This window comes from Trematomus bernacchii, unplaced genomic scaffold (assembly GCF_902827165.1).
Source record: "Trematomus bernacchii unplaced genomic scaffold, fTreBer1.1, whole genome shotgun sequence".
In the NCBI taxonomy this organism is placed as follows: domain Eukaryota; kingdom Metazoa; phylum Chordata; class Actinopteri; order Perciformes; family Nototheniidae; genus Trematomus; species Trematomus bernacchii.
This window is the reverse complement of record NW_022987648.1, coordinates 13,796,585-13,940,763: the sequence shown is the minus strand read 5'-3', so window position 1 is coordinate 13,940,763 and position 144,179 is coordinate 13,796,585. Positions and strand designations below refer to the sequence as shown.

General features: G+C 39.1%; 5 protein-coding genes across 6 annotated transcripts; 1 reads left to right on the top strand and 4 right to left on the bottom strand.

Annotated features, from left to right (window-relative positions):
* Positions 1 to 78,228: 78,228 nt before the first annotated feature.
* On the bottom strand, positions 78,229 to 87,863 carry gmppaa (GDP-mannose pyrophosphorylase Aa). Of its 2 annotated transcripts, XM_034134535.1 has the most exons (13): positions 87,751 to 87,863; positions 86,972 to 87,069; positions 86,639 to 86,742; positions 85,004 to 85,196; positions 84,794 to 84,853; positions 84,575 to 84,705; positions 84,413 to 84,427; positions 81,361 to 81,495; positions 80,967 to 81,064; positions 80,685 to 80,731; positions 80,438 to 80,530; positions 79,454 to 79,622; positions 78,229 to 78,856 (listed from the first exon to the last, which is right to left on the bottom strand). In XM_034134535.1, the coding sequence occupies exons 1-13, from the start codon at positions 87,788 to 87,790 to the stop codon at positions 78,756 to 78,758; spliced, it is 1,284 nt and encodes a 427-aa protein (XP_033990426.1). In that variant the 5' UTR covers positions 87,791 to 87,863; the 3' UTR covers positions 78,229 to 78,755. The 2 variants fall into 2 exon arrangements, with proteins under 2 accessions (XP_033990426.1, XP_033990427.1); XM_034134536.1 differs by lacking the exon at positions 84,413 to 84,427.
* Positions 87,864 to 91,519: 3,656 nt separating this feature from the next.
* pnkd (PNKD metallo-beta-lactamase domain containing) lies at positions 91,520 to 98,244 on the bottom strand. Its single transcript, XM_034134176.1, has 9 exons — positions 98,086 to 98,244; positions 96,230 to 96,345; positions 95,825 to 95,937; positions 95,321 to 95,379; positions 95,136 to 95,228; positions 94,591 to 94,754; positions 93,095 to 93,181; positions 92,807 to 92,922; positions 91,520 to 91,957 (listed from the first exon to the last, which is right to left on the bottom strand). The coding sequence occupies exons 1-9, from the start codon at positions 98,241 to 98,243 to the stop codon at positions 91,784 to 91,786; spliced, it is 1,080 nt and encodes a 359-aa protein (XP_033990067.1). The 5' UTR covers position 98,244; the 3' UTR covers positions 91,520 to 91,783.
* A 1,857-nt stretch (positions 98,245 to 100,101) lies between these two features.
* Positions 100,102 to 103,639, top strand: LOC117485700 (protein lifeguard 3-like). Its single transcript, XM_034134361.1, has 11 exons — positions 100,102 to 100,363; positions 100,472 to 100,539; positions 100,674 to 100,738; positions 100,850 to 100,903; positions 101,046 to 101,096; positions 101,191 to 101,230; positions 101,379 to 101,416; positions 101,524 to 101,611; positions 101,959 to 102,054; positions 102,180 to 102,233; positions 103,289 to 103,639. Exons 1-11 carry the CDS (start codon positions 100,102 to 100,104, stop codon positions 103,436 to 103,438), a joined length of 966 nt encoding a protein of 321 aa, XP_033990252.1. The 3' UTR covers positions 103,439 to 103,639.
* A 123-nt stretch (positions 103,640 to 103,762) lies between these two features.
* On the bottom strand, positions 103,763 to 136,337 carry dars1 (aspartyl-tRNA synthetase 1). Its single transcript, XM_034134359.1, has 18 exons — positions 136,151 to 136,337; positions 133,055 to 133,154; positions 130,171 to 130,200; positions 129,742 to 129,799; positions 127,839 to 127,931; positions 125,930 to 126,032; positions 120,966 to 121,068; positions 119,870 to 119,950; positions 116,554 to 116,613; positions 113,611 to 113,722; positions 111,484 to 111,618; positions 109,054 to 109,201; positions 107,693 to 107,839; positions 107,294 to 107,336; positions 105,754 to 105,834; positions 105,086 to 105,197; positions 104,856 to 104,927; positions 103,763 to 104,316 (listed from the first exon to the last, which is right to left on the bottom strand). Exons 1-18 carry the CDS (start codon positions 136,171 to 136,173, stop codon positions 104,225 to 104,227), a joined length of 1,593 nt encoding a protein of 530 aa, XP_033990250.1. The 5' UTR covers positions 136,174 to 136,337; the 3' UTR covers positions 103,763 to 104,224.
* A 3,644-nt stretch (positions 136,338 to 139,981) lies between these two features.
* LOC117485871 (C-X-C chemokine receptor type 4-like) lies at positions 139,982 to 142,253 on the bottom strand. Its single transcript, XM_034134572.1, has 2 exons — positions 142,175 to 142,253; positions 139,982 to 141,626 (listed from the first exon to the last, which is right to left on the bottom strand). Exons 1-2 carry the CDS (start codon positions 142,184 to 142,186, stop codon positions 140,496 to 140,498), a joined length of 1,143 nt encoding a protein of 380 aa, XP_033990463.1. The 5' UTR covers positions 142,187 to 142,253; the 3' UTR covers positions 139,982 to 140,495.
* Positions 142,254 to 144,179: the final 1,926 nt, after the last annotated feature.

The following is a 144,179-nucleotide window of genomic DNA, read 5'->3' as shown; positions in this document are numbered from 1 at the left end:
AATACCTGATAATCTGAAAGCTATGGCATATTTTTAGGTTTTAAAACAATTTGATGTCCATAAACATCATTGTGTGATTGGGTTGTCGTTTTAAATGAAGCTCTTCCTTGTGGATCTGTTTTTGGCCACATACACTGTTGGACCGTTTGACATTGAGACATATGACGGAGACGATGTGGGATGATGCGCTTCAAACTCGACATGCAGTATTATGTTACATAGGGCAGCATGCACCTTCGGCAGCCCTCTCTCCTATTATTTTTACATTGTAAATAATGGGAAGCTCTTGAAAATAACCACTGTTTCCTTTTTACTTTAAACTGATAATAATTTCTTAACCCATGTTGTATTAAATATTCAAATAAATGTACATTGCATTATTTCGAGAGATATTAATATTTGACGTTGTTAGCTCACATGTATTCCTGAATACTGGGCAATCTTTTTGTGTTACTCGGAAAAACATTAACACATTTAATGATGATATCCTTTTTTGTTTGTTTGCATTAGATGAGTGATGAATGGGGCAGTATCCTTGGAGATCCACAAATACATACCACATTGGCAGTCTTGCATGTGGCCACCTTTCACTCTATTAGTGCACTCTACTGAGTGGAATAAAGACTTGACTGTTTTTTGGACAAAAAAGTCCAATATCTCCGATCGGAGTTACGCACCAAATATGGCAGGAACAATTATTTTTTCATTTTATGGTTCAGACAGTATGTGACTGCAAAATGACTGTGTGGATCTTAAGAACCATTTTGAGAATAAATGGGAACACTTTCAATGGAGCTCACAACACATCATTTAGAATGAGTGTAATGAGAAATGTGAGGAGCAGCAATTAACATTTAAAAGCGGAGCCTTTCTCATTGGTAATGGCCATGGTGGCATGGCTCTGTGTGACTTGGCACAGTGCAAACATTTAACTAGGTCCTCACTGAAATGGATGAATGTAAAGAAGGTGATAGAATGTCATGTCAGAGAGGAAAGGCTGTCTGTGCATGAAAATTGTATCATAGAATATAGGAAGCAAATACAAATAAAATAAAGAGATGCTAAAATTATTATAAATATACAGTTTAGTTGTTTTGTGACCAACTTTTTATTGTTAATGATTTTATTTGTTTGCCCTCACAGAGGGACTTATATACACAGATACAAATTATATAGACAATAATACAAAAAGAAAAAGAAAAGACAAAGTATATAGGGAATCCCTTTCCCATGCCACCCCGTCCCTCCCCCTTCCCACCCATCTTGCCATTTCACAGAAAATCCTACCTGATGTTTGTTAGCAATCGTCTGAGTTCATCTATCTATTATATTATATATATTATTTATATTATAGCATAACAATGTATCCACATCAAATACATTCATACCTTTTTTTCCACATAACATTTCATCTGTTTAAACTGAATTGAGATTTACTCCTAATAATCTACAAATGCACCAAGGTGTGCATATATGTACAATCATCATTTACATGAATGATATTACCAGATCAGCAGCTCTTTGAATAGCCTCTAATGTTTCCCCCTTTGCCTTATTAGCAGAAGCGATTGACAGCTCTGAGATTAGTAGGTCATGGAAGGATGATATCCATTGCTTAATAAATAAAGTATGTGGGGGTTTTCATCGTATTACAATTATTTTTTGGGCTGCTGTTAGACCAGCGAAAAGCACCCTTTTCTGATGGTTCTGTAGGTCAAGAGAAGAATCGTCATCCAACAATACAATATTTGGGAGATAGGGTATGTGAACTCCAATAATCTCAGATACAATGTAAATAACTTGTTTCCAGAACGTTCTTACTGCAGTACATTCATAAACCATGTGTACATATGTGCCAATGGTCTTTTGGTTACAGAGAAGGCATATGGGGCTTGGAATCATCCTTAATTGACAGCATTTTCTGGTTGACAGGTAATATCTGTGTATCATTTTATACTGTATAAATTGGTGATTGTGGTTACACGATGTTAAGGAGATATTATTCCATATTCTCTTCCAATCAATAGTCTGCGTGTAATTTTTTAGATCTGCGTTCCATACTGCAGAGATGCCAATATATCCGGTTAATTTATCTTGCAGCTTTTATATATATATGAAGTAGTGCCGCTCACACTGTTTGAACTTAATATGACCTTAACTAATTCATGTGTTGGCAGAGGTTGATTCCAAGGAACTCCATATGTGCGCATGGCAGTACGTAGTTGCAAATAGAAAACGAGCCAGGCACATTATACGTGTCTTTCAATTCTTGGAAGGACATCAATTTCTCTACATGTTTCCACACTTTCACAGCTTGGCCAATAATTGGTCACAATGTATGCATATGGCGACATGGCAGAAAATAAGACATCACCAAGTTTAAGGGGATAGACTATACTTCTTTCAATTTGAATGCAAGGTACATTGGTGCTTTCATCAATCCAGTTTTTCAAGGCTCGAAGCGTAAAGGAATAATAATAAAGCTTGAGATTGGGAACATTAAGGCCTCCACTGTTTTTGTCATATTGTAGAACTTTGTATCTGATTCTTGGGTATTGGTTTTTCCAAATATATTTTTAAATCCTATTCTGAAGTTTGTCCCAAAAACCGTCTGGTGGAGATAAAGGTAACATGCCAGCTAAGAAATTGACTCTCGGTAGAACATTCATCTTTATGATTGAAATTCGTCCTGCTAAAGAAATTGTTATATTAATCCACTTTCTTTAATTGTTGTATACATTCTTTTGTAGTTCTTTGCTACTATTGTGTCTAATGAGGCATATACTGTATATCGATTCCCAAACACTTAAAGTGTTGGACGATCTGCAATTCTGTATTTAGGTTTAGTTCAACCATGGCACTATTGAGGGGTAAAAGACATGATTTATTCAAATTGATCTTGTAACCAGATATTGAACTAAATTGGGTAAAGATATTTAACGGCTATAAATATACAGTTTATAGTTTGTCCCAAAAACCGTCTGGTGGAGATAAAGGTAACATGCCAGCTAAGAAATTGACTCTCGGTAGAACATTCATCTTTATGATTGAAATTCGTCCTGCTAAAGAAATTGTTATATTAATCCACTTTCTTTAATTGTTGTATACATTCTTTTGTAGTTCTTTGCTACTATTGTGTCTAATGAGGCATATACTGTATATCGATTCCCAAACACTTAAAGTGTTGGACGATCTGCAATTCTGTATTTAGGTTTAGTTCAACCATGGCACTATTGAGGGGTAAAAGACATGATTTATTCAAATTGATCTTGTAACCAGATATTGAACTAAATTGGGTAAAGATATTTAACGGCTATAAATATACAGTTTATAGGATAGTATATGTAAAATTGTTTCAGAAAAGCAAAGAAAAAATAAATAATAATGGTTGTGAAACATTGGGAGCTCGTTACAAACAACCACTATTACTATAGTTGTCATAAAAAAGGGCAGTTTTGGAATCTACACAGCAGTGCATTTTGTGAAATTAGGGGGAGCTAAATAAAAAGTAGATCAGATACATGTACTGACATAATCTTGCCGAACCATCCCTCAGTGCAAGAAGCATCTAATATTTGCTCTGAAGCTACGTTTTGATTTGCAGATAAAACTCTGATGCAACAGCCATGCATTTTGGCAGATTTAGATGAGTATTCAAAAGTGCAGTCAAAGCAGGAGGCACTACTTTATGAATCTGGACCACTCGCATCCATCTCATTTGACAGAACCATTTCCAGTAGAGCTCATTCCCACGTCTGCTGCGGTTCTTTGATGCCATCAGTGAGGATTAGTTTAGCAAAACGCAAAGTTCTTGGAGGAGAGGGAGAGCATCCCGGGCCTGCTGTCCTTCCCTGCCCATTGTGAAGGACATTTCCCTCTTCCTGACTGCCCAATCAATCAGCCTCCTGCGGGGAGAGGGAGCTTCCTTGTCCCTGTCACAACAAGTGATTGCCTTGGCTGCAGCAACAGCACAACGTCAAGCTCTCAGCAGCTCATAATCGTCCTTACCTGACAAAACTGTCCCAGCAGAAGCAGGTATGGGGTTGAATGAGAAATGTAGTACCCGATATTTTACTATATTGTATGAATTCATATGCAAGGTTGTTCATGTATTAGCATAGTAGCATATGTATAAAAATGGTTTGCAAATCAGGAGAAAAACTTGAAACTTGAGTTAGATGAATCTATCACAGTGAGCTTCATGTTTTTTATTGTCACTTTAACTCCGATTAAACTGGCACGCAGTTTTGCAACTTACGTAATCGTCACTGTCATTCTTCATTACACCCGTCTTTTCAAGCTTTGATGTTTTACTCTCAGAGAGTATACTTGTCTCTCTAAAGGCAGTGAGTGCAAATAATTTCTCTGCCAGTTTCCAAATCATTAAAAAGCTTGCAGTTTGATCGTTAAATACAGACTTTACCTATCATTATGTAAAAATCATTTCACAGTACATCTTGCTGACGTCAGATATGATTGTATGTTATGAGGGTTCAAAGAGAAAAATTGTGCTGAAGTACTAAGAGAACATTCATGTATTTCTTTAAAAGAATAACAGTATAAAAAATCCTCTTTTAAAAGATATATAGTGGATTTGTTCTATACCAAAAAAGAGCTATCGTCTAGCTAGTTGGTGAATTGAATTATTTACATGAAATGCTCATTAATTAAATAAAAAGCTATTTATTTTACTGGCAAGGAATATGTAAGAATATAAATCAAAAAAGACTATACCTTTTGCACCAAATGCTGTCTATTAAAAAGGTTCTACAATAGACAGCACAAGGTTTTTATTACCTACCTTTCATTTTCATGGTTTAAAATGTGACCTCTTTTATCTAAAGGTGCTGACTTTGACTGTAGCCTTTCTTATTGGAAAATGTCATGCATTTCCATTCACATTATTCAGAACTTTTAAGTCTATAAAATTGCAGATTTATGAATCCCTTTTATCATAAAAATACAATATGAAAACCTATTCATAAATGTAAAGTGTTGAAGACATAGAGCCAGCCTCTTGTGACTGTGGTCCTGCTGGCTGGATGAGTTAAAGTGTGTTAGCTGACAAACCTGCTCCATGTCATAGATCCTTTAGAAAATGTGCGGTACATTTGGCTCACAAGCCGCAAATCATCTGATCCACCCTTTGGTTTTTATACTGTAAAATGTGTTTCATTGTTAGAAAAAGGAGAAGTCAAGTCATATATTTTCAGCCCAAAATAACATGCTTTTACTTTGCCAAACTGAACTTAAATGATGTACATGTAGATGTATTGAACTGTGAACCTGCAAGATTAGAATTTTTGCAAATTGTGTCTGAGTGCCTCTTAGTTGAAATGACCGCTGGCTGTAAAGTGATGGTGAATAGCCCTTTGGGAAAGGAGACACAGGGTGTGCAGGCTGCCATGAAGGTAGCCTAACGCGAGAGACATGGAAACAAAGGAACAGTTACAAAGTGAGAGTGGGTGCTTTTAGTTCTATTTCTGTCCTTTTTGAATCCAGGTGAGTGAAGTGAAGCTGTTGCTTGTCTGCTCTACTCAGCCTCAGGCACCATTTTCTACTTTTTTTTTTTTTTAACACTGAATTGTCAAATGAGGCCTATTGTCAGAGGCAATGCTTTGGCTTGAAATTCACCAAATGATTTCAAAAAATAATTGCTTAAGTGCAAAAGCAAATCAAAGTCTTAAAATATATAAGACTAGATTATAGGGAAACATCATCCTATCTAATTTGCATTTATCCTGATAGACTCTCGCTCTAGTAATATGTGTAACGGTATTTTGTTGTGAAAAGGCAGTAATCTAAAGGTTTGTGCAGGCTTCCAATTATTGCCATTTCCGTTTTCAGCTAATGTTGTACTGGCTGCATATGGGGGGGGGGGCTAAAAGGCTACCCTAAAGGTTTTCTTGGAATCACCAAGAGATTCTGTTTTCATTTCAGACCAAAAGGCATCATAGTGTTGTGCGCTCTGAAAGAGAATTATGTTCACATAAGTGCAGTATGTTCTCGGTGGTAATAATGAAAAGCAAAAGCTGAAATGAGTTTTGGGGAAGAAATGTTTTCCTGTTTTTGCTTGGCAGTGCATGTTATACAGAAACATGACTGCGAACCAGATAACCTTTACTGCATATCAGACGGGAAATCCTCTTTCATCAGGGGAGAGGCGATGGAAGGCGCATGTCCCCACGGATGCCTCCATATCCCTGTGATGATGGCTGGACAGAAAGATCAGGGATAAAACAAGCCAGCCAGAGAAGTAATATTTCCTCCGAGGCTGTAATATAATGGCTCGGATCTTAGCTCTGATAGATTTTGCTGCGACACTGTGTAAAGAAAATGTCCACACTATCAAGGTTCCATCTGTAAACGCAAACAATGCCGAGATGGGTCGGCGGCTAGTTTATTTGTTTCACGTTTGTTCTCCGCTCCCTGCGGATAATAGTTTGCACAGAAGTGTCATTGAATAAAACAGACAAACATTTAAGCGGAGCGCTGCCCTGACTGTAAAACAGTCTCTGAAACCATCTGTATCGATTACTTGTCCCGGGCACACAAACACAGCAGTGGGGTAAAGTACCACCTTTATCTCGACTTTCCATCGCAGCTGTGACTGATAGGAGAGGCCCTTTGCTAACAGGCCTGTCCTATGCATACATGGACAGGTCGGACCAGCTGTACATTGTCCTCCACACAAACCCTGCCAGCCCCGCCAGCCAACAGTTACAGTATTTGAGAAATGGACTGATGCTATCTCGCTCAACAATACATTGACTTCAACAAAAAGCAATTCACGGGGACATTTCGGTATTTATAAATGTCAACTTAAGTAAAAGCTCAGGTCTCCCGCTGCAAAGGTTTTGTAATTAAAGGTCAGCATTTGTGATAAAGCTGTTGTTTTTTTCAAACTATTCTATTTTTCCATTTTATTTTCTCACACTGAGGGAAAGCACTGAAAACAATCTAAGATTAGAGGTAAAGGTCTGCATTCCGTCAAGACTCGGGGAAAGTATAAGTGGGGGTGCGACAGATACTAATTTTAAGATTAGCTGTATATTCTCAAGGTTTGACACATAACACAGTCCACAGAGCAGAGGATATGAATACTAATGCAATATATAGCTAGGAATAAGAATGCACCAATCTTACTTCATATTTTTTTTATCATTTTAAGTCCCAAGCCACATGCAAGGTCATTTTTACTTTCCAACTTTCATATCCACAGTGAAAACCTGCATGCGAACTATTTTATCGATTTGTGATGGTGACCTTCTAAGTAGATTAATGCCGGCTACTATATGTGTGTCCGTCTGTCCACACATCAAGCTTTTCCCCCGACATTCTATGAGCTGTCAGCAGAGAGCACCGGTGGGAGGAACAACTCCATTTGAGTGGACCAAGTGCAGAAGTGAAGCAAATAAATAAATAAATAAATGTAGAATGTCAGTGAAGGCCTAGAGAACATCAAATGAGACACTTGTTTCCACTCCAGTAACATGGTGACAGATAAAGAGGGGGATAGCCTCCCTCTGCAGAGCAGGACCCTCTCTACTGTCCACATCATGCCAGACAAGGCGATATGATTCTTCAAGAATAACCAGGATCAAACCCACACGTATATCTATCATTACTAGGGCTGCCACCAATGAATCGTCTAAAAGTTAGTTGGTGAAAAAAGTATTTTTTCATTTAGCTAATTTTGTCGGGCAGGAAGTGTGGGATCCTTCTGAGCAAGTAGAGCAGCTTCCCGAACACCGGCTTCATAACAAAACACGGAGCTTAATTATCCCCAACAACGTGTGTTCCTTTCTCAAAATCGAAGGGAAACCGCAACAGTGAGTCAGGCAGTAGCCTAGCCTTGTATCGACATAGAGTATATAGACATATAATATATAATCATTCTGACCTCAGAAAACTATAAATCCAAGCTTTCATTTCATGATGAGGGCGTAATGTGCGGAGTTATTTGTGCCGATGCACATATTTATTAGTGTTTTCTGTTTCCTGACGACTATTGGTGGACTAGAAAAATCTTTATTGGAGGGCAACCCTAATCATTACAATATTAGAAGTAACACAAATCAATCTTGTTATAGAACAAACCCTCTGTCTTTTCTTCTATTTTAAAGCTCTAATTACTGTTTAGATGATCTTCATATTTGACTGATTCTCAATGCATCAAATGTAGAATTTGTTTGTCATGGGTGGGCTACTATATATGTTTACATTTCAAAATGTATTTTCTAAACATGGGCTACAGGAAAATACATATAGCTGATAATATTGCTATAGCAAACACTGCTGGATATATGTAAAACTTTTTAAGACTTCTTCTCTGTTTTTGTCAGTGACAACCAGGGGTTAAATTGGGCAGGGGCTGTCCGGGGCTCAGCCCCGGCACATAGGACGATGCTCTGACGTCATCACCCTTGTCATATGTTTACAAAAAACGATATATATGTTAAAACCTTTCTCGTTCTTAATATAGACTATATTTAGGGTCGATATGTGTTGACTTTAAAATAGCAGATCTCTGTGACCGGATATCGTTTTTTCGGCTTAGTGAACGTGTGTCTCTTCCTTGGAGGAGCAGCATCGCCCGGACTCTGCTGCTCCTCCGCGGCTCCTCCGTGCAGAGAGTCGGCAGCGGTGTGTGTCAGCGACGTGCAGTCAGGGGAGGCACGGACGGATTGGCCATCGGGAGAGTCGTGACTCCGTCGTGAACTCCCCCCCCCCCCCCCCGTTGACAATTCATGAGCGTCGAGCTCCCCCCCCCTCACACCTTAAAACAGAACCCCCCACACATCAAATCCCAATGTAACCCCTGGTGACAACCAATAAAGACAGCAAACCCTTTTCTGGAATAAGAGATTGTTTGCTTATGCGTCAAATTTGATTCCCCAAATGTTGCTTTATTTTGGCATTTGGAAAGCTGTGCTGATTGAGATATTAGAGTGAGGATAACGGTAAAAGGGTTTTAAATGTTTCATGGCAAGACAGTATTTCAATCACAACTAATCAATTTTTGACTAAGCCTAGGGAAATAATGCATCTCGACGGTATTTGGGTCCTATTATTCCTAGATAAAAGGCAATGCTACAGTAAGTGTTTTTTCTTCTTCTTCGGAGTAAAAAAAGTGTCATTAGGGAGTGTTGGGTGGGCGTGTGGTTAGGGCAACAAAAACAGTTCCTCAAAAGATAGCCTTGAATTTTCACTCCTTGCAGATCGTTGCTGGGTTTGTTAATAGTTTGAGCAAAAGGACTCTGATTAATCATAATATTCATGAGGCTCCAGCAACAGAGTGGGAGTGACCTTGACTTTTCCCTCAATGTGCTTATGCAAGCCCTGAAGTCAAGGAATATCAAAGGGGACACAGTCCTGGAGATCTGGGGCAGAGACATCTCCAACATCCGTCACACACCTCTGGGCTAAACCAACTCTTGGAGAGGCTGAACCACACTCTGAGTTAAATATCAGACTTGAAGTGGTCTTCCTAAGTTAAGGTACTGGCCAGATTCAGAGAAGCTGGAGCAGTGCAAATGTGCCAGAGAAATGATACAATACAGCTGAAAAATAAAATAATGTGAATACTACATTGTTATTATGTTTCCTTGATTAAGAAGTTTGAACTAATCAAACAATTCTTATTATTTAGTTCTTTGTGTGAAGTTTTAATAATTTAGCCAATCAAGCTGAAGACAATCAGGGCGCAGTTTACTTGTACTCTGTCACAGTTGCATATAAATATAATGAGGCCATCGACTGGCTAGGAACGTGGGAGAGAATAAAAACAATAAAAGATCAGTAAAGTACTTAGTAAAATAAGAGCACAGCAAACCCTACAAAAAGGAAATGTTTGATTAAAAAAAAAGCCATTTAGATGTGAAGTGGATAAACATTGGTTACTATAAAACATAGGAGGCCTGGACAAATACATTATTTACGCCTCAGCCCATTCCAGAGAAAGGCAACAGAAATGACTGATCTCTTTTATGTGCCATACCAATGCACTCGGCCAGATGTACGTTTGTGCTGTGCCCTATCATTCAACTTGTGCTCAACGTCTTCATGAAATTAGGGCCTGATAAAAAATACGGCAGCAGGTAATGATGTAATCAGTGACTAAGTCTGTCTACTTTTTGCATTCTGTGAGCCAAAGAGAAATCAAAATGTCAATACACTGGAGTTTATCGCTTAAATATAAATTCTCAAAAACATTAAAGTTTATATTAATATTTTATATCAGGTATCCTGTCCCAAACATGTTTTCATTGGTTGCAGCGTTTCCGCCAGGGGGAAGTCTTGCCGTCATTTGACGCCCTTATTCAGCTCGGAACGCCCTGAACCCGAGCCAAATGATCCGGCTCACTAAAAAGAGCCGGAATTCCCATCACTAATACGTAAAGAGATAGTATCTATAAGGGATGGCTCAATTCAAAATTCAAGTCACGTGACACGACGTGACGTCACACAACCCCCCCGCCCTCGGGGTGGACGCCCTCTCAGCCCTGGTCTGGCGGAAACACTGATTGGTTGTACCAGTGCACTTGACATCTAGCCAGTCTGTCTCTATGGGTCTATGTGTGTAGCGTTAAGACAAAAGGTTAGTGTGTATGTGTGGAAATCCTCAAGCAACATCATAACCCTAAAAAACAACAGATAGTTCAAAAACTAAAGAACTAAGTTTTCCCTCATCAATAAATCTGGCATGGACTGACAGAGCCAAGACCAGACATCAGTGGAGGAGGTAACTGCTGCTCCACCTTGACCGTCCCCTGTATGATATTAACAGTTTACAGCCACAACAGTAAAAAACGGAGTAAACACTGGAGTAGGACACGGTGGAGCAATACGACTTATTGGATGTTATTCTAGTGTTTTTGTAGGTAGAGGAAAATGGATCCAAAATATATTTTTTTAAATGTTGCATCATTATGGCGGACAGTTTAATCTTGAACGTTTGATCGTCCAACCCCATGACCAATGTATTTCGTAAGATTGTACAGTTTAATTTGTATTGACCGATTATGGGTAATGGCATCAAACAAACCCCTATATTTTAGTTTTTTAACAACATCTGTTTCATCAGTGATTTTTAAAGTATAAGCGCTAACTCAACTGATATCTGGTTTATCAATACACCTTAAGAGAATATAAATTGGCTTAGATTTGCTTCAGGCGGTACAATTTAATTTGTTTACTTGTTTACTTGTTTGTTAGTGTCATATGTTTGTGTTTGTGCTTACTATGTATGTCCCAATTAGGAGTCTCATAGAGTAATGTTAAGAATCCTATTAATAGGGAGTGTTAGTCATTTCAGCTATCTCATCTATTCAGCACTGTCTCCCTTTTCTGTCAATTTATAGCACTCCAAGGGAGGCACCTGATGACCAGCTCAGCCTTTCTTGATGTTCACATTCTGCAACGCCAGCATTGGCTGTCAGGGACATTTAACACAGAATTTGCATTATTTATGAGGCTACCTTTGAAATGCTTTCCTTAATTATGTCCCAAATTTACATACAGAACTCATACAGTGTAGTGAAAACATCCTGAGAACACATGCCTAACGGAGCAATCGGAGTAACAGAGCCTGGTGTCTAACACATTGAGTCGTGACACGGTTGCTGATTGATCATGTTTACCTCACCCATCTCGCAACTCGCATTACGGATAAACGAGTTTTAACCAATTTACAACACTTAAAGCAGTATGGTTTCCTTGGTTACTTTTTTGCCCAATCACAACGCTCGACTCACCCCCCACCACTCAGTGTATAAATGGCAGATTAGGTTAGGAGACTTGGATAGATCCATTCTAAATAGCCTTGGGTTACACTAAAACAAGCAAAATAAGGCAGGAACTAAATTACCTTTGTTTGTGCCCGTGAATGATATCACTCAAAGTCACTTTCATATGGTGTATCCAGGGGAAAATCCTCCTGATTGTTTGTGGGAGTGCTTAGTGAGGCAAAATCCAGTTTGTTTTCATATATTTCACAGTATCATCTGTTCATTTGGGTTTTGGATCAACCAACAAAACTCAACATTAACATTTGATATTTCATTTTTTTTTTTTAAAGAGGAGATTTATAGATCTCAGGCTCCTATCTAAATCAACATTAGGCTTTGAATCAACATCAATTAAACCTGCAATGTGTAACATAGGATCTGCCATGGTCCTTTATTTCCCAGCACAACACTCTATATGGACCTAATTTGAAATCTTAACCCAAAGATTTGAACAAAACAAAGATTTAGTGAGTCTCATCAAAAAACCAACTTCTGAAGAACAATAATCCATTATTGTCGCTTTGTTTTGGCTGCCAGCGTATCCAGTTAAAAGTGGCATTTAGCCTTAAATTGACTGTGAAAATGCTGTGTCCCTGCCAAGTGAGTGATACAAGCCGAGGCTGCAGCTCACTGTTGTACTGGCAAATTCATTTACATACAAAAATGGCAACTTACATTTCAACGTATCACAATAGAAAACTGTTTTTTCTACTGTAGAGAAACCTGAAAATTGCTAATTCAGATGTTGAAAGATAAATGTTTTCATGAATGAGAATTATTTGCTGTAATTCTTGGATGCATGACTAAATAATATCTCCTTTACCAAGTAACAGAGAAGAGGTGATCAGGTGCTCCTTCAGCATGTGGCAGAATTATGAATTTCCTCATCGGATCATTCTCTGAGGTGTTAATGTATTTAACAAATTGCATTCTATTCAGGAAGTGATACATTGTGAGGAGGGGGTGGAAGTTGCAGTTGTTGTTTTCCTTTACGCTACTTATATGCAACCTTGTCAAAAGAAAGAAAAATATGCAATGTAAAAGTTTGTCCCGACATTTAAAACATTCATAGCATAATTCCCATATTAATGCTCCTACGATATGCGCAGGTTTAAAAAACATCTCCTGTCTCCTACAGCCTGTATTGAATTAGAAACAGTGAGAGAAAGCAATCTTTGCTGACCCCGAAATGTATTCCAAGAGTAACTGTGAAAAACTATTATCATAATCACATAAAGATACATAGGCGGAAGTTGGGGGTGGCTTTCTGTGATCTTGCATTGGCTTTCACAATGATGTTGTATACGTTTTAGGATCTTTATCTACAGTACAGTGTAGGGACTCAAATTAAGACTGGCCTCAGCTGCATTGATTTTCACATTTAATCCTAGTTTGGGTCTTGTTATTCCTCTAACACTGCATCCACATCGCATCAAACAATATCCAACCCTTGTGGGAAGTTATATCCCTAAACACTAAAGAGGAAGTAAAAAGTAGCTTTCTTAGTTTTTACCTGTGTGATGTTTGAATACTATGAGTGGATCAAAAGTCCTGTAATAAATACATGGTTGTTATTTGGAACAGGACCTTGAAACATGCATACAGACAATGTAAGATGTGTATCTGTGAGCTGTAACTGCGATTACTCATCAATATTTGACAAACTGTGTGACAGTGTACGGACAAGTGAATAACATCTTAATAGATACAATGATGCATCCCATCTGCTCTCCTTGTCCATTAAACTAAACAACATTTCTAAAGCACCATCACAGGGACGGACTGCAACCCATCTTCCATGATGCCTTTGCACATTGCACACATGACAGGATCTTAGCAGTACAGCTTACAAAAAGGGAGGAGAGACAAGACAATCAAATCAAATCAAATCAGATTTTATTTATATAGCACATTTTAAAACGATTTTTGGTCGAGCCAAAATCCACTCAGAGTGGGTGGTGTGACTCGGCTTTGAGGGGACGGAGCCAGGAATATAGTGAGAATGTGGGAAAGATACGGGTTGGAAGATAAACCTCCCCGAAAATGAACATAGAGAGAAAGAGAGAGAGATTTGAGTCTAAAATAATAGTGACATTGTCTCCAGACAGCACTCATTATTTCTCTTTTCAGCGAGCTCATTGCTGAGGGGACATGGCTAAAATACAACTTCAGAATACATTTGACAGCGGGAGCAGAGATGAGGCGGTGGATTTACAGTGCCATACAGTATCAGCGTAATATTCGACTCCTGTCATCACAAATCACAGCGCTGGATACATCCTGAAACGTGTTTGCAGAGGAGAGATATTTTCTGTTTGTTTAAAAGGGGAGAGGCTGGAAAGATAAAGGCCATTTGATTTAAAAGCCCAGATGAAATATTGAGCAACAAACACTGAACCAGAGTATGGGATCAAGTGGCAAATGATTTGTGGGCCATCAGAGCGAAGAGGCCTCTCTGAGTTTGAGTTTTCTTCAACAAGCTATTTGACCTAAGATTTATCCACATGAACTGCAGTGCGTTTATGCTACAGACAAACAAAATAGCGGCTAAAAAAACTAGCATCACTTTTAACAGGCTCTTTTTTTTTGCCTCGTTCTATTTACAGTAAAGGCAGGTCACTGCAAATCTTCTGATTGGAGAAGCTGCTATAAGAGAATGGTTGGAGATTTTAACAAAAACATGACTAAGGTATTACTCCGTTATCAAAACTGTCTGTCTGGAGTTTTTTCCCTATACTGCTTTATTCTGAATAAGATGGATCTTTCCTATTCCAAATGTCATTCAGCAAAATGCATATAATGTGTTCAGCAATCATTGGACTGAAAAGCATGGGAGCTTTAGTTCACTGAGAGCCACTGTCTTGCTTTTTGTCAGTTTGTTGTGTATGTCTTATATAAGGAAGCTTGATTGCATTATTATGACACTGCTTTGTGACTAAATGTATATTTGTCTGGACAACTGTGTACAGTAACAATATCCTTATTCATTGCATGAAACAAAAGTTGCTGAGGAAATACCAAAACAGGGATAAAAATCAAGCAGAGTTGTATTCTTCCAAGACATGAATAAGTTAAATAAAAGCTGTCTGCTCGAAATGAGTGGCCCATATTAATCAACTAAATTACTGCCTATGAGTTGCCCTTTAAAATCCCAGCTGTCCCTGGGGAAGTGCTGGCTGTTAATATTTAATATGTACACGTGTAGTGTCACAAATCAATCTGTCCTACAAATTAGTTCAAATTAATTCAATCGGTGGTCAAAAAGCCATCTGATTAACATGGATTGCTGACATCAGTACTGTGGAGATTTATAGTGCGATTGACGTTGACACGGTGGCTTCTCTTGTGCAACATAAGAAAAGGCTTTTTTTCAAGTTGTTTTGCAAGCCAGAGAGTGAACGATAGTGGAAAGTCATCCAGCGGTTTGTTAAGGTTAATGTGGCACAGACTCTATTTGTGCTAAAGGGTCGTTTAGTTCCGGCTCTGCTTTGGTAAGCATGCGACTGGGCCTGGTGTTAAACAGATATTTCTAGCTGGAGTCAAGGTGGCAGCACATCATAAATATGTATGTACCTGAGGCGCTCATGGAAAGCAATAAGACATCATCATCACAGAGATCACCCTGCTGTCAGTCCCCTCTGCAGAGCCCATTAATAAACACTGACAATCGGAGCCCTTGACCTGCCCCTGCCACCCTGGAGGGGTGAGGGAGGGAAGCGTCCCAATTTCCCCCACGGCCCCGTACACTGCTTCCAGGGGCTTAGCTTACAGCGTCTTTACATTTTGATGAAAAGGCTGGGCAACATTTTATCTCATGTCCATATTCGATTTGTCCAAGGAATATATTTTGAAAATCATCATTATCTAAAAATCTTTACTGGCAGCCAAGGAGAACTAACCTGAAGGATTATCAACAAGCCCTTGTTAAGGTCCTTCTCCTGACAGACATTTAAACTTGACGTAAAAGGAAAAGCACGAGTGAAGCATAATGAATTTTAAAGGTCCCATGTCATGCTTTTCCGGTTATTACCCGTCCCTTTGTGTGTTATGAAGGTTTTTATGCATGTAAACGGTCGGCAGAGTCAAAAACCCTCAAAGTACACCCTGTAGCGAGTAAAACTCTAACACAGAACGCCTCGTTGGAGATTTCTCATTTTCCATTGTTTACTTCCTGGGTATCGCTACGTAGGGATACCCAGTAGCCACGCCCAGAGCTATGGTCGCACCCTCTGCCAGCCTTTCACAAAACAAAGCTTCCCAAAACCTTTCAGCGATTCATGCCGGATATGTACAGCGTAGGGCACTGAAGAACGATGCTGTTCCTACTTTGTTTGGACCAGCGGGAGATTCGGGTACACAATCTGTAAGTATTCATTGTTGTTTGTGTATTTATGATGTTTAAAGCAAACAAGGTATCTACCACGACTGTTTGAATGGGTAAACGTTTTTTGGGCTACTACGTTAGGATCGCGGAGAAATGCTCTCCGCAGACCCATTCTCACAGCGTTATAAATCTTTTTCTTACTCAATATCAAGCCACACTTACTGTTTTTACTTCGGCTGTGAGTGTTTGTGTGTGCTCAGGATGAGTTTCGCTTGTTCTCCTGTATCGCCGAGACGCCGACACGGAAAGCCTGTCTGCTCCTGCAGCAGCTCACACAGCAACGAGCCTCTCAGCTTCGCGACCAATCAGAGCACACTGGGCTCACAGGGAGGGGGGGCAGGAGCTCCAACAAGCCGTTTAGGACAGAGAGTGAATACCGGTGAATACACATATTTTACTGCAGGGGTGGGGAACCTTTTTCCTCTCAAGGGCCATTTCAATGTTTTCAACATCCTCCGAGGGCCGTACAAATGATTGACCTCTGCTTAAAAAAACTAAAATCACAGCCCATTAATTTCACCTTTCTTTCATGCTGTGCAAAGAAAAAGCAACCTCTTAATCCAGATATTTTACCATGACTCGCGCATGCATGCACGTGCACGGTTGTGGCATGACCACCAAAACAGAAATATATGGACTAGGGCTGTCAGTCGATTAAAATATTTAATCGCGATTAATCGCATGATTGTCCATAGTTAATCGCGATTAATCGCAAATTAATCGCACATTTTTTATCTGTTCTAAATGTACCTTAGAGGGATATTTTTCACGTTTTTAATACTCTTATCAACATATGAGTGGACAACTATGCTTTATATGTTTGTTTATTATCATTTGAACAATGACAAATATTCTCATGGATATTAAACACAACAACCTCTGAACATTACAAATATTCGCCTCAATTCAACCTGGAACCTCTCTCATACAATACTGTGTGTGTGTGTGTGTGTGTGTGTGTGTGTGTGTGTGTGTGTGTGTGTGTGTGTGTGTGTGTGTGTGTGTGTGTCAGGGTTCTTACACCTTTTCCAAAGTCAAATTCAAGCACTTTTCAAGCATTTTCAAGGTGCATTTTCAAGCTTTTCAAGCATCTTACAGCTGTTGTAAATTACATATTTATATACACATACTTATACTCAAATGATTATTTCCCTACCTCACATTAAATCAGATGTTCTTTATGCTATAAACAACCAAATGTGTGTTTCATAATAGCATTCTACATGAGGATGAACAATTTAAATTTTTAGAAAAGAAAACTAAGTTTAATATTTCAAAATGAGTGACCCATCTGTACGTAGACTGGGCATCCCATATAACCTGGCTGAGCCAATATAAAACAATCAGCCAAATAACTTTTCAATACATTATTGATTACTATTTTTGAGGTACTTTTAGCTTGGCAGTAAACATAAGTCAGAGGTAAATGGTTTACTTTTACTCCACTACATGTATTTAATACCTTTAGTTACTTTACAGATGTGGATGAATGATGTGAAATATAATCAAGTGTTAAAACAGACTTTAGTTCCACCTGGAGTAAATTCACAAGCTACTCTGTAGTATACAAAGTCATTCAAACTAGCTGCACCTTTACCAGCTTTGATAACACTTTCATGATCAATCATTATAAAACATATCATATACAATTATTAGGGATGCTCCGATCGCCAATTTTGGGGCCGATCGCCGGAATCAGCTTGTTCCAGAGGTAGATAAAATAGCTAAGTGTGTTAGGTCTAACTCTTAATGTGTGTTCTGCTCCGCTCACCGGTCCGTCACAGCGGGTGGAGCTGCAGGATTTCTGCTTCACACACACGTTGCATACCGCTATTTTATTGTCATTTTCGGACACTTAAAATACTGCCAGACTAGTGAAGCCATTTTGGCGAGCTTGTTTTGCCGCGCACAGAGAAAAGTGTCATGTATTTTACATGCAACGATAGCCTAATCTAAAATGCTCTCTCGCATCGTTATTGTTGCACACTTTGCAGGAGGCTACTCTTGGGCTTCGCTTGACCCTCGTCTTAGCCATGGCTTGTATTTGTCTTCTGCTAGCCAACGCTCGTTGAAACGGCAACCTCCTGGCATACTGTCATCTATCACTCTCATCAGAATGCCCAGGTCACACACGTAACAAAAACACTTGCCGGTCACGCGCATTGCGCGGGAAGGCCGGAGCGGAGCTGTTTTATGTAAAAGCGAAGCAATTAAGCGCGCTCCGACTTCTTTATTTTCTTTTAATCTAAAAAGCGAAGTAAAGCATTTACAATTTCAAGCACTTTATCCCAAATTCAAGCACCATTCCCAAAATTCAAGCACTTTTCAAACCTTGAAAACACCTCGTACAATTTCAAGCATTTTCAAGGATTTCCAGCACCCGTACGCACCCTGGTGTGTGTGTGTGTGTGTGTGTGTGTGTGTGTGTGTGTGTGTGTGTGTGTGTGTGTGTGTGTGTGTGTGTGTGTGTGTGTGTGTGTGCGTGTGAATGTTGAGACACTGTGATGGATCGTTGGAGCTATGTGCAGCTCAAGGCATATATGCTCCAACGGGAGCTGCCTGGACGCTGCAATCATGTTCCTATCCGTGCTGAGTGTGCTGACTTTTCGTACAATGTCCCACTGTCTGGCTACCTGCATAAAGTCAAGTGCTCGGCGCAGTTGTCGGCGAAATGTCATTGAAACAGCTCCTTATATCCGTTAGCGCAGCTAGCTAGCACCAGATGCTAACAACAACAACAACACGTAAGGTGTGCCTCGCTCGCGCGAGTCGCGCCACACATACACACACCCTCCCGGTCCTCCCGATGGCCAGTCCGGGCCTGCCGGTGGGCGTGGAAGTGTGGTCTGCCACAAGCGGGCGGCAGGACTACTCCTTGCTGTCAGCATCAGCTTGTAGATGGTATTTTAAACTCGATGCGCTCTGAAACTACGGGGCGGCCGAGGACAAAAAATACACATGCGTTAATCGCGTTAAAATAATTAGTGGCGTTACATTTTTTTTGCGTTAACGCGTTATTAACGCGTTAACTTGACAGCCCTAATATGGACACAAGATGTGTGCAAATGTATTTAGTTTCCTATCCATGTGAACATGATTTAAGTGAGGGGGGGACCTAACCTCCTCTAGGGGGGTCCGGGGGGCATGCGCCCCCGGGAAGTTAAAAGCATCAATCTGGTGCACTTTGAGAGCAACATTAGGAGATCTATGGATACATCTCTCAACATCCATATGAAACAGAACTCTAAGCAGATTTATTTTTCTTTATGGATATTTTACAAATCACTCCCCTTTCAAACTGTATTCTTGTTTATTAATAACAACTTTTTTTTTACTGTCATATACTGTTTACTATATTCTCTTATTTTTTTATAACTATGATGATCATATAAAGATGTGCCTTTACCTCACTGGTTGTAGAAGCTTCTTATATTCGTTAGCATAGCTAGCTAACCAGATGCTAATAACAACAAAGTTATTGACTGTATGATCAGTATGACAGATGAACAGATGCCACTGGGCTTTCAACTAAAGACACAGCCACGCAAAAACTGCGGCATGTGTACGGCTCCTTATGGGTACTGCAATTTTTGGAAGTGGCGGAGCGGCGTTCTGGTGCTCTCCGTCAGAACTGCACCCCTGTCAGACGAGACATATACCACGTGATGACACGTTAGGCTCGTGTTGTGTTCAAGGACCCTGACCTTGGCCAGGAAAAACAGGCACTCGCTTGTTTAATTTTTTTGCGGTCTAGATTTCTTAAATTTCTTTCTTTTTTGCATGTGTTTATAAATTACCTCGAGGGTCGATTACCAAATGGTCTCGCGGGCCGTACACAGCCCGGGGGCCAGAGGTTCCCCACCCCTGCTTTACAGAGATGCTGTATGAGAAACCAATGTGAGTTTGGAAAATTGCACAGTATAAATCTATTTTAGTATACCTCAACAATGGAATTATGATCAGTAGAAATGGCCATGACATGGGATATTTAAGATAGCCACAGTGGAAGCTCTATTAGGAGACTGTTAGACCGGGATAGATTGTAGAGCACAGTAGGTGTTCAGCTGAGTGAAAGTCATCAAGACGCTTAATAGGCTGGCCACAGTTTTGTGGGTTTAGTGCAATAAATAAGTAAGCAATTAACCACTAAGTGCGTTATTTCCACTTTCAAAAATCCTATCTTTGTCCCCTTCTTATATGCTAAATAACCATTAACGTATGTCCTCTTACTACCAAAACCCAGATGGTAGACACTCTAAGTTGATCACAACGTTAGAATACTCATCTGACTTCAGTTATGACGTGCACTCACAGTATTTCAGCTTTTTTCATCAGTAGTTTTGTGATTTTGCCCCGGATTAGGCTTCTCAGGCAAAGCACAAGCTGTCCTTCCTTCTGGAGGAGGTTGCTGGGGTTGTATACAGATTGAGAGGAAGGCTGCAGACACAACTCAGAGCCAAACACAAAAAGTCCAGGGGCTCTTTCGCCTTTTTGGGTACAAAAAGGATTTAGCTCCTATTTGAATTACAGATTATTATTGAAAAACATGCAAGATTTGATCATAGCAAAGTAAAAAAAAACTGTTGACATGTTTAATCATACATTTTCTTGGTAACATAATAGAATGTTATATAACAGACTATCAGGTCTCTATCAAGGAAAGTATAGGATATTACAAGTGCGAGTATGAGTGCTTTAATGCAGCAATTTGTGTGTTTGTTATCTTCTGGTGTTAAAATTAATGGATAGGCAAATTGAATAGTTTACTAGTTTCTACATATAACTGAAATAAATAAAGATAACATTTATTTTCAAACTGTACTGTTATTGTGGTTGTTGTCAAAGAAGGTCTAACTTATTGACCAACACTTCATTTTTGTACTGCAATGTTAAATCTGCTTTATATATCCTGAGGGATTTCGTGACAAGTGTTCGAGGCAGGGAAAGTGTCAGGGATGAACAAAATGTCTGAATTCTGGAGCAAAATTGTACACTGCATTTTCATTCACTCAAGGACAGCGAGTGTCCCTCCGTGTTTAAGCAAAAAGCCTTTATGGCGAGACAGGGAGGATTTTGCCTCCAGGTAGCAGAGGCACTGGTGAATGAACAGGAGAGCTGTCACACCGGAGTTCTTCTCCTCTGCCTGTCTAAGAGGATTAACCTTTGTTTATCCCTACCTGCACTCACAGGGCCGGTGCCTCAGAGCACTCAGAGCTCACCTCACATCCTCTGCATGAGATGCTTTATGCTGCGTTCACACCGGACGCGATGCGATGTTTGGGGGCGGCGCGATTACATGTAAAGTCAATGCAGAGACGCGGACAGATGCGAATTCGCTCCGACGGCGCGCATGAAGCGGTGGACGCGGCGCGAATCACGCGATTGAGGCGATTGAACGGTGCCGCGTTAAACGCGAGAGTTCAATTTTTTCAACTCGAGCGTCAAATTCACGTGACGCGTTCTCGCGGAAGCCAATCAGCGGTGAGGATCTCAGCCTGCCGTCACTGACGTTCAACCACACAACATCAGCCGTTAGCTGTTAGCAGTTAGCACACAGAGCTCACAGCTCCTCATATCTGTTCAGAAACTGGACAAAAGTTAAACAAGTACAAACCACAGACTGTCTGTGCCATGGCGAATACAGTCGCTGGTTTATTAATGTCTGTAGGCCGTTGTTATGAGTGTGGAATGAGCATAGACAACGTTAGCTTAGCCTGGTCGACCCGATCTTCATTCAGAAAACAAGCATTTTAAAAGATTTTTCGCCTGCCGTCTTGTCTGCAGACTTGTCAAAGCATTAATTCATGGTTTTTATTAACCGGTATCAGTATGTTGTTACTTCGGCATCATTTAGAAACGTGTATTACAATTTAATCACGGCAAAATATGTTCATTTGTTGTAGTTGTAGCTCCCAAGCCAGCGCATCTTGTTTGAATGATGCGAGTAAACACAGCTGGCAGCCGCGGTGAAACTCCAGCGTTTAGAGCGATGCGATAGGAGCGATTAGAGCGAAGCGAATATTCGCATCGCGTCCGGTGTGAACGCAGCATTAGAGTTTTGATTTGCAATTACTATACAACTATAAGTTATTATTTAAAAAAGTAGATGTGGACTAAACTGTTGCTGTAATGAAATGTGATATGCTGTTATCTTGTAGAGTGTGCAATGAAATAATTTCAGTGCACCAGATTGATGCATTTAAAATAGAAATATATACAACTTTGTTTTAGGGAGACATGCCCCTGGACCTTTCACCACAGTCTCGAAAATATTCTGTCGTAAACACTAATTACAACAAACTCTACAAATACAACATTTCCACAAACAACAGTAAAGTAAAGAGTAAAGAGACTATGCACAAAAATACAATGTTCAGTCTTTCTTTGTTTCATTTTAGATTTCTAAGGCATCACAGTTTTTTAGATAATGTTACAGACAATGATATTCAAAAAACTACAATAAAAACTACAGGAAAGCACATACAGCAGAGTCACTTTACTGAGGCTATTAAAAATTCACGTTAAAACACGGCATATTTGATCATTTAATGTCAAAATGTGATGCAGATCTTTACTAAAATTATAAAATATTGAAATAAATACGTGAATAATAACGTTGTAGTTTTGAAGTGAGAGTATTTAGTAAGTTATATAAAAAAGGAGAGGATTTCATGCATTACAAATCCGCAATTCCCTACTTTGCACTCATAATTTCATTATTCATCAAAAAGGTTAACAAAGTTGACGCGCTTTTTTAATATGTACATTGGTTTAGAGTCTAAAAGCTGTTTAAAAAGACTTGTCAAATGAAAATGCACTTTGTACTTATATGTCTGCGGAATTCCTTTTTAATTAATTAACTGGAAATATACATGAGGAGACAATTCTACTGAGGAAGCACATGTCTTTTAGCTTCACTCCGCTCGCTCTCTTATTAAGCTCTGATTTATGGCTTCATAACCATAATTGCTGAAGGGCAGCTGCTCTGTTGCATGATTCAACCGAGTTTCCAGGGTGTCAACTGCATCACCTGCTGTTCTGCTTGGAACGAGACATCACAGGTAGCAGACTTCTGATAAATAACACCATGAGCAGCCTGCTCATAAGTCATGAAAACCACAGCAAGAAATGACTGAAGGCAAAAATCCTCGTACATATAATGTTATTCATCAAATATGAAAGCTGGACCTCCTGCGTAAACCTTGTGATTTAGAGAAGTAATTAATGAGATTACTGGATGCGTCCTAATAGGAGGAGGCGGATAAGGGAGATGGCTGCCTGTTGTGTGCTGTCATTTTAATACAGATGTACATTAAAGAATGTTTAATGAGACCTGTGTGATGAAGTCTGCATTACCTTGCAAACTGCTGGCTTCTCGACATCCCTCCTGCCTTAAAATGCTTTCCTTGTTTTGCATTTCAAATGCAATCATGGATAATTCTGCCGCAATTTATTTGAGTGACAGCAAGACGGTGGAGTAATGAGCAGTTCATCATGTCTTCACGTCACTTCGTATTCTAAATTGAGTCTTCCAGATATCCAGAATGAGGAAGGCTCAATTTAGATTTTTCTATTTTATTTTTTTGGGGTGTGCAATATAAATATGCTCCGAGGTTGCTTGTATTTCCAATACAATTAACAAGCACAACCAAAATCTACGGCTTAATATTTTGATTGCCTCAGATCATTGTTTTAGTCAGCAATCTGGCAGACGAAAGGATCTTGGTAATCTGAGTTTGTTCAAAATGCAGCAAAGTATTACAAAATACGAAGTTCAATATTAGCAAGTGAAAAGAAAAACAAAAGGCCTCGTTTTTGGCAATTGCAGGTAATCACACCATTTCCTACCTGGCATACAAATATATTGGTGAGTGAAGCTTCATGGAGGTGAGCTAAGTTGTATGTCTTTGGGTTTGTCAGACAAGTCGTTATGAAACCTTCCGTCATGCTCCAAGCTCACTGTTGGGAAAATACTGAATGTACTCTTCCAATATCAGAGTAGCACATGATAACAAAGGCCCTACGTAACAGGATGTGTGATTACCTAGAAGAGCGTCAGGACTGTTTTAGACATGATAGCTATGTGACAACGATTAACATGATGATTCAGCCTCTATGGAGATAGACATATGACAAGCATGATCATTTCTGACGTGGGTCTTAGCTAATCTAAACTAAAGATTGTATACTGCTTTGAACCGGTATTCCTGCATCCTGTGACTGTGTAGCACCCTCTCTTGTATATAAAGCATCTGAAGGACACTGTTCGGGAACTAGTCGTACCAAATGCTCTGTATGTGAGGACTACTTCCATCGTTGCAAGGATAATAAATACATGTATCCTGTTATTGAAGCTCAAGCCGGTAACGAGTGATAATTTTCTAACACTCACCTTCATTTGAGAGCTGGATTCACAATTTGCTGTTCTTCTATGCCATCCATACACATTTTTCAATTACTGTAATGCAAAATCAATACAAAAACTGAAAAGTATGTTTTCAAATCAAATCAGGAAAAACTGTCCATTTATTAAGTGTTTAGTATACAAATATGATGAGTTGAGTACACTCTAGCATAACAAGTTTGCAAAATTATTCTGTAGTTACGCTTGACAACATAAGTAATGGCTTTAGGTTTGCTGTCAGGGATGAAAGATCATAAGCTGAATGGAGAGAGACATGAGGATATCTGCTTATACACAACTTTGGACATATTATGAAAGACATCATTGATCACTGACAGAATGATGGCACAACATTTAGTGCATTTTAACCAATAAAACTGCGTGTAAACAAATAAACAGAAGAGATCAAATGTACTTTTTCAGCATGGACATGTGTTGATACCCTGGTGAAATCACAGTGCATATCCTTGTCAGATTTTCTCTTCCAATAAATAGGATTTCGGTTTTTGAAGTCCACATTTCATTGGGTAATAGCAGTAATATAATGGCAGCATTGACTCTAACTGGGTCACAGCTGACATGTGATGTTGCTGTCCAAAGGGAAATAAATAAATAAAATGTGCGTCAGAGCTCTAAAGAGTGTCTGCAATGTATTACATCTCACCCATCGATCTCTGGACATCGGGGCCTTGTGTTTAAACAATTATTGATTTGTTTCCTCACTGTGTTTCTGGAGACATTGATTTGAACACATCAGCAGCTACAATTGTGTTCTGTTAATCAGTGTGTTTGTGCCTGCATGTGGGTTGTTGTTCAAAATGTCATTATATGTTATACTAAGGAGATCTAAAGATTGAACAATGTCCCTGTATAAACATTGTATTCCTGATATGTGACTTCCATTTTATTTTTGCCAAGAGTAGGATGCCAAAGAGAAGGAAACTATTTAAAGTAGGCCGTGGAAGTCCTATTTATTATCATGAACTATTTGGTACAATAACTGGGTTATGACTTGCTTTGAAATAGCATTTTGGATGTTTTGATAAACACAACAACAATGTTATATTGTATTGTTGCCTTATGTGCATGCATATTATAATAGTGTGTCATGGGTCAGATAAGATACTGGGTTTACTTCACACCCATTTTAATCATCTTTATTTCAATATGTCGTCATATAGATATATACTAAGAGAGGTACCTTCACTGGTCAAACCACTTTATCCTAGCATACCTACTGACATGGTATTCATTCCACGTAAAAAAAGAAAGAAAAGGTTTCATGCTTTTTACTTCTGTGCCAAGCATTGTCTCATTATCATCACATTATCATCTTATTATTCCTGAAGCAACAGGGGAGGCTTGAGCTTTGCAAGCCGGCTAACTAGGTATATATTTGAAGAGTCTAGGAATAATTAGAGACATGTCTTATCAGGTAAACTATTATGTATTTAATTTATCCTAATGAAAAGTGTCTACAGATAATACAGACCTCAGCTGTATAAACATGCAACTGTATTTGATGACATGTTTAACATTTGCAGTTTAAGAATGCCACTATAGTGTATGTCAGAGCTACCCAGGGTAAATCGAGCATCCCCAACCTGCCGTACCCATAAACAAAGTAACTGTTTTGACAGATATTTCAAAGCAAATGTGCCATTTCATTGGAAGCCGACTTCTTTAAATGATCAGTTCTTAAATGTAAAGAGTGCCTTCCGTGACACTGAAAATAAACTAAGCATTAGCAGTCTCCCTCTGTCACAATTTACTGCACACTGGAGTAGCTTTTCTTCAGTACTTTGTTCTTTTGTTTAAATTGGAGCATTTTCCACAGAGATCTGCCCTTCCTAGAGATGAGCACTGGAAACATCTGCTGATTATCAAGCAGCATTGCAGTGCGAAGGATGAACCGACTAGTCCCAGGTTAACCTCCTGAAACTCTTCAGGCTCTATCTGAGCCCTGAACTCATTGCCTGAGTCCCTAAAGATGGTTTCACCCATTTTTGAGCACATTTATTAAATGGATGCCGAAATGTTTTTTGATTTATTACAAAAAAGAAGCCGATTAAAAAACAAACAACCACAAAAATGATATTCAGGAAGAAGGTGAATTTTGTATGAAGCGAAGGAGGGGAAAACAGAAAAAGTAATTTCAGCTAACTCCTTGAGTTGTGCCCTTAAAACAAGGAATCAAGTGGGCTTTGCAAGCAGGCACACTTACTTACGTTTTTTTCTGTATTCTGTTGATTTAAAAAAGAAAATACACATTAATTGCTCACAAATTGTAAGTACTCCACCAACTTTTTAGCAACCATTAATTCAGATTAGTTCAGGGCTCCAGATTTTAAAAGCATGGTGGTTTAAAAGGGAAAATATGTTCTTAATGAGCAGTGCAACAGTTGGACTAGTTCTGGGATCAGTGCTTCACTGATTGATATGCAGAATCAGGCCATGTGTTGAGCTACTTGGTGGCAGCTTCCAGCTCGTCATTCAAGTTTGAAAGAGGCAGCAGACTGATTCCTTTGGTCAAGAATCACAGCATTATATCGTAAGCAGATGGGTGTTCTCCAGTCTCTCTCGATGATTTTAAATATGTGCTTGATGAAGAAAGATGGACACTGCCGAGTGGAAAACAGATATGCTACAGTTGTACTGCATATTGCTGTGCTGCAAATGTGTATGTTCTTCACTTATCTGGTGCAAAAGTAGACTTTTCACAGGTCTACTGCTGCAAACTAAAACTAATGTTGTATATATTATAGGTTATAGGTGGAATGTGTGCAATCAATGATACTATTGTGAAAGGGGGAGGAGTTGTATTGTGAGATAAAAGTAAATGTTGCTCAGAAATGTACAAACTGTTACTAAAAATCCTAAGGGTTTATTTGAGTTATGCTAATCAAATACTGTATCTGATGAAAATTGCATTTTTGTGTATTTTCTGACACATTCTGGATTTTTGTATTTATCATTTTAATTAGAGTCCATGCACCTACAATGCTGATATGACCCTATTAGAATTGTAGAAATTATACTTGTGCCGAAACAATTCAATTTTTGATGGCCTAAAGTTGCATTCTGCATTAATTAAATGTGATTCGAGCCATTTGATTTGATTTTATTGGCCGAAAAAAACACCTCTTGTTGAGGGTCAATACCAACCCCAACTTAAAGAGAGCAAATAAACAAAAAACAATTGTATCATTTGAAATTCAAAATAATAATACCATAAGCTAGAGTTGCTTTTATTTCTGTCAAAATCACTAGCTCACTAGCTATGAAAATGAAAGGTTTTATGTCCAAAGGAAACTGTGCAGTTGTTGCCATAAAGTACCTGTTAATGTTTTTATTCATTTGTGTAATCCATGTTTTATTAAAATAGTAAACACCAGAAGAAAGATAAGCAGTCTATTCAGCTATCTTTGAGCTTAAAGTTGTCACACTTAACTCCTCATGTGTACAGGGTCGCTAAACAGACAACATTATTAGAGTTACAATGACTTGACAGGCAACAACGGGCACAGAGCAATTACCATTTCATTTAAAGCATGGCCATTTGTCCAATTTGGTTTCAAAACAAGAACTCTATCACCAGGGAGAAAGTGCATCATATAATAATTAAAGACAGTCATTTAGCTTTATTTCTTTTATTACCAAAAGGATTAATGGAATAGCGATTACTTCAATTAAGGCTTTTGCTTTCTGTTCCATCATTGCAACCCAGGATAAATGGAATGACTTTGTAAATATAAATTGTTTTAGGATTGAATAGGCTTAATATAATGGGCCCAATGTTTTTTAATGGGACATTTTTTTTAAACCCTTTCAATTAGCTCCCAATCAACTATAAATGCAGTATTTTGATATCACATATGTATTTATTTCCTGTAAATTAAAACACTAAAGAGCACATATATATTATCTAGGAACTGACCTTTTGATAAAGGCCTTAGGGGTTTAGAGGATTTTGACAGGTAGAGGAGGTTAATAAAGTTAGTGAGAAAATTAAGAGTAGAGTTCAAGGTCCCTTTTACATACATTCACTGTGTGTACTGTTTGCAACTGTGACAAAAGCTAAATAAACTGATAAAACACTTCAGAGTATTGCATCATACTATACTGCTACAAACTGTGTGGACATAACAGTTCTGTGCGATGCTAATAAATGTATCTGTCCCTGAGCTCTGAAATCATACACTGCTACACTGAATTTGAGAGCACATCAACGTTTTTCTTTGGGCTGCTCCCAATGGCATGTTTCCATCACCTTGGCTGTGATTGCTACATTTCCCAGCAGCTGGGGATTGTAATGTGCTTATTTTGTGAAGACCAGATGCACAAGAATTCTGACGAGAATGAAGAGTCAACAACAACCTAATGTTAGCAAAGGATGTCACTCACTTGAATGGACCAAAGAGAACACGCATCTTGTCAGAGGAACTGCAAGAACTTAAATACAAGAAAACTGTTATGTCAATAATTGAACACAGAGGATAAACAAGACAAGTATTTTCTGCACAGCACATTTCTGGGAAAAATGTCTGATCAAAGTAGGATTGTAATTCAGCTTTTTCTCGACCAACATAATTTCCTCCTGTTTTCTTCTAAGTGCTGTGTATTTCAGAGCCTACTTCTGTGCTACTCACATGGTCATAGTTGTTAGTAGGGTTGTACTAATGCATCCTGATGCAAGGATATTAACCTGGAATACTTGAGTGCTATAAGAGAAAAAAATATGTATTTGGCATTCCTTCTGAAAAAGACTTCATTCAAAATAGAGATCCCAATTATTTCAACTGAATTATATTACACTAAACTAGGGGGCAAGACCACTTTAGGTAGACCCTGGGAAGTTAATCATTGTTTTATTATTTATATTCTTCAAGATGTATTATGTTTCAAACAGTATGCATTGAACATTCATGTTCATGACACATTTGTAAAACCTAGCTTTGTAAAATCCAATAAGGTTTTTGCAATGCAGTTGAATAGATAACAACCAGACATGGACATAAAGAGGCTAATTGCAAAGCACAAGAAGAAAATAACGACTTCATTGACATCTTCTGATTAAAATGTCGGAGAAAAAAGATCTGCTCCTCAGATATGTCAGAATACACGCAAACAGTGGCGCCAGAGTTGTCCTTTAGCCATTGGTTGTCAGCAAAAAAAAAGTTACTTTGTGGACAAGAAAGCTTTAATCCTTATATTCTTACTTTTGACTCTCTTTTTGATGATGAGCAGGGAATCTCTAATTACAGTTGTTAGTGCTGAAAAGGATTTCATGTAATCGATAAGAACTACTTGGTTACCTAAACAGTGATCAGCGTTGGCAACATTTTCACAGAGAAGCCCGGGGCTAACAGACCCTGTAAAAGAAAACCACTTTGCCTCACGTCTAAACTTTATGAGTGTTATTTTAGAGTGTGCAGTCACTTCTCCAAAATGTTTATATGGTCCTTTACAACCCGTTTTAGGTGATTCATGACCTTCCAAATGACAGGTCTATATAGTGTTTTTATACATAAACTGCCGTGTTTGTCCAATAACACTTTATCAAAAAAGGCACTGATGGAAAAAGTATTACCTTTTTGTATCTTTTAGCACAAAGAGAAAAGCACTAGGGCTGAAACCAAAGTGTATACTCAATATCTCTACTATTACTATAAAATAAAAGGCATTAAATTCCCAAAAATAGTAACAAATAACATATTTAAACATGTAAAAATACTGATTATGACTCACTGGAGCACACTGCTTATTTTCCTGATGAATACTCCAAAAGTCCACAGGGTTGTTACCAAAAACATAAAGATAATGGCAACCCCAAACAACTGATACAATTATTCTACTGCCTTTTCCCCTAACATTAAGGGAGAGAGAGGGGTGATTGTAACCTAATATGGTCCAACATTAAAAACACCTTCACTCTAAACTGGGAGCCACTTTGCTCCCAGAAAGCATCTCCAAGTTGTTCAACCTTCAAATATTGTTGGAAAGAAACAAGTGAAAACATGTCAGAATGTAAGTCTGCTTTGTTATCAAGGTCAACTGCACCTGTAATCTGCACAAGTAAAAATAATGGCCTCCGGCTGGTCAGCCAGCACCACAGGAATTTGGTGAAAGTGTGCAAATGGCCCGTGCAGTTGTATTGCTTGAATGTCTCCTGTTTTTTCAAATGACGGTAAAAATACAATTAGGAAAATGTATTGTTGGCTGAGGTGTGGCTGGCTACATGTACTGTAGCTTTAGTTCAATTCGTTTTTTACTGCACGGCCTCAATGTGCCATAATAAGTGTTACCATGTCGTATAACAAAGACTAAAATGGTATAGTGCCCAGATGACTTTTTTCTGTGGGTGAATAGCGTTCAGAATGTGTGAACTATGTTAGCTAAAGCAACTCAGCAGTTTTAAACTGTGAAAAGTCCAGTAGCAATAGGTGCAATAAGAGACCAGCAGCCAATCTGATACAACTGCTACTGATATGGATCATTATTTATTTACTGGTGTCCCTTGATTTCTTCTAATATACAGTTTTAGCTAGTGAATGCTTTTTAATTTAATTTAATTGAGCAATTCTGGCCCTATATTGTCTATTTTGAATGTTAATGAAGTCAATTAGGTATTTAAGCCTCTGCTGTGTTATAATAGCTTCCTAACAATAACCTACAACATTTCCTTACAGTGTTATGCTGCCAAAGTCACATTAAAGTGACCCTGTATATGCTAACAATGATCAATTAATAATATTTTTTTTTTCTTTATATTTGTTTTGCAATAATTCTTTTTTATTAAGAGCATTTACAAAAATGTTGCATTTAATCAGGGGCTTCTGCACGTTTAAATCTAACATGGTGATCAATTGGGAGGCCATTTCTCATGGGGTTCCATTAATTCACCCGGCAGCGGACAATTATTTCAACACAGACTACAGACAAGCTCTAACCAGTATTTTCTAGACTGATCTGGGAATGAGTCATGGTCTTAAACAAACAAAAGCACAACATGTGTGTGGATTGATTTTGCAGTTGCTGTTTCCTGGACAGGATGCAATATTGAAATCACTAGACCTCACCCAGAGAAAAAAACAAACATCTGGAGTATTATGAAAAGTTGCCAAAATGAATACCACTGTCATGTCAATACAAACTGTTGGACATCATAGGGAAGCATGGAGGGACATGCCAGTCTAAGTTGTAGGCTAATGAGTGAGCATATGTCTGCACATGCATCGCTGCTCATGATGCGATCAGAGAAATTAAACTCGGAGTCAATAGACTTGATCAAACTGTCCCTAATCTGACAGGCTCATCCATCACCCAATGGCAGATTCCTTCCTGTCAGCACCAGCCTCTCAACCTGTTCTGCTGAGCTGCACTGATTGAAATATAAAAGTGTTGTTAAGTTATTGAGACTTTTCATAACAATAACTTCATTTTGAAAAAGCCTTAGAGTAATACGTCTTTGAGTTGCCATTATAAAAGCTTGGAGAATCATTTTATAGATACACTGTTTCTGCTGTTGAGTGTGACTGTTAAAGCACAACATAGGCACAATACAGAATTCAAACACACTGCTAATATATAACTGGTTATCGAAATTCATTCCTTTGGAGCAGAGGCCAATCTGGCAAAACTGATTGCTAGGGTCTTCCACAACCTGTTCAAATCATTAGGAGCAAAATATGTATTAGTAAGCTAAAGTGTAAAAGAGCTTTAAATTACTGAACAGCCGTTCTGAAAATGAGATTGTGTGCCACCGTGAATTCAGTTTGCGCTGTGGAGATTAATTCCTCACTCAAACCAGGTGATGCACAGCTCCAAATAAACAATAGTTATCAAATAATTTACTTACACTCCTTATATCCTAATTAGGCGTGTTTACTTTGGCAATAATCATTTTCAATTTCACGCCATTTTAACTTGAAGTTAATTAAAACAAGGTTGTTCATTAGCATGGTTCCAGACCCTTCTCTAGCCACTGCACCTGCACCATAATGCAATGCAAATAGGTAGCAGGGGGAAACTGAAGTGCTTTCACATTTATTTCACGCAAGTCTCAAATGAAATAGCTGGAACAAAAAGAGAGAAACAATTTTCACAAATGACCTCACAGATGGCAAAAACACTGTTGTTCCTAAATAAACACATGGACAATGATGTGGTCCTAACACGAGCATGTCAATTCATCTGCATTAGAGCTTTAAAATGCTAATTTGCATATTACCAACTTCACCGAGGCCCCCCATGTTATAACATCATGCAGATGACAGGCACAGAAACAATCAGGTGCTTATCAACATTTTTAATGAAATACTCTCCAGAGGGCTGTGTTTGTCCAATGAAAAATAACCCAATTAAAAGAGGCTTGACAAATGACCTTTCTGAAGGTAAAAATAATGAGCAGAACAGTGCCCGGTAAACAGCGGTTCTGAGAAACACAAAGGGTCCATGACTTGAGGCAGCGCTCATGTTAGTTCTGCTCTCAAATTACAAGCCATGATGGGATCACTTAAATTCACATTGTCTAGGCTGTATTTGTTTCTATTACTTGTGTGTATATAAGTCCCGTCTCCTCTTTACCTATATTTGTCCAGCTTTGTTGCTTCAGCTCACAGCTGGTATGCCCCTTGCTATAAAACAAAAAAAGGGAGTCACGGCCCTTGTATGTGTACATAGACTTGGTCAATAAAGGAGATCCTGATCAAAGCCAGCATAGAATCAGACACTGTCAAAAGTGACAAGGAAAATTAATTATATTACCGGTTTAGGTTTGTAAAGGGATGGATGTTGTAATATCATTTGTAATGGCAAGGTATAATTGAAATGAGCCAGAGTTATAATAAGTGCATAATAGTTTTACTAGTGCGTGGCTTTTATACAAGAGTAACCATAGCTATCACTTTCATATGTCAAAATGTATGACAAAATACACAGTTTAGCTCAGAAAACCCCCACAATCCCAAGATATGGTTTAAAACAAGGATATTTCTTATTGTGGGCCCACAGCTTGTATGTGTTTGTGGTTCATCTGAAAAGAAAAAGATGTATTATTGCCGTGGAGTCTTAATTCATTGAAGGTTTTATTGTAATACAATCCTATGACTTGTGACCTAAGATTTTCATCGGCATAACTACACTGTAGATATGTTCGTATGACAAAATAAAGAACCTTGAACCTATTTGAAAAAGGCCGAATGAACTGTCCCCCCGCACCTGCCGTCCTACGACCAAGACAAAATATGTCTTGGTGCAGCCACAACAAACATTGTGACTATATATCTACAAAACAATCATCAATTATTTTCCTTATATTGGTATTTTGCGTAGCAAATATTCTGTTACATAGTAGCATTAATGTTCTCTTAAATATTGAGATTGTGGCTGTACAGTATAGTCCCACTCCAGGGTGTGGTGCATGTTTTTTATGCTCTGGTTTGAATGATGACAGCATTGTGATGTGTTGCTTTTGTATGTAGCAGTCATGCACGGCATCAGGGTCTTCATTAACAGAGCGGAGGAACCCCACTTCCCTCTGAGGCAAGTCTTGTTCACAGTGTGAAAAGTGGGGGTGGGAGACCTCTGGTGTTTCACAACCCATGGCTTCACAGACCGGGCTCTCTGATTGATGTTTTTATAAGTAAGACCTTGCACTGCATTCCCCCTGGGCCCGTGCCTGTGCTTCCTGGTATCAATCACATATCATTTCCATTCTCGCGCCGTCGCCTGACAGAAATACTGTAAAGGTGATCTATGTGTGTGTGTGTTAAGTAATTATTAAGTGTCCAGCTACGCTAATAAATCATTCACATCAGATCGACAACCCTTCTAACCTCTATCCTTTGCTTCTTTCCATTTTCTCTCCTGCTTTCTCAAACAACATCAAAGCTGCATAGTAGTTGTTATGGTATGGTTCCTTTCTCTTTCTGTGGAGTACAGTTAGTTTCCATGGGACTTTTAATTGCAGTGCAGCAGCAGCCTGAGTGAGGCAGTGTGTGTGCCTAACGGACATGTTAGAAGGCCTTGGATTGCTATGGCGTTAATGAGATGGCTGCCATGAATCAAGGCTTGTGGGAGATGACTGTAAATAAGGCTGTGATCATGGGAGGTGTGTGGTGACAGGCGGGGTTTCTGGCCCAATGTACTTCCTCATATTTGACTTATGTAAACATATGTCAAAGTGACAGAGGTCAAGGGTTGGGGCGAAGCCGGGACTGATAATGTCATCGCTTCACACATATCCCGCACTAGCAGCAGCTCAACAGAGAACCAGGAGAGTGTTGCGTGTTGAGCAAGTCGGGGGGGAAAAGAGAAAAAGATAATAGAGACAATGTAGTTTTATGTTGGTTTATTAAATTATTTTACCCAAACAGACTATATCAACTATAACTCTTGTTTTCTATACTTGCTTTTAAAATAGGGTAAAAACTATTTGTTTTATTCTTTCTAAAATAGCACATCAAACTATTCAAATAGTAATGGGTTTTTGTTATGTTCACTCAAGTTATCTGCCAATATTATAGTTGTTGTTGAATTAGTCATCGTTCAGCTTGACCTAATGTTTCATTTCATTTTGAATGAAAGTGACATGTGTTGAGGCGGACATCAGCCAAAGCCAAGGTTAAATATTTTTTGAATTATTCAAACATATATTAAAAACTAGAATATTTGTTGACATCCCTAGTTCAAACCCATCTTTTGAGCATCATACGCTGTCTGTAAAGGTGATTTCACGTCAGGTAAAGATTCAGCTTAATGCTAATCTGTACAACTGAGGCGAAATCCCTCTTTTCTGACTATATTTAGTTACCATCTTGACTCGGTCAGCTGTCTCTCAATATAATTATTGGGATTTTGACCTGTGACCTCGTTGGCCATGTTATTATGTTAGTGATTCATGCTCTTCTCCTCTCTCGACCAGATGCCTGGCCTAGGGGAAGTCAGTCTATGCCTTTGCTTTTGACGACTGTGTTAAAACCTGGTAAATGCTGAACAGTTGAATCAACCTTTTTTAGGGGGCACAGATATCTGGTAGTTATCTGTGAAATGTAGTTTTGCCGAACACAGCTCTTTTTATTGTAACATGCTCTTTTACTGATCTCAATCCTACTTGTTAAAGCATGAAGAAGGCTCCTGCCCTTCTCCCACTTGAGGTAGAAGTCCTGTGTAATCAGTTTTTTTATTCAGCTATGTCAACTCATACTTTCTTTTGCTGTTTTTTTGAAAATATATTTTGTAGACACATATTGCAGTTCTACATTTCAGTTTTTTATCCATTCACATTCATACTTAAAATAACACTTTTGGAGATGGAGTGGAACAAAATAATTTCATACTACGGTCAGATTAGTTCAAATTGAACTGTTAAGAACTAATGCATATCGCCAGTCCTCGTTTCTTTCAACTGTGAACACACAATGAAGATTTTGTTTGAACATGTGTCAGAGATGGAGTACTCGAGTGCCGATTTTCGGGACTCGTGACTCGACTCGGACTCGCGCACTGATAGACGTGACTCGGACTTGGACTCGTGAATTCTCGCGCACGATTACTTGGACTCGGACTCGAGCAAGTTTTCTCTGGAGTCTGATGTCCTCTATCCTGGCGTGTGCACCTGCGAGGCGAGTTCACGTACTGGGCCCCGCTATTCCAGTCTAAAGATGTCTCAGACACACACCGCATCGTGCAGTAGGTTTTCACACATTCTGCTTCCACATTGGAAAAGAGCAGCGCAAAATGCTCGTTATGTGGAAAAAAGATTGAAGAGAAGGCTCCGTAACACATTACTCTAAGGATCGAGTTCAGACATATAGGCTGTCTTGAACACTATCATCAGAGTAACGTGATCTAATCAATAAATAAAGATTCAGCCGATAACACGAAAGCACATGGCTACTTAACATCCAGAATGGTCATTTTGCTTATCGGTAAACCGTTTTAACCGGTAAAAGTTCCTTCAAAATAAGAGTCCCGATCTTATTATTATCAAAATAAAAGTGCAAAACGAAAACTTTACCATAGGAAAATATTGGCATACAAATATAATCACTTTTCTAAAAGGTAACTCATTTTAAATATAGTTAGACATATTAAAGGTCATTTACAATAATAATAATAATAATAATAATATTAATATTAGTAATAAGCTTTATATTTGTATAGCACCTATTACAAGAATTGTAGCCAAACTGGCTTCACAGCAGTTCAATAGACAGATTAGTATAACATGACAGGATAAAAGCAATGTAGAGGAGCAGCTACATTTCAACACATATATCCACGAAGATGAATACATGAAGACTTGTGACTCTGACTTGACTTGGACTCTTCTTAGGTGACTCGGACTTGGACTCGGACTCGAACACAGGTAATGATGACTCGGACTCGACTCGGACTCGACTCGGACACTCCTTGGGTGACTCGGACTTGGACTCGGACTCGAAGAGTGGTGACTCGAGAGTGACTTGGACTCGTGAATTGGTGACTTGACTACAACACTGCCATGTGTCAGAGCAGAGTGTTTTGAGAGTACTGTGAGCAGTACTGGGGCTAGATCAATCCAGTAGATATAGAGACACGACCGCAGCTGCTGCTGTAGTTTAGCTGACATGCTGCATTTTGCTACACAATTTTGGTAGGCAACATGATATATTTCCACAAGCTCTGTTGACAAAGTAGCAACTAAGTCGCAACCAATCCGTTTGTCATTTTAGTATACATATAAACATGATTCAGAGGTAAAGTAGCAAGAGATGAAAGTTAAAATACATGAAACCCACCCACCAGTCTGACGCAGCACTATAAAACACTTCGTGACAGTTTGTGTTAGTGTTGCCAGATTCGCTGTGGACCCACAGGTCGACCAGCCTGAGAGGGAATCCCACTCCTCCAGATGGCCACTCCACCCCTGCTGTCAGATCATCATTTACTGTTTCTTTTAAGCTAACTTTGATCACAGTTCATCAGTGACAAATTACCATATCTCTTTGCGGATCATTTGTTGATGGATAGCAGTCTGATCTTAGCGGAGCAAATGCATGCCTGTATTGCAGAGTGTGCGGCTTCCACGCAGCTGACACACTCAACAGGGAAGACGAAAAGAGAGGCACTTGGGACAGACAAGTGTCATGAGATTAATAATTGTGTCACAGATGCTCTAAAGCAGGGGTGCCCACACTTTTTCAGCTTGGGAGCTACTTTTAAAATGACCAAGTCAAAATGATCTACCTACATTAAAAATGCTAAACATATATTTATTTATATATACTGAGTATACCTTATGTTGGTGTACTTGCATAACTGCATGAACCCGTATGGCACAATACAACTCAGTACATTTTTGGTCATTACGTCAATTTTATACCCTTTCTTTAGTAGAATTGTATAAATTGGAAGGCTAACTAGGTAATCAGCTCACCGGTGATTTGCAGCTGGCGCGGTTGACCGTGCATGCGTGTTAGATGCTTACCTGTACGTCAATCAAGTGGCAAATGCTATAGTAAGGATGGATGATAGGCTAACTATTTTCTTTTTTCTTTTTTTTCAATGCCATGTGATCTACCCACACTACCTTTGCGATTGACGTATTGGGCACCCCTGCTCTAAAGGTTCCCAACACGCAAGACTAAGTGAGGTAATTTAATCTTAGAAAAAAATATTTTCGGATTTAACTGTGGTAAGCCACAATGGCAAAGGACAGCTGCAATTCATTCTGGGTTTTGGTTGTTTAAAGTCTAATTAAGAAATAAATATTTAAATACTGCTATGGGAAAGTTGTCAGTTGGTTTGCAGATGTTTAAGAGCGATTTTAACAGATTTCGCCCCTCGACACCATGCCTGCCCTTCCTGCCATCTGGCCTTTCCTTTACCGAAACCACACGCTCATTTGCCACCTGCAGTAGCTATTGATGACAACCTTTGTGATTTGCTTCAGCTAGGTGCCCACCAACAGTGAGGTCAGTATTAAAGAAAAAACAGTCAGCTGTAAATCAATGCCCCAAAATGTATTTACACCTGGGAGCAATTCTGTAGAAATGTACCCACTTTTTGTTGGTAAAACTACACAGGGGGCATCTGTAAATATTACCTCAGAGCCATTCTGCTACTAAATAAAATAACTAACTGAAAACAGGACATGTTGAAATAATTACAAATATACTGTTCGAATTGGCTTCATAAAAGCTTAGAAATCTGATTGAGGTTAAAAGGTCAACAGAGAAGGGCTTTGTTACGCACATTACCATGTCTACAATGCAGCATTTACTGTATGAGACCTTAGGGTTCACAGGGCCCTGGATTCAAGACTCAATATGCAAGCATTCCATTTCAAATGCAAATTTGCTGGAAAATGACCTCTTTGATTTCATTTTGTTTCCCCTCGTACTGTGTTTGTAGGTTTAACCATCCAGTATATTGCAGCTCTTAAAAAGTCAATGCAAAATGCATGTTTACATCATTCTTTAGTTCTCTTTTCTTGAGAAATTATACACTAGAGGCAAACCACACATGTGCCAGAAACTAGTACTTAAATGTGCTCTTGATGTGAAGCACATATATGAAAACCCACTTCGCAAAGTTGAAATATAGCTCAGATGCAGGTACTGGCAGTAATATTGGTTTTAAATGATCAAACACATATTGTCTAAATCAGGGGTTCCCAACCTTTATTGTGCCAAGGACCGGTAGATACATTAAAAAAAAATCGCGGACCGGTTGTCAATTTTAACTGATTTTAATATTTACTCACCACCAGCAGGTAGCAACAGAGGCTAATTGTATGTAACAGCCTGAACAAATACTAGAACAATATGCATACAAAACATATTAACAAAGTTTAAAAAAGAACCGGTGTTGTTTTTTGGTTTTTCGGAAAACCAAAAAACCGACGTTAGTCAGTTTTTAAACCAAAACGGGAAAACAGATAAATCAACGTTTTGGTTTTGTTTGTATAATTACGGATAATCCAGTGAATGCTGGGAAAACGAGGAGAAGGCGCATTATGAAGGAGATGTCCGGTCGCCAGGGTGTGTGTGAGAGAGAGAAAGAAAGAGAGAGAAAGAAGAGAGAAAGAAAGAAAGAAGAGAGAGAGAGAGAGAGAGAGAGAGAGAGAGAGAGAGAGAGAGAGAGAGAGAGAGAGAGAGAGAGAGAGAGAGAGAGAGAGAGAGAGAGAGAGAGAGAGAGAGAGAGAGAGAGAATTTAGCACTACATCGAGATTAAGATTAAACTAATTTATTTTGGGAACAGCCATATGTGTGTAAATTACTGTTCATAAACATTTGAAAACAAATGCCGGTGTCGGACAGACACAAACACACCGAACACACAGAGCTGAGCTGAGCAGAGCACATACACACACACATCATGCGCCTTGGTGACTGACTGGACATCTCCTTCATAAAACTAATAAAATGGGGAGTAATCGGGCAGTTCGATGTGTGTAGAGATGTGTGTAGATGTGTGTGTGGTTAACACGTAGCAGCCTGCAGTCACTCTTAAGCTGTTCTGATTAAGTTAAACACAGCGAAGGCGGGGCGTAAAAAGGCACAGCTCTTTACCCGCTGGTGCTGCACTTCTCAGAGGCGGAGTATACGTCCCACTGCCTCCTGATGCTGCAGCCATTTCATGAAGTGAAGGAGGGTTTCCTTCTATAAAACAGCTGCGGGCAGCAGATACCGTGAGAGTCCCGGACATTAATTCATAGATCAAGGCAGACTGGTTTACTCTCCTGTTTTGCCAATCCGGTGCTTAAACAAATAGCTCTACACCCCTGGCCGACATGTCCTTAAAATGAAGTCCGAGTTTGAAATATATCTCAAATAATGTATGCACCACCATTTCCCCACATAAACATAACAGTCTGCAATCAAACGGTTGTCTCCTGTGCGCTCCTCTTCCTACTTGGCGCACCGGTAACATTCTCATGCGCACAAGAGGCTGAGACCTTAGGCTGGGCTGCCGAATCCCTCGGAACATCATAAAAGCCATTTTCAACGGTTTTCTGGTGAAAGATTACTAGCTACTGGATGAAATAATATGACTGGTGGCATAGGTGCGAAAATTGCAATATATTGCAAATATTACGATAAACTCACAGCTATTTCGCGGCCCGGCAGTAACACCTCCGCGGCCCGGTACCAGTCCGCGGACCGGGGGTTGGGAACCCCTGGTCTAAATGATATCTTGATCCAGGACCCCCCCATTTCAATGTTTGAAAGGTAGGCAAAGTGTATGTCTGTTTACTTTATTGTACAAAAAAGCAGTACGTTTACTGCAGGTCCATGTGAAACCCTACAACCATCTCTTAAAGTCACAGTTAAATCGATTCTGAGACCTAAGGTAGTTTGCTCTTAGACACTCCTTTGGATCATATTGACAATTTATATTGATGGCTTTTTTGTTTTGATCCATAACTTTTTTCAAAGATTTCAACTTAAACACAAAAGTAATTAGTATGAAAGGCACTGTAGAGGCATGTCTCTGCAGGGAATAAGTGCCATCACTCATGATCTGATGCAGAAAACTATTTCCAGTCCATTATTTCTCTTGCTTACTGCCTCCACTACTAAGACTGCAGCCTATACCTTCACTCACCTGAGAAGGCCTGAGCACCAAACCAAGGATATAAATCTACTGCTGAGCTGTGGCAGACGAGGTGAGCGATGTGATACCAATAACACAGAGCGCTGGGAGAACAGGTAATGTAAAAAAGTTTTTCACAACCTAGAAAAAAAATGTTCTAAGAACTTCTACGGTTAACTCTGAGATGGATCGCACAACTCCTAACATAAGTTATGCAATCACTGTCGTACTCATTGAGGTACATACAATATACTTATATGGTGCCATTACTGCTGCTTAGATTATTGATTTTGGAAGACATTTTGTCATTTAATTATCTGTGGTCTAAATCCTACTAATATGTAATTTGCCTAATATTAGAAAGTGCAAAGTTATGTAATAAAAACAATCAAAAAACTTCAATTTCTATTATTGCATAAAATGCATAAACTCACGCACTTTTTTAAAGATTCCCGAACTATCAATGACATCAAGGACCCTTGGGCATCAAGTAAATCATATGGAGTCCTACAACATACTGGAAATGGTGCGTGAATGTTTGGTCTTAGTGGGATGTGTTCCTGCGTTCACAGTTCACTGTGCTGAGACACTTGGGACTGCGGGGCCAAAAGTCCAGTCTCTGCAATTACAGATCCATTGCACTCATCCATTTCAGTTGTTTGGGAACTGCCTGTCCTCTCCCATGGCCCCTCTATCCCTGGCAGCTGACAGATGTTTATTGTTTCTCGTTTCAAATCAAACTACTCCTTTAAAATGTCCTCAATTGCAGTTTTGAGCTGATATTACACTGGTGGCTGGCTCTGTGTGTGCACAGTTGTTGCTGTTGATCCCCTTTTTTATTCTGCTTGTTTTCATTTATTTGGTTTAGTTCTGATATTTAGTTTTCACTTTGCACAGCAAGGGAGCGGTAAAATACTCATTTAAGATTATTTAACCATTTGGACATACTTTGCAAGCAATGCACATCTAATGATAGAATAAAAGTCATTTAAGCCTAACTTTCAGGGTACATGTGCACAGCACAGATGATTTTTTTGTTTAATTGAAAAGGAGAAATTAAGAAGAAATGTGTGAATTTGTCTATTGGTCTAAGTGTCTCTGGTTAGCAGATATGGGTATGTGGGTGATATAAGCCACACAGGAGGCTGCATTGCTTTTCCCTACGGCTCCAAGGTCATAGATCAGGCTTGGCTCAGCATGACCCCACCCATGGAACTGTGGCCGTTTCTCAATGTCGAGTAAAGCTGCTCCAGAGCCACTATTTCAAGCATACTACGTCATCGTGTGCCGCCGAAGGACTGTTCCAATGTCCAGCATACTTGGAATTCTACCGAGCCCGGCGTACTTCGTAGCGAGAAATTTCGAGGCTGCACATGAGTAGACTCCGCGGTCTTAAAATCCCCACAATGCTTTGCGCACGGACCAATTTCCCCAAATCTGTGGCGGAAAATGTAAGGCGGGGCCTCTCATATGACGCACACCTGCACACTTGCTCGCCTCTTCCACTCTTCGTTTTCCGAATGGCAGGAAGTATTCTTGCCTCGCTTCTGAAGCAAGTGACTCGGAAGACATGTGCTACCAAGCAAGCGTACTCGACATTGAGAAACACCCTGTGACTACACTGGTCTTGCTTTACAGATCATGTGGCTTGACATGATACAACCCTGTGTGATCACTGTGTGTACTATTGCTACATGGTACAGTAGCCCCTGGTGATGCGGCCTTGGCCATCTGTACTTGGCTTCTCCTTACCACTAGTCTCCATGTCCCTTTCATCCTAATTAAAATTAAGATGATGTCCACCCTTAAAACACAAACAGACCCTTTTTCTTCTCTACTCTGCATCATCCTGTCCTCACCCCATGCACTGATCTGCAGGAAAAAGCGAAGAAGCATTGATTTTCTCAAGCTGCCGTCTGATGTAGAATGATTTAGCAGCCCTCACACCCCTCCCTTGGTATGAACTCTACGTATGAGCCTGTCCAGAGCAGGGCAGGGCTGAATAACTCAGACGTGCTGATGGATTTGGATGAGACCCTGTCCGCCCTCCTGTCTCCATAGCAGCGGTAATGATGGCAGCAGCGCCAGTTAAAGTGCACGGCATGCAGACGGCCATCCATATAGATAAGAGGAACAAATCACAGCCAGTGTCTTTCAGCGTGAATTAGCGTCCATCCCCTTGAATTACTGAGCCAACCTGTGTCTTATCCGCCATTATCAACACACCACGACCGCAAACTTTAATATGAGGATACAATACACCAATCATCCAACCAGGGGTGTAATCTGATCCCAAGTTACCTACCCCTCTAGAGGTTTAAACCTTAACCCGAACAGTGGCGATGCAATTATCACAAAGTATTACATCTCCACTTTGTCACATTTAGAGTAATTGCTGATTCTGACTTTAGGATTAGAGGTTTTTGATTAACACTGTTGGCAGAGCAGTAGACACATTTTATTGCACATGTTAACAAGTGTAAGGTTATTTTACAATGCGTTTTCTCATAATTACAACATTTTAAATATCAAGCTTAAGAGGCTACAGAATGTGGAAATGAAACACTCTGCAAATAAATAAAGCATAACCTATGCATCAAAATGTCATAATTCTTCTTTTTTGGAAGCTCATATTTACAAGTCGTGCAAAGGGAAAAAGGCCTGGAAGAATATAATGGCCCTGGATGCTTAAGCTGTTTGGACTTTATCCCTTTAGCTTCTCAACACACACTTATACATCAACCAAAGGTGGGTGTTTGGAGATGTTCCAGTTGAAATACAAGGGAAGAGGGAGGAAGCCTTAGAAATAGGCTGTATTTTTCAGCAGTTTAACATTCTAGGCATGCAGCAGCACAGAGATGAGAGAGGGGCTCAAAAGGTTTAGTTTGGGTTGCAGAATGAAACGGCTTCCCTGTGTGTATTCTTATTTAATAATATAAATGTTGAGGTTGCTCTGTAATAATTAGAGAAATTACGGTTCAGTAGGTTTAATAATATTTTCCAAATCAATTTAGTATGGCTATAAATGAAGCTGACTGCAAGACAGACAATAAGTCATGCAAACCTCATTAGGCTTCCCTTTTGTGAGTGTGCGTCGGCAGTAGTTATTGCATTTAACTTTACTACAGATTATGTGATAATAGCTTAACAAATTCAAAGTTCACTGTGTTGTGGGAATTAATTTCAAGCATTGAGCATACCTTTCTGTTACATTTAGGTATGCAAGACTTCCTTAATTGCATGACAAACAGAATTACCCCAGCAGATAAGCTAATATAAAACACAAACACTGCATTATTAAATATTCCTTTTTTTTCTTTTAACTTTAACACTCAGGGAGTCTGTTCCACAGCGCCTCAAGCTTAATCAGTTAATGCTTATTTCTTGTCTTGTTCAGGACTGAAAAAGACAGGCATGACTAGGACTTACCACTCTCCAACAACATTTCTTGGGCAAACATCATAATTAGGACATCAGATTCAGATATTGCGATCACAGCATATGCAAAAGTCACACTATAGACGTGCAATGTCGACAATTATTCTAAAACATGTCATGCTGAAACTGCTGGATTCAAAGGTTCTCACAAAGCTCAAATCTTTCATGACAAATGACATGACACGAAATTGTTTTCTTATCAATTACTAAGAGAAGGCCGCCACAGTTTCATAATAAACCGTTTATATATATTAACACTTCTCAATGGGTGGCCCTCTGCAGAATCAACCTGGAGCTAAAAATAATCAACAATTATTACACCGTGTTTTAAGTGGCAGGAATGTTGTGCTACATTAAAGTCTTCTCAGTATAGGATAGGTAAAAGAGCCTGTTATCACAACCCTTTAAAGAACAGTGGTTTAAGAGGTAAATGAGAGTCAGTCTTCAGACGAAGTAAGAGAGTTGGAAATCTGTATTTTAAAGCAATTGTAACCCAATGGCTCCTGGTTAGTGGTTCACATTGTGCTCCCTTAAATCAATATTTGGTTTTGTACACTGAAGGAAAAAGTGTCTTTCCTAAATACATCCGTGTTTTCATGGCCTGGACCTTATCGTTTGCAAAAGTAACTTGAATTTGCCTTTTTTGATTGCAAGTGACACATTCATGGGGGAACATACTAAGAGTTAAGATCGAAGGCAATATGCATGCGTATATCGCTTTTAGGATGATTGTGAGGAATGATTTTTGTATATATGCACACCTGTATTTCAATGCATGTGTGTATTTGTACTGTGTGTGTAGTCAAAAATATATATAAAAAAAGTGGAAAACTGAATCTCCCCCTAGGGGGTTCAATAAAGGTTAATCTTAATCTTAATCTATACAGCTAGAACATCTGATTTTAGCACGCATGTAAACACCTGAGATGCTTGCTTTCTGAAATCTGACTAATCTAATCTCAAAACTGTGTCCACTTCCTCTCTGAAATGTACAGTCACAGAATTGTTGTTAAATGGCATTTTTGCTTAAAACCAGTTGAAGATTTAAATGACAAACTTGTACATTTAAATTTGGACTTTACTTATTAGCTTTTTATCCAGTCTTTACAACTCCATGTCAACATTCACCCTTTCCCACCTCATTCATACAAAGCAATGCCACTTGCTCTAGGAAGCTAACATTCACACACATTCATTAATATACCATTGGCCATGCCATCGGGAGCAACTCAGGGTTAGGTATCTTGCCCAAGGACGACCACTCTCCCTCGCCCTAAATTGCATTTGTGAACAATGACTGATGATCCCTTTAAGCTAAGAAGTGGATCTTTCAGTAGTATACATACCCAAGTGTATAGACCTATATGCTCTTGCTTGGCTTTTGCTGGGATATGTGTGGGTGGTTTGCTTCTCATCCTGGTTAATAACTATCCCACTCAAATCATGTCTTTCCTCTTGGAAACACATTTAGAGCTCTTATCCTGCCAGTGATTTTAGTATAGCTGAGCTCTTTTCAGACCATCACTCTTGCTGAGTTTCTGAATCAAGGCTAAGGAGCTGAAAGCCTCTTGTGCGGTGCCATGTCGGCCTACTGTACATCTCTCTCCATTAGTTGTGTCAGCCTGTCCCTCTGATCACAGCCACACACATACACAAAAACATAGATACAGGCACTGACACAAACAAAAACAACCCACAGATGCATGACAGAAATACACATTGTTGGAGGTTGCAGATGGGCAGTGTCAGATAGCCTTGCTCTGCAAACAGCTCTGGAGGACGACATCATGCAGAAATGGCTCATTAAATGCTATTAGCCTGTCATTTCATCTAAGTGAATCCTTTCTCGATTCCTCTGCTTAGCAAACAGCTTTTAGGGTCACAGCTAAAGATGGGGAAAAAAAGACAGGCAAATGAAGCAGGGCCACTCACCCTAATGGTGCTTGTGGGAATGACGTAGAGGATAATGTGTTGTCAACGATCAGAGAACAGGATTTGAATCTAATTATACCCAGAAAAGAGCAGTGGACGTTAGATGCTCTGGTTTGTGCTTTTGAGAACATGACTCTCCCGGGCGAAGAAAAAAACAACAAATTACTAAATGAGAACATCCAATGAGCTGTGCAAGACATAACAGTGACTCGTGTTAAGCGGTTTAACAATATACATTTAGTTACAACGCAGGGTATAGGTACATGCAAATTAAGAAAGACCTCCATGGCTTTGCAACTTAAATGGAAAGATAATACACAGGCAAGGCAAGGCAAGGCCTCACTTTCTTCCAATATCTGTGATGACTCAAATGTTGTCCGACCTGAAAAAGTATCAGAAAGAGAAAAGAGGAAAAGTGAAGGCAAACAGCCATCAAGTGAAGTCCATGGATCCTGTATAACTAAGAGCAACACAGAAAATCCTTTGTAGTAAATTCTGTCATGATTTTACAGATGTATTTATTTATCTATTCCTCCTGCCATACAGGATAAAATGGCGCCATTCAGTCCGCTTAAAAGCTGTTGTCTGGTGCCTCCATGCAGACAGCTTTATAAATCAATATGACTCCACAAATTCAGAACACAGCCCTGATGGAGACTAAACAAATGATTAATATGGCCTAACGTTTTGATAAAGGTCAATTTGGTAAAAGTATGCATCGGTTTGAAGCAATTACCACCAGTGATCTGGCCCCACCTGCACAATTGGAGTTGCCATGGATACTTGCTGAGCAGGAAATGGAGATGCTTACCCTACATGACAACATCTTAAATGTATTCATTACATCTCTGTTTGGCTGTGGGTGAAGATGGACACCTGGATTTATTCAAAATATTCAGCAAAAGAAGCCAATTAGATTCAGCTTATTAAAGTTACAGAGTACTACGTGTTATGCACTTCTTAATTCCAAGTTATTCAAATAGGATAAAAACTGGGCAAGTTAACGCGTTACTATCGCGCTGTCAACATTCTTAAGTTTTTAGAGAGTACTTGTCCATGGACAAGTGAGTTTGGCAATTTACTTTACTTATTTCACTAGCTACGTAAGTGAGCGGTAAGATTTTACTGCCTCACACATAGGGTTGGGTTCTTATTATACATCCATGGTTGGGTATCGTTTGGATTTTAACGATTCCGGTTATGCTTTTCGATTCCCGTTTTTAATCCGGTTCTCGATTCCGGTTCTTTGAGAGGGTAAAAATAAGTCCCATGCCAATTTCACTGGGAGAAAAATATATATATGAAAACATTAAGTCAAATCTGTATTCCTATTTACAAATCACTTCATACTGTTTAATGTTGTTACGGTTATTGAATAACATTATATAAAAATAATCTCTGCATTGTTTAGTTAGTTCTAAGTGGTGCAGTTTGAGAAAGTACAACTGGCCCAGTCTCCTCTGATGATACACTGCATCCTGCCTGTGAGACAGAGTCCAACCACACACTCTGTGTGTCCAACACATGTCCTGCAATACACATGCTACAGCTGCCCAGCTACTCACTGTTTGTAAAAGTAAATAAATAGTATTTTGATTTCAATAATGTACTTTCTATAAACTGCTTCATAAACAATACTGACATCCCTGTGCTCCTCCGAGTCTGGGGGTCCGGGGATGTGAGGACAGCGCAAGGACACAGACAAGGGAGGCTGCTTTACTTCATAAAGGAAATGGCGGTCAATATTAACAACATAGGAGCTAAAACGCTTAATAACCTTCATTACGTGTTAGAGAAAGAACATAAGAAAGTTTGACAAACATGAGGCTGTTAAACGGGCAGCGGATCCGCTGTGTGTAGAGAGAGAGAGAGACGCTGAGCTGCACCGATCAGCTGATCCGGAGCATAGAGAGAGAGAGCTGCGGTCCGCGGGGACATGGACAATTTGCGAATGAGTTCTGCCTTTTGTAAGCTGAATTTGAAAAACGTCACTTGTCCATCGGACAAGTCAATGGAAAGATGTACTTGTCTGATATTGTGCTTTTTCGCACACTGAGTACAAGATCTGAGTACTTTTAATCTAGTATCTATACTTATACCACCTCTGTTTATAGCCTATGAAAAAAGCTATTAGAAAACGAAGGCTAAAGCTAACGTTAGCAGATAGTGACAATGTATGCTAGTTAGCTCGCTCAACGATTCCTTAAATAATATTGCGACAGAAAAACTTTTCAGTGCACATCACGCTCTGCCGCTCCGACAGGGAGCTCTGCTCTGAACACCTGTTCACCAGCGGTCCAGTCTGTGCCACAGTGACTCCGCACAGTTACTATTAACGAACGCACCCGTAGGTAATGTAGCTGCTGAAGTTAGACCCTCACCGCGGAGCAGCAGAGTTCAGCCGACAGACAGGAAGACTCGAGCACACAGCTCACGCTTCATTATAATATATAAAAAAATAACACCATGCGCATCATGATGGCACATACCAGCTCGCGGCCGCAGATTACTCCGGGTCCCTACATGAATCGCACAAACTACCTATTTTGGATTCAAAACGGCGAAAAGTTTGTGTCCCTGAACAGCTGATAAAACCTGGATATTTTGTTTTGGAGAACTCCAAATAGAAACTCAAATAGAAACTGTGATGTTTCAGAAGCGTCCATTTTAATTAATGCCATTTGTATTGCTCAGATCGGAAATATTGGTCTGTAGTATCTGTACAGTAATAATATCTGAAAATCTGTACACATTGTTGCCTTCTTTGACAAACATCTACACTTGCTGATAAGAATGTTAGCAAAACGTTTAAATTAGTAAACCCTAGTGTTTAATGCTTTATGAGTTAAATCAATAGTGTCATCATGTATATTAACAACGCTATTTGACATTCATGGCCCACATGGACCTCAAGGTCAGAGAGGAAAACTCCCATATGTATTGTAACATGGTGTCAAGCAGCATACTCACTCCAACCCCAGGGCCACAGACAGGTGTGAATACTAGAGGAAACCAATCACTTCAAGTTTTCCACCTTCTACCACACAGCCTAAGGGGAGATTCCCCAGCAGAGACATTTAAGAGCTAGTCTTGACCATCTTCTGATGATAGTTGTTCACATTTTTAAGTACAACATTAAATAGAAATCAGCCACCTTTTCACACTAGATTTAGGGAAGGCCAGACAGCAAGTCATATTTTTGTTTTTGAAGGAAAGCCTGAGTGTTTCCTCACTAGCAGAATATTGCACAATTGTTTATGATTTGCCAACATTGTAATTCAACAGATATTAACACGAGGTTGTGACAGACAGGATGATAAAAACTGATCTTTTTTTGTGGAAGATATCTCAGTGCAGTGACACTGCCATCTGAGTGAGCAGGGTTTTAATTAAACCCCCAAACACAAGAGCTATCGATAAAGTCTTCACCACTTAATGCCTTGTGAGTTGCTGCCATGGATGTGAAGAGATTGGTGGGGTTATTTACACCATAGGGGCAGAGTTAATCTGCCTTGATGCTCTTAGATCTCTAATCAAATAGGAAGAGATTGTAAATACCACAGAATAATCCACCCAACTCAGTAGGATGACTTCCAGAGTTTATAAACAGACATTTTTTTATTTCTTTACTACAGAGGGATGAGTTGATCATCGAGTAGGCTATGTGTTGTAAACACTCCTATTTTGTGTTCCTCTATGAGTGGTGTGTCAAGCCACTAGGAATTTCAAGTACTGGTCCCTAATCGTAAAAGACAACCAAAAGGCAAATTCTTACCTAAAGTGCAGTGGTAAGGCTTTTTCCAAAAAGTCAGATTTGCTCATTCAGTCTGAAAGTAAAATCCTATTCTTACTTATTTAATGTTCCATTGCTAGTAGTACAAGATTAACTTAAGACTGTCTCTGATTAATGGCATAACTTTTTTTTATAAAACTCCATAACATTACGTTTCACTCCAGTGTCTCTCAAACATAATTCCAACACTAATTTGAGTTCGCTGAGTCGTCTCTCCGGACGACACAAAACTAATCGATGATGAAATTCAATGCCAACTAGTTTTATAATCGATTTGAATTCATTAAAAGTGCATCTGTTCAAATCATATAATTGTTTTGTCTTTTATATTAGTTAACCAAAACATTTTAATCGAACCCAAGAAACAATGATATACCAGAAATTAATACAAATCAACCATAAGCAAGTACTTAGGTGTAAGATGATTATCTGCAAAGATAGAATTTATGGAGAAATTTGACAGTAAGACAAGGACATCAAACAGAAAAAGTGTGGCTCTGATGTATAGTTACTGTCGGTGCAGATGAAATAGTTCCCAGTGATCGGGTCCAAAATGAGGCAATGTGCAAATCCTCTATACTGGAAGAATAGAGCTACATATATAAATATATATATATATATATATAACTCCATTGTCCATCTCTTATAAAACCAATCACACTCCAACCAGGTAAAAAAATAAGAAGGGGGAAGTCTTTGATTCTTCAATATACTGTGGTTTATATGCATATTTCTTGGTTTATTCATATCTCCAATACAACTGTGAGAGCCTTAAGGCCAAAACCTCTGCTGAAAGGATTAAGTTCAAAGGCAAGCGAGAAAATTACTCACAGACTCAAAGTCTTCAGCCGTGCAGTGGGCCTTCTTAAAGCGACAAGACTTCACTATGTCCCAAAGGCGGTGAGCTGAACGCTAGTACAGCCTTTTCCAGTCTAAGTGGCAACAGCATGGTATCTCTGCTTTGGTCCCATTGAGGAATTTGAAACTTTCCATATTCACCTCAAACAGAGAACTTGTGATGCTCTCTGTATTCTTTGCAGGTATATGACAGATCTCCCTCAGATGTTCTAAGTCACAGGCAGTGAGTGTAGACTTCCTAAGAGGATTTACAAAATGTAAAGGGAGGGAAGGTTTTCTCTGACACCACAGCATTTTTTTCTGATATGACTGAATTCAAAGTAGTGCATGATCCAACTAATGCTGTGGTAGATCAAGAAGCTGAGACACCCAATGAAAGCAAAGGTCCAGAGGCAATGCTGGACTCGAGAGGGTCCTTTGTTGGTGACATGCATCAGACCTTGTAGAGAGGACTTTCTGGCAAACTGTTGCAGGCTGCCCTCCTTTAGATTAGTGTGGGAATGGTTGGGACAGGGGGTCGACACTGGGTCAGTTTCTCACCAGGCCCCGAAAAAGCGAATGTGTTGTTGTGCAGCTCATAATTATCTAACAGAACTAAAATGGAATCTACAGGCTTTTGTAGAAAAGGATGAAGGAAACACTAGGAGAGCGTTTCCATTCAAAAACCTTTTTTTTTTATCATTAACGAACCCTTTTTATCAAATATCCATCTTTCATAAACAGGAAGCTTTAAGCAAGTTAAAATATATTAGACCAATTATTTAAAAAAAGTGAGGTTTATGCAAAATGAAAGTCAATAACGCTATTTTTCTGATTTAGAGTGAGAGGTTTTCAATTAAACTTGTTCTTGATAAAAAAAAGCCTTAAAAAAGGATCTCTGATCTAAAATTAAGTTTAATTTCTTTGCCCTAGCAGAAAAACATTTGAGAGAATACAAAATGTATTTTTGCCTTAAAAGTAGGGATGGGTATCGTTTGAAATGTATCAATTCCGATTCTGCTTATCGATTCCGGTTCTTATCGATTCCCCGTTTCGATTCCAAAATTATAAAAGAAAGAGGTCAAACGTTTAGATAACAAAAATATCTTTATTCTTTTAAGCTTTAACTGACATTTTTACAAATAAAAAAAATACATGCAATACAAATGTATTACACAATAGCTGTGCTTTATTTTAACTGAGCTATGTGGCAAGCTATTAACTTGCCACAGGCATTAGGCTACACTGTGCCTTGTCTTTTTCTTTTTTAGTGTAGTGGAGCCACACTTTAGAGCGTTTACCGCGATCCATCTTTGGTGTTATGAAGTGACTGAGCTTGTGAACTGTCTACGGGAGGGCGTGGGGAGCCTCGCTGCGGGGAAACTGTGGACCTCTGTCGCCTGTCAGCGCAACTTACATGATGCCGTTTATAAGAATTAAGGGCAGTGCCGGCCGTCAGCGAACCAAGCCCACGGCCCACTGACGACTAGGGTTGGGAACCGAAACTCGGTTCCAGATGAGAACTGATAAGAAAATGCCGGGTACCGGGTACCCATACAAAATACACAATTTCGGTTCTGCTTAACGGTTCCTAAACGCGGTAGACCCTGTATCCCACCGGGTACGTCTGCGCCGCTGCGCCGCGGTGACCCGGTGGAATACAGGGTAAGGGCGGACTGGCCATCTGTGTGTTCTGGAGAATCACAGAACGGCCGGTCGTCAGCGGGCCGTTGACGGCCGGCTCGGTACGCTGACGGCCGGCACCAACCTTCATTTTTTTAAACGGCATCATGTAAGTTGCGCTGACAGGCGACAGAGGTCCACAGTTGCCCCGCAGCGAGGCTCCCCCCGCCCTTCAGTAGACAGTTCACGAGCTCAGTCACTTCATAACACCAAAGATGGATCGCGATAAACGCTCTAAAGTGAGGCTCCACTACAATAAAAAAGAAAAAGACAAGGCACAGTGTAATGCCTGTTAATAGCTTGCCACAGGCATAGCTCAGTTAAAATAAAGCACAGCTATTGTGCAATACATTTGTATTGCATGTATATTTTTTATTTGTAAAAATGTCAGTTAAAGCTTAAAAGAATAAAGATATTTTTGTTATCTAAACGTTCGACCTCTTTCTTTTACAATTTTGGAATCGAAACGGGGTATCGATAAGAACCGGAATCGATAAACAGAACCAGAATCGAAATCGATACATTTCAAACGATACCCATCCCTACTGACGACCGGCCGTTCTGTGATTCTCCAGAACACACAGATGGCCAGTCCGCTCCTGTATACCACCGGGTCGCCGCGGCGCAGACGGACCCGGTGGAATACAGGGTCTACCGCGTTTAGGAACCGTTAAGCAGAACCAAAATTGTGTATTTTGTATGGGTACCCGGTACCCAGCATTTTCTTATCGGTTCTCATCTGGAACCGAGTTTCGGTTCCCAACCCTACTTAAAAGCACTACAGCAAAACACATTGGGTTGTTTACTTCGGAAGTCTACCGTAGAGGCTCCATCTTATATGAACATAGTGGAGGGACTCAATGCAATGTCAGGGAAAAAGTTGTTTGTTGAGGTGGAGGGCTACCACTACCTCTACCATCTAACAATGCTCATGTTTTTGTTTATGACTGGCAGGCAACATCAATCTCAAATTCATGTTTATGTTGGTATTTGTTCAATGATAATATAACAAGATTTGACAAATGTATTTGAAAACAAAGCTTGACAACTGTGCTATTCCTACCTGGACATGACAAAATATCCTTGGTGATAAAAGAAGTATTGTCCTATACCAGAAAGCTGTAATTTTAATGTGATATTGCCCAAAGGCAGATGTATTTTTACTGATGTTTTGGAGCTGCATTGGTGAAGAAGTGTCATATAATGAAGGGTACTCCTATGACAGCAGGAGTACAAATAGTATTTACCCCAGTATGGTTCCTGTGGTTGCTATGGCCAGACTAAGTGCCAAGTCGGAAAAGTGAAATTGTCAACTCGGGAGCAAGCAACAAATGGGAACAGTGAAAGTGAAAGCAGCCCTGCATCATACACAGTGGCAGAACAGTGCTTACACTGGAACAACACATGTTTTAATGCGAAAAACTATTGGGAGGCCCAATACATTTCTACAGACATTAATATAGGATCAACTGAAATGAAAACAAATTAAAAAGGGCCTGAGCACTTTTTCAATTAAAAAAGGAGGAATGGGTATCGGGAACTGGTACAAAATTGAATAGTCCCGTAGTGGACGCAGTGTTTCCCCTACCATTGTCTTGGAGGGGCGCTGCGCCCCGCCAACGGAGCCCCACGAGCAGGCATTAGCTCCCCCAAAATCAGCGTTTCTCTAACAGGGCTGGAATAGAGGGATGTCTAAAATGCATGATCGGTATTTTGAGCAAAGCACATCATAGACATGTTTTTATATATTTTTATATATCTGAGACCCATAATATATGCCTAAAAATAGCATAATAGGAGACCTTTAACACTTTTGAGTTTAACTAAAGGATAGAATGTACAGGGCTGTGTCCCCAGCAACAGCAACAGTCTGACATATTTGTTTTATTAATGTATTGTTTGTTAAGCTTTGCATTTTAACTTGAAGTAACTTTGCAACAGTATACAAAGTAAAATATAATGCAGTAAAACGGCATGCTGTCTATGGGATTAGTTTTGTATCATAAAGATAAAGCAACACTTTCTCAGAATAAAGCAAAACTATGAGTTTAAAAGAAAAAAAAAACTGAGTCAAGCAAAATAAAATAAATTTCAAAAATAAAACTATAAGTTGCAAACAAATAATTTGTGTAATCATGTAAACCAGGGGTCGGCAACCTCTGGCACGCGTGCCAGCATTGGCATGCGGCACCGTAACCAGTGGCACACTAGGAATAAGTGCAATAAGTGTGCAAAATATTTAAATTGTATTTTCGGATCCTGAACGAGACCGCCGCCAGAGCGCGTCTCCTCGTTACCTGCAGAAGGAAGCCATGCACGCAACGCAGCCCCGCTCTGTTTAACTCCAGGTGACTTTCTGCCGCTTTCCTCTGTGGTGCAGTGCTGATCATTTCACCACGGAGGAAAGCACAAATTGCAGTACCCATAAGGAGCTGTACAAATGCCGCAGTTTTTGCGTGGCTGTTTCTTTAGTTGAAAGCCCAGTGGCGATCTGTTCATCGCTCATTGAAATAATATGCTACAAAGGGGCAGATTGGCCATGTGTGTGTTGAACTTTCCTGTCGGCTCCCAGACCGTAGTCGAGGAGGGCAGAAGCAACAAGCTTCAGGTTCAATAACCCACTTTAGCTTAAATGACTGGAGAGAGGAGAGCTCTTCTTGGGAGGCCGTTGCATTTATTTAGCTGTTCTTCTGTTTCACAAAATACATCACAGACCTCTGTTTTTCTGCTGCCTCGTTTCACTTCCAGAAACATACACACGCTCCCTCACTGTCGCTCTACCATCCACACACACACATGCACACGCCACACCCCTCTCTCTCTCTCTTAAAAGGGACAGCGATCTCATCTCACTCTGCATGACCCTAATATCATAACATGTGTGTTCTGGAGAATCACAGAACGGACGATCGTCCTTATTATTATGCCGTTCAAACCAATTATTTAAATGTGTTTGTTAAATTCGGCCCGCAGTGAGGCTCCCCCCGCCCTCCTGTTGATAGTTCACCAGCGTCAAGCTCCTCAACCCTCAATTATTTTGCATAATAGGTGGCCTTTAAAATAATTATGACAATACCAAGAAATGCCTCCAATAATGAAATCTTACAGTTTCGTTCAGAAGACAAACAGAAAAAATACTCAATAAATTCTTAAATAATTCACATGCAGTTCCAAAAACATCTCTTGGCTTGTTGACTCTGCATTTGTGAAAATAACTTTCTACTGCACTCACTTCATAGTTTTTAATCGAGTTAGGGAAAATTCTGTCTTCCTTTAAAAGTTCCTGATAAAGACCTGGGCTATTTCTTAGGTCGCATTCACACCAGCCTTATATAGTCCGGTTGAATCGAACCCTGGTGCGTTTAGCCACTTGATGTGGTTTGTTTGGGTCGGTGTGAACGCAGTCCGAGACCTCTGAAGTGAACTAAACAACCGGGATCTGGTCCGCTTAAAAGAGGTGGTCTCGGACCGCTTGCAAGTGAACTCTGGAGAGGTTCATTGCTGGTGTGAACGCAGTCCGCACGAAAACACAGGAAGCCTAGTATTTACGAGTCACAAGAACGCGGATGTCTTCAAAATCTTTAGCGAAAGAGTGAAGCAGAATGAAGTGTTGAACAGTGTCGTGTAAAGTGAAAACGCTCCTTCAACTATACATAAAAGTAAGAGCCACCTGTCGTCGGTGAAACGCCCCTCCTTACTGCAGAACGTCTCTCATTATATGTGTTATAATGTTTTTTAACGCATGTCGTCTGATTGTATAATCATATGTGCTGTCCTCTAGAGCAGGGGTAATTAAAGTTTAAAAGTCTCAAAAATGCTACAACTACTGTCACAAACTGGATGAATTTGAAGTATTTTGTTAAAGGAAGATGAAAGCGTAATTAAGAAGCAGTATTGGAGTGACTTTCGGGGCGTTCACACCAAGTTATTTTCCCACAATAGTTCATGAGAACTCTTTTAGTTCTGATGAACTAAAGCAGATCGCGTTCACACCGCAATGAGTTCCTGGGGGTGGATTAGGCAAATGAAGCCGCTGACGTCACGTTCTTCTTCTTCTGCTTTGGGTTTACTGGCAGGCCGCAAACCACTTCACGGCGTATACTGCCACCCGGCCGGAAGTCCCCCGGAGTTGGGGACTGGCTTCAGTAGAAGCTGCTGGGACTCCCAGCAGCTTCTACTGAAGCCTTCCGAGTAAATCGCCAGAACGCCGACACCTCCTCATCTCCACCGCTCCCATGTTTTCTTTTGTGTTGCCATAAGTTAGTCTCTCTGCGTTTGTGCGCTGGGCTAATGCTAATGCTAATAATGCTAATGGGAGGATAATAAAATGGCGGCTTCACAAAACTTTTTGGGAGTTTTACGGGGCGTGGTTTGCATTTCGCCCCGCCAATCAGACATAGGAACCTTTTTCTCCCACGAAAGTCCCTGCTCTCTAGCAGGGACTGAAAAGGGGGTAAAAATGGTTCTGATGAACGAATTTAGTTCAGGGGGCTTTTTGGTGTGAACGCAAATATATCTGAGTTCTGATGAACTATTGTGGGAAAAGTACTCCGGTGTGAACGCGCCATTTGATGGTTATTGGACTCAGGGTTAATTAATTTGGATTCCCGCTGTATGAAGAAATTAACCTGTTACGCACCGCCCCCCCGGAACCGGGCGGATAAACGCATCATTTGCAGGAAACAACATCTAAGGAATCTTAATATTTAATAAACTATCAATGTTTTATATCCATGTAACGGGAAGAAACTCAGCTAACTGATCTTTTTCAAAAAAAAAACACAATGCTAACACTCAGCCTCTGAATTAGCCACGAGCGAAAAAATGTAACCTATCACTGCATCTAAACTCACTCATAACTCCCTTATTACTTATCCTAGATGCACAGCCAACCCATCGATTAGCATCTCCTGGAGACACAGAATCTGTGAATCTCAACACTCAGTGATAAACATTTGCGACGCTATAAACGAAAACGTACATCAAAACATGTGGCGCTAGGTAGCTACAAACGCTAACATGGCTTACCTTGGTCAAAACTGGTCTTCAATGGCATTAAAACGATAAGAAAAAGATGCTGCAGTTAATCCATAGGTTAATCCAATGTGTCTGTGTCCTCTTTGAAATGATTTCTGATAATCCATAAGCAATAAAACTGCTTTTCATTTCCAGATATCAGAGCGAGAGATCGCTTCACTCTGGTGCAAACCTGCATGCGCGAAGCCCCCACCGTTTGTTTTCACAACGAGTGTGTGTGGGGGCATCCCCCTTCAATTCTATTGGCTCTAACGGTCAGAAAGAGGTGTCAACCATCAAAATCGACCAAGGGGGGGCAGAGATATGAAGAAAAAAAACATTTTCACCCAAATCACCTCTGAGGTAGAGTGGTTTTGGCTAAACCTCTCTAAAAAGGTCAAATGTCACTTGTTTTGCATCAATCTTGATACAGGGTACTTATTATATGTTGTACTTTGGATTCCTAAAGCTTTTAGTCTACTAACCCATCATCCAAGGGTAGTTTTCACTATAAGTAAAAAATAATTTTTGGACGGACAATATCATTTACAGTTTTTTACTATGTAAAATCTGAATTTTCTTTAAAATAAAAAACATCTATATTGATTCTGACTTTTCTACATCCAACTCACAGGTTTATCATTACTTTGAGAAAAAAGATTATTAATTTAACCCTTTTAGAAGGGAAGATATGGTCATTTGTTCTGGGAATGGCATTTTCGAGCCTGAGACCTGAAAAACAGGCTCAGAGCTTAACAGGTTAAAGGACGGCGCAAGTGGAAAGAATTCACAAAGGGATTAAACTGTTTAAAACACATGCTCAAAGTAAGCCGGATTTTGCCGATGTGTTTATGTGTAATAATCTACAAAATGGAGGAGACCGATATGATCGGAGCAACTGTGACAAATAATCCAACTGAAACCGGCATGGACAATGACTATGTTTTAAAAATCCGCTTATCCAGACAAGCCTGGTTTGGACACTTTACGGGCAGAAGAAACATTTCTATTAAAGAAAGAATTATACATTTCTGTCTTGTTATGCCTATAATAGCTACTAACTTGAATTTTTATTAAAAATTAATTAATCAATTATTTTTTATATTTTATTGTAATGTAGAGACAAGGCTTTTAGTGACAATCATGTATTTCGTTACAACTATATGAAAAAAAAAAGAATGAAAAAAAAGAAAAAAAGAAAAAGTCTAAATATGATATTTGGCCTCAAATCATCTGAGGCCTGGCGCAAATCATCTGAGGCCTGGCGCACCCCCTGCGATCTTTCGCCCCCCAGGTTGGGAACCACTGCTCTAGAGTCTGTTGATATCCTCTCCAGATTAACAGCAGCATGAAAATAACCTGCCAATGCTCCATTGTGGAGGCTACGGTAGAAATTGCCGGGATTTGCCTTTTTACCCCCTTAATGTCTGACCAATTGTTTAACTGCATTTCCGTGCACATGACTTGTGTTTAAAGTTTATAGTCCGTATGAGTTTTGCCCGTGTGAACCATAGACTGTATATATAAATGGACGTAGGGTCCGTGACGTCACTCATAGGATTCTGCAGAGTTGCCGAGAAGCCCTTAGTAGGCGGAGTCGGCCACTAACGGCTCGACAGTGGCGTCAGAGTTCCACTCCCGCCTGCTCCAAATAAGGGCAAAGAGGCGGAGCCGACGCGGGACCTGCTGCCACCGAGCTGGAAGTTCCAGAGCTAGCTGAAGCTACCAAGCTAAGCTAACATGCTCCCCATCTGCACACTGCCGTTGCATTTTGCATTTCTAAGGTAAGCGGACATGAAACTATTCAGCAAAACTATAAATAATAATCTAAGTTGAGTTTTTAGCATAATACTTCAGAATCTTAAAATCCCTTGACGTTTGTATGCAATTGTGCTAAATTCAACACTGGAATCAAGCAAATATTAATATGTTTGCATGACATTAGTTATTTATATTTTGCCATCACTTAATTATACGTTTAATACATTTAAGTTAAGCTAAGGTACATGTGATGGTAGCTAGTTAGTGCTCTTACCTGTGAGGCCTCCTCCAAACAGCATTATAACCAGACTGTATCATTAAAACTACAAGTACCAGTTCTAGATCCTTGACTTTAGACAAACAATTCAAAAGACAAAATGTATTTAAAGACCAATCTTTATTTGAAGGTGGCTCTTAACCTGAGATATTAGTTATACAGTAATAGTATTGACAATCTAAAAAAACTGAGCAACTCAACAGTTCACTTTTATATTTCTTATTGTCTAAAGCATTTATTATTTTCATTTTTCCCCTCTCATATTCAGTGTGGAGTGTGGACGGATTGAGACAGCGTGGTGTCCAGAGAGCTGCAGAGACTTCAGGGAGAAACCTCCGTGTGATGGACGTCCTGTCTGTTGGTTTGGCCGGAGAGGACTGAGGGTCTTTCCTCTGTGAGGAGGACCAGGCCTGATGGAGGAGCCCATGCATAGCTGATACCACCTGCACAGGCCTAGTCTGTCACTTTATTTGACTAAATGTGTTTACTTATACATTTAATAGGTTTACACCTTCTGTCCATATGTGCTTTTTATTTAAAACATGTTTGATTAACTTTTGGTTCACATTTCAATAAATTGAATTTGTATTTGCACTCCTTTTGTCCATTATTCTTACTGAAAAGGTTAGATTACACATTTACATCCGACTGAAGATTGGCCCCATTTATTTGTGACGTTGCAAACTCTGCGGTACAAGGTACAGGTTGTGAAGCTCATGAAGTGAGGCAAATAGAAATAATCAGCTGATGGAGTGTAGATGTGGAAATAGGTGCATTTGATCAGCTGACTGTGTTTTCACAATAAAAGTAGTTTCTTAGTGAATGTCCTGTCCTGGTCTTAACATCTCATAACATCAGCTTTTAATTTTCCTATTGGATGTTTTTCTTGACCCTCAGAGAAAGAGGAGATGCTGAGTCGTGTCTTTCAGGCATGTCCTTTCCTAACAAAAATTACAGGAAACATAAAACATATTATTGCAGAACAAGTGTGTTATTTATGAAAGAGGTGTGTTTGTGTTTAGGGGCTGTAGATATAATTATTTTGTAATTGTAATGTTTTTTTTTATTTCAACAGTGAGCTACAAAGACAATCAGATTATGAATGAACAGTATGAAATTCATCAACATTGAAATGTATTTTATTATCAAAATAATATTTAACTGTTATTAAAACAAGCTTGCTCTGTTGTCTCACTGAAAGAATAACTTTTACCACGTTTTTACAGACAATATTGAGAGATAAATAGCAGTTGTCACTATGCGTTAAATATCTTTGCCTTCAATACCTTAAATTAGAAAGCTGACAGTCATATTGCTTGTTAACATCTAAATGTAACCCTTTGCATGGAAAAAACCCTCAACTTCACTGATGTGTAGGTGATCTAGTATTTAGTATTGTTTAATGGAATGTATATCAGTGTATTAAAGTCAATACTTCATTTATTTAAACCAATATCTTTCTTGATTCTTTGTACAGTATGAAAAAAGAGTATTTGTACCTGTGCTGAAGTTCACTGCTGTGAGGAGTCCAGTTCTGTCTCTCCCTCTCTGGTCCAGCCTGTCTGCATCACCTGGGCACTTTAAACAAACAGATATATATGTAAAGAACCATGTGTACAAACAATATAACTTATTATCTTCTGTTGAACATGTTGGATTGTGTATTGCCCGAGTCAGGGTCCTTTTTATTTTACTGTAACTTTGGAAGTTGTGTTACCAATGCTTACTGTTTATTTGATACCAATTTGGTAATGCAATTAATAAAAACAACAAGGTTTGGGTTCGTTCTTCAGATGACTGTGACGTTAACGTGTAAGCTCAATAATGAACTCCAGCTCAACCATCCATATTGTAATATCTAAGTAATCATCTTGAAATATGACATTAATAATTGTAATATACACACATCTTATTGTGAGGTTGATTTCACATACACTACTTCAACGTTAGCTTGTCTACATACTTGAGCATAGCCAATTTAAATTAACCTTAGCGATGCATACAGTTCCTACCTACATAATAAAATATCTCTCTAAGTTACAAGGATGACCTTATTTTATCAACCTCAAACAGAAGCCGTTTGTTCTACAGTATTATCTCACTTAACGCTTAACACTTGTCTATTTCGTTTTAACCTTTATATATACAGTCTATGGTTTTAAGTTAACTTGGAGGCTACGATTAGCATCGTTAGCACAGATGTAGCTACCACTCGCTTACACGCTAACCCAAGCCTTAACATTCATTACGTAGCTGATTGAAATCATAAACACATAAATAAAGTACTCAAATTTCACTTACCGCAAAACGGCATTCATGCACCGTCTGTTTTAACCGCAGAGCGAGTCACAATAGTCCGATATATAAGCATGAAGAACAAACAAACACGGCCGGGGTCAAGTTGTGTTCCCTGGATGAACTGAGCAGGCAGAGTCCCTGTAGCTTCATGGAGACGGAGCAGCTAGCAGAGAGACAAGAAGCTTACAGCAGCAGTCACTTGACAGAGCTGTCACTCAATGTGACCACGCCCTAATTTATGCAAAAACTTTAAGACCTAATATAAATAAAAGGGTCATGTTAGAAAACAATTCACTCACAGATTCATAATCATGAAGGTGGAATCTAACTATATCTATAATAATATTTATTGCAGCCAGGGCTAGAAACATGTTTTTTTCTGCTGTAAAATTGGGCATTTTAACATGGGGGTCTATGGAAATTGCTCCTTTCTGCAGTCAGCGCCTATCGGCCAATATATGAACTGCAGTTTGTGGCACTTCCGTATTGGCGTCCCGGCTCTTCCCCAGAGTTTGCCGCTTGGTGTGAACGCAAACCGACCCTTCTGAAAAATGAAAAAATGTAACAAACTGTCGTCTGGTGCGCACCAGAGAAGCGGACTATTAGGTGTGAATGAGACCTTAGTGCATACGTGGGGAACCTTTTTCCTCTCAAGGGCCATTTCAATTTTTTCAATATCCTCCGAGGGCCGTACAAATGATTGACCTCTGCTTAAAAATACTAAAATCACAGCCCATTCATTTGGTCCATCTTACCATGACTCGCGCATGCATGCACGAGCACGGTGTGGCATGACCACCAAAACAGAAAGATATGGACACAAGATGTGTGCAAATGTATTTAGTTTCCTATCCATGTGAACATGATTTAGTTAAATGTTGAAGTTAAAAGCATCAATCTGGTGCACTTTGAGAGCAACATTAGGAGCTCTATGGATACATCTCTCAACACCCATATGAAACAGTAAGCAGATTTTATTTTTCTTTATGGATATTTTACAAATCACTCCCCTTTCAAACTGTATTCTTGTTTATTAATAACAACTTTTGTTTACTGTCATATAGTATTTCATACCTGTTTACTTTATTCTCTTATTTTTTTATAACTACAATGATCATATAAAGATGTGCCTTTACCTCACTGGTTGGAGAAAACGCTTCTTATATTCGTTAGCATAGCTAGCTAACCAGATGCTAATAACAACAAAGTTATTGACTGTATGATCAGTATGACAGATGAACAGATCGCCACTGGGCTTTCAACTAAAGACACAGCCGCAAAAACTGCGGCATGTGTACGGCTCCTTATGGGTACTGCAGTTTTTGGAAGTGCCGGAGCAACGTTCTGGTGGTCTCCGTCAGAAATGCACCCCTGTCAGACGAGACATATACCACGTGATGACACGTTAGGCTCATGTTGTGTTCAAGGACCCTGACCTTGGCCAGGAAAAACAGGCACTCGCTTGTTTAATTTTTTTGCGGTCTAGATTTAAAACAAATTGTGTGTTTATAAATTACCTCGAGGGCCGTACCAAATGGTCTCGCGGGCCGCATACGGCCCGGGGGCCGGAGGTTCCCCACCCCTGCCTTAGTGTCATCACAGATTATGACATGTCAATTCTTCCTCATAGGATAAACTCTCTTATACAAAACCAGTGAGTTTATACATTTTTTAAAGTCTATGATACATCTTTTCACTTATTTTGTCAGATTTTGCCAATTGTCAGCTGCATCATTGCCCTGCCATTACTAACATCAGCTCATTCACCAACGCAATTAACACTTTTTTTGTAATCCAAAGCAAGTTAGTCACAGACAACATATTTTTGATGGACAGGATATGCAGATTCATTTTTCAATACGTTGTAAAATGTATTAAATAATATTAAGCCATCAGGGTTCATGAGCATACGCCATAACAGTCTGTTAGACAAGGAAGCAAAATACTAAGCAAGAATAATCTGTAATCTTCTTAGTGTTTGTTTATTACTGCTGCAATGTATAAATCTTAAAATCACAGAATGACAAAGGATGCTCATTAAACAGTGATAATGATTTTTTTATCTCACTCGATTTGAGTTCTCAACAATGCTCTAAAATTACCCTGAAGTAGTAGCCATGGTTTTACCTCTTATCATCCCAAATAGACTGAAAAACAGTGTTCTGTCAATGTAATTAGTTTCACGAATTATAACACCCAACTAATTAATATTTTTGTATTGCTATCCACAGTTATAATATGATGGATTTGATTATTTATAATGCCCCCCCTGCAAGACTCTCTCGTAAATTACTATAAATATATGCAAAGAAAGGCACATTTTGAGACCTTTTAAGAGGTGGAAATTATTTGAAAATATATTCATGAATTTGCTTTCAATGTACTTTCCTGGGAGACTACTGAAAGCTAGCTGGAAGCACACACCTTGATGAAAGGCCCATTATAGGAAGCCGAAATGTTTTTTTGTATATTCGGGGAATGTGTCAAATACAATATTATATGCTACAGCCCACATCTATGGCTTATCTTGTCTGAAAGAACTGGGGTGCAATAGGCATTGATGTACATCATGTGTACCAAATCACAGTTGCCAACTACTTTCCTGTTTATCATTATTTTTCTATATATGCTATCTTGATTTTTATTAAGATCTTTTCAATTGAATTTGTTGGCTTTATTCAATTCCTTTTGAATTGTGAGAGGAGGACTCATTTAAAGTGATATGAGGTCCCTCACTCACTCATTAAGCTGCACCACCATCTGTATGCAGCCTTACTGACCATGTGTCTTGAAAACTGGACAACCTCCACTTGATTTGTTGGAAACAAGACTGGTTGATATTTTGTTGTTTTACTTTACATGTCCAAAGCACTTTGTCTCTCAATCACTTGCTAACCACGGTCTATAGTTTAGAGCACCAGTCACACTGTTGTGTGAGTAGATATGTCTGTCTCACAGGATATTGTTAAGCTGGCAATTTTCATAAATTATTAATATACAAACCAACACTTACTCACTATTCAATATTCAACAAAGATGTAACACTGATAACAATGGTTTCAAAAGATTTGTTGGAAAGAATCAGTCATTCAGTCAAGCTTTCTTCATTCAATACCCAAACCCACTGGTACGTCCTGTACCCGATCACTGGGACCTGCTTTTGCCAAGATTACTTTTTTTAAAGAAAAAAAAACTGTTATTCTCAAGAGTGACATCTAAGATGAACAGAAGAACAGAGGAATGTAATAAAGCAGCAACTTTTCCGAAGGGGATTGACTGATTCTGATTGACCTTGATTAAAAGTCAGCAACAGTCTGTCTTCTTGATCCCATTAAGACATATTGTTATTAATATTACTACAACAACAGATATCCTGTGTTTAAATCGAACATTTCATTCAAATAGATTCATTGTATTTGAAATACTTGGGAGTTATAAAGACAGCTGGTACCATCATTGTTGTCACTGTCATCTGGTTCAAACAATGAAGGATTGAACCATTACCATTACCATTAGCTCAAAACGTAACATGTTGAGGCTATAAATGCAACTTGTTTGGTAAATGGCTTTGGCCTTTATGGTAAAACAATTGCAGTAGGAACATGAATTATAGGCTTTCAAAGAGTATCTTTAAGTTAAACCACATACCCTGAGATTATTATTGATTATCTTTAAGTTTCAAGAGCACCTAACATCGTTCTTAAAGAACTCTTGGAATTTTACCTGCTCCCTTTGTGCAGTTGGTGTGTTTGCTGTTGATTTAAAACTAATCTAATAAATTATTCAAGGGTATTATTTTCTACATTGAATCTATTTCCTGCATCAGCGATGCCAGTAATGGCTCCCAGAGGATTCTGGAGTGCCACACTTTCACCTCCACTGCTTATAACACACTGCCCTGATAATAGTGCTGAAAACAAATTTAACATACAAGCACACACACACACAAATCAATGTTTCAAGGGCTTGCAGTGTTAAGCAAAGTACTATACTAAGTGAAATGTTGTTTATGGGCAAGTTCTGGGTTTTTGACACTGGTTTCTGTCCAACTGAAGGCGTTATACTGCATTTAATATATCTTCTGTAGCTAGCATAGCATATAAGTGCTAATGCTAGTTCATGATGTTTTAACGATCTTTGCAAATTTAGCGCCACAGTTTTTTAGGTAGAAGTATTTGATTGGCGTGGCTTAGGGAAGGTCAATTTCTAAAGAAATGTGTGAAGGAAAAAAAACGATGCTATGCGATGTTTTGCTACATTCATTCAGTTGTGGCAATGCAGTGATCTCCTGCCCGTGGGAAAGTGGACAGTATAAACTGAAATACACGTCCATGTGTCTGCAAATGTCTGTATACTTGTCTGTTTTGCAGTATAACTGAGGTTTTTTAGAAAGGACTTCCTACTAAATTGGGAGGGGCACTTATTTAGTGAAGCTTGTTGAAACAAGGTCAAACACAGAAACTCACAGAGCATGTCTATTCGAGTTTCTTTTTTTTTATGTGATGAATCAACACAGTTATCATCAGTTAACAGATGTTTTAAAAAATGTGCTACTGTATAGTGGTTTTCCTTTGAGAGATTAATGAACAAAATTAAGACATCTTATCACAATTGAGGAACCTGTGTGCGAGACTGCCCTAGTGTAATGCCAACTATAATGAATATTATCATTGTAATATGAGGCAAGATAATACAACCAGTATGGTGTCAATTATCTGATAACCAGTTAAAATAAATGTGTAGAGATGCCGAGTAAACAAACTTGTTCCAATATATTTTTCTGTCAAGAGTTAACTGTAGTAAATAAGACAATTAACAGCAATGTCAGTTTATGTCTCACATAGATAAACGCCATTTAATTTAAATTAATGTGCCAAGTAAATTCAATGTCTTATTGCTGCCTGTTGATAACATTAAGTGTTTTATAAACATTGTTTTGTACAGCCAAGAGCATAACAGATTCTGCATGACAGTCCCGGTCACAATGACACTTTCAAAATCAACAAGGAAACCAAAAATACATTTCACTTTGAGAGCAAAACTCTTTTTGTATAATCACAGTAGGATTACATAGGAAAAATCAGGTGAGGAGATCGTTGAGGACACCAAAAAAGTGTGTTTGTGTGTGAAACAGAAGAGTAATGTTAGTAGGAGTATGTGGTTGGTTGTGGTAGAAAGGAAAAGGTGGGTGAAAGAGAAAGATAAATCAGAAATGACTCTACACAAAGGATCCAAAGGCTCCATTTATATAATTCTGCCCGTTTCTCAGTCTAACAGACAGAATTATAGAGACTGAATGATGAAAGTTCTCATGGAGTGGAGACTTGTGTAAAATTTCAAATCATTATTCTGGTCTGATGTATTAATTCTCCTTTGCATCACACTAGGTATCATGCACATATCTATGCTCGCATGGCACAACATTGCAGCTCTTCAGAAAATGCAGTAGAATGAATCTTGAGACATTTTAGTTTACATGCACCTTGGGATTGCTATTAGCAATGAAAGGTGCTTTAAAAAACGAATTTATTATTATTATTATTATTATTATGTCTGAATCAACATCCCAACATCCCAGTGATACAGCTGTCTGCATGAATATATCAAAACTGAACAAACACGTGCTATTAGGCTTGGACATGCATCTGCATCTAGCAGTGGGATCCCAACCTTCTAATCTCCTGCAAAGCTTTGCTAGATCAATAAGAAATGTTATGCATTTTAATTGTGTGTGTTTTTCTGTCCTTACAGATGCACAGGGAATGCGAGAAGTAAGTAAAGGGTTAGAAGCTGCATCTCATTTTCTCATGCCACAAAGACAACAGCTTTGTTCCAACACTGTTTTCACTGGGGGTCATACACTGACACAAGACATGCCTGGCCTTAATGAATACCCACAGTGCCCTCTACTGGGGACAAAGACATGCACCTTTAAACTTCATATTCTACAAAAGTAATGCTGAACAAGAGTGCCAGATTACAAAATGTAATTTTGTTCCTACCTGTAATCGAACTGTCCAGAGCCTCAGCCACACTTAGAGATTGGAGACCAACTTGACTAGATGCTGAACCTCTTGAGATCTGTGAAAGGGTCCAAGAAACTAAACATTTAAAATGGGAGTTTAACTTACTGTATAACAGTATTTATTGAAAGCAATTTAAATAAAAGTCCCAATGGTTTTTTGTTTGTTTCTTTAGAATAAGAAACGCTTCAGTTTGTGCAGTGACGACAAATCTTCCATGATAGGATCGAGGTACTAATGCTATCACAGAACACCCTTAACTAACTATTGAATGTGTATTTGCAATATTCCTTTAACAGGGTATATGCAGGAATCCTGAAGTCAAATGTAATACCTTTTAAGACCCTTTTCATACATTTTAAGACCTCATCGCCACTTGGAGTTTTAACCGGTTACCTTGGCGACACACTTTACCTCACCTTTACTATATACAGTATTGATTGTCCTTCCTCCTTATCTTCCAACCATTTGGACGCAAACTTGCATTTCCCCATAACGATGTTGTTTAACAACCGGCGTAAACGGAGCTTTGCGCGCTATCAAGCAGTGAGCGTGCGATGTCCTGTTCAGATGACGTCAAATCCAAGGGATGCCATAAGTAAACTACACAGAATCACACTACACACCTACGCAATGATTACATTCAGGCAGACTTTAGAATACAACCTCTTTGGACAATTTATATACTTATTGAAAACAAGCTACAAAATGTAATACCTTGGAAAATGCCGTTTAATACTTTTTAATAGCCTTCATTTTCGCTAAATTGATTTATCAACTTGTAATACTTTTTAAGACCCCGCGGAGACCCTGTTTAAGCAATGCCGGGAAATGAACTCAGCCTGAGCTAAATGTTGACACAATTTGGATAACACTTGCCTGCTCTAGTTTGAAGTAAACCAGAAATCATCTCCAAAATTCACAGCAACGATTGGTCAATAGAGGTCCACGATACAAAAATAATTGCCAACTTTTTGATAATCAATGTAATGTAAAAACGAGAGTTCTTTATCAAAAATGAGATGAAGATTTTCGCTATTCTGACATTTTAACATTTTATAGACCAAATGATAGTTTGAATAATCTAGAAAATAATCAGATTCAGAATAACCCATAATAAAAATAACTCTAGTTGCAGGCCTAGTCACGGTAGATTTTTAGTATTTATTCAATAGCAACTATGGTAACAAGTTGAAAGCACTACTATTTATAGGTTACGGTTGTTGTTGTTGTTGTGACTTATTTTGAACATAATGGAATATTAAACAAAATAAGCCACACTGCTACTGGTACGCAATGTCACAGAACACATTATTCTGACTGCACAGTGTGTGGTCCATTCTAGTTTAGGAACCAGCTCACTCAGAGGAAAGGAAGCAGATGTGTTAGTGAACATAACTATACTTTGACAGGACATCAATATACATAAGTCTATTTTAATGTAGGAGCTGTCTGACAAATGCTGCCAGCACAGCAGAAGCAAACACCCCCCAGGACAGGGTGTTCCTTACACGCTTTAATCTTAGATGTACAGAATGTGAAAAATTATGATCTTATGGAAATGATGCAAATAATCACACTGCCATCCTCCATTATGTGTATGTGACAGCCCTGCATTATGCAATGCAATGCATAGTGCGCTGTCCACCTACCACTATTGCATTCAGAATGCAGAGTGATGGTGTGCATGTCTAATAAATATTGCAGGAGGATACATTTGGACCATCTACCCTACTGCATAAATCAAGAAGCTTTCCAGCCCCACATTATCAAGGCTTCACTTAGTTGCATGGCCCTTCTGCTCTCCAGCAACTGTCAGTGGTTACTCATAAGCGTCTGCATGACTATGCCTCAATGTTTGCCTACTCTTTCTACAGATTTGGGTCACATAAAGTTCAATATGTTGTTTAGATTTGTTTAAATTAAGTATAGGTAAAAATGAAGTATATCTGCTAGACTGTCAATACTCACAGCAAACTTGTTTATTTAAAATGTAGGCTCAATAACAGATATACTGTATTATAAGCTAGCTTAATGTCGAGTTAGTTATATACTCTATATAATATTTCATATTTACTAATTAACTTCTTCCATCAAATGTTATATATTTGTTAAACACAAGGCTATACCTATTATGCAAGGAATATTTTAACCATTATACAATATTCTTTTTTTGGTATCATTTTAGTTTTACTGAATGAGTGGGGGGTTTGAATACTCTACATTCAAAATGTCAACATGAGATAATATAGACAAATTAATAGACATAAATCAAAATATATATATGAAAAACTAATAATAAATACATTAATTAAACCAAAATACCTAATTCAAACCAAATACCTACCTCCAAAATACCTACCTTTTCATGACAGCATGAGGGCACAGGTGTTACTGATAATATGAATTATGAGTTTCCTTAAGTGTCCCACTTAGCCAGCCTAGAGTCAATTAGTAATGATTAAATACACCTGTGCTTTTACTATTATGGGTTAGCTGTCCCCAACTACAAATAATTACACTAAGCTAATAAGGCTTTTTTATAAACAGAAATACTACACAACTGACACGTTAAATCGTTGTTGTTGCAGACACATGTTTAAGCAGACATTAGCACTCCACTATATGGAGTTTATTAAATACACTTATCTGTGTATCAGATGATAATGTTGTTACGCAGTTGCTAGCTAAAACAATAGCTCTCCCCCAGATGCAAACATCAAAATTGTCGATTTTCATTTGGTATTTTTTCCATTAATAATAAAAGTAGTGTTTGTCAACTCTGAAAAATAACCCTCAAGTAATTTTGAAGACACTTAATTTACCTGTAAAACATTTATCCGGCCGGACAATTTTCCCTCCGCGGCTCCACAACATCACAGCAAAAGTTTGAAATGTAGATGCGTGATTTGAGAAACACATGGCTAGGTTAATGCGAAGCTAGCTGCACGTCACCGTTACGCGCCTGTACAGCAGCAAGATACAAACTTTACAAATTAGGCCAAGAAGTGTGTTTGATATTTAAAACATTTAAGTTAAATTGTCGTTGTTTTTGATGCGAATCGTTTGTTACCTTCAAAGTGTTTTATAATGTAAAAACTTTCATTTTATAAAAAGTTTTTTTTAAAGTACACAGCCAATCTTTTTTTGAGAGTAGCTTCTTGTAATATTCAGGGACTGTGGGAAATTGCAGTAACATTAGTAGAGAAGTGTTGATATATCACGCAGTTTTTAAAAAGCCTGTATGATATCAAGGCAGCAGGAGGAGGATTTCAGATGTTGCAACTTCTTTTCCAAAGGTTTCATCATTGATAGGATCAAATGGTGTCATGTAAATTGACCTGGTTGAAAAACAAAACCAATGTCCAATATCAAGATTTTCAACATTTTGACAGTGAAGAAAGAGGCAAATGTATTGCATGATTTAAAGCCCCGGATGATTGTCAACAATTGAAAAGAAGGCCCATTTGTTATTATTGTAAATAATGATTCCTTGCATTTCTGAATTCAAAATTACAATCTCAATTATAAAGTCTCTCTTTATAGATGTTATTTTGCAGTGTAGTTGTGTTTCTTGCAACCTACAACAAAAGTGTCCATAGTTATTAAGAATACAACACAGATTTCTAGTGCTGCTGTTCTGGGGTTTCAACATTAAAGGTAAAACCAATCAAAGACACAGTCAAAGTCAATGCAGATCATAAACAGCAGTTTAGCAAAGTCATCATCAGTTTTACTTAAAGGTAGGGTAGGTAAGTTTGAGAAACCGGCTCGAGATACACTTTTTGTTATATTCCATGGAATGCTATTAACATCCCGATAGCAATGAATATCTTAAGTGCTTTGACAACAAATCCATACAATAATGTCATCTGTGGAAGCCGTAATACTGTAAAAAGCACGACCAATCATTTTAGCTGGCCCGGCTAAAATAACTGGATGGCCTACCTGCCTGTCAGCCTTCCATCTGTGCACAAACTTATCTCGTGCCCTCATTGGTCATGTGCGCGTTTGCGTGTGTTGGAGGAGGGGCTCTGTAAGGAAGTAGCAGATTTTCTCCAGTTGTGTATTTTCAAATTCTAGCGATCTCGAGCCGGTTTCTCAAACTTACCTACCCTACCTTTAAAGTGGACCTATCATGCTATATTTAAATGATATATTGTAGGGCCATACCTATATAAGGTATATTTATACGTTTCTGTTTTCAAAATACCAAACAGATCATGCATTTTAGCCATGCCTCATTTCGCTCTATGTGCTTTTTGCTGTCTACGGGTCTGATTCTGCTGACCACGCCGCCCTGCAGGAGAGGTGAGCCGTGCTCTAATCAGCTGCTGGGCTGTCAGAAGAGGGGGAGAAAAAGAGATCTCCGTCCTCCGTGTTTATATTATATAGAGTCGTTGCTGGTGGACTAACCGGAGAGAATTACAGTGCTTGCATTGAGCAATCCCTCCCCGCAAGCGTTTGCAGCGGGAGCAAACACTTGCCTCGGGGAGGGAGAAAAAAAGCCACAGCGGAGAATAAACAGAAGGGTAACCATGGTAACTATGAGTCTTCTTCGCTGCTTTTGTGGCAGACTACAGCGCCACTTCCAGGCCTGGCATATGTACTACAGCGTCTCCAGCGCTTTCGAGCGGCAATGGCCGGCCGTGGCCCAACCCCACATTCCCCTGATAATAATAATAATAATAGCTTGCATTTATATAGTGCCTTTCAAGGGACCCAAGGTCGCTTTACAGTAATAGGGCAAAAACAAACATAACAAAACAAAAGTCAGACAGACAAAACAACAGATCGATTAGGGGCCGAAAGCCTTGGCAAACAGATGGGACTTGAGGGCCCTTTTGAAGGCGTCGAGTGTGGGGATGTTGCGAATCTCCACAGGGAGAGCGTTCCAGAGGGTGGGGGCTGCCACACTGTAGGCTCTGTCCCCGAAGGTTCGCAGTTTGGTGCGGGGGGTGGTAAGCAGGCCAGAGTCTGAGGACCGCAGGTTCCGGGGTGGGGCATGTGGGTGAAGGATGTCCGATAGGTACTGGGGGGCAAGGGCATGGAGGGACTTGTAGGTAAGGAGGAGTACTTTGTAAGATATACGGGACTTGACCGGCAACCAGTGTAGGTGGATGAGGGTGGGAGTGATGTGCTGCCACGGCTTTGTGTGTGTGAGTACCCTAGCAGCACAGTTTTGGACATACTGGAGCCTGTCCAGGGTTTTTTTGGGAACCCCGAACAGGACACCGTTGCAGTAGTCCAAGCGGGTGGTGACAAATGCATGTACTAGGGTTTCGATGATAGGTGGAGAGTTGGCCCAATAGCCGTAAGCGCCACCGTCCTGACGTCAGGACAGTGTTCAAATCTGGATCAGTTTTTATCAGATCCGTTGCAGCCCCTTTTTTAGAGATTTGGGTATGGAGGAAAATAGAGAGGGTTGTGTTTTCTGACACTTGGTGAGTTCCCTGGAACACCGGGGACACATATTCATGTATAAAAGACGTACAAAAGTGCATTTTGCATGATAGGTCCCCTTTAAGGAAGAATAAATGTAGGACAAATATACAATGTTTTGAGTTTGGCCCAGCTGTGAACTCCAATGAGTTCAAGTATGGGGGAGAAGGTGACCTGGATGGGGTTATAGGGGGATATAGAGAAGGTGAATTTCAGGTCAACATGTGTGGGTGAACAATCTCTCTCGGCGCTGATGTCCTTCAGTTTTTAAACATAGATAAATAATGGATCTTCACAGTTTTCTTTTTGTATCTCAGAGTTAGCTGAAGTGGTTTGAGGCTTGAGGCAACTGGAAAGCGTCATGCTGAGCTGGAGCTCATAAAATACAAAAAAGCTGCTGATTAAATCAATCGTGAGCCAAAGCCGTTCTACAGTTTTAACTGAAACTCGTAGATGAATTTCAAAACCAAAGCAGCAGGCTATCGTTGTGAGGCTGTCAGGTATACGTTGAACGTTTTAGTTTTCACCTGTACTGTATACCCTAACATTACATTTTATGAGGGCTAGATTCGAATATATTTATTTATTTATAAGAAATCCGTCTGGATCTGCCGCTGTTTGTGTCATTTGTTGAACTGCATCGCTGCTTGATGTTTGCTTCTCTATAGTTTCAAACTTTCACCATTCAAGTTGGTTTTCCATCAATTGGAGATGCAGTTGATTTGGGGTTTTTGGTCAATGAAAAATACATTGCCAGCCTGAATGATGTGCAGAAGTCTCCTCTGGCTAATATGGATCACAAGGGAGCTGATGTCACTCTGCGCAAGAGCGGTAAACTGACGCATTGCCCTCCTTCAAAAAAACAAATATAAAATGTCCTTTGTGATTAATTAATTAAATGTTTATTCTTCAACTGGTTGTCAGTTATTTCTTACACTCTGACATCAGCTGTGATACAACATGACAATTGTAACATAGACACATTTACTGTACAGTGTTTGTTTATGTTTAAGCCTAGATTAGTTTCAACTAGGGAAGACTTTGATGATTGATTTCATTTAACAAAATTGTATTTATTGCCAAGAATACACGGATGAATGTAATAGTGTTGGGGATTAGACCCCATTGTGCTAAAATATATATTTGGGGAGGGGGAAACCAATATTAGAACCCCCTCCCGGGGTCTAGACATGGTGGTGTTGGAGGGATGAAGGGATTGAAAGGAGCTGAGCTGACAAACTACATTGTAAATCAGAGCATTTTGCAATTCATTTAAAAAAAAAGTTGACACAATTTAATTTCCATTCTGTCATTCTGCTCCACATTAAGTGATTTCTCTCATTGTTCGTGGTAAATCCTGTGCTCAGAGGAATCTGACCAAAAAGAGAAAGAGCTGCTGAGTTTATAAAGGGAAGAGAAGTGGAACTAAGACTGTTTTCAATGTGGGGATTCTGACTTGGCTTAGCTCCTCGGTATTAAACTTGCCAAAGCAGACGGTGAAAGGCACAACAACAAAACATGAAAATTGGGTTTTAATCAAACAGCGTGGAAACTTCATGACTTTATATTTCATGCTGCATTCAAAGTTGTAGAGAGTAAGCACTACAACAACACGTTTTCTTTCTTTCTTGGAACTGGTATTTAGTGCCATGAAGTTATGAATCACAGCAATATTAGTCAGGCTATTAACATTTGAGCAAAAATATGTCAGTGCTGTATTTATCTTGCTGAACCTTGACTCAGCGTAGCCGGCAGTGGCTGAAATTAACAGATGGTGTTTGGTTGTTTATGCAAATGTGTTGAAGGACAATTTTTATATTATACAACATCTTGTTAATACAAATGCAAGATTATTCCTTCAGTCAGATTTGAGTTGCTTATTGTGCATACTTCCCAAAAATAATGACACAATAAGAAAATATTTTGTATACTGTATTTCATGGCAAGTTCTACATGTAAAGTAATTTCATTACCACTTGATACACTTACAGGCATAACCAATGACACCACAGATATGAAAGAAAAACACAATATTTTATGCTCAGCCAATACCTTGTACATCTAAGAAGACTAAACAAGCTAAAATACATCTTTCTACATGGTGTTGTGCTGTCATGTTGGTGCCATAAATGTAACTTTAAACCCTCAGTGTTGAGAAAAGTTTGCCTTCCAGTTGGCTTTTCTATTTCAGGGGTTATTACACCACATCTATCAAAGTCAGAAGTCAAAAAGTCTGACTTAACATTTCTGGAACACAGCACATCTGCTGAGTGAGGAACAAAAACGCCCGCTTTACACCTCTTTGGAGAAGTGGGGAACAGGCGCTCTTTGATGTTTCAGAGCACAGTTTAGCACAACATTAGTATTCACTGGTGATGCATGACATGAAAGGCAAATGCTATTCTTCCTTACCGTATGAATTTGTGCAGTGTGAGACGTCAGTTTCTATTTGACAGCTCATTTGTCAGTCCTTAAGGCTTATAGTAGGCTTCACCCTTTCAGTTTACAGACACGCAAATCTCCACCTATTCTCTCAGGTGGAAACCTCCCTGGACCTTCGCCCATAAGCACACACACGCATACATCACACTTACACACACCTTTTGGGGAGTTACAATGACTACTGCAGCTGTTTCTTGGTTTATTTGTGTCTTATTTTGTTTTGGAAAGATAATATTGGAAATGTTGCGTCTGTGTTCATGTATTATCCCAGAGGTGTATGTTTCTCAATTTTTGTATGACTACAACCTGACTAGCAGCAGAGGTTTTCTAAATCAGGCACTAATGTGAACATTTACAAACACCTCGGCGAGTTTTGTGCCCTCATTTCCCTTTCTAGTTAAACAATGCCTTTAACTGTCACATCCTAAAGCCCTCTGATCAACTCATAACTTGAACATGTGTCCTCAGCAGAGATTCCTGTTAGAAGCAGGAAGCATCGAGCCACTGGAGACTTTCAAGAGGCTAATAGCGACACTTTGGATTTCCTCATGCTTCACTTACAGGAGGCCTGTTATATCGTACCGACTGCCCTGTGTTAAACACAAGTCGTGGCACAACAATGGCTTGTCAGACTAGAGAAGCTGTTAGTTTAAAAGCCTGAAATGAGTAGCTAATATGTCATGGGAAGAAAAACACCTTCAGTATGATTCAGTCTTAGCCTGCTGCCCTTCAAGAAATTATACTATGTTATTGTGTCAAATAGATATGACTGCCTCATCATGTCTTTGCCTTACTTAGTCACACATTGGATATGCAACTTAATGAGTATTCCCTGATTTTCCTTTTCAAAGACACAGACAATTTATATTTGATCTATCAATGAGCAATAATATGTATTCCAACACTACTTGTGTCGACTGGTATTATCCTGAAAAGTTTCAAGAGCATAATGTCAAGGTCCAGTAAAAATGGGCATTTGAATTTTTATTATGTGTTACACTCTGGATTCAGACTTGTATCTATCCTGCACTCAGCTAAAAATGAAAGGAAGTTTTGAAAAATGAATCCTCCTTACATCATTAACTACCGTATTTATTTAAATTAACACTGCATACTTGACAAGATTCACATTTCTCCTCAGCTGGTGACTTCAGATAACAAAGACTAGTATTGTTACCATTGCCATCCGTTAATTTGTATTACTACTCAATACAAAAAAGGTGTCACATGTAATTTTATTCCACATAAGCAACCTTTTTTACTTCCCTGTTATCAGTCAGACATACAGTATTATTCAGGGCCTGCCAAGACATAGCCTTACACCATAAGTTAAAGACTAATGGTAAAATTAAAAATATTTAAAATTAGAACATATATTATATTGGTATCATTGAAACTCTGATGTCAGGTTATAACAATGAATTTTAGAATTACAAAATAGATAAGAAAAAACATTCCCCCTAAAAAAAAAACACTAGACAAGAATATTATATCAGAAAGGGGAGCAGAGAAACTAAAATCTAAAAATCTGTTAGTGGAAGCCAATTAGATCTAATGACTTTTAGGATTGCCTTTCATGTGAGGAGCGTGGGGGTTTTAGCTAATTAATTACCATCCCACAAAGAGGATAAAAACACTTCAATGACAGGCATGAGGCAGTGCTTTTTGAAGAAGTTAGGCACCTGAATCATCAATGGAAAGCACAGGCACCTACATATAGAAATCTATTTACCTAAACATTTACATTAACTTGTTTTTCCCCCGTCACTGGAGGGTAGTTTGTGAATAGACTTGATTAAGTATATCATTCTGCATTTCCTGTATCCCAATTTAAATCGCTTCTTAATAGACACGCTCTTCGCAATAATTGGAACAAAAGTGCTGAAGTGATCATGAGTGCTCGAGGGCTTAATAAGTAAATGTTAATGTGCTGTATCCATAAATTGAAACAGTTCCTCCAGTGATTGCGGAAGCACCATTTAAGCATCTTGTGTTGCTGCTTATATGGCCGTCTCCAGGCCCCCTGCTTAGTTTACATTTTAAAAAGGCAACATCACTTGATTGCAACGTAAATCTCGAGCCCGCTGATTTATTTTGGTGGTAGTCAATTTTTGAGACAAACAATGAAGATGGTTAACGGTTTTAATCAAGAGCTCCACACAAATAATCACCGCTAAAAATTAACCACAGTCAGTGGCCAAGGATTTTTATTCCCTAATAATTCCTCTTCTCACACTCAAGTAACAAGTCTCAAGTTTATCAAGGATGCCCTTGAGAAAAACAGAGCGTAGTTGTCTATACACCTTTTTTTTTTAACATCATATTATATCCAAGAAAATATATTACACTAGTATTTGTAGTAATTTTACAGTTCGGTAAAGTTAATATAAAAACAATTTAAACCCCTGGCATGACAGCATTTTTCAAGGAGAATCAACATGCTTGATTAACTTTCCGTTAATGCTGCTGACACCCAGTGATGCATAAAGGGCTGAAGGACAAATATAAAAAAACTATTTTTCAAAATGATTTAATGAATGCCCCCTATCTTGATATTTGACGTCTTATATACAGTAACTCAGAGGCAGGGCGCTGTGTGTCCAGCAGCATTCTTCATCAGTGACAGTAAGTGGACAGAAGCCCGAGTAAGATTAACTAGAGAATAATTTGGTTTTTGAAGCTGCGGTTGAGGTCTTTGTGTGGTAGGACGATCGAGTTGAGTATAATGACCTCAGAAGGGATGGTCACGTTACAACCTGAGGAGAAAAGCCAAGGCTGTGATTAGTCTCTGTGCAGGACATGAGACATTATATTTCAGTTTTAAAATGCACTCCTGGCATTTATCATTTGATGTGTGTTACATTTCTGGTTTGTTTTGAAAGATGAAAAAGAACCCTTAGAGGTAAAACTGTAATAAAATGTACAAGAAAATAAAAAATGTACAGAAAATAATAGACTAAGATCCACTTTCTCTGGGCACTAAAGTGAAAGAAGTGTTAAACAATGCACACTTTGCATTAAATAACACAATGACACGTCTATAATTCAGTTATGCTTTCTGTAGCTGATTATTACTGGAACATGTAAAAGACCAATATGACAATTATGACATACATGTCAAATAACAATTATTTTTAGACAACTGCTTGAACGGATTCCAGCATAAAACCCTTGGTCTAAGCAAACTACATTTAGAAAAATGAAAGCAGATTATTCTCATTTACCACTTACTTTTCATTTATGTCAAGAACATTACAAAAACGCTAAATAGCAAAATGCAGTTATGTTATTTAATATATGATCATTTTACACATGTAAGGACTGAAGTTTCTCTTAGGTCAGAGCATGCTTACCCAGAATAGTAATAGAGGGTGTGAGTTTTCCCTCTCTGAAGAGCGTCTCGCTGTCAATCTTTGCGAAGGGATCATTTGGGTTAGGGTCACTCGGGGTTCCTTCTACTCGGGCCCACTTGCCAATAGTGCTGTCCCATCCCACAATGCTGTTCAAAACACAGCAGTGATCCTACAGGAAAACGATTTGACAGAAAACATCAACAGTTCATTAATTTACTGTACAATGACGTAAAGATCAAGAAAGAAAAAACTAAGTGTTTCAGGTATTCCTACGTGCTGTGTTAGATAATGTTTCTAGGTAAGACAAACAGTCTAATTAGAGTCTTTAATATTCAAGTTTAAACTCAAGTGAGGTGAGCTGATCAGATTTATCTGCCCATTCATCCTGGGGACATCCTAACGTTTTATTAGAAACATTATCCACACTTCAACAGTGACTTGTCTTGAATTAATCTTCAAGCTTGTGTCAAACAGGAAATAGTGTTGCCCGTGCCGCTCACAAAGATGTCATTTTTAACGATTTGGAGGCTTGCATAATTTAATCCCATGTCTCCAATGATGACCGGGTGCCTCCGAAATGAGTTCAGACTGCAGGTGACTTATTGTCTTCTATTGCATACTTCCTACAAGGACACTTTGTTAGTTGAGCTGCCCTTCTAAATAAACACCACCTGTTTGTTCATACAAAGTTATACTCTGAGGGAAGTTAATCATTTTAGCAATGGATGTTTTGCTGCTTATTTAGCAAAACCTTAGACTTAACAATAAGAGTTAGTTCATCTGCTTATGTGGTAAACAGATGAAAATGGCATCATCAATTCAATTCAGACATAACCTACTGTGCATTGCAGTGGATGGCAGAACACCAAATAACCAAGCCACTGCAGGAGAGGATACAATTCTAGTAGGAATATCAAATCCCAGCCGTGTGTCCGAACACCCTGGCTGGGGTTTTTTGGTCAGTGATAGTTTACAAATGCTCACCTGTAGAGTGGCACCATGAAGGATGATGGATTCCCGAACTCTGACCCCAGCACCAATCGTTACTCCTGTGCCAATCGAGACATTGGGGCCCAGCTGGAGCAATACAAGGAAAGAAAAAGTTAGATACACTTGTATTTTCCATCTTTTCTTTTACCAAGAAAAGCTACATATTTTACACAAAAGGATGTTCTGTTAATTTAAATGTGTTCAAGATGTAAAGTGCAACTCAATGAGAATGGATGCTTACCATAGCAGTGGGGTCGATGTTTGCTGTAGGATGAATATAGACATTACCTAGGAAAATGAGTGAAAGTATGAATAGATTTGTCTCCAATAAAAAAGAACAAAGCTATGGAAGACTCAGGTGTATTTGAAGATAATGCAGTAGCACTTAAAATGGTTTGGCCTATTGAAGGAAAATGTACATGCAGGATTCTTGCTGTTCTGAGTATGTATCTTCATTGTTGATTGCACTTATTGGATAAAAGTGTCAGCTAAATGAAATATAGTGTAATGTAATAATTCTTACCACTTATTTTAGGCCCCCCCTCTTTAATTGAGGCCAGTCTTTCAGGGTGAGTGGTGTGATACTGGTTGAGGTACAACCGACTGGCGTAAATTGCAGACCTAGGAATCAAATACAAACATACAACAAATGCTTAGCATCAAAATATAGATCTCAATAGGTGTTGGTGTACAAAAACAACATATAAAAGTAGGAATTGTTATTTGCTTAAGAACAATGAATAATACTCTCAAACTATGTTCAATTTGAATATGCCATACTTTTTTTGATTTAAGCCTATATGATTTACAGTCCGAAGTCTCTGTTCCTCTCTAAGCTTTTTAAAGGCTACAGTGTTGTCACAAAAACGAATTTATGTGCTGTTGAATGTGGAAGCATTTATGAAATGAGCACTCACCCTGCAGATTTAATCTGGCTCCAGAAGCTGAGGGTTTTATACACGTAGAGTTTGCCCTGTCCCGCCAGGGCAGTGAAAATGTCCTGCTCCAGCCTGATGGCCTCCGCCCGGTGCCAGCCGTTGGTTGGCTCCTCTCTGCAGGAGACACATCGTCACTTCATGGCACTGAGTCACAAACCAGGGCTGGGGGCCACATTTATTAAAAAACAATCTTGTGCACAGGGTTAGGGGTTAGAAATCCAAGACAGAGATGGGATGTAAACAGGAAATATGATGAATAATGTTAACTGATTATTGGGTTTATTGGGTGCAATTATTACTGTAGTAACACCCAAGCTAAACTCAGACACTATCCAAGTGTGGTTGCCATGTATCTTGATATTCTTTTGAAAAATGTATTGAAACATTATTATTTTTAAAAAAAGGCACAGGATTTCACAGAAGACGTGGCCCTATAGTGAACGCAAGTGAAATACTAAACAGACGATTAGACACACTGACACTCACGGATTAGCATTCTCCCCAACTATCTTATGAACTATAAATATGCAGTTAGAGTTGTATTATAATATTTGGTATCGGAGAGGGTGTAAGTAAACATATGTACTTATATAATTGAGGATGAGTTTGTATTCCTGTTGCCCCACTTTAAGAGCCAATATCTACCCTTATATAGGTCATGATATTGGATGTTTCGTGGTGAGTAAATAAGTAAATACGTCAGTCGGTAAATCCTATCTTAAACTCTTTATTAATTAAATGCTTGACTAATTAAAAGTACTTGCTCATTTAATCAAGAACTTCAGCAAGTACATCAGCCTTCCTGTTAAAATGTGCATATTGTTATCAAATTAGAAAGGAAGTGTCTATCATGATACCTCCATGTATTATTTTCCAATGATACGATCCATGAGCTGACAACTGATCGTCTAGCAGCTAGCCCTACCCCACTATTAGTAAACTAGTCTTTGATATTTCTAAAAACCTATATTTATGAGCAGAAGCAACCCAGTGGCATCATTATTTCCAAATTTTGCTAAAGCCAAATAAAACGTGAATTGATTGCCCTACAATCCATCCCCCAGAATAAATTGAGTTCAGTTAGTTAAAATGCATCATGATGCTAACTTTGATGGTGTCAGAGCTGGGCTTATTACCTAGTGGTGATCCAAAACTTAAGTAGAAGAGAGTATGTGCTCCATATTAATCAGGGTCTCTGGCATAGTGTATTGTGAGAGCCCCTAGATGAAACAGTTTTAAATATTGATGAAAAGAATATTTTAAAGGAGTGCACCCATAATCGAAGTTTTACCAAAAAGGAGGGGATGTGGTTAGAGGCAAAGTGCTCCCCTAGAGATTTTGCAGTATAACCCATCTCATTTCTATCAAGCATCTCTGATGAGTTCAACAGTTTCGCTGATTCAGTGCCCAGCTTGATTTAAGTGCTATTGATGTTAGGCAGGTGAATTATGCACAGCGTGGCTTGACCTTTTCGTAATATATTTCAAGTGTCCTTGGGGTGCCAAATGCTAGGTGCTTTACACCACAGTGAGCGTTAGAAAACATAAAAAGGGAAAGTGTCAAATCTCCAAATATTTACACAAATAAAATCCATAAAGTAATCCCATGTGTTTTTATGGCTTCTGTGAGTGACCAGTGTGCAGCCACATGCACATTTAGGCTATGAGCAGACAGGAAACGTTTTTTAAAAGCACAGCTGGGAGTGTAGCAAATACATCAATCAGAATATACACAACCATTACTTAATTCTTCATGGTAGCTGAGCAACAAAGTTTCACAAAAGCAAACTATCTTTTAAGACGTTTTGCTAGCTAACCTAAAATAACAACAGGGATATATTAAAATTAAAATAAAACTAGATATGAGGAAGTCAGTTCAGTTAAATGCTTGTCCTTAAAAAGATCAACGGACAATCACAAAAAATGCAGGATGCAGAGTTTAAACTCGGGAGAGCAAGCTACGATAAGGTCAAAGCAGGTTTTTTTTACATTTTTGCAAGTGGATTTTGTCTTTACTCTATGCAAACGTTTTACATTTTGGGAACATTGTATTTGCATACTGACAGTTAGATGAGCAGATTAAAAGCCTTAGGGCTGGGAGAAATAAAGAAAATAAAGTATCTTGAGTTTTTTGAGCAAATACCTCTTAGCAATATTGTGATGATATTATAGGTAATGTGGATATAATGACTAAGCCGGTAAAGGCAAAAAATAGAAGCACAAGAACAGAGTGGTTGATTCTGAACATGATATTAACTTACTGTAAGGTAGCCTTTAAAACCGGGAATAGATAACGTAAATATCACAATGAACGATAATGTGATATTACAAATATAAGAAGATTACTAATCTAATATCACAATATCAATATAATAATAATAATGATATATTACCCAGCCCTACATTAAATATAAAGCCAAAGCCAGCTGCCAGGTAGCTTAACGTAGCACAAAGAAGCCAAAGTTAGCCTGGCTTGATCCAAAGATAACAGAAAAGCACATATATGGCATTTGTTTAACCTAATCAAAAACTGAAGAATAAAATCCAGAATGTATAATATCACAGACTGTTTCTTGGCTCTAGTGTTGATTATCTTGATTTTCTTACCTACGGACAGAGGCAGGCTGATTCATCATTTCCAGTCTCTATGCTAAGCTAAGCTATAACCGCCTGCTGGCTTTAACTTCATATTTACAAAACAGATATGAGTCATCTCATCTAGGTGTCTGATGGAAAGTAAATAATCATACTTGTCTAACTATTCCGTAGTACTCTCAGATAGGCAAAGATCCTGTAGTGTAAGTTTCAAGCACAAACATTTGCCAAAACACACAATAAGTAAATAAACCAAAACAGGCCTCAGGCAAAATGGGAGATGCATAATTGGACGAAAAAAAGGGCACACCAAGAGGGCACACACACATTCACAAAGCAGCCTGGGCAATCTCAGCCTTCTCCTGGCTTCTACAGCTCACACCATACACTGTATGTGCTCTATCACTACACCGCGTAGCCTGAGGGTCCTCACTTACCCATCGTATGGATATCTGATGATTGTGTGAGCAAACAGTAATCATGGCAGGGATGAGAAGGGAAGGAAAAAGGACAAATGAAGAGAAAGCAAAGACATGCAATAAATGATGTTCACATGCATTCCCACACACACATCCCCATGATGGAGAGCTTCAACTCACAGCAACATGTCCTGCTGGTTCTTCTGAAAGACAGCACCGATATGCTGGAAGATTTCCGGGGTGAAGAGGTATATGCCGCAGTTTATGATGTCGCTCACAAATGTGCTCGGCTTTTCCACATAATGCAAGACCTGAATAAAAAAGAAGAGTTGTTGTTATTTTAAGATGAAACAGTAATGAGTGGCTATTTAAGGAAAGAAGATAGGAAGGGCTACTTACTTCCTTTGTTGTCTCGTTTTCAACAATACAGCCGTAGTTCATGGACTGCTTTCTGTTTGCCTGAAAGAATGGAATTTAGAAATCAAAATTTGACATCCAAGAAGCCAGATCTCATATTTCATTATATTCAGCAAGCTAGACACAATAACAGAAAGAAAAACCTTTTGGAGTTTTACTTTGACCAGATCTAACAAGTTCTATGAGTCTCACCGTTGTCCCCAGGATAACAAAGCTGTTTGGTTCTCCGTGTTCCTTCTGGAAGCTGAGCATCTCTGCAAGGGGAAACGCTGAGCAAACATCCGCATTCAGAACGTAGAAGGCCTCTGGACTGCCGGACACGATCTGATCTCTGAAGTGATAGATGCCCCCCCCGGTGCCAAGGGCAGCATACTCCTGCAGATACCTGTGGTGCAGAGTCAGGAAGATCAGCTAACCTGCAGTCATTCAGCAGGAGCGGTGCAGCAGCAGTTTCTATCAAGACCATGACTTTAACGTATTATAAACATACTTTAAATGGGTTGAATTCTACTAACAGCATCGTATAAACATAGGAAAAAGGAATTACTATCTATTCATAATTCTTGATTATAGTATATTACAACTGTTCCATTCCATTTTTTATTTGTTCAGTTCATCGTATGCACAAACTCAATGTATAACAATTATTTACAAAACATGTCTCTGTAAACACACCATACCCGAAAAGGAGCAGGGAGAAGAAAATAATCTTATATTACCTGCCGCTTTCTCAAAATAAAGAAAGAAAATAGAAATAGATGGTCTGTCCTTCATGTTTTCTTATTAATACAAATAATAATAATGTCATGTTTATTTTATGTCCATGAATCTACTTAAAGGTGGGGTAGGTAATTTTGGAGAAACCAGCTCGAGATCGCTAGAATTTGAAAATACACAGCCGGAAAAAATCTGCCACTTCCTTACAGAGCCCCTCCTCCAACACACACGAACGTGCACATGACCAATGAGGGCACCCGGCTTCCACAGATGAAATTTTTGTATGGATTTTTTGTCAAAGCACTTAAGATATTCATTGCTATCGGGATGTTAAGAGCATTCCATGGAATATAACAAAAAGTGTATCTCGAGCCGGTTTCTCAAACTTACCTACCCCACCTTTAAGTAATGTTATTAATTACAATTTTGAAGGTACTTTTAATTAAGTATAACATCTAAATACTTCTCCAACCACTGCTAGTAATATAATACAAAACTTGTTTTACTTTGAAAAAATGACAGTTAGTGACAATTAATATTATTAATATTAAGTATTATTATACTTCGTCAATAAACAATGATTTACAATGTGTTACGACAATAGTCATAGCGCCTATAACTATACCTTTATAAAGTGCTATAAGAGGCCAATATAAGTATGTGTTTTTTAAAGAATTTTTCTGGGCCAGAGTGTTTTTATTCCAGATACAGTGTTAAAAGGGGCAGACAGAGGGGATGACATTGCCTAATGCTTCTGAGGGCTCGTGTGACGAACCTGCGTATCTGGCAGCGGAAACATTTTATGGGCTGCCAGCTCTAACCACGGAGATATGGTCAAAAGTTATGTTTATAATGTATTATAGACATGGGAGTCATAGAAAGTGTTACCATGTTTAGGAATACTATCACAGTTTAGCACATCTAAGAAAAAAGTGTTCTTTTATTTTTTTTATTATGTGTATTAAAAAAAAATGCACTGTGAAAATGTCTTTATAAAACTAAAAACATTTTTTGAACAAAGTATATAAGTCATCTATATGCAAGTGTTACTGTATGAATGTTCTTATTTAGTAAGGTAGTCGAGTAAGACTAAGAGCTTTGTTTCTTTACCTGATGGAGATTTTAAACTCCTGCTGTGCATTGAACAGGAATCTGTTCAGTTCTTCATTTGGTTGATAAAAGCCGATGAGCAAAATCTCCTTCATATTTGGTACCTTGTAATACAAAAAAGTATTTATCAGATTGACTCATTTCTATTTGGATCAGTTCAAGTACAACCCCCATAACTGGTAACTAACTTAAGACAATATTTCACTTGAATATAGAACATATCTACAATGTAACCCTTATACAGTCTAGTTAGGCATCCAGAAATCACCCTACATTGTACATTAAATTGAGAAAAACTCATACTCATAACAGTTGTATTGCAGTGGCACTTACCTTGGCACATGCTTCAATGTGATGCTGCAGCATGGGCACACCAGCTACAGGAAACAAGGGTTTGGGCACTTCAAATGACAGGGGCCTGAACCTTGTGCCTGGAAAGCAATGCCGGGGATTACTCTTAAATCAGATTACAATGCAGATCCCATTTTACTCCATGTTTCTAGTATGCGCTATTAGTATCTTGTATGGATACAGATCACTCCTTAACTACAACAAAGGGGATGCCATGTCCTCTCACATTGCACAACTATTTTAAAACTTCTATATAAAACGTAATTCCTGTTAAAGCTCCACTTGCTTTACATTTACGGTACTTATATCTTAATATGTATGAACTGTATCTGCCGAACTGAAAAAGGTGTCGTAACGCAAAGATAACACGTATTATTAAACACATTCCTTTAGTAAAGGTACTTTATCATCTTAAAAAACTCATTTATAAATGGGATTACGTTGACTTGATACGAGATAATGGAAGGAGATTAAATGAGCAAATGATAATAGTAGGCAGGGTATAAACAGCAACATAACCGTGCAAGCTACATGTATAGACAGTGTTGTTATTTACATAGCGTAATTTAACGTTGTAATCATCAAGTGATTAGGCTATTAGGTCATTTGTTTGTGTGCGGTCCCCTCATTATGCCACGTCAGTGATATAAACAAGCTCTTCGGGTCTTTGGAGGTCTTGTTGGTATTAGCCACCTAGCTTCGCTTTAACGAAGCACAGCTGACTCTGAAAACACGATAGGAAGGAGTTGTGTTATGCTCACCTTTCTGGGGGCCTCCAATTAAAATAACCGCCTTCAACATCTTGACTGAGAAGCTTTAATTTGTGACAGACGAGGGTGCCTGGAGACTACACCTGTAACTGTTTGGTGACACTTCCGTATCCACTTCCGGCTTGTGACGTTGACGTTATCAGAATAAAAGCACGGAGCAGAGTGCTGTCTATGTGAAACGGAGTGGAGAAGACTTTAGACGTATTATACAAAATCTATTACCAATACAGTTTTAAAAGGAACATTTATATTTCGTTTTCCTATGGTTGTAAACTAATAGAACAACCAATCAGACAACAGTAGTTTAAACAGCCCTGTCTCCTGTGCAGATTCTCAAATGTTGGATATGGAAGTAAATCTGTACCATCGGATTTTGAAATTTAAAAGCAATTGTATTTATAACACTGAATAATTATGCATTGAACTAATGTATCTACTCGTTTTCACTTTTTTGATTAAATGTTTACAAATTTAGAATCCAAATTTCACTGTTAAAAGATTCAGTATATATTTATATTAAAGTGGCTCTAATTCAGCTGGCCAAATTCAACTGCAACATTTGGGATGTTAAAAAACATTTTGTACAGATAAAATTCTGTGTAAGTAAAAACTTCCTAAAAATGTTAAAAAATGATATCTTATGTTTTTTCACCAAGATTAAAACAAAATATTGAAAAGTATCCCTTTTTTTTACCAGAATGACGATACCAGTTTGGCGTTATCTTGTCAAGTAATTTTTTGTGCTACCCTCTGTCTAATTATTCATGATTTTATCATTTTAAATGGCATCTGTAATCAGCCTTTTCAACAACACACATGTTGACATTTTAAGGCAGGAAAAGCACAGGTGTTAGTACTCACATGAACTGTTTCTTCTATAAAAAATGATTTATTTATTTATTTTGGAATAACAATAAAATAGAAAATACAAATACCCATTGACCTACAAGACATAGGACATTATACTTGGACAGCACATTCTTTTATGACAGATTGAGTTTCTGTTAATGAGTGCAAAGTTCTGGTTGTGGTTGTTTTTAAATAATGTTTTTATATATGTTAGTTACACAATGGTTCTCAACTGGTGGGTCGCGACCCAAAAGTGGGTCGCGGACCCGTTTCGAGTGGGTCGCGGATGTGTGAGTGAAGAAAAAAAAGTTGAAAAATTGGAATTTTTTTTTTTTTGGGGGGGAAAAGTCAAACTTTTATTTTGAAGGCCCGATTTTCTTCTCAGAGTGTACCAGAATGCGTAGTTTATGTTAGTATTTCTAAAAATCTCCTGGGGGAGAATCCCCCCAGACCCCCCTGCTGGGGTTGGGTTTCAGCATGTGTGCCTTTTTATATAGTTCAGCTTTGATTCCATCATCTCATTAAACCTTTTTTAAAAGCATACTTTAGTTCTGTGAAGGGATATAAGGGATATATGCACTGTACTTCACTTTTATTAATATTGTATGCGCAAAAGCGTATATATTAAAGCACGATTTTTTGTTGAATAGATTTGAGTGCTTCAAAATGTTGGGTCGCGATGTATTGACCAAGTAAAAAGTGGGTCCCGAGGCCTGACCAGTTGAGAACCACTGTGTTAGTATATATATGTATTTCTAAGAGTATTAGGGGCTGTGAGTTTCAGGAGCTAATACCTAAATGCTGCTTCTGATGGTTTATCACAGGTTTATAATTTACAAAGGCATTAAAATGCTGCCATTATATTGTGTAATAATTACTATAAACTGTTTTAATATGCTGTGTCTGGGGCCACTGAGGTGGATCCAAGACACAAGATATTTTGTTTTGTTGTTCCATTTTATCACAAGGCTTTGTCAATGGATTATTCTTTTCTCCTGAGCGTCTCCGGTATGTGCGTAAAGTAGGTTATTCCCTTATTTGAGTTTAGGGAAGTTAAGACGTTTGGGAAAAAAAAACTCAGCTGTCATGAGCACTCATAAAGACGACAAATAACACATACACAGCTTTAATGAAGGAGTTCACTTTCATATTTCCTCATTAAAACGTAACCTGAAGTAAAACAGTCTCCCATGCGGTGGTATTCATAACTCAAACATATGCAAATAAGATGGGAATCTGCATCAAACAAACAGAAAAACATTTTAGTCAACTATCACCAGGGGACAAGGTGCTTTGATACGCGCCCTACTGCCGGAGCAGCAGAGGAATCTGAAGAGCGTTCACAGCTCCTCAAAGGTTTAAAGGTTTTATTCCTCTGCATTGTGGCCCATCTCCACCTAAACAAAATCTGCATCACATTTCCATCACAAAGAGACATTGACAAACAACAGAAGAGGAATATGTTTCATGTGTGTGGGAAGAAGATTGTTTATTATACTGAAATAATGTGTTCATTGTATTGTCACAGTATAATAAATCCTTAAATATATGAAAATAATATGTACAATTTGGGTTTTCAAATTGGCTATTAAAACCACAGTCAAGGTCACATTGTATTCTCATATAATAAACTTTATTTTTTTAAGATCTTTCCATCACCAACTTACTCTTAAATATTACACATTTTTATCAAAAGTGGGAAGTGATTGCAGAACATAGCTCATGCCTACAATTGCTTGATTGAACATCACCCTGTACATTAGATAATCTGTAATCCAAAGGTAAACATAAAAAGAAAATTATTTCTTTAACAGCCATTCTGTCATGTCTCATACATATCAATGCGCTACCAGTCAAATCTATCACATTTATTGCTGATCTCGCTCACGCTGTGCAACTATGAACACTTGAAAAATACAATTCTAAATGTGGAACAATTGGTTCAGCAAAAATGGGAAACATGTGTTCTACATCTTATAAGTGTTGGCCAAAAATGAACGAGCAATTTAAAAAAAAAAAGCAGTCTAATCTAGCATTCTAATCACGTGCATTGTAAATAATTAGTGTCAGCAACACCACTGAGTTAACTTTTAAAAATGGCTCTTCATGCAGCAAACAAAAATTCACATGAAAGGCTAGTGTACAGACCTTTTACCGTACAATGTTCAATTACAAACTGACAGTAAACAGCAAAGAGTGTATGTAATTTGTTAAATTAACCGTACCAAAAATAATATTCACAAACACTCAATTACAAAAATTACAACATCCATGGAAAAGTTACCCTCCTGCAACACTGTATATGTAGGATGTATATTAAAAACAATATTCTACTTGCCCTTAAAGTAACCCAGACTATGCATTTAAAATACAGTACCTTGCTTAACATGCTAAAGTAACCCATGTAGTATGCAGACCTGTTTTACACACACAAATCAGAAATCTGCTTGTACCTCACATAACTTAAAGTTACGCATGCACACTTACATTACTATTAAGATCTTTATATTAAAGAAACAGAACTTTTCTGTCTATAAACACAAAATTAGCATAAAATACCGTACGTGGAGAGGTGATAGGCTTATTGAAAATATCATGTAGTAATTTTTATTACTACATGTTATTTTCCTGCCCACTGCAATAACACTGTACAATAAATCACCTCTGGCTGGAAGAGAACTCTCTGCTCCATAGTTTCTCTAGAAATAAAACCACGTTGTACATTTTACTCATACATAATCTGTTTCATATTTAATACTCCATAATTCCATATATTTTGAATATATATATATTTGTATATATATATATATATAATATCTGTATGTATATTTTCTATTTTGTATTTTGACATGTATATTTTATATTTTATATTTTATTTTATTTTATTTCTATTCTTGTATATTTTGTTTTATTGTAAAATGCCTTTTATGCTGCTGTAACAAAAACAATTTCCCAATTTGGGATCAATAAAGTACGATCTATCTATCTATCTATCTAATGAAAAGGTTCTTAGTGGTATGATTTAGGTTGATAAAAGGTTAACAAAATTACTTAATGCCCCTTAAATGTACAAAACAAGTCATTCTGAACAGACTTAGCCTTTTTAATTCAGTACCTCAGCTTCACATGGTACCACTGTCCAGTCCAGGTGTTTAGCTGCTTAGTGTTTCCAGTACTATCTCCTGTTGAAGAGGTCTTTGCGTTTCCGCAGCTCCTCCAGCACCCGGGCCCTGAACTGGGTCCAGTCCTCGTCCTGGAGCTGCTGGACGCCCAGGGCCACATGGAGCTCTTCAGATTGGCTCCGCAGGAAAGGATTGTACTGTTTTTCTTCTCCGATAGTGGAGGGACACTGGAAATAAAGAGCGTGTTAAAAAAAGAAACCCTCCTCAAAATGAATGTAGTCTCAATGACTCGTATGTCATTCATTCACAGAACAGGATTTTGTACCAAGTGGTTCCTGCCAACTAAAACCACCACTGCATTGCATTTCTGCATCTCGGCCTTTTAGTCAATAATAAATCACATTTTAACTTTCCCTTTTTATGCATTTAATTGAGAATACTCCACAATGATTGCCAATCCTTATAATACAACTCTAACTAACCAAAGTTAAAAGCAGGGAAACAAGGAGTTCATGTTTTACTAGGAATTTGCTATTATATTTCCTAATGTAAAGCTCTCATTCGTCTTCTGCAAAATAAGCAGTCAACGAGCAAGAAGAGCTAAAGTTGCTAATTTGTTAACATGTCACTTGTGGGTGAAAGCACAGATGTAATTATTAACTTAATGACGGCTGTTGTTGTGCATGCTGTCTCACTGTCACAGATTATTAGGACACTCGAAAATAACAGAACCATTGTTGATGTTATTAGTAACACCTTTGCTTTTCCTGCTGTGACAAGTCAACATTTCTGCTGCGGAAAAGCCCTTTTATTACCGATGTGTGAAACTGCCTGTAGTGCCATGCTGTATAGATGGCAGATAAAAACTCATCTAAATTCTGGATAGGCACTTCACTCAACAGTGAACCTTTGCTCTGCTGCAGACTGCATTGCAGAAGAGACTTGAGTGTGAGAGCCCGGGAGAACAGCGCTGTGAAAGCAGGTGATAAAGCTTTCTTTCCAGGTGCTGGACCACATGAATCCTCTCTGGGATGGCGTGCTATGGAGGCATAACACAGGCCATAGATCATTCTCACCGTGCACAGCTTCTGGGCCCGCTGCAGCAGCACCCACTGAGATTTGTTTTCCCTGGCAGCGTTACGAGGCTCGACCTCAGCAGCAAACAGGAGGTTGTCCTCAGCATATTCATGACCTGAGGGAAAGCCATGGGACACAGAAATAAAGTTTACATGCACAACGACACTTAAACGTTTCGAGCCTCCCAAAAGCCCTTTATGGGACTTTATAAAAAATGACTATGGAGGTACAGAAATGAAGCCAGAGCAACACATTTAAACCACATCTACATCACAAAATGTTCCTACCAGGCCATAATAAAGTTTCATCACTTAAGGAGGCGACTGTGTCCAGAGATGACAGCATTGTTGTGGAACTGCCTTCAAACGTTCTCCCTGAAAACAAGAACAGGTTGTTGTTACTAATCTTAACTTAACAGGTTATGTGTTTCATCAAGCCTTAGAAGGTAAACTATCTGAATGTTAGAAGACCGCACTTTAAAATAAAAATACTTAAAATTGTTCAAATGGTGGAGAGAAAAAAACTATTTCCGAGGTCATGAAGGTTGTTAATCCATACTGGAAATGGAAAGTGAAGTCAGTCAAAGTCAACTTTATTGACAATCTTCTGTGTGTTAGATACAGACAGGGATATCGAAATGCTGATTCTCACAATCCAAAGGAATACAAGTTTAAATATAGAAAAATACCTACATAATCAAACATAAATATCATAGACACATACAGTATATACAAATTCCCACATTAAGGGGCATCAATACAAAATAAAAATAAATATATATTTACGTAAAATAAGTTGCACAAGTATTTTTTAAATCAAGCTGTGTTTAATAGCTGGTTGTATGCGACTGTAACAGTAACGTTGCCCTGCAGTACCCCAAAGAGTACACAAGATGCTGATATTGCATAATGAAACAAAACAACACCACCCATTACTACAGTTCAGACCTGCGGATCACATTATCTTTAACTCCAGGGGATGGGTGTGTAAAACAATATAGGTAATAACAAATGAACTAATAACAAGAAATAGCATTGTCAAGGCCCTGTTACATTTGAAAGCAAAAATGAACCTGCATGGTTTCACTACTTGTATGTAATAGCAGTGTAGAGAAGGAATGACAGTGATATGCATTGGACATTAGTGCCCTGTGTGTGTTTGTATTTTTGTGTGTGTATAAGCATCCAAAGTAGGCATATGAGCCAGCGCTATGAATTCAAAATGCATTCCCCGTACAAGACATATAGGAGCTGTACAAAACTACCATTCTTGAGGTCTTACATTTAGATAAACCACTAGGTATCTGCACACTGCACATGTTGGATTCTCCCATGGAGATAATCCAGTACAGAATAGACTGCTCATAAGTACTCTACCTTTACCCTCCCACACCCCTGAATACCTGTTTCACAGGATGGTTTGTGGTTCTTAAAATATCATTCTATATAAAAAAACAATCAGGAGAAATAATTACATATTCAAGTCTACTTTTTCACGGGAAGATTTCTGCATGAGGACCATAATGCATATCTGACTGTATCCAGCACATTATTTAGCTTAGCATTAGCAAAAAAACAATTCACTATGACCTCATTAAGTGGCCCCATTAAGTGGTACAAAGAGTCACATTATGTGTAGAAGGACTCTACATCAAACATACACCCCACAGAGGTTCTCTTTTACTGTGTGTCATGTGTTTTACATAAAAAAACGAGTTTATGTGAACCACAATGTCACTTCTGTATGATTATTTTTATGATGGATCCCCCCTTCTGTTACTCACCACATCCGGAGAGGAACACCAGGTCACCGGAGAAGAGGCTGGAGGGGGCATCGACCGTCCGGCCGTCCAGGAGGTAGATCATGTGACCCACTGTGTGTCCCGGAGTGAAGAGGGCTTTAAAGTGCAGACGGCCCACTGTTACTGAATCCTTGTGTGAGAGAGGGCTGGGAAAACAAACAAACAAACACTGGAAATGACTACCTTGCAGTTGTTTGCCTCCACCAACCAGTCAGGTTTTAGTTTACTGACAAAAATGGCATTGCATCATTCTTTTATCCTTTTCAACATTTGAGTGAAGTTGTCTCAATTAGCATATCAATTCTGTTCTGGTTTATGTAGGGGAATTGGACATCATCATTGGGGGAAATACACTTGAATCCAGTGGTTTGGACGATGTTGAGCTTAGGGTAGCCACATACTTCAGCAGTTTATACGGAACAGTTTATCATACAATGATAATGCACCGTGCAGTCAGCTGCTACCATTGCTGACAGATGGAACAAGACAGGATGATTCTGTGCAAAGCCGTGTGAGCGGTGACTTACTGCGTGAGGCCAGGAATGTTATCAGCGGCGTTTCCGTATACTCTGCATGAGCTGTGAATCCTTTTCAACCCTTTGTTTCCCCCACTGTGATCCCTGTAAAGAGAACAGAAAGCTGACGTTTGCCAGTATTGGGGACACATTCAAATATTGTGCATTGCTCCTCGTGTTTTTATACAAAAACTCACCAATGCTTGTGTGTGCAGAGTATTGCTTCGAGAGTCACTCCCTCTTCCTCAAGAACTGCCTGAAAGATTACAAATGCTGTCACAACCTTCAATTACCATATTAAAGATAACCTCAGGAACACTTTATTCAAAAGCCTTTTGAGCTGCAAAATATTTCAGTCTATTGACACAGTACAGCAATGGCAATGTTGCTAGTGGGATTGTAATGGATGCTTCTGAGAATGCAATAACGTTGATATCTCACCCTTGGCAGCACTTCAGAGGTGTGGTAAACCTACATAATTTAACTGAATTTGAAAGCAACCATTTATTTCAAACCACCATGGTGTTGCAAGGAGATCTAGAAATGTTATAACTTTCTTTGGCAGTGTGTACAGCAAACATGGATGTGTAATTGCAGAGGATCTGCATAGTTTCATGGATATAAAAGCACCTTACAGACAAAAGAGTCTTTAAAGTGTTACATAAACACAATGCACACATCTAGAGATGTCAGGCATTCACCTGAACTCTTTGAGGGTCTGCAGGGTCTACAACGACTGCAACACTGGAGGCTGTGTCGATCACAAGGTAGCTGTAGTTGTCAGAGAGCACCGGAATGGGAATAATTTTAATATCTGCGGGCAGACAAATAAGGATAAAAAAATTAAGTATTTGGGTCAATATTAAACCTTATTTATTTAGAATGATCAAAATAGACTATTAGCATGTATGATAAAGTTAACAAATAATGTTAATAGTATGTAATTAAATGATAGCACATTTGCACTGACAATAACACAATATACTTTTATAATGTACACCACATGCACTGTGTTTGGTTTGAACAAACAACCGTCTTACAAAAATTAAGGAGTAAGAGCAACACTGTATAAAAAAAGTAACCTGGAAATCCAGACTACTGCTTACCATTGAACTCCATTGGCTGAGATGTGGAGTGTCCAGCAGGGTACTGTTCTCGGGCTTTCCTCATTTGTCTCTTGTAGTACAAGTAGCCAAGTCTGGTCTTAGTGTAGAGTGTGTACCTGGGAAATAGTTCACAGGTTTAAGTGGCAAGCATTAATAATGCTAACCTAACCACAACATGAAGTTATCATCTTTCTAAATGACAAGGAGGTCACGCGTACCCGAGTGAAACATCTAAAAATGTACAGTGGTGCTAAAAGTACTCATTTTGCTCAATTTGACATTTTTTAGCTCTGTTTTTGCAAGGGCAGATTATGTGAGAACAGCACCATCTACAGGCCTGGCATATGTACTACAGTGTCTCCAGCGCTTTCGAACGGCAATGGCCGTGGCTGTCTCCTCCTGATTGGTGGAGTTGGCCCAATAGCCGTAGCGCCACTGTCCTAACGTCAGGACAGTGTTAAAATCTGGATCAGTTTTTATCAGATCTGTTGCAGCCCCTTTTTTAGAGATTTGGGTATGGAGGAAAATAGAGAGGGTTGTGTTTTCTGACACTTGGTGAGTTCCCTGGAACACCGGGGACACATATTCAAGTATAAAAGACGTACAAAAGTGCATTTTGCATGATAGGTCCCCTTTAAAGGTGGGGTAGGTAATTTTGGAGAAACCAGCTCGAGTGCGCTAAAATTTGAAAATACACAGCCGGAAAAAATCTGCCACTTCCTTACAGAGCCCCTCCTCCAACACACACGAACGCGCACATGACCAATGAGGGCACGAGATAAGTTTGTGCACAGATGGAAGTCTGACAGGCAGGTAGGCCATCCAGTTATTTTAGCCGGGCCGGCTAAAATGATTGGTCGTGCTTTTTACAGTACTACGGCTTCCACAGATGAAATTATTTTATGGATTTTTTGTCAAAGCACTTCATTGCTATCGGGGTGTTAAGAGCATTCCATGGAATATAACAAAAAGTGTATCTCGAGCCGGTTTCTCAAACTTATCTACCCCACCTTTAAGTAACAGTACAAAAGTATATTGGCCTCAAAATATGCTCAAGTACCAAAATGCCTAGTACACATTATGCCTAGTGGCCCATTTCAGAATCATAACATTACATTAGAGATTCAGATCATTGATGCATTAATGGGTTTATAACAAATCGTAAATGTAGAGCTAATTCGAAATATATGGTATACTGCTTCTGAATACCCTAACTTATATAATATGTTTAGTTATTAGTTGATTTGTTTAAACCAATGATCTAGATCTAAAAAGCAACTAGTAACTTAAGCTGTCAAATAAATGTAGTGTAGTAAAAAGTAAATTATTGGCTTTCGAAATGTAGTGCAGTAGAATAATAATAAAGTAGCATACAATTGGAATACTAAAGTAAAGCCCAAATATCTCAAAATGGTACTCAAGCACAATACTTGAGTAAATATACTTCATTACATTCCACCACTGCAGTAAATGTAGTATGGCCAAAGTGCTAACTAGCTACACCAGTAAAACCATAGGATAAAATACCAAAACATATCAGAGTGTGTTCTACCAAAGCAGCACAAGATAGTAGTAGATCATGCAGAAGAATCTGATCTTGCAGATATGACTTTACTGTTTGTATGTACGCCAAATAAAACAGTGACTGATGTCGTTTATGGAAATGCTTCGACCAGACTGTCAGGGGTAGAACTTTTGACGACTGGCAAAGTGGCTTAAATGTGGAGAATAATTGAATACAGTCCGGTGGGTCGGCCTCTGAATAAGAATGACAAGATGTTGCTCAGCTACGCTAGCGAGAATCACTGCAATGACAACTAAACATGTTTATATTAAGAAGGTCATAATATACTCACGCGATTCGGAACAACGGCTTCTCTGTGCGGGCCATTATGTTGCTGAATACTTTTCTCCAGAGCACTTGTACTTTGCGTCTGTGGCGAACACATAAACATAAGAAACAGAAGAAGGATGCGGTGGCAACCAGCGTTACCATCCAGTCAGGAAGCGCCATAGCCCCTAAGCGGAACGTAATGACGTGTCATGGGACACGCACACCCCGGAAGCGAGGAGATAAATCAAACAAATACAATAAAGCGATATCGTTTTCATAATGAATTTTTTAATTTGTCTTAAAGACCTTAAAATAATAAAAAATTAAAAATAAATAAAACTGTTAAGTAGGCTACATTACAAAAAATACAATTGATGTAAAAAGCCCTAGCCTTTTGTTGTAAATACTTTAATTTATTTAATTCCTTTAATGTCTTGTGAAGTTATGTTTATTATTGGGTTCTGTATGCACCTGTCCCTTTTTCTATTTTTTTCTTTGAAGACTCTGAAAGCCATGTTAAAGAATAATTAAGAAAATAAAGCAATACTGTTGCAATTGTAAACCATGTTTATTTTATTTTATATCTCACATCCAAAACCTATGGAAGTTAATTTTTGCCACCAAAAGGGTAAAAATAGTAAAACGTAATTCTGAGAAACTGTCTCAAAATGATGACTTTGCATCATAAGATAATGAGAAGCGTTCTTAAAAAAGACTCACTATCTAGATTATTATTAGAGCAAAAAAAAAACACACATCAGATAGCAGTAATAATGATTAGATAATTAAATAATAATAATGAGATAGTAAATGGTGGAAATTGGCTTCCAAAAGATGCACTGTGGTTTCGCTTCAAAGTACTTCTAATGTTTTTCCTTTTTTCCCCCAACATTTTTTGTTGTTGTTTCTCTCTATGACACATTCATTTTTAGAAATTATTTTGAGCTTAATTAACCCTGTTAAAAAAAAACATGTTTGTTTTAATATTAGCCCTGCGTTAAAGTTACTAATCTATACAGAATGATACATGTATGCTACAACAAAATTCCACCTTAATTAAATAATGAATTCATAGTATGACGTCAATATGGAATCAAGCCTGTTTCAGTAGACTTCTAAATAATATAGCAACACTTAACATTCCTGCTATGACATTGGTTAACTTTATAGGCTACAGCTCTAAGTCCGACAATACAGTCAACAATTGGGTCAACTAAGATGTGAATATGATTTTGTAAAAAAAAATCCTCAGGAAGAATGCTTAACATGGTAAAAATTAACTCATTGTTAGGAGATGTTTTACCTAGTTGTGTGTAGGACAGTCTGTGGTGTTGGTTTTTCAGTTGTATTTTTATTATTTTGAGTAGGAACCTGAGCAACCGGAGTGCCTATGCTTTCTAAAACACATCAGTGTAAGTTTCAGTGAACGTATCCTATTACAGGGATGCCATCCTCCCGTGGTGAAGCTTAAGACCGCATACCCCAAGAGAGAAAGGACGAAGGTGCCACTGATCCCATCTCAGGCTAAAGCCAACAGGTGAGTACAATTTCTTTCTTTTATAGTTTATAGGTTGATGCATGTTTTTATTTCCATCATTGTCCTCATAGAATTTGTTAACCACCAATAGGTTGTTTTATATGGTGTATGTATTTGTTCACATGCAGAGTTGGTCCAGCACATATATAAAACAAAAAAGTTCACCTTTGTTGGTTGTGTTGTAGTTTTTTTGCACATTATTTGATTGAGCTATTATAACAATGAAAGTATAAGGGTAGATAACATTTCATTTAATAACTATGTATAACAGTATGAACAGATATGAGTAGTAAGTTAGATGTTATGGCTTACCTTGTAAGATAAGATAAGATAGGACTTTATTTATCCTGAAGGAAATTGTTGTGCCAGAGTTACAAAGATACAATAAACACAGCAGCATAATAACAGAACTGTACACTATATTCTATTGTCAATATGCCACCTGTTGATGACATGTATAATTCTGCTCATCACCACTTATCCTCTCAACAGGGTAAGATCATGACTTCTAAAACTGATGATCCTCCACCTTACGAGGATGCAGTTCACCAACCTAAGTATGGAAACTACCCCACCCAACAGCAAGATGGCTCCCCTCTTCCACCACCTCCATCTTACAGCCCCAGCCCCGGCCCTCCAGGCTACTGGGGCCAGGAAGGCGTCTACCCGCAGGCCGGGACGTGGGCAGCCCCTGGCTACTCTCCATCTCGGAGGCCCACCACAATACCGACTCTGTCTGCCGGAGTGCATGCATCAGACCAAGGTTCTGTGGATATGTTACAAGACTTTGTTGATGAAACCATGCATTATATTTAGATAACTTCCACATTTAATAAGTATAAATGATCATTTAACTATCCCAATTCTGCAGGAGACATGGATGACTTTATGAGCTCGCAGTGGGAAAGCACAGCTGTTCGGCATTCCTTCATTAGAAAGGTAAATATATATATATTTGTTATCATAAGTGTTTCTGTTGTTCTCAGTGCCAATAATGAATCATGTAGGCTTACGCCACTGAAATGTGTTCTTGTGTGCTCAACAGAACTGCTTGGTTTTGTGTTTGTGGGCAGGTTTACTTGATTTTAACAGCACAGCTTGCCGTCACCTTTTCAGTTGTCGCTGTCTTTACATTTGTGTAAGTGTCCCTGTTCATTGTATGCAGTATAATATATTCCAAAGCTTAATGTATCTGATGTTGGTGAGGAGCATTTCACTCTGAGTAATCCCTATGTCTTTGCTGTCATAGTAAACCAGTGAGGCTGTTTGTCATCAGATATCCTGGCATCTACTGGGCATCTTTGTGAGTTACACTCTAGGAAAAAAAACAAAAAACATTACAATTTTCAGTCCAATTAGATTTAAACCTTTACATAAACATCACTGTACTTCCATGGCATGCTGTTAAATACAATCCCATTAATAGTGTTTTTTTTCCTCCATAGTGTGGTATATTTTATGGTTTACTGCATTCTTGTCTGCTGCAAAGGACCGAGGTAAGCATGTCCTGACATTACTGATCCAGTGAGAAAATCATTTTACTACTGATAATGTCATGTTTTATTCATATTTTACACCATTGTTGTTCAGGAGGCGATTCCCATGGAATCTTGTGCTGCTGGGGGTATTTGTGAGTATTCTTTGTTAGAGTGTGTATGATCTAACAGATCGATATGGATAAACTAAAACCACAATATAACTGGAACAATAAAAACCAAACAAAGAAAGGCAGTAAGATAGAAAAAACACAACATTTTCTTTCATGTTTTATGTTGCAGACTCTGGCCTTGTCTTACATGTCTGGAACCATTTCGAGGTTTGTTTTTGCACTCCAGTTCAAGCAATAAACTGCAATATAAACAGTCCATATTTGATGATTTCACCCTGATATTTTATGTTTTGATCGCTATGTGTCTTTTACAGCTATTATGAAACAAAGGCAGTGTTTCTGGCCATGGGAATAACAGCAATAGTTTGCATCGCTGTCACAATCTTCTGCTTCCAAACCAAGGTAGATGTAGATGTGAACTGCGCCTCTCTGTAGCTCAGTAGCCCGTGGCCTGTCAGAGGATGTCTTTGTTGTCAGTGTAAAAGAACTCCTTTGTCTCGCGTTACAATGGGGCACTGGGTTCCTTTAAATATTTATAACATTTCAGGATAAGATGTGAATCCAACTTCTCTGTCTGATGCAACTGCAGATGAATGAATTACATTTTTTGCATGGAACATGACATATCTACCGAATAACACTTCTTATATATTCTGAACTTCTTTCAAATGATTCTGACTGCTCTTTCATGTGGCTTGAAGCCTATTACCTTTACTTTCATCCCGTTAATGACTTGTTTCTCCTCAAAGGTGGACTTCACCTCCTGCGGGGGACTTCTCTGCATTGCGTCCGTTGTGCTCATGATCATTGGGATTGTTACCGGCGTTGTCCTGTCTTTCCAATATGTGAGGACTCTGGTCAAATGTATTCTCTCTACTCTGGGTTTCTCAGTGTGAGGAATATCAGCTCAGTAGGGTGTTACTCTGTGACTGATTTCACATTCACAGGCCTTTCTTATGTCACTCAACAGGTTCCGTGGCTGCATATGCTCTATGCTGCAATTGGAGCCGTCATTTACACTCTGGTGAGTTTACTCTCACATGAATTTGAAGGAGAGTGTTTTTGAGTCTTGTATCTATTGTTGTAAACACATCATTACAAATGAGACCTACCAACCAGCTGAAAATTGGATTTCTAGAGCCTTAATCCATCAGGTTTGTTTTGGTTTTTGTGTAAGAAAAAAAGGCCATTAGTAACATTTATCAACATTTAATTAAACATGATCAGTGAATTTCATTGTCATTTTACTGCTAGATCTTTAAATATCTCTAGCCAAGTTTGAGGCACTGGTGGGATTGTCTGTCAGAAGCTACTTCCACCACTCACTTTAGTCCAAAATAGAATAGCTTGATGACTATTGGATCCGCTGGTGTCAAATTGTGTAGAGACATTCATTGTTCCAGGGGTGTATCCCAAAAAAACATTTAATTCCCTCCCCCCGGCTTTCCTGTAGTAGGTAAAATATTTCGAAATCCAGTTGATGGGTTGGCACAAAAATACATGGATGTATCTAAAGGGCCCTAGTGGTATTTTACTCCTACCACCATCATTTCATAATTTGTATTTATTCAATACTAACTTTCAAAAATATTGGCATTACCATGGCCTCAGGTTTACTTTGTATATCAGCAAAATTAGGTATGTCTTTGCTAAGATGGTAAATATTAGCCCCTTTTAGCACTTTGCTCAAAGCCCAGCTGTTAAGCCTCACAGAGCCACTAATGTAGATGTAAACTTGAGGCATCTTTGTGCATAGATGGAAACTCTGGTCTAGTAGTGGTACTCAAGGAAATGCCACTGTCACAAAACATTCATATTAATTCAGATATGGAAGAAATTGTCAAATGTCTAGCCAGCTTTGTTCAGATATATGTCTTTCACTAGTGTTAAACAGACAGTGTGCCCGAGCAATTATTGTAACAGTTACAATATCTACAAATGATATGTGATTCCACTTAATGCGTGAGATTCATAAAAAATGAAAAAGTACATCATCTGTGTGTAATACCATCCTGCTCTCATCAACAGATTAACACATATTTCTAATTCTGCTTTTTTACTTCTCTCCCTCTGTTGTAGTTTTTGGTATACAACACCCAGCTGCTCGTTGGAAACCGTGAGTTGGCCATCAACCCAGAGGAGTACATCTTTGGAGCGCTCTCTCTCTACATTGACATTGTTCACATCTTCCTCTTCGTCCTTCAAGTCGGGGGAGCCGCCACTGAATGAGCCCACGTGGTCAGAGCACACCCAGTTTGGACTTACAGTATATTGGTTTTTGACGTTTGTCATAATGCTAGCGCGTCAGTAAGAATGTTTTACTACCAGCTTAATACGGTGAATTTCCAAACTTTGAATTTAACATATTTTTTTTATGTCTGTAACACTAAAGCACTTTGAAGTTGGTGCTGTGAATGAGGATACTTAAGCATAATGGTTGTTATCTAAGATTTTTTCTTCTAACATTTTGTCATTTACCATTTTCAAATGGTATTTTTAGATCATGCGTGCATCATGTAGCCATGAGAGAAAATGGAAAAACTGAGAACCATGTATTTGTTGAAGTTTTTATTATTATTTTGTGTTCAGTCCTCTTATGACATACAAAACACCTGTAGTTACAGGAACACTGCTGGAGACCACAATCATTAGTCCTTAGTCTGTGCTGGTAGTAGGAGGGACTCTTCTGTGTTAACGTGTTTTTAACATAGAAAAAGACAAACACTGAGTTGATTCAAAGATGGATTAAGTGTATGCAGCTCTACAGGAAGTTCCTTCAATCACCAGCCAACTCCTTTTTCTCTTTTGTATGTTATTTGTTGTTGTAAGACAGCCCTGTACACCTATCAATAAAGTACACACCTCTGTTGCAAATGCATAATTCTCCCATCTTATTGGTTAGTGGCACATTAGAGTCATAGGGTGGCACTAGCTCCTATTCTCTCCCTCTATGTGTATTGTGGTATTGTATTAGTATTGTTTCCCATCACCAGCATCTGCTTTGTGTTTGAGGCTTCAGGGTGTCAGGCGTTTAGGGTCACGTGGGAACATGGAGGTCTGACGAATGTTGTGGAGGCCGAGGTACAGCATGCACACTCTCTCCAGGCCTGGAAGACATGACAGCTCAATTAAAACCTTTATTTTTTTAAAGAAAACCTAACTGGAGCCATTTTAACATCCAGTTTATTTTTTTATTCTTTTACCTTTTAAGTCAAGAGATGTCAAATTCACAGATCATACGAAAAAATTTAATTCAAAATGTGTAGATGTTAGACTGAATAAATAAGCATTAATTAATCGAATATTGTTGAAAGGAAAATTGATAAAAGATACATTATAACATAAATATACGCACATCCAATCATCTAAGGTGTCACCTTTAACAGGATTGATCATTAGAAATGTTGTGTGCTGTATACATTATACTTTTTCTTATCTTTCTCAAAAAAAATTTAATATTCTAATGGTTAATTGTATTTTATACCAATTAAAATATTCTTAAATGTTAGGTAAATCAAGTAATCTTTTAACCATTTACTTTTTTATTTTCAGTAACAGTCATTTGTTTGATTATTTACTTATTACTAGGAATACAATATATTCTAGCTTTGTCTCCAGTGTGTTTGCTTGAACAGATAATCCTTACCAATGCCTCCGCCTCCATGTGGGGGGGCTCCATAACGGAAGGAGTCGATGTAAGACTTGATCTTCTCCAGATCTGTAGTATTAAAAAAGAAACAGGATGCTGAAGGACATGTATTGAACTCTTCTCAAACGATCCATTCAACACATTTGTAATTCAATCTGGTGACCACTAGAGGGAGACAGAACTCATATCCAGGTCACTTGATGCCTCTTTATCAGAGCCTCTCTTACCGATCTGGTGATGCATGGCCCTCTCAGTCAGCAGCTGAGCGTCGTGGACCCTCTGAGCTCCAGACAGGATCTCCTCTCCCCTCATGAACATGTCGTAGGAGTTGGAGTATTTCTGGACAAAAACATAAAAGAATAATCACCCATGAGGTCAACAATCTGTTAAAAGAAAGAAAGGACGAACACAGAGACAGCTAAACATAAAGATTTCAAAAAGTTGAAAGAAGAGTCTGGATCAACACAGGAACACAGGGGTGCACATTTCCACAAACAGCTCAAAATGGCTGAATATGTCCAAGAAAACTGGTTGAAAAAAATGGCACTAATATGTTTATTTTTCCATATAGGTATCAACAATATAAGCAGAAAATAGCAGTGCATTTTGTGTGGCTCTGCTAGCATGTTTTACATTTGTCATGACCTCACTGCAGGGAGCTTTACTTGTTCAGCTTAATCCTGTGCGTTGCATATCAGCCTTTTTACATCCAGCTGAGAACAGACGGCTGAAGAATCTGTAGCGAGTCGAAAGCTGCTCTCTGGCCATAATGTGAGTTTAACTTCAGGTCAAACACAAAACTTGTTTGAAAAGATTTACATAGCACTTGTTCCTGTAGATGTCTTACTATGCAGCCAATAAGTGTGTGTGCTGTATGAGTAAGTGAGAGACTTACAGCGTTGTTGGGATCAGGCATGGTGTAGAAGGGTCTCACAGCCAGGGGGTATTTATCCAGCACATAGAAGTCAGTATCATACTGAGGAAGAAAATATGTAAAATAACAACAGATGTTTGTATCAAGACTTTCTGAATATCTACGGATAAATGAAGACTATATCTCCTCTCTTCTTGAATATTTTAAAGGTCACCTATTATGCAAAATCCACTTCTTCATGTCTTTTATACATAAACATGTGTCCCCTCCGTTTAAAGAGATTCTGAAAGTTTCAGGAAAAAAGATTTGCTCACTTTTTGTCCTGATCCATTTATATAAAAACCTGTCTGAAAATGAGCTGATCAGATTTTGGTGCGTAGTAATCAGCAGCGAACCGCTTCAACACGTGTATTTCGGTTTATTCACGGCATTCATTTTGTTATTCTACAGTATTGTTGTTTTATGGTTATTTGTTAATGTAACCCAATTTGTGTTCTTTGAAAATGAAAAGGATATTGCATTGTGTTTGTTACTTTCGTTGCAGTTGTATATGTCTTAAGTGTAATTTGGCTTGGCTTCCTATTTTTTATGGACATGCTTTTATTTTGAAGGAGAGTTAGCAATGTTGACAGGAAGTTGTTGTTGCTATGGAAACAACGTGACGGAGATTAACGGAGAAAAGTCATATATACATATAAAGACGGAGAAAGTAAACGATAAAGTTTATGGTTAAGTGTTAGCACCCGCCGAAGAGGCACAAGCTCTTACGTTGATATTGGAGATTTCAATCAATTCAATTTGGCAGCCGCAGTGCAGCGCAGCTGCCAAAAAAAACGAAATTGAAAACTGAATAGTACTCCAACGAACGAATATTCGGGTACAGCCCTATAGAGCACCATTGTGTTCTTTTTAACCAAATATCTCTCAGAGGGGCGTGGGGAGTGGCTCCTTATTTTCATCTAAAGTAACAGACAGAGAATCAGCACTTTTGAAACAGGGCTGAAACAGAGGGGTTTATGGGATGCTACAATGCATGATCTGTTTGGTATTTGGAGGCAAACACTTCAGAGAAATGTTTTGTATATATCTGAGACCTATAATATATTGATGAAAAACAGTATAATAGGGGACCTTTAACATTACATAATGAGCTATAGACACATCGGCCTCCACACTACAGGATAAATGTTTTAAAGATGTCCCTTGTGTACGTATTATAAAATCGGCCAACATTACTCAGTCTTTTTTATCATGAGCAGTGATTATAAAGACCCCTTTATGTTGTACATACTGTTACTTTAGAAGAAAAAAAACATATATATATATATATATTAACTCCACCTAGATAGTGCTAACTTGATAATTACATCACCGTGCTATGTCGAGCACTGTGATTAAAGCAGCCGACAGGTGCTGATTATAATCCTGCAGCCCATCAAATGATGACTTTTTTATATTTGAAATCCACCCAGAGATCCAATACGTTTTTTCCCACCCTTCAGTCAGTGTCCAACCCCTAATGAAACACCCATATGTATTAATGAAACACATTTCAACCAACCTTTTCCTTGACAAGACGTCCAAGCAGCTTTTCATTGGGTGTACTGCAGAAAAACAGAAAGACATATACTACGAAAATATAACTTTATATTATTTTGTCACGTTGTTTACCAGCAACTCACCTGCAAGTAAATATCATAAAATAACTTTCTTTTTTCTTTTTTATAAAATAACTTTTCTTAGTGGTTTTACGCTGTTTCAATAAAAACATTTTAGATTAACTGTGTGTAAAAAACAGCCGTGATCAAAGAAAGGCTTGAATGTTAAAATCAAGTTTTTGGTCTGATGTCCCCTTTCCTCTGTTTAACCTCATGTCCAAAAGTATTTCTGCTATTGTCAAATGAAGTCATCTGACAGAATGAGTGGGATTTGGCAGCAGAGTTGTGTGATGGATTCTGACCTGAGGTCTTCCTCGTCGCCCATCTCCACCCCGGCCTGGTGCAGCATGGCCAGGGCCTCGGTGTACTCCAGCCTCAGAGTTGGCTCCAGGAATTTGAAAGGCTCGCTGGGGTACTGCTTGTTCACCGTCAGGATCTCCGTCTGGAAGCTGATGGAGAGACACACACATTCAAATCTACTAACCAGGGTTCAGAATTCCTGCCCACACACAGCCAAATGCCAGACAAGTTGCTGTTGGTGGTTCACTTAACGAGGTCACAGCCCACACTGGCCAGTACTTACAGAGGATAATATAAGAGAGGCTTTTTATATTTTTCTAAAGCATATTGTACATTCTCTCTTACTATAAACAGAGCAAAACTTGTGGAGGTAAAAAAAAGGAGCAATGCTTGTAACTCAATCACAAGTGACAAAACAAAGGTGCTAAAATATTAGGCTGAATGGCAAAAGCATCATCAATGTTTTTCAAAGCAGCATGAGACACAACTAACAGATGTTGCATGTAGAATTGTTATTATGTCAAGGAGGAACAGTGAGAAGTCATGATAACAACAGCTAAAATGTCAAAGCGCTCTGAGAAAGAGGAACAGAGATTGTTTTTGGAACAACAGACAGAGACTGACATTTACACTATAAAGGAGGCTGGTATCATTATGGAAACAAATCACCTATTTCTGGAACAAAACCAGATAAAAAGTGGAAAATAAACATAATTGTTCCCCCAATGTAAAGTCCCTTCTACTTTTCTCAATTAACAATATTCTCAAGAATTCATGCTGACTGCTAACAGGAGAGACATTCAACAATACAGCATGGCTACAGAATACTTCGAATGCTAGTAAAAAATAGATTTGATGAGTAAACTGAAACTAAATGCAGAATAAGTTTATAAATCCCTCATTTAGGCAGCCTGTATGGCAGCTTACATGGTGACACAGCCAGTCTGTTCTTCATCAGGGCTGCCATGAGAAATAAATAAACTATGGGCCTGCCAAAAGAGCTTTGCCTTGTATTTTAGTTTAACAGCTCTTTACATGTGCTGCACTGAGTCTCTCCACTAGGTGGCAGTAAAGCCACATCGGCAGAAGTGGGTGACAACTTTTAAAGATGGATTCTACAGCTGAAATAGTTCTACCCTACAATATTTGGACTTTTCCTCACCAACTGCATTTTAATTTCAGGAATTGATTCTGTCGACTCATGTTTGGAGTAGGAAAACAATCCTAAAAGCACTCTGGGATGTAATCTGTTTCTGGTTCTACCGTCACCTCAGTCTGAGTAAAACAAATACCCTGAAAACGTGTTAAGTCAAAATCAAAAATGTTGTTAGTTTGAGCTCCACTGAATGAATCCAGATCTTACTTGTCCCTCAGGCCCTTGAAGATCTGCACCATGGTGTCAGTGATGGAGTCGATGACCTCGTGGTAATGATAGCTGAAGGCCATCTCGATATCCAGACCCACAAACTCGGTCAAGTGACGGTGGGTGTTGGAGTCCTCTGCCCTGAAAACTGAACGGATGCCAAATTCATATAAATGTCTTAACAGGGGAAATGGGGGAAAAGTGGCAGGATGCAAAAAGATATACCTCTGACCAGGTCACAATCCAAAAGAACACGAAAAAGGTCACCAGGGTAACCATCTGGACACAATATTCCCATGATGTCACACAATTAGGTCAATGTGTTTGAATACTATTATATCACCAGTAAAGGCAACAATAACATACTAGTGATCCTATTATAATGCTAATCATAAACCAGACATTTAGCTACTGTAAGTCCTTCTCCTTTATTGTTCCTTTCATTCTATCCTGGATTGTGAACCACTGTTGAATGCTAGAGTCTAAATCAGGGGTGGGGAACCTTTTTCCTCTCAAGGGCCATTTCAATTTTTTCAACATCCTCCGAGGGCCGTACAAATTATTGACCTCTGCTTAAAAATACTAAAATCACAGCCCATTCATTTCGCCTTTCTTTCATGCTGTGCAAAGAAAAAGCAACCTCTTAATCCAGATATTTTACCATGACTCGCGTATGCATGCACGTGCACGGTTGTCATGACCACCAAAACAGAAAGATATGGACACAAGATATGTGCTAATGTATTTAGTTTCTTATTCATGTGGACATGATTTAAGTGGGGGGGGGGGGGACCTAACCTCCTCTAGGGGGGTCTGGGGGCCATGCTCCCCCGGGAAGATTTTTTTTTAAATGTTGAAGTTAAAAGCATCAATCTGGTGCACTTTGAGAGCAACATGAAGAGATCTATGGATACATCTCTCAACACCCATATGAAACAGAACTGGAAGCAGATTTATTTTTCTTTATGGATATTTTACAAATCACTTTACTCTCTTATTTTTTTTATAACTCTAATGATCATATAAAGATGTGCCTTTACCTCACTGGTTGTAGAAAAAGCTTCTTATATTCGTTAGCATAGCTAGCTAACCAGATGCTAATAACAACAAAGTTATTGACTGTATGATCAGTATGACAGATGAACAGATCGCCACTGGGCTTTCAACTAAAGACACAGCCGCAAAAACTGCGGCATGTGTACGGCTCCTTATGGGTACTGCAATTTTTGGAAGTGTCGGAGCCGTGTTCTGGTGGTCTCCGTCAGAACTGCACCCCTGTCAGACGAGACATATACCACGTGATGACACGTTAGGCTTGTGTTGTGTTCAAGGACCCTGACCGTGGCCAGGAAAAACAGGCACTCGCTTGTTTAATTTTTTTGCGTGTGTTTATAAATGACCTCAAGGGCCGTATCAAATGGTTCCCCACCCCTGGTCTAAATCATCACTGATGGCAGGTACTTTTGTGATAATTATTAAATAATAAGCGCTATAAGCAATCAGCCGGAGCTGTGAAGTGTTGGAGGGTTTTACTGATGTGAAGCTTTTTCTTTCTTTCTGTTCTTTTAAATTGACGGGTGTTCAGACAGGTCTTTACACATGCATGCAAGCAGGCAATTAAAGTTGCTTCAATGTGGAAATCAGGTATGTGCACTTGCACACAATTACATTTTGAAATAACATGCATATGTACGGATTTATAGATCTGTACATGCATATTTATGCTTTGGTATGCCCACGGAGTCTATCACCTACATAGTTATATGGCATGCATTTGCTGAAACAACTCTAAACTACATATGGCAACAGTACTTCTGGCCACTGGGATTTTGAGTCCCAATTCTCCTTACTAGATGAATTGGAGCGTCCGTATCTAAGGCAACAGTGGTAAGTAAACAGTTTCCTTAGAAGCAGTGATGACCTTAAGCCCTTTGATTTCTCTGCAGAGCTTCAGAGAAGCAGACGGAGACCTCGGCCCGCTCTGCAGAATACTAAATGACCGCCCTCTCTCCAATGTTTCATTGATTTCGGTGGCAAGACGTGTTTTACTTTAAAATAACATGCGTGAGGCAAATGAAAAAGGACGACTGCATATCGAATGTGTTGTATGCTTGTTATTTTGTTACATTCAATCAGATGGTGGCAGTGTTAGCTTACCTAAAGAACTGAGGGGTCTCCTAAACTCAGAACAGCGCCATAAAGTATTTTACAAGTCCATTGTGTCACTAACACTCTGCTGCCTCTCTGACCCCGGTGAAAGCAACAGGGGGAGGTCTGTTAAAGTTTAACACTCTAAATGCATTTGCAGCCATTTTCAAACTGTCATCCCAGTTAATGGGATCCACGTTCTTTTTCACGACACTCTTGCTGCTCATTTGGCAGTCAGTGAATGAGAATGTGTTGGAGTGGACAGTCGGGAGGCATTCTCACCTGGACCCACACAGAAGACCTTGTCAAAGTCAGCACAGATGCACATCTGCTTGTAGAGCTGGGGGGACTGGGCCAGGTAGGCGCTGGTCTTGAAGTAAGACACAGTGAAGACATTGGCTCCACCCTCGCTGGCAGCTAGAAGTGGACAGACACAACTTTTAGATATGAGATGAGGTTTTACCATCACGAAATGCTTCAAATACAACCATTTTTGACAATCACAATTTTTTAACCTGGATAAATAAAGGCTACAAACAAACAAACAAATCACACAATTTGCAGTAAACTGAGATTTCTCCGTTTACAAATGTAGACACGCCACCCTAATGATGGTATATACATGAGGGATGGAGAGTCAGCACATAGTCTCTGTTCATCTGTATTCACCATACATCTATAAATGCATAAACTAAGAAATTGTCTGTATATTATTAACATGTAAATGAATGAATGGCAATGTAAGGCAATAATATGTTTTATAATCATTAAAAATGAAAGAAAAACAGCTTTTTTAATCGTTTTGTGAAATAATATTCTATCAAAGGTAGTTTAATGAATTAGTTTGACTGAATTTGTGCTAATTTAAAAGTTGTGTGATGAAAGGCTGAAGGAAAAATATGTTTTTGTTTCCCTGGCACAAAATGGAAATGGATAACAGACAAAGAAAAGACAGAAAAAACATCAACATTGGCCAAAGTAATATTCTAAACATGGATATCGGCTGACAAATTTGCAATCAGGGGCAATCTTAACATATTTCCGTTTCAAAAGAGGTATCAGTTGGAACTCCATTAAACTAGGTTGTAATATCTTTTAGTTTTTTTTCTTTCTAAAAATAAGAATATTCCTTTGACTTCAGGGCAACAGAGACTATGCCACAGACCTTTCACTTGTTTGGATGTTTACAAAAGTCAAAAAATGTTTAACAGTCATCAAAAAATGTTTAACAGCTGCCTCACATATTTATCAAAACAAACAAACAAATACTGGCCTGACGCACGCCAGACTTTCATAACACATCTGTGGTTCCTTATTTGAGACATGCGTCAGAGGGTACTATCTGATATTCTCTCATTCCCACGTCAATAGCAGGGTGGGGGTTCACACAGCACACGCTGTGTACCATGGGTGTGTGCAGGCAGGAAGATGCGGTTTTAACAAAAAGCACACAGTGTACACTATTACTACACTACTGGTGCCGCCAAAATAAAAGAGCGCCACTTTTGAATTTAGCCGTGCCAGGCTAAGCCCATAACATTGGCTCTTAAAGAAAAGAGGAAGTGAGACTGTCGTAGGTTGCGCCACAGTCTATTTCAAATCCCAGAGGCACGTGGGAGTGCACAGAAGTGTACTTTTTCTTGTGAGAAATCCAATATACTCATCTATTTTTTCAAACTGTAAATAGATGATTTTAGACAAATCCTGCTGACTTATATTGTCTGGCTTGTATTATATATTATAAAACACCACACGGAGCTTTTTTCTCTAGGCTTTTAAGATCAAATGTATTCCAACTTAAGTTTAATCACAAGGTAAACTGTATACATGTCATCCCCCATATGTGATGTAGAGGAAAAACACCAGGGTAAGAGGGACAGCGTGTAAGGAAACTCAAAAGAACTTTCTTGTGAATATCTGTGCGTAGATCTCTGTTTTCTGACTTTTCTTCTTTCAGTAAAAGGGGAGAATATCTTTTGGGAGCAAGCTTATGAAAGGCCTCCCCTGTCAAATTAGAAAGGCATGGTGTGGAAATGTGCGAGTGGAGGAGCTGATGTGAGAGTTGGTCGATGCATCTCAATTCCCCTTGGGCTGGATCAAAATCCTGATAGGTCTTAAACAAAAACAATATTTCTTATACCTCCCTGTCAGTTGTTTGCTTCAAAACAGATGTGCATGACTGTGTTTGTTACTCACTCAAACTGTTTTTCAAAAGTTTGATATGAAAAATAATGGATACAGGAAACCGACTTTACAACTGTCACACGATGACTCACGGGACACCTGTGGGTGGTGATATGGAAACAAGCGTGCCTCTACTCAAACATGCAATAAAAATATGATTAATTTCATGTTTAGTGTTCCCTTCCCCCTGGGGCAGGTTCAAGGTGATGGTGAGTGTGTTTGTACCTGATATGATTTTAGGGGTCTGGATCTCCACAAAGCCCTTATTGGTGAGGGTGTCTCTGAAGAGCTTGCACACTCCTGACTGCACGCGGAAGATGGCCTGGCTGGTGGTGGTCTTTGGGAGGAAACACACGCACACACACACAGGGAGATTACCACACTTAGCTTGATTTATTGGATTTTTACGCAATCATAACAGATGTTTTAAAAAATGAGACTGCCAATATCTGCTCTCGACATGAAGGGCGAAGCATTTATTTGCTGGCAAGGGCAGAACGTGCTTATAAAAGCCAGCCAGAGCCCCAGGTACTTCAGACCTATCATTATGAATGTAAATGCTGAAACCCAGGGCGGGGTCTAAAAACAGCTCAAACTAAAACTAGGAGATTACTGTAAAAACCCAAGCCCCAAATCCCCCTCCAAGACTGCAACAGTTAGGCCACAGAGCATGTCAGAAACACTCCCCTTCGATCAACTGACTCATCTCTAATGACCTCAACATTTTCTACAGTTGAGCTTTACTTGCTTTCCGTTATTTTACATCTCCATGAAGACAGATCTCGGTCCCTTTCGAGATTCACAGTTCTGCGTTAATTAAAAGGTTTCACTCTTTTTTCCCCCCACCATTACTCGTGGCTGCCTCTCTTGAATAACAGTTTGCAGAATGGAAAGGTGATAATGTCCAAATAGTGGCAGGCTCATTAATCTGTAGACATTGCTTCAGGGCTGTCTGGCTATTGCTTTTCTTTCAGTCTAAATCTGTTACAAAAAGAAGAAGACGAGAAAGAGGTACATTTGTCTGTTTGGAAGAAAAAAAAACAGTTTACCCAAACCTTTAAAGAGCTGTGAACCAAAACTATCATTTTAACCACATATTTCATATTGCTCATTTGTGCCTCGTGTCAAACCTGGGAAAATCAAAACCAGTATGTGCAGGACCACTTTCAGAAATTAGAAAGCACTTCCTGTTTCCAGCCTGTCTGCAGAGTAAAGGTGATGAGTGGGTGGGTAGCGGTTAGCACACTTTCAAACTTTTTCTGATGGTGTCCCAAGAGTGTGGGGCCACATATAGACCTGCACCTCGCATACCTCAATGTGGCACGCAGCGCTGGTTTGATGCCCGCCTGCGGGATGATCCACCACAGGAGGGTTTCAATGTTTTCCTGGGTTCACCTTTATTCTGCTTTTTAGTAACATGGAGAGTTGATGTCTCCTCTTCAACAAAGGTTCAATAATTGGATTCTCTGTCGTTTAAATGCTGTTTACTGATATATGAGTTTTCCACAGAAGCAAAACATTTCCAGTGTGACAACAATAGGTCAAGCTGAAACAAATAATCGATCAGAAGCTGACAGAAAATAATCACCTACTTTAGGTTTAAAGTTTTACTTTAATATAAAATGTCAAGTATTCACTTGTTCAATGTAAGGATTAGCTACTTTTCTTTCTCTAATGTGATAGCAAACTGAACATCTTGAGAATTTGTTTTTACATGAGAAAACTAGCAACTTGGGCTTTAAAGAATTTATATTTTTCACACTTCAGGCGCATGAGTACATTTTATTTTAACCCCCCTTCAAATGGCCTACGTATATAAAAAAATGTATAAGCTCAAGCGTAAACTATATTGAGAACAATTTCACCGCTTAACTGTGCTGTCACTCATTCTGATATTGAACTGAAAACTAAAATTGACCTTTAAAATACAAATAAAATGTCAAGCTAATATTTCCAGTGATATCGAGTAAACACTTTATGTTACGGATGGTCAAGTTACACGGGAAGTTCTGTAGAAACTAAATTATTATTGGTTGAGGTACATGGTTCCCTTTTGGAGTGTCTGTGTTCAGTGTGGGAACCACTTTATAGCTTCACTCCGCTCTAAAGTGCAGAACTGATGACAGACCTGCGTCCACCAGCTCAAAGAGCTCCGTGCTACAGAAACAGGTGTTGTTGTGAGGCTCTGTGGTGTGAGCGCCTTCCTGCCTGCCGCACAACACATGTGCACAGATCAAAGACAATGAGATGCTTTGCGGCTAGGTATCTGCTGCTGCTGGCACAGGGTTAGCACATCTCCCACATTGTTAGAGACTGATAGCATCAGCCCGCTAAATCACAGACTACCTCCGTTTGATTTGCATTTTCTTTTTAAATAGCATAAAATGTTGCCAGCCTTCACTTTTAAATCAAAAATGCTTAATATTTCTCCTTTGATTGTTAATTAAACTATTTTTTTGTTTACTATGTGATTAAATGTTAGAGTTACATTAAAGTGGTCCATTATGCTAATGTTCAGGTTCATATTTGTATGTTGTGCTTTAATGTTCAAAAGGTCTTTATTTTTCTCATACTGCCTGTGCTGCAGCACCTCTTTCACCCTCTGTCTGAAACCAGAGCCCAGTCTGCTCTGATTGGTTCGCTGGCTGGCTCTGTTGTGATTGGTCAACCGCTTAAAGATGTCCCGCCCCGTATCACGTACAATGCGTTGGAGCATTAGCCTTTTGAAGAGTGAGTATCACATGGTGATGTCACTATGGCGCGAAAGTATACAAAGGAGTCCAATGGAGGCATTTCATAAGGAGGGGGGTTGTGGGAGAGAAACTCCACACTGGAGGGAACTTTGGGATTTAAGCCTTTGCAGACCATTGAAATGCAAACAATAAAACAAGAAACCCCTTGTTGTTATAGAACTTGAACATTTCAAATTAATTAAACAACTCATTTCGTAAGAAAATATCGATAATTAGCCCTGAAAAGACTTGCTTGAATGGATATAGCCTCAAATATCTAAGCTAACAGGTTTTTTCATCTCCCCAGATATACACACACAAGCATCAAATGTGAACTCGGGAGATTGGATTTATCAAGACAGATCCTGTGCTGGCTGTGTCACGAGCTCACTGATTTTTTCACTTGTTTTTTTCCTCAGCTCAGGTAGCAACTTACCCTGAGATCAATCACCCTGTTGTCCAGCTTTGTGTCCTGGTTGACTGTGGCTCTGCCTTCCTGAGGGCAAACAGAAAAACATGATCAGATAACCAAAAAAAAAACCAGACTATGAAATATTCAACAATGAAACTGATCTGTTCTTGGTGTTTGCGGCCAGTCATGTGTACATTTTTAGATTTTTAGCTTTACACATTTCAAAAGGAAGACAATACAAGGTCACATGAAAGTCAGTCTCTGTATAAAAACACTAGTTCACATATCAGCTAACGGTAGATTATTATTCCTGGGAGAGAACAAATACCAGCTTGTTATTTCTCCTAATAAAACACAGCACAATGACCATTCATAAAGAAACAAGTAATAATATTAATTTGCTTTGTTTCTTGCAACAACTATTACTTTGACAAAAAAAAATCTGCAATGTGGGACAACAGGGCAATAAAAAGGAAAGAATAAAAAACAAATGAAAGAATAAATGTTTCATCACAGGAGGAACCACTGCTTCCAGGCTCGTGGATGTCAGGCTTCCTCAGAACCCGCTGGGGTTTGAGCTAATAGCCTGTGTAGCCACATCCTGCTCCAAAGAGCCCCACGCAGAGGGGGCAGAAGGTTAGACGGTGTACAGTTGGATAGGCAGGGCTGTTAGGCTCCTGTCTCTCGGGAGGGCAGGTGCTGCTACGAGTGTGTGACTGACATGCTGAATCCCCCAGAAAGCACCTGGATGCTGCTGCAGCTGCGGAGATGGGCTTACTGGATAAACATGCAGCACCTCTCAGCTGTCTCCCTGGTACAGTGGGGGCCATTTATAGATTTTCTCATGATATATAACTGAAGTAATAGGATAATATATCATTTGATATTGGAGAAGATGGATCCAAAGCTGAAGAAAAACTATAGCTTTTTGGGTGTGGCAATTATTTGACTGTATCCATTAGTAATGATCTGGATTTGACAGCATCACACAGCTGTGGCTGCCTTATTGTTACACTTTGAATAAAGCAAATTAATATTCCTCAGAGAAATATGTTTTGTTCCCAGAATGCAGTTCAATATTTCGGTTATTTTGTTGTTGTCAAGATTACTACACTGCTACATCAATGTTTTTCAACTTGTTTGACCAGACACAAAGCCTATACTGCTGTACCCATATGCAGAGAGTTATTCAATGATGTTTCACTTTATAATTATACATACTGGTTCACAATGTCCAAACCAAACCTAGAAGAATAAAATATATAGTTTATTGAGTTGAATCGCCAAACGATCACACCTTAATCAAACTGACTGATGATGACAAAGCTGATGATTCACGCTGCAAAACAGCAGCCTCAACTTTAATGACAATTATAGCTAGGGGTGGAAATGTATTGCATAAAAATATGTCATATGGTAGAATGCTGTTTACATTCAGACAACAATAAACAAATCAAATGCTCAAGAAAAGAACGAGAAGACAATCACGATAGCCATATTTGTTGTCTATCTTAATTATGGTATAGTTCGATCATAATAACAGTTTTGGGGGAGTGGCTTTAGAGGGAGACTTGTAGCTAAAACGATGTCCGTTTTGCAACTTTCTCACTGGATTTAGCAATTGATGGAGCTAGCGCTTATAGCTACTTCCATCAGCGACATAGGGCTAGGTTTTTCCAATTGAATAATTCTTTAAAATCAAGTTTACTCTTGCAGTCTTCTCCAATTCTACCTACCCACGATTTAATAAGCATCTAAACTGTGGGTGGGGAACGTAACGACTTCTTGAATGCATCATGATTCTCCCAAATGATTCAGCATTGTTTACTTGATTGGAATTCAAAAGCCCTGGCTCTTATGAACACGGTGTGAGGAAATCACAGTTTGCATGGAGAGGGCTAAACCTCACAGAATGTGATGTTAATCAGTGTGAGTCATTCTCTGGATTTTGTTTATTTAACCAGGTTTAACTACACAATACTTGTGTCTGCCAAAAACATGAATATGTATTGTCCTTTGTGAATATTCTCTCTAGGAAGAGCAGAACATTCTGTGGATATGCTGAGAATTTTCTTTCATTGTAAAGTATACAATAAGTCTAGGCTCAGTGGTTTATTATTTTGCAGTCATTGTGTAGTCTGACCAAACCTATCTATTTGCATCACGAGTATTAGACACTGTTTTTCTACAGTGAACATTTGGAGTCAGACTTTTATTTATTTAAGTCAAGTCTGAGGCCCCATTTACACGGGAACGCAAACGAACCGAATTCGATATAAAAAAAGTATTCCGATCACACGGATACAGCTCAATAAACGTGTCCCTTCACACGAGAGGATTTAGCAACATGTAGTTCATGTAGTTCTCCATGTCCACTTGTTGCTGATGGTTGTGTTAGAGGAGCTGTAGATTTTGCACTAACATCTGTAGCATGGTCAGTAGCAGTAGCACTAGCAGTAGCAACTGACAGTAGCTACAGCAGTGAGCAGCAGAGGTGGGGAGAGGCGGGGCTATGGCTTCATCGTTATCAGGAAAATGATCGTATAGGACGTACACACGGAGCCGTTTGGCCCCCCAGAGCGTTCCGTCCGCAGATCTAACCTTGGGACCCGTTATCGTTTTAGGAGTCCGTTTCCGCGGTTCCGCTACGGCCTTGTGTGAACGAACGGGCTATACGAAAGAGAAAAGTAGTGGATACAACCCGTTTCGTTCCCGTGTAAACAGCACCTGAGACTGAGCTGTGTCAATGGCATAACCGTTTCACCTTGAGTATGTCCACTTACTATTCCTTTTAAAGTCTCTTGAATTGTGGATGTTTGCAATTTCTCTTTACATATTGGATCATTAAGAGAGCATTAATCACCTTCTCACAGTCAGTGGGAACTGCAGTGCGTTGATTGAGAAGAACACAGGCTTGGGTGCACACTAATACTTCACATAGCAGGCACAGATTAGGAAATAGCATTGGAGTGTCAGGAGTGAGAATTTGCGGTACAGCATTTTTTAATACTAATAACATTTAGGATTATTACACAGCATATATTGAGCAATAATCTAGTTTTTCTAGTTTTTATTTATACTTTTACCAAATGTTTTACTTTTTTTTTTTTATTGTAACATATTGTAGTACAATACGCATATTTTTAATCCAGTTAATATAAATATTTTCTTCTTTTTTTGCAAATGTTTACTTTAACTTCCAATGTTTAAATACTATTTTTGTTCTTTGATTCATTTATATTATTTATACTGTAAAATAAAATAACTGTCAAAATGTAAAGTATAGATATTGTGATTCAGGTTTGTATGCCCTCTCATCCAGCCCTACATCCGTCCTCACCTCTTCCCCCTCTCCATCAGGCCTGACGGCATCCTCCAGCTGCAGGGGGAGACGAGCCTCCGACTGGCTGATGACAAAAATCTGAGTGGGGGAAAGAATCAAACTGCATTGAAATTCAGAGGGTGTCAAACCACCAACGTTTCTATCATATGTTCTGGCAGTGGAAAGTACCTGGAGTTCACATACAGTAAACGTATAACAGTAAAAATGTCATGGTACTTGAGCTTCATGTGTTAAAAACCTTATCTATGTGTTACTGACAACGTGTTAAAACTAGTGGGTTTCCTGTTAACTGTCAGGTACAGTCAAAAACAAAACATCTAATACAAATGTTCCCTTTTTCAAGACACTCTAGAGATTTATCGTGTTGCATTTAACTGCATTACAATGGAGTGTGTCCCCTATATTTTGTCTCCAATCACTAAAATATGAAGTATTATATACTGTTAAAACCTCATCTAGGGAGTTTCCGAGCTGCCAAATAAAATACAAAGTTGGTGGATAAAAAAAGAAGAAATGTAATACAATTCACCAAGCAATACTGTTCATGTTACAAATGTATGTTATCCTCTCTTTTTATAGTTTGTGGTGTGGCATTTGATAGCATTACAGAGGACAAATGTTCAAAAAGGGTCTTTATTTGTCTCATACTGCCTGTGTCTGAAACTATAGCTCTGGTTGGTTCGCTGGCCAACTGTGTTGTGATTGGTCAACAGCTTAGAGAAGTCTTGACCCTTAGCATATTACATAAATGTGTTGGAGCGCTAGCCAATAGAAGCACCTATGTTACCTAGTGATGTCATTATGTAAGGGAAAGGAGTCCAATGGAGGCATATCAGGTGGGGGGACTAGAGGGAACTTTGTGATTTCACCCTACTTTAATTACAACTAGTAAGGTATACTAATTAAACATAAACCCACATGTGATGCTTTGTCATAACTAATGATTATGAACTGTATTGAGTGAGGAGTGTGTGTGTGCCTGTGTGTGTGCCTGTGTGTGTGTGCCTGTGTGTGTGTGCCTGTGTGTGTGTGCCTGTGTGTGTCTGTGTGTGTGTGTGTGTGTGCACGTGTGTTGCAGTGTAAGTATGCCCACCCTCTCGATGTGCAGCTCCACGTCCTGCTGGGTACAGCTCTCGATCTTCTGCTCCACTTTCCTCACCGACGCCTCCACGTCTACGATGCTCTCCTTGGTGATGCTGGTGGAGACAGTTGGGAGGGGGGGGGGGTCGTGTAAACAACAGATAGCACTTAGAAAACAAACTCATCTGTGTGGGTGGCTAACTGCCTGAGAACAATATTTCCATTAAAGCGTGACTGATGATTCATGTTTCATGGTGTGATGTGCAGGGGGTGGCGAGGGCTATAGTTGAGCGAGTCTCACTTGGGTGGTGAGGTGGGGGGGGGATAGTGAGACGACCAAAATCACCACAGATTCAATACAAAAAAATCAACAATGCAGGGAAAGTGAAAGTTGAGATACCACAAGCTTGTGGCTTTTAAATAAAACAGCTTTCCTCCTTCTTTGCAACACAAACGCGTGTCTCCTTACGTTAAGCTCAAACTAACCGTTGCAGGGTAGAAAACGTTTCCACATATCTATCTTTAGAGAGATTTGGCAATCTGTTATGGAATAGCTCCAGAAGTTACACCTCAATTTTAAAAACGTCGATATAAACTCTCCAGCCTTAAAATGATTCCTGTCAGCATTATATATTTTCCCTCCAAAAAAGGCCAGTTTTATTTTAGAAATTCTATGCATCCTGTGAAACACACTGTGATTTTGAGAGGTAAAAAGGCCCTACTGTTTATCAAAAAGAGGGGGTTTCACTATTAAACCAGCATCACAAAAAATGGATGCATTATATTCAGTGGTAGAATTGTACTTAAGTACAATTTAGAGGTAGTTATAAACATGTGTCCCCTCTGTGTAAAGAGATTCTGAAAGTTTCAGGAAAAAAGATTTGCTCGCTTTTTGTCCTGATCCATTTATATAAAAACCTGTCTGAAAATGAGCTGATTTTTTTGGCTTGTGTAACCATTAGCCGATAACTTGAGTGTCCGGGCCTTAAAGTAACAGACAGAGAATCAGCACTTTTGAAACAGGGCTGAAACAGAGGGGTGTATGGGATGCTATAATGCGCGATCTGTTTGGTATTTCGAGCCAAAGACTTCAGAGACATGTTTTGTCTGAGACCTATAATATATTGATGAAAAAGAGTATAAAAGGAGACCTTTAACTTAAAGATCCAAATATTTGACCACAAAGGTTTAAAGTAACGAGCAGTGTCACAAAGTTCCCCTTACTAATTGTTTACCAGTCAAGAAAGACAAGTAAATGCACAGGCGAGGTGAAGGGGGATTGCTGAGCTTTGAGAAAAGGGTTGTAGCTTACATCCTTTCACAGCTCCTGGAAAGCACCTAGCTAAACAAGAAAAACAGTTTGATGTTGCCCCTGAGGTGAAGAATTCCCCCATTATACAGAGTATAAAACAAACTACAGCATGTGAAGGGAGCCCATTCCTAATTTCGTCACATCGTCCTACACAGGAGGTTTTTCAATGAAACCCAGAGCATCATCAGAGATAAGAGGAACAATACTGACTGTCATGCCGTGCGAGGCCAGATGGGAGACCTGCTGTAATCCTTCACTCCTCCTCATTAAAAAGCAGTAATGAGGGACTGAACACTGGGGTACTGCTGTCCCTTCAGCCCCACCACAGCTGCTGACATATTCCTTCCCCTCTGGTAGGAGATCAGTTGGATAAATAAATCCCCACATTAATAACCTCTGCTGCACGGCCGTGAGGCTGGCGGCGGCACATTCGGAGCGCACTAACGGAAACAGACTGATTGTCTCAGGACCGAGGTGACAATATCACACAGAGAAGGGAAATAAGAGAAAAGAGGGATAGAGATTGCTTTCATTCTGAATAATGTCCCAGGAAGGCAACACACTGGCTGTGAAGGACACATATGGCCATTACTTCAGCTAATAATGCATCACTAAATAAAACAAGAGGCAAGCAGAGCTCACTACACTGACTTTCAGTTTGCAAAGGTGAAAGACCCACAAACAAGTACCATTACCCTCACTTGAACTCTCATTATCCTGCAAGACTTCTGACCGCTGTGCTGCTGATGACTACAAAAAGACACACACATAATAAAATAAACAGGAGAAACCAACGGTTAAGGGGATAAGAGACAATGCTATTGTGTCTTCTTGGTGCACTTTCTAAACAAAGGGAGCAGCAGCTATGAAATGTCACACACCTCCATTATGTTGGAGAGAAGCCATTGACCTGAGTGAAAGATATCTCTAAATATCCACAAGAAAAGGCCAATCCAAAACGTCTACATACCAGTGGAGGTAGATGAGAACATGTTTGTTTGTTTTTTTAATATGGATGAATCTTCTTTTTTAAAACTTCTTAACTTGAACATTTTATTTTGGTGGAGGGCTGCTAACCTGATCCCACACACGACAGAGGATGCTATGATTCTTTCAAATTAGGGCTTTAAATAACAATTATTTTATCGTTTTCTAGATGAAGCAATTCATTGTTTAGTCTATAAAATGTCAGAAACTAGTGTCAAAGGTTCATCCCTGTTATTCAAATGCCAATATGATGTTTTGACGTGTCTATAAGTACAAAGATATTCAGTTTATTAGGAAATACATCTGAGAAAAGTAGGAACTCTCTACGCTTGAGATGCTTAAAACAGCAATCTCTGAAATAATGATTGCAGATTAATGGTTTGTCAAAATAGTTGCAGATTCTTTTCTGTCCATTGACTTATCAATAAGTCAACTTATTGTCGTTGCTCTTTTTCAAGCACGTGTCATTCAAATTAAATATTATCTAAGAAGCTGTGATTGAATCCGGTAAGTCAAGGTAGTATCAAATCTACGAAGACCCTCAGACAGGTTTTATTATTCCAGTTTCAGCTCATATCCCTTCTCCCCCCCACCCCATCGCTCTTAAAGGTACTTGAGCCGAGTAAAGGTTGCAGAGCCTGAAGATCACTTAATTAAATTGTGTGAGTGAGAGGAGGATGACTTGGACATACAATCTGTGAGAGGAGACTTCCGGAGCAATGTCATCAGTGCTCTTGTGATTATGAGAGGATTTACTTGTAATCCAGGGTCTTACTCGGCTTGCCAATCATCACACAAAAGTGTGTGAAAGCAGACAGGGGCCACAAAGCCACAGGAACTGATAGTGCCACCTGTTTTTAACCATTGACATATAAAAAGCACATTTAAACGCTCTGAAACTCTTGGTCATTATTTTCCTTGTAGCATAACTTCACTATTTTTGTTTTCAGATGTTTTGACGACCATGTCATCACTCTCACTTGCTCTGTTTGGTGGTAATGTGTTGCATACAAATCCAACTGCCCAACCACAACTTTGCAGAACCACATTGAGAAACCGCGCAACTTTAAATAAATCATCCAACAGTTTCAAGGATCTATTGAAATGTCTGTTTGATGACCTTAACACAATATCCTGTGACATACAGAAAACACTTCTACAATATTAAACAACATCTAGTTTAAAATGTGGTCCTTTTTTCTGCCTGGGCTTAGTGTGGGGGGGGGAACCGAAACTGAATTGTAAAAATGTCTGGGAGCAGTCAGCTGAGCGGCAGGGGAACCACGGTGTGGTCAGGGGATTCTGACGCTTCTTACAAAGTGGGGTCAGCGTGTTCAGGCAGAGGTCAAAGCTGGGGTCTGAGCGCCGGTGACCTCGCCCTCATTAGAAACACGTCCTGGTGTTTGGCTTTATTTTCTTGTAAACCGCAACAAACTGTCGAAGGGTCCCTGGGTTCTCATTTACAAAAACACAAGTATAATGAATGTGGTAAAATGGTAATTTATGCACATTTTCCTAAGACATTTAGCAGCTCAGACTAGTTTACTAAGACTCAGGCAGGTGTGTACATACACTTCAACATTCATCACTTACTTGTATCATTCTTTCATACTTTTGATGAATCTGGCTGAACTGAATGTTTCTAAAACTACTACAGTGATATACATCGTGTTGTAGATGCTATCTAATAACCCAGTATTCTGTAATAGGGATTGTTTTTCCCAAAAGATCAGCTGAGAAGAGTCCCTCATGGCTATGAGGTCACTGTCTAGAACAAAGGGAAGTCTCACATATCCTAACGATGTTTGCTTAGTCAGTAATATGCTGTTAGAAGTCAATCTAAACTGTTTTTTTCGCAACTTTTGTAAGATTCTGTAGGAGGATGAAACCGCAGACACTTCAATATTCAGTATAAATGGCAGCTTTTGGCGAGACTCTAAGGCTATGATAGCTGTTTGTTAATGCAAGGCTCCTTTTTTTTTTAAACACAGCTGCAATCTCTGCATTGCTTAAGCACCTTGTACCTGTGTATGAAATGCGTTTGTAAATAAAACTACCATGCCTTGCCCAACATTATCCAATGTCTTAACTGCCATTATGGTGTGGCAAATTGCAGTAGCGGGTGTTGCCCTTTGCCTAATTAAGCAATACCTGCCATTTCAGAAATACAAGTTAATTATGATCTTTAACAAGGACAAATAGCAATGGAAGACAGATACTGATGAATGCAATATATGTTTTAGCACATACCATGAATTATGTTATATTTGAAGCCTTGTGGACATCACATTTCAGTCTGAAGCGGCACGAAGTCAGCCGTCCCCCTTTTGTGCTTTTAATAAAGTGCATATCCGCTGATAGTCAGGTTCATTTACAGTCTAACGGTAATGGGCTACAATTTGGCTGCGAACTTGAATAATGATGCTTGGCTCTTAAGTATTTCCTCCTCCTCTGATCCGAGCTGTTGTATTTGCCATCTCGACAGGAACCGCTCCATTAAAAAGTGCTGTAACCTGCCATGTTAACAGCCAGCTTTTGTTGTGGAGTGAAAAATGATTGATTCCCCCACCCTCCACCCTCAGAATGTGTGAAAATGGATCAGTGGGACGATTAGGGCCCAGGGTTTTCCCACCATTGTTTGCGCCCTCTCTGACAGGAAGAGCGGTCTCGGTACTCACTTTGCGGCAAACTTGACCATCTGCTTGCTGGCACGATCTCCCACTGCGACCAGCGCCTGCACGTTGAACTGCTGCTGACGCAGGACCAAGAAGCATTGCTTGCCTGAAAACAAAACAACAACAAATGCGGGGATGTTAAGATCTCTATTATGCATGCTTGACATGCTTGTCATAATAAAAGCTTGGGAGATCGCTCTGAAGCAATGTGCTTTTGTTCAGTCAGAGGTCTACGTGTGACTCCAGCTGGAAGGACATTCCTTGTCTACAGGTAAAGTGTCAAACGTTTGTGAGCGCAGGATTCTCTTTGAAGAGCACTGTGTGGAGAAAGGGTGATTGCTACCTTCCTAGCAAACACACACCTAGGAAGAGTGTAAACAAGTTAGCCAACAAAAACTCTGGGCAGTAGACAGTCAGACCACCCAGGTACTTTGATGTTTGTTGCCTGTGAGAAGGGGGTGGGTGGTGGGGATAATAGCAAAGCCAAGATCCCACCAACAGATGCACCTCATCCCAGACCAAATCAGGATGTTATTCTGCTCACGCGGACATCCTTACAGCAAGCCAGGAGAATAAAGACATGAAGGAGGGGAAGTGACTCTTGACTCTGGAAGTTATCTTGAGAGGAAATGGGCCAAAAGATAATCATTCAGACTTGGGTTTATTTGGAATCACAAGTTCACAGCAGAAAAAAAAAGAAAAAGCTTGGCGTTGATACAGAGATCTAATAACCTGGCAAGGTTCAACAGGTTCATTGTATTCAAATAGAGACACTTCATAGCTGCCAGTAGCTGGGACCTGACAAATGGAGGTTATGCGAGCTTCCAGTTGGCGGTGACATGCAAAGTCTGACTATGATTGGTTCAGCTTGTCAAACTCTGCTTAGCATGGAAGGAATGCTCTGCGAGTGTCTGCACAATCCCACAGAGGAATATATAGGAGAAGATGGGGGCAAGTCTCATACAGTTTGGTATCAAGCTTTATAATAAACACTGACTGGTTATTTGGTGGTTTTTGAACCTCACTGTTATTCAACCTGAGGAGATCGATATCAGTATGGCTGCTGTGAATAGTCAGTGTAATTAATAGTGATTGTTCTTCTCCTCTCTTTCTCATGTAGCACATTTTTATATATTGTTAGGGAACTATTAAAAACTGGGGTTTCTTTTGGAGTTGCACTGACTAAAATAACAACCCCTTCCTTTTTATTGAAATGTTTCATGTTTCATGTTATCATATTGTAATTGCCATCTGTAACTGACATTTTTCAACTTTAATCTGTTAATCTTTGTTTACATTTTATTCAATGCTGCTTATTTTAAAATTAGATTTTCTTTTTTGATCGAATTTACAATGTTGAGATAAATCCACTAATCTGCAAAATAGTCAATAGAGTAATCAATTTATTTTTAGTTTATTTGATAGGGACAGTGCATTTTACCGAACATCAGTGTAAAATTCAAGATGTAAAAGTGCCGACGTAAGCAAAAATGCAAATGTACACCCACACTCCCTAAGCTGTTTACCAACAGTACAAGTCACAATACAAAAGTAATAATACAAAATAATAAAGTAGAAAGGAAAATAAAATATTACCCACAGTCCTAGTTTGCCTCGCTATTAGTTCTAAAAGTAAAATGTTGGGCTCTCCCTTACTATGTAATCGTTAGAAAATGGGAAATCTAAAAGCAAGTCAAAGTCAACGGGTTTTGTAGTTTGTTCTTGAAGAGAAGGCAGTGAAGAGTAGAGCTTGCCCAAGGGCAGAAGCTTTAGCTATTTTGCCTTTGTACACCGAGGATTATCACAGGGGTCATCTAATCTTGGCTGTTTGTGTCTTCTGCACAAAGAAAGTATCTCAAAGCTGAAAAAAAGATGAACAAAGATGTGGTGGAGGGTGGGGCGGGGGTCTCACCTTTGGCTCTGCTGGTGTGGACTCGGGCACGCAGCCAGATCAGCTGGTCAGCTTTCTCAGGAGAAAGGTCTTCGACCCGCACCAACACCCTATCTGTCTCACACACACATATACACACACACACACACACACACACACAAATAATGTATTACTTCAAAGCACTTTTTCTGGCTCCATTTCCCCACATCTGAGTAAAAAAACTAACATTCCCCATGCACACTCCCAAAGGCAGAAAGAAATGTGAATAAGCATGCTTGTGCGTGTGCAGACGAACACACAATAAAATGCTCAAATTACCGCGGTGCCTAATAAATAAGACACACTAGTAGGGCTGTTGAAAAGCTGTCCAACTCAGCCTTTCTCTGTGGGCTTTATGACAAATTGACTCTGGTTTCACCTGTGTCACTCAGAGGCATGCTTTCTCCTTATTATCAGCGAGGAGAAGCAGCAGACACTGAGGCAGCACTGGAGAAAACAGAGCCGCCCTTTTGGCTGAGAACTCCACGTCAACCCACATGAAAGCCCTCACCCCCTGTCCTCTAACCCCCCTCCCCTCCCAATGGTTTGGATCGGCATGCAGGTGAGGGAGGCCCCAGTTTGTTTGCTGCCACTGGAGCTGAAAGAGCATCCAGACAGATTGACGGCCTCTTTGATCCCAGAGCTATCTCACACTATTAGTTACTGCAATTATCGCCGCTGCAATCGCGTTGAGAGGAGACACCAGAAGCATTTTCCACAGTGTTTATCAGTTGTAATGGTGTTATCTGTAACTTTCTGACAGCCAGACCAAGGAACAGTTATCTGAGAGGTTGTGGATCAGGAAGCCATCCAGTATCAAAACATTTAATTTGAGAGTTGCCGCACATTATCCATTTCAGGATGCCTTATTTTTGTTATCATGTTGTAAGATGTCAAGGTGAAATATGTAATTTAACCATGTGTAACCTTTGTTTACAACACAGGGCTGATTCATGTGTGCATTGTCCGTGTGCATTTAACCCAAGAAGGAAGGAGAATCTTGAATCGTTACCCTTCTTTAGGATTTATTTATTTTAAAACATGAATGAGACCCTATTTATTTATTATTCCTTTGTTTACTTCCGCGACATAGTGACATCACTATGTAATACTTGTGCTTCTATTGGATAGCACTCCAACAAATTGTACATGATAGGCTAAGGGGCGGGACATCTTTAAGCAGTTGACCAATCACAACAGAGCCGGCAAGCAAACCAATCAGAGCAGACTGGGCTCTGGTTTCAGACAGAGGGTGAAAAGAGGTGCTGCAGCACAGGCCGTATGAGAAAAATAAAGACCTTTTTGAACATTAAAGCATGAAAACATGTCACAGTAGAGACACAAAATAAAAATATGAACCTGAAAATGAGAATAACAGGGACCCTTTAACCCAAACTCTGAATATTTAAGAGACTTCGGGTAAGTTTCAGATGATTGACAAGAAACTAAGAACGATGCAGCACACAGATAAGAGGAAAAACACTCAACACTGATACCTGGAAATAAGAGAAAGAATACATTTCTGTTCAAACCAAGCGAAGTCTTGTTGAAACAGATTCTGTGAATTTGTGACAATGGAGGAATACATTTGACTGAAATGCACATCACTATGCTGACTTTGACACATGTTTGGAGAAGAAAGCGACATGTACAGCTGGCACATAATACTAAAAATATTTAAAAGATAGTTAGTAGTTTAAGTTGAAATTAAACTTGCAGTCACATCCAGGCCAAGCAAAAGCTCATCCCATTATTACTGAAGAGCAGAACAGAAAGATATATAATCAATCTTCATGATCTAGCTACTATTTGCATGTGTTTTCAGCAATGAGAGGCATTTCCATTGGTTGTTATGTTTGCTCAAGGAAATAACGTTCCTACTAACCCAGTTTTTGTTGGGACTGGATCATCGGCGGCACACCATATCTGTCCTTGGCGAAGTCCTGAAAGAAGAAGAGCATGCCATCAGAGATTAGCCACTTGATCAAACGTCTAAACAAAACATCACACCACTTTATGCGTATGCACTTCTAACTCTATTGTTCTCAAAAGCAACTCTACCACTTTGATGTCATACGCGTCAGTGTGTCTACCACATCGGAGATAACACCCTGCCAGAGCAGATAATCAGGCTTATCACGGTGTTAGAGAAAAAATTGTCTAACAGAAAATGGAGACACTGACTTCAGTGTGTGTGCATTTGCATACAAACTGTTGCAAAGGTGTGAAAGCAAAAGGCAGAATTACATTCAGAGAGGAAGGCAGGGAATAGGTCTTAGAGGATGAGTACTGTGTTCCGTAGGGGGATACTTACATCTTCCTCTGAGCCCTGCTGGTCGGCAGCCTGAAACACAAAAGAGGGCACAGGGATTTTAAGGGCATTGCAAATAGCCAGGCAACAGGACTGTCCATTGAACATTTTCAAAAACAATGGAGCAACTTAAAACGTTTTGCTACAGCAGTCATGTAAATTGTGTTTTATATCTTGTGCTATCAGGGATTCGAATAAAATTAATAAATCACAGCTCGAGCCTCAGATCCCTGGAATACACGGCTCTTTTTCACATTGCTCTAACAAATCATAGACAATGAGTAATGGCAGGAGGAGATATTACTTTGTAATAGAAACAGTGTAAGTGGACAGATTCTTTATCTCCGCACCGACTTCAGGCAAATGAGTCCCAGAGTGCGATGAGCTCGAGTCTTGGCAAAGTTACAATTCCATTTCCTATGCAAATTGATATTGGTGTATGGAAATGGCTGGTGGCAGTAGAGTGAATTGGAATCGCCCATCCTTGATATGATAATCCAGTCGCATGATGGATGATATTGCAGCTTATGATCAGCTGGATATAGACCTGCTACGGCCACGACCCTCACCGGAGACACTGAAATATCAAGTGTCAGCGCAAAAACAACACAACGGTAAATAAAAACAGCTAACACTCCCTCCACTAAAGGTCGCTACACACCAACCTGAGACCAAAGAACGCGAACCGAAGGCGTCCCGACTTTTACGTCCGCTACGCCGCCCGCCTACGAACACACCGCAAAGACTTCAGTTGACGAGTGGCAATAACTGTCCTTACCAGCAGGCAGCGGTAGTGTGTATTCGTCATTCAAAAGAGGCAACAACCGGAAGACAGACTATACACCGAGAGAAGAAGAACAGGCTGCGTGATATAAACAAACAAATAGCGTCTGGGTTCCATTTTCACTCTCTCTCGTCGATCGAAAACATGTAAACATAAAAAAGAAACTCTTGCGTCCGGGTGAGATGAAAATGAAAAAGATGAACCGTCTGTGTGTGCCTTCTTAATCGTTTGTTTTGGTCCCTCACTTCCGCTTCGCTTCTCATGCACTGACTCGCTAAGCTGAACAGCCAATCAGAGTGATTTCTTTGTCCAGACTTTCTTTGGCCTCGGGAGGCCGCGGGAGGTGTGAAAATGTGCCCGAAAGAGACGACGGTGCGGGACACACCAACCTGAGTAGGGCGCCGCGAATGCCCGACTGCCTCTGACGGCCTCTGACTCCCAAAATCGGGTTGGTGTGTAGCGGCCTTAACATTCAACTCAGCTCTCAGGTGCCCCCCCCCCCCCAGGCAATACGTACTGTGCCACTGATGTGGGCAGCAATAGCCAGAATATTGGTGACACCTGCTACTTCAATGAAACTTGCTGACTGGGTGAATTCAGATGGAACACAGGATACGTTAAGTCATGACACATGAAAGTGCGGGATGTGTAATTACTTTTGAATCAGCCCGTCTCAAGCTAGACTACATTTTTTGTAAATAGGGATACAGGTTTCGTTTTTTAATAGATAGATTTTGCTTTGAAAAATAATTTAGGGATGTACTGACACTGATCAGGATATTAACCTTATTGGGCAATTGGGCCACCGTTACCAATCCACATTAAATAATGACCTAATGTGAGCTGATTATGATACTTTTGCCATTACTGTGAAACTAAAGGGAAATGTCAATTGAAATGTAGGATTTGAAGAGAGTCCACTTTAAATTGTTGGACATGTACACACATTGAAATGTGGACTCTGCAGTTACCCCTTCCTGGTTATATTATATAACCTCTAGGTCCCAAGTCCCAGATGTGTCAAGAGTTGGCTAATTTTTTTACTTTTAGTCCGGACGTTGTATGGAAACAGTGCAATGAATGATTCATGAAGAACATAATAATTGTGTTACTATGTTTAATAAAGTTCAGGAGAGTTGCTCAATGGAAGGACTGGCATTAAATATTATCATTTTTTAAATGTTGTGCAATGCATTTAAGATAAAACAATGTAATGTTAGCAGTTCACTTTTGTTAGTAAGGAACAACTGATAAAAACCTGTATTTGAATTACAAATAGTTGAAGCCTCATACTAACCAAGTAGTGTTACACTGATTATCTTTTTATAAAAAGGAGAACACTGTTACCATATTGTTACTCCATATCAGAAGATACGCTCAAATTCAGATGGCTGCATCTCCAAAGTTTAAAAAAGCTCATAAATATCCAAAACCGGTGTTATCTGTGGCCATGAAATGCAGACACATGCACGGCGGTCTCTGATGTGTGTGAAATACAAACAAAATTGGCACTCCACGTATTTTGGCAAAGGCAACTAATTCACAAGCTTTGTTGGATTCCAAAGAAACAAAGAACTCAGTTTGAAACCCTGTTGGCAGTATTCCTGTTGAGTCCATTAGAGACGGGTTCATGAAGTACTCTATAAAGTATTTTCTGTATGAAAACCAAAAAGTCCTGTGCAAAGATGATCTCTTTCACTTACTTTGACATTTCTAAATGGGTCAACATTTCACACCAGGAGACACTGTAAGCCAAGTGAGTGTTGTGGGCGTTTTGGTTTGCTAATCCAACACGCTTCCAGAATACTTTCTTAGGGTCAAGAACGTTGCAGTAAGTGTGATCCTCACAGGTTAAAATGTTTAATATCTGTCTCCACTTGTAGTTATAGAGCTGCTTATATGTTGTGCCCTCAGTGTAGAAAAAACAGCGCTTTGTTTATGTGGACATAAACACGGCCAACATGACAGGAATACTCAAACAATGGATATTGTGCCCCCCCTGCGGCTAACTGACCCTCCTGGACCCACAATGCCCTGCAGAGCCGCATGTCACAGCCTTACCAGCTGTAATGGAGGAGGCGGATGTTAAAAAACAACACTGACCAGCTTGGACTGCTTCTCAGCCTTCTTCGCAGCTTTCTCCGCTTCCTTCTGCTGTTTCTTCAGGCCTTTCTTTGACTGAGCCTGCTCCTCCTCCGTCGCCCTGCAACAGGAAGAGGTACACAACATAAACATTTAAGTCAACTTCCACCATCTATTTCTCTCGCATCCCTTGAGGAAGTTATTGACTGCCTGGGAAAAAAAATGCATTCTTAGCCATCGCCGCCTCCAGCTTCTAAGTCTGGGCTACCTTTAATCCCATTGTTATTTCAGACAAAACAGCTGTAGAGTGCGTGAGCGCAGAGACGAGAGGCTTGGAGAGCGGAGATGTCAGAAAGTACAATTAGCTAGATAAACACCGCAGCTTTAAGAATACATTAGTCTCAGCAGCACTTTCTAATCCATTATAGAATTTGTGAAGAATACAGATTATCTGATTATGATAACATTAAGTCTTATCTAAACGTAGAGGTGTCTTTATTTGCTAAATGCCAATGCCACACTCAAAGCTCAACACAATGTCAGTGCTGATAAGCATGTGACATTTGCCTATAAAGTAAAGTTTGTTTGGTAGCAGCAACAAGAAAGTAAACTAAATACACAGCACTCTTTCAATGTAACAATTGGGTCACAATATAGGATGAATGTAATGTATGAATGAAGATCATTTAAAATGGAGAAAGACTTTAGACATCTAACAGGCAACCACACTAGAGCACAATATAAAGGGAACCGTGATTTAATAGGGTCAAATTTGAACGTCAAATGTCAAATTTGAACGTGAAATGTACGTTAAAGGGTATTGAGCATGTTCCCCTTGACCGTGATGTCACATTAAATGTCTGTCTCTGTGTATCTTGTCCTTGTTGATGTTGCAAATGGAGCTGCTGTGATGCAAGAAAAATGTAAAAGTTGATCTCTCAATAAAGTATAATTGTATCATACAAGTTCACATTTTTTATTTGTTTCTTATAATAATGTTTACTTTTATGTTTGAAAATGAAACCTAAATGAAAAGTGATTTATGATGGCCTTTATCGATGCAACATCAGGGCATTCTCTGTAGTTTACTGAGGAAGTGATACACCACTGTTTTAGGTCAAACAACAGAAGGTTGTAAAAGAAAAAGCTGCAATAAACCAGGTAGTCCTGTAACAGACTTTGTTAACAGTTTCCACTACTTCAAATCTTCACTGTGATAAGAGTGTGTGTTAAGGTTGCAGGTGGATGAGTTAGTGCCGTTTGGTTTTCCCCACTGACCAGGTGTCTAGACCTGAAGGAAGCCCACGAGCAAAATGGGAACTGCTCACATTTCGTCACAGGAAATAACAAAGACCAAAGGCCAACTATACATAGCAATAAAACCTAAACAAGAAACACAAATCCCAACAGATGATGAGCTGGTCCTACGAGGGAGGACTTCAGACCAGGTGTTATACTTCCTTTACACAACTTTTAGGATTAGACAATACCTGACAGGGTTTCCCGGTTAGACTTTGCACATTTGAAATTGCTTGTGGCTTTTAAAACGATGTGAAGATATTTTGTCTGATTCAAATATTTTATGATTTCTCATGAAATTGAATCCGACAAGTTCAAATATGAGAAGTTGCTGCACTGCAAAAAGGCCCCATCTTTCTCAGTAAAGCGTAAAACAAATACTATATGGTATGATATTTTGTGTGTTTTATAATTGTTCTGTTCATAACCGTGTTTAAAGAGCATTTGTTCTGTATGTATTGAATGCAACAAACAACCAACACCATAAATAAGAGTAGCCTAATAAGAGAACCTCAGGCCGGTATTTATATCTTCCACCAACCAGTTGGATTTGTTAAACTTGATTCACAATTATTTTTCCCTCAGGCAATGAGGTGAGGCTGGCTGTCTGGAACAGGCCACAAACTACTACAATCTGCTCTCAAATCAATACAAAAACAAACCAGTCTGCACGGCTCATTTAGTTCCTCACACCCTAACCCTAACCCACAATTAGTGTTTGTTGCATGGTTACACATAAACAGCCAATCCAAATTTGGCGAATGATGACATTCAACTGTCAGATGTCATCATCAGGTGTATTCATAAAACACAATTAATTAATTAAGCAGTTGCACATACAAAGAAAACCCTGTTGTGAGTCATTGTGTAAGACTTAGTCATCTGAAGTACTGATAGTTTAAAATAAAAATACAACCCAATGCAGAAGTCCTACAATCCAAACGTTTGTGACACAGGCGTTTTAAAATGTTGTTGACGGGGTGTGAATCAATTAATCGAAGCAACGGATTGTGATGTTGGTTTGAATTATTGTGGAAAAGTGTTTCCCATATTTAAACCCCTCCCCATAATAACTGTGGTGCACAAAATACTAAAAACCTCTTTTATTTTAATGCAAAGAGATTAAGATTGAGGTAACACACAGGTTACTAATGTAGTATTTACTGCAGGGTTCTTATATTGCTTTGCATTGCATCATACAGGTTTTTGTTTTTTTCCTGTCACTTAGTTTCTTCAACAACCTAATATGACACATTCCTTCAACAACCTAATATGACACATTCCTTCATTTCTAATACACAGACTTTACAACTGAGGGGGTCGTGGCCCGTGACCAGAGGCACAACTGACAGCAGGGGAGTGTGCATGAACAGGACCAAACGGGTGGGGATTTAAAACTGCTTTTAAAAAACAAACAACAATAAAATATTGTTTTGCATGTTGTAAACGAGGTTGCAAACACAAAGTCTGACATTTCCTTGATTGCAACCAAGTTATTATTCACCACAGACACTAGCCACGTACATACATATATGCAAATAGCTTATTTAGCAAGGCTATCATAAACTGAGCGATTATTTAATATAATTGGTGTTTAAATGAGACTGCACATACGTTAGCTATCATATGAGCTATATTTGTGTTTAGCTATATATTTCTGCTAAACGTCATGATGTATTTACTTGAACTGTCAGATGATGCAATCTGCAGTCTGTTTTAGTAATGCTAGCTAGCTGCTAGCCGTTCTACTGTTAGCATAGTATAAGAGTTTCTGTGAGACGTTATTTATGACACGAACACATTTCACAGCGTTCTTACCCCTGAACTTCGTCTTTAGTCATGTTGAGCTATATTCGTGGAGAATGAGGACGAAATGTTTAACGGCTGTCAGTCAGAAAGAAGCACCACATCAGCTGTTCAAAGCATGGACGTGCACAGGAAGGAAGGACTTGTTTTGATGTAGCACCAAATACCGGATACTCCGTCTAGAAACGACTCACTGAATCATAGTTCCGGCCACCTATTTTTTCAGTCCTGCACATGGGTTAGACAAAATAAGGGAACGGAAAAGTGTTTGTTTGGTTTGTAAATTGTTTCAAACTACTTCCGTGATCACTGATGAAAGAATTACTGTAGTAAAAATAGCAAGAAAGAATTGTGTTTTTTTGTTTTGATGTATGCCAATTATATCTGAAGTCCTTGCTTCTCTTTGTAAATTTCTCTTTATCATTTCATATAAATCCCCTTTCTTTTCTTTGATAATGCCGTTATTGGTTTATAGCATGTGTGTATTCTCTGCTAGATGTTGCATCTTTTTAATGTGTGTTAGAAAATGGCTGCTACGATATTTGATAAAATGATGCCCATTACTTTGAAGGCATAAGCAATTTGTTTAAAAATAAAGTGTGCTTGCTAAGACATATTTGAATGAGAAACCAGACATAGCTTTTGGGAAGGTTAAATATTATGTGTACACTGTTTGTGCATAGATATGTAAACCTTTATAAACTATGATAAACTGTCTAAGCGTGCATGCAAACCATGGAAGTTAATAAAGTGGTACATTATTATATGGGTTTTCTATTTCATATATAGACACACATGACTAAATCAATAGGAAGGGATATTGCTACACAAACAGCTTGTCAAAAATGATATGATGTGGTCTTAATTATTTTGATTAGAAGGTTCCACCATGTGTGGTCATCTAGTAGTTATTATGTATCCACATGTCACAAACACCACCATGTGTGGTCATCTAGTAGTTATTATATATCCACATGCACCCCTAAAAAGTGTCACTGCATGAAATTAGTTTCACGCCTTTGGTCGAGCTCTCTGAGTGCATCCAGGTATGCAGTGACCTTTGCAGGAATGGCTGAGCACAGTGAGTGATGGTGGGTTGAATACAGTGGGGGGTCATCAAAGCTTTTCTCAGGCTGTTGGCCACAGGAGCTCCTGATGCAGGAAACAGCCTTCCTGCTGCTCACTTTCCAACCAAAACAATGCAACCATTGGAGGAGCAGGTCGCTGCCCACAGGAACCTGTGGTATTAGTGTTCCTTTCATCCTTGTTTGCAATAGCCCATTTAAAGGTATATCTGCATTTACTGTCACTGTTAATTTTATACAAATCTCAACAGTAAAACCTACATCAACACGTCCTGAACAATGGTCTCAAGTCGCGGTTTGAAACTGGCCCACTGGTAATGAATCACCAATAGAAAGTATTTCCTGTCCATTTCAACAGCTTTGCCCTTTAACCCACAAAGCAAACAAGACACTCTTCCCTACTTCAACATACACATATGAGTTTGTTTTTACTATAAGATGTCAGAGAGGTTAGATTTTGCACAGGAAGTTTATATTGAGGCTTAGCAACAGATGAAAACATTATTATGTCACAAAAACCTATTCCATCTCAAATAAACACTTCTACAAGTTGATGTATAGATTTACAGTATGGATGTTTATGTGTGTTTTGTTGAGCAGTAAACCTTTTCTCACCACACAAAGAGAGCGAAAGCTTTAATAATGAATGAAAGAGCACCTTCTTGTCCCTGAGGGTTTATTCCCAAAGGGGCCCTGAGTACTGTTTGTGCACTCAAGTGGACCCTTTGGATATTTAGGATAAAAGCTTTATGTTTTGTCTTGGTGACAATGGTTAAGTATTCCGAAAATGGTATGCAATATAACAATAGGAACCAAAAAATCGATCCATAAAACAGTTGAAAACAAGATATCATTCTCAGGAACAGTAATAAAAGCATATCCATTTTACTGTTTGTTTTAACCATGTTCTTCTTTTGGGCTTTTCCTGTTTTTCCAGCCTCTGTATGTCTAAGTCATTACTTTTGTTTGTATTGAAGTTTGCGACAGTTCGTGATAATGCAACATTTTAACAATTTTTCTACATTTATGATAGCTCACTGTTATTTGGTTAAATAGTTTCCTATATTATCAGTTTACTGGGAAACTAACCATGCACATCAGGTAACATTTCTGTATAGTAGATGATCTGATCCTGAAGCTATCCTGATGCGGTGGAGGAATAAGACCCCATTTACACGGGAACGCAAACGCAAACGAACCGAATTCGATTTAAAAAAAGTCTTCTGATCACACGGATACGGCTCAATAAACGTGTCCCTTCACACGAGACCGCTCGACCCGCTGGAGACGCTGTAGTAAATATGCCGGGCCTGTAAGTGGCGCTGTACTTCCGCCACAAAATACACCAAAAGCAGCGAAGAAGACCCCCGAGCATGGTTGCCATGGTTGCCCTTCTGTTTATTCTCCGCGGTGGATTTAGCAACATGTAGTTCATGTAGTTCTCCATGTCCACTTGTTGCTGATGGTTGTGGTAGAGGAGCTGTAGATTTGGGTGAGCAGCAGAGGTGGGCTGAGGTGGGGCTATGGCTTCATCGTTATCAGGAAAATTATCGTATAGGACGTACACACAGAGCCGTTTGGCCCCCCAGAGCGTTCCCTCCGCAGATCTATCCTTGGGACCCGTTTCCGCGGTTCTGTTACGGCCTTGTGTGAACGAACGGGCTATACAAAAGAGAAAAGTAGCGGATACAACCCGTTTCGTTCCCGTGTAAACAGCACCTAAGCAGCAGCATCTGAGCACTTGATGTGTTAATCTGCTCTGTCTCTGCACAGACTGAGGCAGTGCGACTCTCATGCTAATTCTGAATTATCTGGGAACATTTCCAACTGAAAACAGCATCTATTGTTTTACGCTGTTTCCCTGTGAGAGACCAGAGCCACAAATACCCTTTAACCTTGTGGCCCGATGGGGGCAATTCACACCTTTTTTACATGTAAAGAAATGGAAATGTCACTCCATTGGAGTCTTGAATGGATGCCGGCATTACATTGTACAACAGCCATTTGACGACTTAATTCTCCTTGACATCTTTTGTTTTCAGCTTCCTTTGGTCTGAAACTTGAACATCACCGCGTCACCAGTTCACCAAGATTACATCTCGTTTATATTTAAGAAAGTAGAGCACACAGAAAGATACATGTCAGCATGTGTGCTCAAAAGTTGTTATCTTTATGCCTCATCTTGACATCTTTGTAATTTCGGCTGATTTATTGCGTATGATATATTGCATTAGTGCTCAACAAAGACTTTGTGTCTGCCTATTTGCATATTTAGAATATATAACCCGAGTCCTGAATACTATTATTTTGTGTTTTGTTAACTTGGAAATAGCTAAGTTGACCCACTGACCTGCTCTTTTAAAATGAGTAAGCATAACACTTGTATACAAGCCTAATAAAAAGGAGGAAGTATATCTTGCAAAATGAAGAGAAAATTAGTCAAAGGAGAACTTAACATGCTATTTACTCTGTTAAGGAGCCATATGGGTGCTAATTATAACCAAGAATTCTGAGCTTTTGTGTCATGGCTGCTTAAGATGTAAAAGTGCACAGATGTTCCTGCAATTACAGGGCCTGCCTGCTCAGTCCTCCTCCTGCTTTCTAGCCAGATCAGGTGGAGACATTTGTGTTAAGAGACCCACCCTCCCCACCCCCCAAACACACCCCATCCCCTCCCTCCAACACACACCCCATCCCCCACCCCTGCCCTGAGGGAAAGAGGAGTTGGTTTGAGGTGAAAATGCAAACAACACAGTCATAATGAAGCAGTGGATTTTTTATTTTTTACATAAAAAAGCAGCATGCAGTTTCTTTTTTTCTAACAAAACTTCCAGTGTGAATGACAGCAATAAATAATAGCTTTCAGAAAATCACACAACTTAAGTGCGAGCACACAAATGCTACAAACTATATACAGGTTTCCAAGAGCAGCTACCATCCATGAAAACATAGTAGGGCATTGCATGCCTGAGCTTTGATACAGCAGCACAGATTGTAAAGATGGAAACGGGGAAAATGGACCTCGATTGTAAAGCTGCATGACTGGAAATGAGGCCCTGCCTGCGGACACAGTCTTCTCTGAGGAACATAAAGGTTGCACAAATGCAAATAAAAAAAACACAAGACACAATTGCAGTAAAAAAGGCAAAACTATTTAAAAAGTATAAAAAAACAACTATTTTTTTACAATTGTACAAAATGTAGTAAGTTCTTTCAAATCAAAGCTTCGTTTTTCTCTCCCTCCTGAGAGTTTCAAGTCACAGAGTTTTTTGTTAACTTGACAAAACGCTTGAGGACTCCGACTCAGTGGATATTGAGGAAATTGGCCCTCTCTTTTTGGTCATGAGTGTCACCTTTTGACTGGATCTGCTGCCGGCTGTCAGTGCACTCTTGGCTGATTTCTTGAACTTTACTCCCAGGAAAGCATAGAGGATGGGGTTTAAGCAGCAGTGAAAGTAAGCCAGCGCCTCTGTGATAGAAATCCACATCTCCACCGCTTGTTGCAGCACACAGGAGGGAGTCACCACGTGCAGCATCATCAGGTTGTCCAGGAAGATACCAACACAGTAGGGCAGCCAGCAGGTGAAAAAACAAAGGATGAGGATGACCGTGGTCTTCAGCGCTTTCTTCTTCAGCGCCTGGCCCTTGGTGCCTTGCGACAGCTTGGCGATGATGATGCAGTAGCAGATGAGGATGACCAGCCCGGGCAGAACAAAGCCCACCAGGATGTGCTGAAAGCGGAAAACAACTGTCCATATGATGCTGGATTCCTGCGGGTAGATGCGCTGGCAGATGATCCTGGAGTCTCCAGTCTCTATGCTATCGTTGAAAAAGTGGATGTTGGACGACCCTGTGTGCACCCTGGCAAATACAAGGTCAGGTACAGTCAGCACAGCAGCAGGCAGCCACACTCCCACATAGATCACTCTGCTCGCAAGAAGCTTCCTTGTGGCTTGACTGTTGGTGGCCCGCACAACTGCCAAGTATCTGTCCAGGCTGATGAAGGCCAAGATCAACACGCTGCTGTACAGGTTCACCGTGTAGATCATGTGCACTGACACACAGAGGAAACCGCCAAAGTACCAGGAGCTGGCTGCATCCACGGCCCAGAAGGGCAGCGTGAGGACGAACAGGAGGTCAGCCACGGAGAGATGGAGCCGATACTTGTCCGTCATCGTTTTGACCTTTTTCTGGTAGCCCATGACAACTACCACTAATCCATTGCCAATGACTCCCAGGACGAATATAATTCCGTAAACGGTCGGCAGGAAGATCTTGCTGAAGTTGCTGCTGAGCGCTCGGCCACATGGCTCATCTCCAAAGTCTCCAAAGTCTCCAAAGTCTCCAGACTCCTCTGAAAAGTTGTCAGTACTGTTCTCAAAAAACGCATAGGTCACATCCATCTGAAAGAAAAAGGAATTGTAAAGTTAGAAAACAGTTGAGATACATTTAGTTGTTAACAATAAATGTATCTTTTAAAGAAAATGTGCAGCTTGTTTCCTAAGTTGTCTGAAAAGTTTAAAATGTACTTTTTCTAAATACATTTTACCAATCAAAGTATTTTCTTGATATTAGAAAATAATACAATAAGTACTTAAAGTATATAATATCACTGTTAACAATGGTGAAAAGGATAAAATATATTCACATTATTTTTCCACTATTTTTTATTTTCTAGCAAAAATGGTTTTATCTGCTACTTCTCTAAAGTTGTGTAAAAAGTTAGAATTTAACTTATTTATTTTAGTTATTTTGCCAATAAAAGTGTTTATTTAAAATGACAAAACAATACAATTAGTAGGCCTATTACTAGTTAATTACACCCCTGTTTACACGGGTGCTAAATTATCCAATATATTTAGATTTACATTTTTTTCTAAAACAGTTTCAAGTTAACCGACCAAACTGCCATATCTTAATTTAAACAGTAAAAACAAATGAAGAAACTCACGTCTTGGTCCATGTTTACCAGTCGTTGAAAAGAGACGTTAGAACCAGTGTGTGTTTGTGTGTGTGCAGCAGGGCTATCCGTTGTCTATCTTAATGCAAACCAATATATAGGCTTGCCTTCGGTGCGCTGGCCCATCCCCCCCCCCCACGGAGGCGGGGCTTAGAGACGCACGAGTCTCCAAAAGAGGTTCCACTATAAAACCAACTACTCTGTTTGTGGTGAGGGCGTCACTGAGTGAAAGTTTTACCCTAACAACCGTGTCCAATATTTTGTCACCTTCGAAAAAGACGTTGAACCAAAAAAAAGAGAGGTTTGTGTGGGCACTGTGACAATTATTTAATGTCATAAGGCTTAACTTATTCTTGAATATATTTCTGGTGACTTTTGCACTCTGTAAAAACTAAGACTTCCTTCATTTTAATTTTTTTTTGCAATAGGAAGTATCAATGTACAACCAAGAACTAACCTTTACTATGAAACACTTTGAAAACCTGATATACAAACATGTAATTGAATCAACACCTTCATTACAGAGACACCATAAAGGAAAAACATCACTATCACATGCACTTCAAAAAGTAAGCACAGTAACATATCATAAGACAGATTTCACATCAGTCAGTGATAATATGATTATTATCCTATTATTAAGTGCACCTACCCAGAATATATTACAATGTTGTTGGAATGTAACAATATCATATTCTCAAGTACTGTAAAGTACAATTTTGAAGTAGCCTAATTGTACTTTACATGAGTATTATATTTTAGTAATAATAAGTAGAGTAATAAATATAATTTAGAAAGCACTTCTCTAGGTACTCAAAGTTGCTTTACAAGAACAATTCACAAAACAAATAAAGATGAATTTAAGTAAATGTTATGCAACTATACTTCAACTTCATTTGGAAGCCAATATTCTCCACTTCCACTGTATTTATCTGACATCTTAATTACAGATAGAGGTGATTAGCTAATACAAACATATAAATCAACCAAGAAACAAAAATTAACTATTTCATATTTGGTACTTTTACTCAAGTTAAACATTGGAGTATTGCTTCCTTCTCTGCTGTAATGTCACCACAGCAGATGAACGTGCTGTAGAGTTCAACAAGGACACAATTTTCAGCCATCCGTCAAGGAGAGTTGTTGGAAAAATTAGAGCAATTTTAGGATTACACCTGCTTTGCTGGTTGTATATCATCAGCTCAGCAACCTCACACTTCGCACCTCCCTCCTCATTCTGCATGAAGCGTGCACTGACATTTAGATTGGTCGTTCAGGGTCTTCTCAGCCTCATAATTCTCTCTACAAATCACTTTATAACTGTCTGAGGACAGTTTTCATCAGCAGAGGTTGGAATCCGTCCTCACCTTCATACACACCCTGTCTCCGCTCAAGTGCTGTTATGTCTGCGCTGCCAACTGCTTAATGACCCCCAGTGGATTTGAAAAGAACCCCACACCCTCTAATGTGGCATTTCTATCAAACGGCTATCGAGTCTCAGAGTGCAGAACGTTATTTTTTTTCACAGCTTTACCAACCCTCTCTGATTTCAGTTGGTGATGACAGACCACACCAAACCCTCCGCCCTGCTCTCAGATGGAGCTGACGGTTGTCTGAAACCGAATCTCCTCCATGTGGCATGCAAATGCTGCCTCGTGTCTTTGATATATGAGAGCATTGATAGATTCAATGAGTCAATGTGCATCATTGATTCCATTGATGTTTGCCCCTTGTGTTGAAGAGGGATTCTTAGAGATGCAGGACAACACAACATTCAAAAAACATCAGGACAACAGCACATTTTTACAGAGCAAAACATTTATTTTCCATATATGCATATATGTTGCAATAGCAGATTTGTTCTTAGATTTATCTGATGGAACACACATGTTGTGCATATCAGCATTCAATCCATTTCTCAACTGGCCGTATCGTACTATATCAGAGGTCAGTTAAGGTGAAGATGCTCTACAGCTTTTTAACTGTCATTGGCATT

What these genes read in the sequence shown, in the direction of transcription:
- gmppaa (XM_034134535.1), bottom strand. Translation starts at nt 87,790, where the DNA reads ATGTTGAAGGCGGTTATTTTAATTGGAGGCCCCCAGAAAG. An exon ending in AAAACGAGACAACAAAGGAA is followed by an intron (nt 84,706 to 84,793) that starts GTAAGTAGCCCT and finishes TTTTTTATTCAG; the next exon opens with GTCTTGCATTATGTGGAAAA. An exon ending in ACATCGACCCCACTGCTATG is followed by an intron (nt 80,531 to 80,684) that starts GTAAGCATCCAT and finishes GTATTGCTCCAG; the next exon opens with CTGGGCCCCAATGTCTCGAT.
- pnkd (XM_034134176.1), bottom strand. Translation starts at nt 98,243, where the DNA reads ATGGCGCTTCCTGACTGGATGGTAACGCTGGTTGCCACCGCATCCTTC. An exon ending in AACATTCCTGGCCTCACGCA is followed by an intron (nt 94,755 to 95,135) that starts GTAAGTCACCGC and finishes TTGTTTTCCCAG; the next exon opens with CCCTCTCTCACACAAGGATT. An exon ending in GGGCCCAGAAGCTGTGCACG is followed by an intron (nt 91,958 to 92,806) that starts GTGAGAATGATC and finishes CTTTATTTCCAG; the next exon opens with TGTCCCTCCACTATCGGAGA.
- LOC117485700 (XM_034134361.1), top strand. Translation starts at nt 100,102, where the DNA reads ATGACTTCTAAAACTGATGATCCTCCACCTTACGAGGATGCAGTTCAC. An exon ending in GTCTGCTGCAAAGGACCGAG is followed by an intron (nt 101,097 to 101,190) that starts GTAAGCATGTCC and finishes ATTGTTGTTCAG; the next exon opens with GAGGCGATTCCCATGGAATC. An exon ending in TCTTCTGCTTCCAAACCAAG is followed by an intron (nt 101,612 to 101,958) that starts GTAGATGTAGAT and finishes TTCTCCTCAAAG; the next exon opens with GTGGACTTCACCTCCTGCGG.
- dars1 (XM_034134359.1), bottom strand. Translation starts at nt 136,173, where the DNA reads ATGACTAAAGACGAAGTTCAGGG. An exon ending in ACTAAAGACGAAGTTCAGGG is followed by an intron (nt 133,155 to 136,150) that starts GTAAGAACGCTG and finishes TTCCTGTTGCAG; the next exon opens with GGCGACGGAGGAGGAGCAGG. An exon ending in CCACACCAGCAGAGCCAAAG is followed by an intron (nt 126,033 to 127,838) that starts GTGAGACCCCCG and finishes TTTTGTTTTCAG; the next exon opens with GCAAGCAATGCTTCTTGGTC.